Source organism: Erinaceus europaeus, chromosome 15 (genome assembly GCF_950295315.1).
Source record: "Erinaceus europaeus chromosome 15, mEriEur2.1, whole genome shotgun sequence".
In the NCBI taxonomy this organism is placed as follows: Eukaryota; Metazoa; Chordata; class Mammalia; order Eulipotyphla; family Erinaceidae; genus Erinaceus; species Erinaceus europaeus.
This window is the reverse complement of record NC_080176.1, coordinates 62,673,549-62,817,727: the sequence shown is the minus strand read 5'-3', so window position 1 is coordinate 62,817,727 and position 144,179 is coordinate 62,673,549. Positions and strand designations below refer to the sequence as shown.

The 144,179-nt window shown below is 39.8% G+C and overlaps 1 protein-coding gene across 5 annotated transcripts; it reads left to right on the top strand.

Moving 5' to 3' along the window:
• Positions 1 to 39,197: 39,197 nt before the first annotated feature.
• SMAD2 (SMAD family member 2) lies at positions 39,198 to 134,002 on the top strand. Of its 5 annotated transcripts, none has more exons than XM_060173835.1 (11): positions 39,198 to 39,335; positions 76,173 to 76,461; positions 104,550 to 104,639; positions 105,665 to 105,858; positions 106,772 to 106,906; positions 107,938 to 108,012; positions 114,615 to 114,668; positions 116,346 to 116,558; positions 119,397 to 119,534; positions 119,727 to 119,871; positions 125,242 to 134,002. In XM_060173835.1, exons 2-11 carry the CDS (start codon positions 76,226 to 76,228, stop codon positions 125,363 to 125,365), a joined length of 1,404 nt encoding a protein of 467 aa, XP_060029818.1. In that variant the 5' UTR covers positions 39,198 to 39,335; positions 76,173 to 76,225; the 3' UTR covers positions 125,366 to 134,002. The 5 variants fall into 5 exon arrangements, with proteins under 5 accessions (XP_060029818.1, XP_060029816.1, XP_060029819.1 ...); XM_060173833.1 differs by lacking the exon at positions 39,198 to 39,335 and adding an exon at positions 39,343 to 39,658; XM_060173834.1 differs by lacking the exon at positions 39,198 to 39,335 and adding an exon at positions 39,840 to 40,057.
• Positions 134,003 to 144,179: the final 10,177 nt, after the last annotated feature.

The following is a 144,179-nucleotide window of genomic DNA, read 5'->3' as shown; positions in this document are numbered from 1 at the left end:
AGTGGGGGTTGTATTGTTAAATGGGAAACTGGGGAATGTTATGAATGTACAAACTATTGTATTTATTGTTGAATGTAAAACATTAATTCCCCAATAAAGAAATAAATTAATAAAAAAAAAGCAGCAGTGATCTCCAGGGCCCAGGTGAGCATCCCCATATAGGTAGCACCATTTTATTTATTGATTGATTTGATTTGATAGGATAAGGAGAAATTTAGAGAGGGAGAAATATATATGAGAGAGAGGGCTGCTTGACCACTCACGAAGCTTCCCCTATGTAGCTGAGGACTGAGGGCTAGAACCCAGGTCCTTGCATATGGTAACATGTACAGTTAGTCAGGTGTGCTATTGCCAGGCCACTCAGAAACACTGTTTTAATGCCTTCTCTTCTGGGCCTCTGACCTTTCTCTGACTCTCTTTTCATGAAAGTCAAATGTGACCACTGAAAAGTACTTTTGAGGATCATGTTTCCTACCAAAACCTTGGCTACTGTCCCAGTCCTAAGCAACCTTGGGTGAGAACTTTTCTCTTCTTTTCTTTTAATATTTATTTATTTATTCCTTTTTGTTGCCCTTGTTTTTTTTTTAATTGTTGTAGCTATTATTGTTGTTAATAATGTCATCGTTGTTGGATCGGACAGAGAGAAATGGAGAGAGAAGGGGAAGGCAGAGAGGGGGAGAGAAAGATAGACACCTGCAGACCTGCTTCACCACTGGTGAAGCGACTTCCCTGCAGGTGGGGAGCTGGGGGCTCGAACTGGGATCCTTACTCCAGTCCTTGCGCTTTGCGCCACGTGCGCTTAACTTGCTGCACTACCGCCCGACTCCCAAGAACTTTTCCTTTTAAAGTATATGACCATGAATATTTCAGGAGTGGAACTGGACAAAACAAATGCAAACATAAGAAATCCCCAGCTATTCAAAGGTAAAAATCGATGTCCAGGTCTTCCTATTATTCTTCTGTCTCAGCCTTGTAACTGGTGAATTCCTGGCTCACTCAGTACTTTCATCACAAGGAAAAATGGACAACAGAAGATTATCCCTAGTGTGAGAATTTCACAGTGGGAGTAACACATCCATTAGAAAGACTTATATTGTCATTTTTGTAAGGAACAAAAATACTTAGAAGACATTCATGCTGAAGTGCCCACCCCCTACCCCCAAGAATGAATAAAGGCCAAGAGAAAGGAAACACTGTCAACCATGACACTGCTAGGGAATGACCACCATCCTTCACCAGAGATTCAAGAGATCCACTTGATGACTCACATTTCACCCACCCAATAAAAATTTGCAAAGGAGACCTCTGGGGTGCAAGCACTGTTCTAGATATCTGGAACCCCAGTGGCCAGATGTAAAGAAGATGGGGTCCAAAGAGAAGAGAGCTCCAGAGCTTGACACCTATCACCTATAATTCCAAGCAGGTACAGATTTAGAAATATAAACAAGAGTGTTCATAGGGCCTGTGTAGTAAGGAATTTAATCTTTCCCCAAGAGTGGTCTGGTCTTTGCCCTGGACTTTTGGGAAGTAATCTCTAAAGCCTTTGGAATGTCATGCCTGATAGGAATGTTTTTGTTTGTCAAGGGGCTGTGGGACTCTCCAGATAGTCTAACAATGTGATTTAAGGTAAAAGACTTGGGGCATAGGGTATCCACTCCTTTTCTGGATGACTCTAGAGACAGGTCAGCCATCTAGGCAGCCAGCCATGCCTATTGTCAGAGTCCCCTAAGTCCTTTTCTGGCTGTGACATCACATGTCATGACAAGGGAAATCAACATTGTTCCTCACTTCACTAGAAGAGGGCAGCTGACAGCTCTGTGTTTGTGGACACCAAATTGTGTGAATCTTTGCTTGACGGATTTTTTTTTCAAGATTTTATTTATTTATTAATGAGAATACAGAAGGAGAGAGAGAAAGAACCAGACATCACTCTGGTATATGTGCTGCTAGAGATCAAACTCAGGACCTCATGCTTGAGTCCAATGCTTTATCCATTGTACCACCTCCCAGACCACTGCTTAATGGATCTTTTTTTATTTTTTTAATTTATTTTCCCTTTTGTTGCCCTTGGTGTTTTTTGTTTTGTTTTGTTTTTTTGCAGTTGTTGTTGTTGATGTCATTGTTGTTGGATAGGACAGAGAGAAATGGAGAGAGGAGGAGAAGATGGGGGGGGGGAGAGAAAAACAGACACCTGCAAACCTGCTTCACTGCCTGTGAAACTCCCCTGCAGGTGGGGAGCCGGGGCTCAAACTGGGATCCTCACACTGGTCTTTGCACTTTGTGCCACAAGCACTTAACCTGATGTTACCACCCCGACTCCTGCTTGATGGATCTTAATCTGTGTCCTGTTGTTGTCCAAAACAGTAACTCTCTAAGTGTAACCACTCATGGTGATTTCTATGAATCCTTCTGATGAAGTTAAGGGTGATCTTGGGGATCTGTAAGTTTGTGATTGTTTTCAGGAGTGAGGGTGGCCTTGTGGACAATAGCTGGATAATGATTTATAGTCTCTTCCATGCATGTGGAATAAGGGACTATTGGCAGGCAGAAAAAAACAAGGGAGCATGCAAGATGGAGCTCATTTTCAGGACAAAGAAAAAGTAGGGTGGTGGTTTGGAGGAAGAAAGACAAAGCCCTCCATTTTCACCCAATTACCTAACTGAGAATACCTTCCAGGATGACTTGCTGGTTCCCAACTGAGAGGAGAGCTCACAGCACAGAAGCGTTCCCCTTTCATGAGATAATGAGATGAACTACATGCAAAGCAGGGAGGACAGAAACAAGGCTGGACTCCTATTTACTGATGTGCCCGCCTGCTGATGGGAATCCACTGATTCCCGTCTCCACCTCAGGCAGAGGTCACCCTCAGAGATTGCCATCAGTGGCCTGATATCCAACTTAAGACACAAAGGGAAGACAATTAAAAGTGATCCACAAACAGAAATAGAAATCTTGGGCAAATAGCAACCTGGAATAGAGTGTTCCTTCTAGAGATGAATAACAGGCCTGACCCTCCTCAAATTCCTATGTGCTAACACTACAAAGCAATAAAAAAAGGGGGTGGGGAGAAAGGGAAGGAATTTATCAAGAACAAATTAGGCAGAGGAAGATCCTAACAACTATTCAAGGAAACAGAACATATTTTTAATACTAAATTTCTCTACAATATAACATAAAAAAAAGTTTCTATAAAACATGCTTAAAAAGAGATTACACCATATGGTGCAAAGCTCAAGGGCCGGCATAAGGATCCCAGTTTGAGCCCCTGGCTCCCCACCTGCAGGAGGTCGCTTCGCAAGCAGTGAAGCAGGTTTGCAAATGTCCATCTTTCTCTCCTCCTGTCTTCCCCTCCTCTCTCCATTTCTCTAAGTCCTATCCAACAACAACAACAGCTATGACAACAATAACAACTACAACAACAAGGGCAACAAAATGGGAAAAATAGCTATAGGTTCGTAGTGCAGGCACCGACCCCCAGCAATAACCCTGGAGGAAATAAAAAGAGAGCTTACACAGGATGATAATAATAACATCTGAATCTACTGACTATGTGCTATCTTCCTGCATGCTTTTGTCATTTATAGCCCTCAACAAAATGATAATTACCCCTGACTGTGTAAAGGACACTATGTAACTGTCTTGGGTTCACTCATTTGTGACAAAACTGAGCTTCAATTCCAGATGGTTTAATCTTCTGTGAAATATTTAAAAACTCTTTTTTAATTTTTTTTTTTTTTTACCAAATAGAGCACATGAAAACCTAGACATATTTTAAGAGGAAGAAGTGGCATGGACTGTATTTATGACCACAATGAAACACTATACACAGTAGTTCTTAGAGAACATTTTTTCACTCCTCTGTCCTAATATATTAAAAAATCTGAATGAAATGGGCAGCTTTCTGAAAGAACCTTCATTATTCTAGGTGAATCATAAAAAGAAGGCAAATTCAAATTGGAAACAAAGATAAATTGAGGATGAAGGTCGTGAAAGAACCAGGCTTGAGTAGTTTTATGGGGGAAAGCATTAAGGTTGATGTAACCTAAATATTCCAGAGCACTAAAAAAAAAATAATAAAATAAATAAGGAAAATGTTCTGTTCTTTTTCCTCTCACGAGTCTCCAATTGCAGCAATGCTGAAAACTGACTAATGTGGCAGATTCATATGCTCACTTGTGAAAACACACAGCCCTCGTGTCAGATAAAGGGACCAAGTAACAGAATCATGGAGTGAAAGTGACTTAAATGCCTGGTCATGAATTATTCTACCTGACGGAAGTATGGGGTAGATATTTCCAACACTGAGTCAGACATTTAATGAGATTCTCAGAAATTACAGTCCCAAGGGACCCTAGTGACTAAGCTGGGAAGAAAGAAGGAGCAGAGTGGTAGGGGTGTGTGTCAAGGAGCCAGGTTCAAGTTCAGAAACTGACCTGTGCTGCCCGCACAACACAGCATACCAGTGCCCACCCTGTGTTGTGACCTGCTGATGCCCTGGTCCTAGTGATTAGAGAACTGTGTTCTATCTACTTTAAATATATATTCATCTGTTTTTATGAGAGACCTTTGGGGCCACAGGAATATATCTTGAATACCATCCCTAAATAAGCCAAATATATTTGAAAATTTAATAGCTCCTAAAACATAGTTCCCTGATAATGTATCGGTAAAGATGCCACATCCAAAATATGGTTTATACAGATTATCATTATTGTCAGTTGACAAGGAGAAAGTAAAACTGGCACTGTGCCTTACCTGTTTAGAGTTCATTACCACTAGACAAAGATGAAAATGTAGCACTTCTGGGGCACCAGCCATTTCTCCTGAAGTCTGGAAGGGTGTTGGTGTCAAGAACTAACTCCGATAACTTGTAGCATTTTGATGGAAGTTCTTGCTTTTTCACATTGTTGGAGCACTTCTACATCCCCAGGGGCTGCAACTTTCTATATTTGCTGAGGCTGAACCAAGAAGGAAGGTGCACACAGATTTCTGCAAAAATAATGATTGCACAAACAGTTCTGAGGAGATGAGGAAGACTGGAGCCTTTAAGAATGCAAAGAGGGGAGTCTGGCCGTAGCACAGGGGTTAAGCGCACATGGTGCAAAATGCAAGGACCCATGAAAGGATCCCAGTTAGAGCCCCCGGCTCCCCACTCGCAGGGGAGTCGCTTCATAAGCGGTGAAGCAGGTCTGCAAGTGTTTAATCCTTCTCTCCCCCTCTCTGTCTTCCCCTCCTCTCTCCATTGTTCTCTGTCCTATCCAACAATGACGACATCAATAACAACAATAATAACCACAACAATAAAACAAGGGCAACAAAAGGGAATAAATAAATAAGTATAAATTTTTTTTTAAAGAATGCAAAGAGATTCTGAAGTGTAAAGAACAGAAAAAAAAAATGCCTAAAGCCCCAGTGAGTTGAGTTTAATATATTTACATCCACTTTTCTTTCCTATTGTTATGGACAGAGATTTTTTTTTAAAACTTTGAAACCCATCTGCAATATATTTTACAGATGAGGAGCTAACTTTCCTTAGAAAGAGAGAGAGAGAGATCTTACAAATCATGGTACAATCATTACGTATACAGTATCGCTGTTAGCCAAGTAGAAATAAAATAAATATGTGATTCATTTGTTTGCACTCTGGATAGTAAATTGCTATTGTGTGGTTTAGGGCACAAGAAAATGGGCACCTTCATCTGTTTATGAACATAACTTTTAGGAGAAGAATTTGTCAAGCCTATTAAAATGTAAAGTATGGGGAGTTGGGCGGGCGGTAGTGCTGCAGGTTAAGTGCACATGGCACAAAGCACAAGAATAAGGATCCCAGTTCAAGCCCTCAGCTCCCCACTTGCAGGGGGGTCACTTCACAAGTGGTGAAGCAGGTCTGCAGGTGTCTATCTTTCTCTTTCCCTCTCTGTCTTCCCCTCCTCTCTCTATTTCTCTCTGTCCTATCCAACAATAACAACATCAGTAACAACAACAACAACAATAATAATAAAAGAACAACAAAAGGGAATAAATAAATATTTAAAAATATATTTAAAAATATATAAAGTATGGGAGGCCAGGTGGTAGAGCAATGGGTTAAACATATATGGAGCAGGGAGTCGGGATGTAGCGCAGTGGGTTAAGCGCAGGTGGCGCAAAGCACAAGGACCAGCATAAGGATCCCAGTTCGAACCCTGGCTCCCTACCTGCAGGGGAGTCGCTTCACAGGCGGTGAAGCAGGTCTGCAGGTGTCTATCTTTCTCTCCTCCTCTCTGTCTTCCCCTCCTCTCTCCATTTCTCTCTGTCCTATCCAACAACAACAACAACAATAATAACTACAACAATAAAACAACAAGGGCAACAAAAGGGAATAAATAAATAAAATTAAATTTAAAAAAACCATATATGGAGCAAAGCTCAAGGACTGGAGCAAGGATCAGGGATCCAGCCCTCAACAACCTACCTTCAGTGGGGTCAAGTCACAAGCTGTGAAGCGGGTCTTCAGGTGTTTATCCTTCTCTCCCCCTGTGTCTTCCTCTCATCTCTTGATTTCTCTCTGTCCTATCCAACAATAACAACAGCAATAACAACAATATAATGATAACAGCAACAAAATGAAAAAAAATGGCCTCCAGGAGCAGTGGATTCATAGCACAGGCACTGAGTCCCAGCTATAATCCTGGAGGCAAAAAAAAAAAAAATTAAAGTGTGGGAGTCTGGCGGTAGCACAGCGGGTTATGCGAATGTGGACCAGCTGAAGGATCCTGGTTGGAGCCCTTGACTCTGCACCTGCAGGGGAGTCGCTTCTCGAGTGGTGAAGCAGGTCTACAGGTGTCTGTCTTTTTCTCCTCTCTGTCTTCCCCTCTTCTCTCCATTTCTCTCTGTCCTATCCAACAACGATGACATCAATAACAACAACAATAATAACTAGAACAATAAAACAACAAGGACAACAAAAGGAAGTAAATAAAAAAATAAATATTTAAAAAAGTAAAGTATGTATACCTATTGGCAGAATCATTCTGGCAACATGTGTAGCTTTGCAAAACTGAACTGAACATTGAGTTGCCTCACAACTCAAACATCTGCTTACATGGGATCAATGAAACACACTAAAGTACATTTATCAAGTCAATAAAATGCCAATTGCCATCTCAGGAAGCCTGCTTTCTCATAGGAGGACATTTAGAGCACATATGTAGAAAGGGAGTTGTAAAAGATTTGTGATAAATGCTTTAAAGATAAACCTGATGACTGTCTTATGCAGGGTTGGCAAAATATGGCCCCTGAGCAAGACCTGACCTGCCACTTGTTTTGTGTGTGGACGTGTTAAGAATGATTTTTCTTTCTTTTTTTTTTTTTTTTGCCTCCAGGGTTATCTCTGAGGCTCCATGCCTGCACTATGAATCCACTGCTCCTGGAGGCTACTTTTTCCCTTTTGTTGTCCTTGTTGTTTATCATAAGAATGATTTTTTTATTTTCATTTTAAAATGGTTGGGAAAAGTAATGAAAAATGAATATTACTTCATCATGTGAAAAGTATAGGATTGCGAATTTTAGAGTCTATAAATGGCTGTTGAGACAGTTACGTACTTGTTTGTATGTTGTCCATGACTACCTTTTCAATGCAGTGACAGGGTGGAGTCACTTCCTTAGAGATTGTCCCACTGAGCTCTGGATATTTACTAACTGGCCCTTTGCTGGAGATTTTTGCTAAAATATCCTATGAATACTGAGCTCGAGAACCTTTGACATAACTATGCTATTACCCCAGCCCTACTTTTAGAACATCTTTATAAACCTCATTAGCACTTCCTATTTCCACCCAAGCTCCCCAGGCCTAAATGCCACCGATCTATTTTCTTTCATTTATTTTTTATATTTATTTATTTTCCCTTTTGTTGCCTTTGTTGTTTTTTATTGTAGCAGTTATTATTGTTGTTGTTACTGAAGTCATTGTTGTTAGATAGGACAGAGAGAAATGGAAAGAGGAGGGGAAAACAGAGAGGGGGAGAGAAAGTTAGACACCTGCAGACCTGCTTCACTGCCTGTGAAGCAACTCCCCTGCAGGTGGAAAGCTGGGGCTAGAACCGGGATCCTTTATCCAGTCCTTGCGCTATGTGAGCTTAACCTGCCGCACTATTTTCACTGATCTATTTTCTATCTCTATAGATTTGCTTCTTCTCATTTCATATAAAAGGAAACATAAGTGGACCTTCATGATTGATTTCTTTCACTGAGTCTACTACTTTAAAGGCTCATTGCTGTTGCAACATTTATTAGTACTTCATTTCCTCCTATTGCCATATTGTTCATTGCAAGGATATCGTATATTTTGTTTATACACTTACCATGTGACAGGCATCTTGTCTGTTTCTATTTTGGGGATTCTTGTAGATCATGCTACTGTGAACATGTACAATTTGTACATGATTCCATGCACATGCACAGTTTATTTGTGTGAACACAACATTTTAATTTCTCTGCAGGGGTGCTCCATTAGCTCTTTCTCTGAAAAAAAATTTTAACTTTATTTTATTTGACAGAAAAGAGATAAATTGAGAAGGAGGGAGGAAAAGAGACACCTGCAACACTGCTTCACCACTTGTGAAGCTTTTCTCCCTGCAGGTGGGGGTTGGGGGCTTGAACCTGGTTTCTTATGCATTGTAATATATGCATCTAACCTGATGCAGCACCAGGTGTACCAGCACCTGCCCCTCCCCCCCCACACACACACTGTAGCCAGAGCTAAGTTATGCTCAGTATCTATAGTATATCTGTGGATATACTAAAAGCAATTTACTTGTGTCATTCTGTGACTATAGTAAAAACCATCACTTTAGGTGGGTGGATTGTATAACATGTGGATGATATTTCAATAAGGATGTGAAAAAGAAAAACAATAGGAAATGGGTGGTGACACACTTGGTATGGTACACACATTTACCATGTGCAAAGACTCATATTAAAGCAGCCCCTGGTCCCCACCTGTAGGGGAAAGCTTCAGGAACTATGGAGCAGTGCTGTGGGAGTCTAAATAAATAAATAAACATACATATTGGGAGCTACTTTATATAGGATTCAGAAAAAAAAAAAAAACCACTGTAACAAAGTGTCACTTCAAGAAAGGAGAAGATCCTTCCATGCAGAAGAAACAGTACAAGCTGAGGTCCTGAAGCAGGAAGCAGCTTTGAGAAATCAGACCCAGGTATAGAAGAAGCATCATCTGCTAGTGGCTGAATTTGTGTTCAGAAAAGTTGGCAGGTGGCAGACCAAGTAATACTGGCTTAGCATAAAATTGGATAGTATTCAAAACACAATAGGGAAAGTCACTGGAATGTTTTAAGCAAGAAAATGACACATTCTGATCCTTCTCTTAAAAAGTTATGTTGGCGAGGGTCGGGTAGTAGTGCAGCGGGTTAAGTGTGCACGTGGCCCGAAGCGCAAGGACCAGCATAAGGATCCAGGTTAGAGCCCCCGGCTCCCTACCTGAAAGGGGTCTGCAGGTGTCTATCTTTCTCTCTCCCTCTCTGTCTTCCCCTCCTCTCTCCATTTCTCTCTGCCCTATCCAACAATGATGACATCAATAACAGCAACAACAGTAACTACAACAATAAAACAACAAGGGCAATAAAAGAGAATAAATAAATTAATTAAAATATTTTTTTTAAAAAGTTGAGTTGGCTGCTGTGTGAAGCTTGAAATCTATGGCAGCAAAAGCAGGAAGCACTCAGATGTGATGAAGACAAGGGTGGTTTACCTTATCACCCAGCCTCCTTAATGTCACATTTGTACATAACCACAGCATAAGATGAAAGCCAGAAGAATAATGCTGGTAAAATATTATTAGTTATATTATAGACTTTATTAGAATTTTACCAGTTTTTTTTAAAACAAGCTTGTTCTATTCCAAGGGAGCAAAAAACCATCCCTTCCATAAGTCTTTGGCAAAAAAGTTACTTTCATGAGAAGGGGTCTGGAGGCAAAATAGAGATTTCTTTTCAGATAAAATCTTCTCTTTGAGAAGCTCTGGTTTGTGGAAATAATTTATGTCTACATGCTTTTACTTTTACCTCCATAATCCACCTTTTTCTGGGTAACTGTTTTTCCTAGTTGACCACTCTTTTCCTTCCTGGAAAAGGTATGACTAGTATTACTTTAACAAATTCTTTTTTGAAAAGGATTATTAAAGGTTATTGTTGGGGCTCAGTGCCTGCACTACAAATCTACTGCTCCAGGAGGATTTTTCCCATTTGTGTTGCCTTTGTTGTTATTGTTATTGGATAGGGCAGACAGAGAGAAATTGAGAAAGAAGGAGAAGACAGAGAAAGGAAGAAACAGCTAGATAACTGCAGACCTGCTTCACCACTTGTGAAGCGGCCCCCTGCAGGTGGGGAGCCAGAGCCTTGAACTGAGATCCTTGAGCCAGTCCTTCACTTTGCGCCATGTGCGCTTAACCTGCTGCGCTACCACCCAGCCCCCTTACCTTGAAAAAGTCTTCATTTCTTCCTTCCAAATTCCTCTTCACTAGAAAGCAATATAAGCTGGTGCTGAGGAATTATACATACAAAACATTACTCTCTCACTAATGGGTCTCATGCTTGGGATTTGTTTGCTTGTTTTTTTTTCCTCCCTCAGCCTTGAAGAACCTTGAAGGTAGAAGTTGACTTCACACTTCCCAAGATTCCACTTTACATTTGTGACTTCTCTCTCCAATACATGATTGTCCTTCAGTATTATTATTATTATTATTATTATTATTATTATTATATTTACTCTACCAACTGAGTAGTGCCAGTTACTGTGATGGCAAAGCCTAGAATGGGATGTTGAGACTGAGGCACAGGCTTGAGAGAAACAGTAAAGGAAATCAGAAATTCTACTATGGATTGCTATGTTTTATAATTGCCATATATCTAAATAAAGGTGCTGATGAAAACAATAATATTAAAGAATATAAGTACTCCTATGTTCATTGCAGCACTACTCATGATAGACAAAATATGAAATCAACCTAGGCACACATCAACAGATGACTGGATAAAGAAGTCATGGGATATATACTCAATGGAGTATTAAGAAAGATGACATTGTGACATTTAGGACAAAATGGATGGAACTGGAGATGCCTATGTGAAAAGAAATGCAGAAAGAAATGAAAAACAACTATCAGATAGGTTTACTCACATTTGGAATATAGATTACTAAAAGAAACTTTCAGTAATATTAATGCCAACAGTAACCAAAGTGACTCCTAGACATTGTACAAACTGGTGGATATTAGAAAGATAGAGCAAAGGGAGTCAGGTGGTAGCGCAGCAGGTTAAGCAGGTAGTGCAAAGCAAAAGGACCAGCCTAAGGATCCCAATTCAAGCCCTGAGATTCCCACCTGCAGGGAAGTCACTTCACAAGCAGTGAAGCTGGTCTGCAGGTGTCTATCTTTATCTCCCCCCTCTGCCTTCCTCTCCTCTCTCCATTTCTCTCTGTCCTATCCAATAACAAAAACAATAATAACTACAACAATAAAAAAACAAAGGCAACAAAAGTAAATAAATAATTTTTTTTTATAAAAGAAAGATTGAGCGGGAGTCGGGCTGTAGCGCAGCGGGTTAAGCGCAGGTGGCGCAAAGCACAAGGACCGGCATAAGGATCCTGGTTCGAACCCCGGCTCCCCACCTGCAGGGGAGTCGCTTCACAGGCGGTGAAGCAGGTCTGCAGGTGTCTATCTTTCTCTCCTCCTCTCTGTCTTCCCCTCCTCTCTCCATTTCTCTCTGTCCTATCCAACAAAGACTACAATAAAAAAAAAAAAAAACAAGGGCAACAAAAGGGAATAAATAAATAAAATAAATATTTAAAAAAAAAAAGATTGAGCAAGGAAAGAATTATACTCTTAAAATCCTATATCATAAAAATAAACCAATTTTTGTGATCATGGTATCTCTCCTGCAAGATAAGTATATAAACCAATTTTTTTTAAATGAGCAAAAAGAAACAAAATGTCAAGTAATCACTTAAAAATCAGAAAAGGGTGGGGGAAATAGCATAATGCTTATGTAAAAGATCGTTATGTCTGAGGGTCTGAGATCCCAGGTTCAATCCTGTACAATACCATAAGCCAGAGCTGAGCAGTGCTGGGAAGAAAAAATATATATATCAGAAGAAGCCAGAAGCTCCAGAAAGACACCAGGACTGGCAATATAAATTAGAGTCATAAACATATAGAGCATATTTAAATCATTGGACTAGATTTATGGGAAACTGCTCTTTCTAAATTATCTATCTCCACATAAGCAGGTTTGACTTTTGTAAATAGAAAAACCCAGCAGGTAACTGCTAAAAATAAAATTAATTGATGGATCTGGGTCAGGCAATTCTTAACTTCCTTTAAATCAGAAGTATTTTCTTATTCTAATAACAATCAGACTTATTCTACCCATTTAAGATATTGCAATTTAGTGGTAGTACATATATTTGGGCCACACATATGTGGTCTTCATAAAGTTCCTGGTTCACAGCTTCCAAAAACCCTTGGCATTTCCTGAGTGTTGATGTGTTAAAACTGTCTATTGTTATGCTAATGAGCCGAGCAGTGCTCCAGTTAAAAAAAAGAAGAAAGAGAAAGAAAGAATCCATAAAAACATGTGAAGATTTGGAGAATGTTGCACCTGGAGAGGGCATGAAATTTTCAAGTTTTCCTCCATACACTCTGCCATCCTATCCTTTGTAATAAATTGGTGGAGTCCTGAGCAAATAGATTTCCTGAGTTCCGTGAGTTGTTCTAGCAAATGAATTAAACTGAGTGTGCCCTGGGCATCTTTGGTTTATAGATAGGTGGTCAGAAGCACAGGTATTAATCTGGGCTTTCATAGGACACTGGGACTTGGAGGAGGGAGTCTTCAGGGCCTTGACCTATATATATAGTCAGTCAGACACACTGGTGCTGCTGGGAGTTAGCAACTGGAGTCTGAAATGGAGGGTCCTGGGAGACTGCTCTCAACCTGAGGGGGTGGGTATGATGCTATCTCCAGGTGGAGAGTATCAGATTTGAGCTAAATTATAAGATACTCTTTGCCTGAGAGTTATTTGTTTGCTTGGAGAGAACTACCTGCCACAAACCTCTACTAAAATTGATCTCAGTTGATTATTATTACTTATAATTTGATTCAAGGGACTCTTCTTGTTATTAAGCTTAAGTCAAGGGGATTGTAAATCATATCTAAAATACATTTCCTGCTCTACAAAGCATGTGAATAAGAAAAGGGATGTATAAATATCCAAATAGAAGTGTACATAGTGAAAAAAAGATGAACTGGTAGTTGATAATATCAAAATATTCATAATATGTATGCCTGAGGCTTTCAATGTTGTATTTTTAAAAGTTTCTATGATGTATTTTTGTATTCTCAAATAAAAATAAATTTGAGGGGAAAAAATTGACCTCAGAATTCCACCAATACACCCATGCTTTCTGCAGCACAGACACTAGTCACTTACTCAATGTTTACTCTTCCTGATGTAGACTTCTACCCCCTACTCAGAGTCCACTCAACCTAACAAGACAAGTGTCTTGACTGGGATATATTTGCCTAATTCCCTGGTAGCTATAGATGGACATGTGATCAAGTTATCTTCAGCAAAATGCAAGTGGAGGTTTTATGTGCAATTGTCATATCATTTGCTCAAAATTAAATTGCTTGTCCTCCTCTGATTTTTTCCTCCTTTCTCCTAAAATGAAATGAGGCAGTAAAGCCTGCCTGCCTGCCTTCCTTCCTTCCTTTCTTCCTTCCTTCCTTCTTTTTTTTTTCTTTCCTTCTAATTTCAAGAGTTTATCTGAGCACAGATTGATTCTAGTTGGGCAGTACCAAACTGGAAATGGTTAGGTAGGTGTGCTCTACCTGCAAGAGCTCAACAAGAGAAGTTTTAAAGAGAAAAAGTGGAGTGTTACAGGGGAAAGAAAATGTCCCCCATGATGTCTAAGTCACCATGCTAATTCTACAAAGAATTGTAGGGCCTGTACTTTTAAATATTTTTGGCTTTTAATTAGGAAAATGAAAATGCATGTGACAAAGAAGCACGTAGGTCATTCAGACAAACAGAAAGCAGGCACACAGAGAAATACATGCTCAGAGGAGAGCTGTATGGTGATGAAGCTGAGCTCTTTTATGTACTACTTTTTATTAGTGATTTAACAGTGATTGATAAGATTGTGAGATAAGAGGGGGTACAGTTCTATACAATTCAATTCCCACCCCCAGAATTCCACATCCCCTCCACTCCACTAGAAGTTTCTATATTCTTTATCCCTCTGGGAGTATGGACCAAAGATCTTTATAGAGTGCAGAAGGTGGAAGGTTTGGCTTCTCCACTGGACATGGCCATTGACAGGTCAGGCTGGTCCGTACCCCTAGCCCTACCCCCTCCCCGTTTTTCTCCTTTTTTTTTAGTTACTGATTTAATAATGATCAGCAAGACTGTGGGATAAGAGGGGTATAATTCCCATCACCAGAGTTCCACATTCCATTCCCTCCATTAAAAGCCTCCCTATTTTTTTTTTTTTGTCTCCAGGGTTCTCTCTGGGGGTTTGTGCCTGCTGCACTACAAGTCCACTGCTCCTGGAGGCTATTTCTTCCTTTTTGTTGCCCTTGTTGTTCATCATTGTTATTGTTGTTGTCATTGCTGTCGTTATTGTTGGATAATGAAATCAAGAGAGGGGGAGAGAAAGACAGACACCTGCAGACCTGCTTCACCGCTTGTGAAGCGACCCCCTCACACACAGGTGGGAGCTGGGGGCTCGAACTGGGATCCTTGTGTCAGTCCTTGTGCTTTGCACCATCTATGCTTAAGCCGCTGCGCTACCACCCAGCCCAAAGCCTCTCTAGTCTTTATCCCTCTGGGAATATGGACCAAAGATCTTTATGGGGTGAAGAAGGAGGGAGGTCTGGCTTGTGCATTGCTTCTCCACTGGACATGGGCATTGGGAGGTCTATCCACACACCCATCCTGTTTCTGTCTTTTCCTAGTGGGGTAGGGCTCTGGGGCAGTGAGGTCGTCTGTCCCAGGAAGTAAGCTGGTATCATGGCAGCATCTGCAACTTGGTCACTGAAAAACATTAAAATAGGAGCCAGGCGGTGGCGCACGTGGTTAAGCACACACGTTACAGTGCACAAAGACCTGGGTTCAAGCCTCTGGTTCCCACCTGCAGGAGGAAATCTTCACAAGTGGTGAAGCAGGGCTGCAGGTGTCTCTCTGTCTCATTCCCTCTCTATCTTTTCCTCCCTTCTCAATTTTTCTTTGTCTCTATCCAATAATAATAAATAAATAAATATTCTAAAAACATTAAAATATAAAGCAGAACAAATTATTTAGTAATCAGGAACCTAAAGGTAAGAATATAGCAGATGAGATTCCCCCAGTCCGTTTCTAACGTTCCCTAGTGGAGTAGGGCTCTGGGGAGGTGGGGTTCCAGGACACTCTTACACACTTTTTTTCCCCCTTTTGTTGCCTACTGTTGTTTTTCATTGTTGTAGTTATTATTGTTGTTATTGTTGTTGTTGATGTCATCATTGCTAGATAGGACAGAGAGAAATGGAGAGAGGAGGGGAAGACAGAGAGGGGGAGAGAAAGATAGACACCTGCAGACCTGTTTCACCGCCTGTGAAGCGACTCCCCTGCAGGTGGGGAGCCGGGGGCTGGAACCAGGATCCTTACCCGGGTCCTTGCGCTTTGCGCCACGTGCGCTTAACCCGTTTGGTGCTACCACCCGACTCCCTCTTACATACTTCTAAGACCCCATCTTCACTTCCTTTCTAAGCCTACACCTGTTTTTTTAAGTCTGGGTGTCCTTCCTTTTCCCACTCCCCTCATAGGTAAGAAAATGGGGCCTGACTTGTCTTCTCTAAGTTCCCCCTCCGTTTCAGTGACAAGGGCAAAAACAAAGGTTCCTCATCACTGGAGTTCTGGTTCCTGGTGGAACTGGCATTCAGGGCCCTTTGGTCTTCAACTTCTCCTAACAGAAGCAGAGTTGGTAAACAATTATAGGGAGCCCGGAGGTGGCGCACCAGGTTAAGCGCACATCGTACGGAGCGCAGGGACAGAAACAAAGATCTTGATTCAAGTCTATGGCGCCCCATCTGCTGGGGGGGGGGGGGGTGGGGGTTTGGGAGAGTCGATTCACAAGCGGTGAAGCAGGCCTACAGGTGTCGGTCTTTCTCTCCCCCTCTCTATCTTCCCCTCCTCTCTTGATTTCTCTGTGTAGAGAGAAAGAAAGAAAGGAAGAAAGGAAGAAAGAAAGAAAGAAAGAAAGAAAGAAAGAAAGAAAGAAAGAAAGAAAGAAAGAAAGAGAAAGAAAGAAAAGAAGAGAAAGAAAGGGAACAATTAGAATATATATATATATTATTGAAGGGAGGTTTCTTTCTTTTTTTATTTTCTTCCTTTCTTTCTCCAAGCCAATTTTTCACTTTGTAGATAAAGACATACTCTGGAACTCATTCAATGGAAATGAGTCCTTCTAATAGTAGAAGAATCCTGAGTCCTTGAGTGATGTTGGGGCCCTGAATTACCCACCCCTCAAAAAGTGTTTTGAGATTGTTACCCAAGAGGGAAATGACTTCTTTAAGACATTCATTTACTGAGTACCAACTTGGTACTAATCACTGTTATATCCTGAGAGTAAAATATGAAAAGCAGAATAAAATGCTCAGTCTATATCTTAAAAAAAAAAACCCACCAACTTATTATCTAATAGATAATCCTTTTTTTTCTCTATCTCTTCCCTTGCCACAGTAACCATGGAGGCCTGTGGGAGTCTCCATCAGCTTGAGTCCCTTAATATCTGTGGTGTAGAACCTCACTGAGCCTGCACTAGATATAAAGTGTAAACAAAAAATGTATTTTCCTGCTTTCAAAGTCTCTAAGTATTGCAATTAATTTGTTATCATCCTAATACCTGACTTCTCCTAATATGCTTGGACTGCAAAGTATAGAATTCCCTGATTCAAATCACCTTAAACAATAAAGAAATCAAATATACTGACACCTATCTTAGGGACATGTAGAGAAATTCTTCAGTGGTAACAACAATCCTGTAAGTCAACATTTCCTCAATAAAGTGATACAGAAGTTGGAAAAAAATAATAATAAGGGAAGGGGCTAGGGAGATAGCATAATGGTTATGCAAAAGGCTTTCCTGCCTTAGGCTCTGAGTTCCTGGATTCAGTCCCTCAGCACCACCATAAGCCAGATCTGATCAGTGTTCTGCTCTATCACTGTTACTGAAAAATAAAATAAGTAAATAAAAAATAAGGGACTATACCATTTCATACTACATGTCAGAGATAAGCAGATGATGGGATTGGTTGAGACATCCAAAGGGTCAGTAATCTAAGTAAGTTCTTTCCATTTCTCCACTCTGTCATCCTTAGTATAAACTTCCATGATGTCATCCTGGCTGCAGCAAGACAGCAAAGAGCCCTTCGTGGCATCCTATCAGATGTGACATGATCCAGAGGCAGTGTGGGGAGGCCCCAGATTAGTCTGTTCCTGTATCATTGGTTAGAGCTGGGTCTATCTACCCCTAATCTCATTTCTGGAAAAGAGAATGGAATGAATTATTATGATTCACTTTGACTAAGGGTCAACAAACTTCTGTGAAGGTCAGAAAACATGTATTTTAGCTTTAGGGACCACCTACAATCACTCTGTGCTATAGTTCTCATGGCATATCCATGAAGTTTTGATTTTTACAGCTCCTTTGCCCCAGCCTGCGGGGTTATTGACGGAAACCTAGGGTAGGGGGCGAGAGAATGGAGGGGACAAGAGACACGAAGAACGAGAGCAAGACAGGAGGTCTGATCAAGCTCTGAAATGTTTATTTTGCAGCCGCCATTTATGCACAAACAAGGAGGAAGTTCTGCTAAGGTAGTGGGGGAGGGAGGTGGGTGAGCGACTTTCCAAACAGCTAGATGGTAATCTCAGTTCCAATGGTCAGAATGTCCTCTCACCAGCTATATGAGAGTCTTAGCTAAGGCCTTGGCTCCCGGCACTCTTTAAAAAAAAATGTCAAAACTACTCTTTAGTTTTCACACCATACAAAACACAGATCATAGGGCATTGTTTGCCAACTCCTGGCTTTCACTATTGAGAATGTAGCTGTCCTGGGATGTTGAATCAGTTCCCTCTGCAGAGGATAGCCAGGTGTAGGAGGAGTTGCAGTTCTATTAAGAAGGCTCTGGTATCTGCTTCAGTAATGACTATCCCCAGGTATTGAGCTCTTGCCATGTGTCAGGCCCTCTGCATCACATTACTCTTCTTATTTTTCATTTATCCTCATAGTACTTTTTAGAGTAGGCACTAATATTGTCCTCAACATAGAAGTGAGAAACCTGAGGTTTAGTGAGATTAAGTAGCAGATCTAAGAGTTGGTAGGTAAACAGGCAGAAGAGTTGAGATTTGAACCCAGGTTTATCAGAAGTCTAGACTTAATGTTCTTCCTCAGGCCATTAGAATATATGCTCTCCCTACAAGCAAGACCAGAGAGCTAAGTGAACTAAAATGGATGAAAAAAGTTAGAGAAAGTTGGATCTAAAGTAGATCCAAAAATACAGATAAAATGAGTGTATGGGGGTAATCCAGAAGAGATGAACTAATGTACATGTGAGCTAATATGTAGAGGCTGGAGAGCACGACAGATATGTAGGATACATGCAATAGACCTGTTTGCTAGCTATGAGGGCTCATGGAACAAAGTAATGGGATAAATGACTAGAAAAGTACACGGAAGCAAACTCCTGGAGGTCTTGAATGCCATGCCACATGTTTGAACTTTATATAGTAAAACCAAAGGTTATAAGCAGGGGAGTAACAGACAGGAACACGGAGGTTATAGAGACTCCTGTGATAATTTTAATATACATGGGCCCTGGGTCAGATCAATGTGATAAACAGTTCATTGTATCTACATATTCTTTTTTTATTATTATTTTATTTGGGAGTCGGGTGTAGCACAGTGGGTTAAGCGCACATGGCACCAAGTGCAAGGACCGGCATGAGGATCCTGGTTCGAGCCCCTGGCTCCCCACCTGCAGGGAAATCGCTTCACAGGCCGCAAAGCAGGTCTGCAGGTGTCTACCTTTCTCTTCCCCTCTCTGTCTTCCCCTCCTCTGTCCATTTCTCTCTGTCCTATCCAACAATGATGACATCAATAACAATAATACTACAACAATAAAACAATGGCAACAAAAAGGAAATAAATACATATTTAAATACACACACACAAAAACATTTTATTTATTTTAATGAGAGATACAGAGAAAGAGAGACCAGAGCACTACTCAACTCTGGCTTATGGGGGGACTGGAGATTGAACCTGGGACCTTGGAGCCTCAGGCATAAAAGTCTCTTTGCATAACCATTAGGCCCATCTCCCAGCCCCTCTGCATATTCCTTCATATCTTGGAGCCACTCTCTTCCCTCACCTGACTTTCAAGCCCTGTTCTCCACTCTGACACCATTCTCCCAGACAAGATTTCTAGACCACCTTCATATTAGCTATCAAACTCAAGCAAAGATTACTAAAGTCCTCGGCTCCTAGAAACATGCCTAAAACAGACACCCTAGCTTCTTTACACCCTAAGGTTCTTATTCTCATTCATTCTATTCCTACTTTTTGGTTCCTGTTTATTAAGTATTTTGTCCAATTTTGTACCTTTTTTTTTTTAATTTTCCCTTTTGTTGCCCTTGTTGTTTAACATTGTTGTGGTTATTGATGTCGTTGGTGGTGGATAGGACAGAGAGAAATGGTGAGAGGAGGGGAAGACAGAGAGGGGGACAGAAAGATAGACACCTGCAGATGTGCTTCACCACCTGTGAAGCGACTCCCCTGCAGGTGGGGAGCTGGGGGCTTGAAGGCTTGAACCAGGATCCTTACACTGGTCCTTGCACTTTGTGCCATGTGCGCTTAACCCTCTGCACCACCACCCAACTCCCCAACTTTGTATCTTGTTGCCTTTCAACCATCAAGTTCTAGATGGTACTATGATTCTGTCTTAACCTCCAAAGGTAGATGACTACCAACCAGAACTTCACCTCTCCAGAGCACTACCCACCTAGGGAAAGACAGAGACAGGAGGGGGGTATAGCTCAACTTGCCAATGTCCATGTCCAGTGGAGAAGCAATTATAGAAGCCAGAACTACATCCTTCTGTACCCCCAAAATAATTTTGCTGTACACACCCAGATGAAGTAAATGATGGAAGATGATTGCTTGAGGGCTTTGAATCCCAGTTCCACTGAATTCTGAACATTTGTGAGCAAGAATTTTTGTTTTTATATCATCACTGAGAGAGAAGAGAGTCTGGAGAACACCTGAGAAAGTCAGACACTGTTTCTCTTATCTGAGAGAGAAGAGGAAAAAGGAAGGACACCTGGAAGTTGTAACAGGTATTATAGGTGTAGCTTAGAAAGGAAGCGAAGGCAGGGCCTTAGAAGAGAATAAAAATGAGCATCAGCTTCTACATGGGGTTGGTCATCTTTGCCCAAATGGCCCACATACTTCTCTGGTATATGCCTTGCAACTGCCAGATTAAAAGTTTAAAATGCCAAGTGGTAGCACAGTGGGTTAGGCGCACATGGTGTGAAACACAAGGACCAGTATAAGGATCACAGTTTGAGCCCCTGGTTTCCCACCTGCAGGGGGTAGCTTCACAAGTGGTGAAGCAGATCTGCAGGTGTCTATCTTTCTCTCCCCCTCTGTCTTCCCCCTCCTCTCTCCATTTCTCTCTGTCTTATCCAGCAACAGCAACAGCAATAGCAATAGCAACAGCAACAATACAAATAGCAACAACAACAAGGGCAACAAAATGGGAAAAAAAATGGCCTCCAGGAGCAGTGAATTCATAGTACAGGCACTGAGCCCCAGCAATAACCCTGGAGGTTAAATAAATAAATAAATAAATAAATAAAAATTAAAAAATTAATGAATAATGAAAAAGTTTAAAATGTCAAGGGGAAAAATCCTATGAGCAATACAAAGAGTTAGAGAGAGCCTTTAACAATGGAATAAAATCATCAATTTCCCTGACCAGCTTTCTAGTTTTTTTCCAACTATGACACCATCTCCCCAGAAAATACCTTGGGTCAACCTACATGTTAACTGTCAGACTTAGGCAAAAACTAGTAAAATCATGGGTCCCTCGGAATATACCTAAAATAGACCTACTAACTTTTTCCAAAATGGAGAACGCAGATCTCATCTGCAATGCTTTTGCCTTCAGGCAACAATAATAACTACAATAAAACAACAAGGGCAACAAAAGGGGAAAAAATTTAAAAAAAAAATTTTTAAAGGGGTGTACAGTACATATGGTAAAGTATAACTCAACCAAGGAAGTCAATTTCATTATATATGTTTTTAGAGACAGAGAAGATAGAAAGGCAGAGAAAAACAGTGAAAGAAACCATAGCACTGAAGCTTCCTTCACTGTGGAGGGGACTGGAGTCAAACCTGGGTCATGCAGATGGCAAAGCAGTGCACTACCCAGGTGAGCTATTTTGTTGGCTCTGATTTGTTATGTACTTGTGATTTTGGTATGTTGATACTATTGAATATATTACAGAAATGAATAGATCAGCTTAGGTTACATACATTCTTTTTCTTCTTCCTACTTTAGTGCTTTATCTTTTCTTAAAAATATTTCAATTTATTTATTTGAATAGAATCAGAGAGAAATTGAGAGGGGAGAGGGAGAGAGGGAAAGTGATAAAGAGACACCTGCAGCACTGCTTCATCACTCATGAAGCTTTCCCCTGCAGGTGGGGACCAGGGACCTGAGCCTGGATCCTTGCATACTGTAATGTGTGTGCTTAGCCAGGTGTGCTACCGCCTAGCCCCTACAGGGGTTCCATCTTCTTCTCCCCAAGATAGGTATCAGCACCCTTCACCCCCATCCCAACCACCTTTCTATCTTGTTTAAGATCTCTTGAGGTATTTATCTCAGGGTTGGCAAAAAAGCTCATCAGGATAGTGCACTACTTAACTGTGAGTTCCTCCCTGGTTCAGCTTTGGCCCCCACTGCCTTGAAGGAAGTCTCAGTGCTGCGTGAGTTTCCTTCACGTTGTTTTCCTGCCTCTTTGTCTTTGTCTTTCTCTCTCTGAAAATGTCACCCCAAAGCAATGAAGCCCCGGTGATGACCCAAATAAATATATTTATTGTACTTGTGTTTTTTTCATCACTAGAGTTTCGCCATGCCAAGCTGACTTTTTCAGATAGAAAACAGAGACAGAGATAGAGGGAAAGACACCACAGCACCAGAACTTCCTCCAGCTGGTGGTGGTCGGACTGGAGGCTGGTTTGCGTGCGTGACAAAGCAAGCACACCATCCAAGGAAGCTGTTGTGTTGGCCCATGCACTTTTATATAAGGGAAAAAATTTAATTTTGTATTAGTGATTTAATATTAACTTGCAAAACCATAAGCTACCAGAGTATAATTCCACACAGATCCACCACCAGAATTCTGTGTCCCCACTCCCTCCAATGGAAATTGCATTAGTTTTCCCAAGATCACAGATATGTGTTGACTATTACTTCTATATGAATATATATATGGCTCATTTTTGTCCTTCCTTCTCTTACTTTCTTTTTCCTAAGTTTAATGTATTTACAAAATAAAAAAATGGAAAATATTGACAAAACCATAGGATAAGAGAGGTAAAATTTCACACAGTTCCCACCACCAGAGATCCATATCCCACCCCCTCCACTGGAAGCTTTCCTAGTCTTTCTCTCTCTCGGAGCATGGACCCAGGATCATTATGGGATGCAGAAGGTGAAAGGTCTGGCTTCTGTATTGCGTCTCCAATGAACACGGGTGTTGGCAAGTTAATCCATACTCCTAGCCTGTTTCTGTCTTTCCCTAGTGGGGCAGGGCTCTGAAAAGATGGGGTTCCAGGGTACATTGGTGAGGTCTTCTGCCCAGGGAAGTCAGGTTAGCATCATGGTAGCATCTGAAAAAGCAGTAAGAGATAAAGAAGAACAAATTGTTTAATAATCTGGAACCTAAAGGTAGATGAGATTTGGGATCTCCATTTTGGAAAAAGTTAGTAGGTCTATTTTAGGTATATTCCAAAGGTCCCATGACTTTTTGCCTGAGCCCGATAGCTAACGTGTAGGTGGACCTAAGGTATTATCTGGGGAGATGGTGTCAGAGTTAGAAATAGGACAAGAAAGCTGGATCAGGGAAGACAGTAGCTCCCAAATCTGGGGAAAGTATATAAATACCATTAATTGTAAACCCCACTGATTTGATCTGGGGCCTCTATTCAATGCAGGAGCCTGTGTAACCTCTGCATCCCTGTAGGTCTGAGCTCACATTCTGTGGTCATAGCTAGGAACGTTCTAGGCTACATTATTTGCTGGACCCATCTTCCTCGAGTGATAGAGGGTTTTGGCCCAACCTATATAAAGGAAATTTTATCTTGTCTTTTAAGATTACTTAATTTATTTTTATAAGAGATAGATAAAAACCAGAGCAACCCTAACAATGATGTATGCAGTATTAGGCATGGAACCTAAGGCCTCATGCATGTGTGCTCTCTGCTGACCACTCAGAAGGAAATTGTATTTCAAAGGCAGTGCACATGTTTCAGAGAGAAAAAAAAAAAAGAAAATACAGGAACACATTATAACAGCAAAAACAAGGATTCATGAAAGAAGTAATGTCACAGGTGCCATGTTAGCGTAACTGAAAATCACTCACATTATATTTAGCTGTGTTGTGTGTGTGTATTCATTGTGCTTCAGCTTGGGCAAGGAGGAGGCTCAGCTGGTAGAGTGCAGGACTTGAATACAGGAGTCCTGAGCACCATCCTGGCTGGGATATAAACTGGAATGGTGTTCTGCTTTGTTTCCTTTCCTTTGCCTTTCAGTCAAAACTCGGTCTGCCCCTCCTACCTTCTGTCCCCCAGCTCTCTGCTCCTCCTTCGCCCATTTCACAGGCTGTTTGTACTGAAATGAACCATTAAGCAAAAGAAAAGCAATCCATGTGGACATGCTAATAAATATTAATTCATTCCAAGTTTTTCTTGACTGATTTATTCATCAGATGAGAGACAACAGGAGCACCCTGGCAGATGGGTCTCAGGTGACCATGTCCTGTGCTCTGCCTGCTGAGCCAACTCCCTTGCTGCAGTCACACATTTTCTTCACTTTTTTTAATTAGTGATTTAACATTGATCGCAAAATTATTATAAGATTTCAGGGTACAGTTTCACGTGTGTGTGTGTGTGTGTGTGTGTGTGTACAACTCTACATAGGAACATCAAAGCAGTCACAAAATTAACTATCATCACTGGGGTTTCATTTTTCAGACTGACTTTTGCAGAGTGGGAGGAGGTCAGGGGAGGTTAGAGAGGAGGGGAGGGGAGAGGAGAAGGAAGAAGAGAGGGGAGGGGAAAGCAGAGAGGAGGGGAGGGGAGGAGAGGCATGGAGGGGAGGGGAGAGGAATGGAGGTGAGGGGAGAGGAGCAGAGGAGTCTAGATCATTAAAGTTAACTCCAATGCAAAGGAAGCCAGGTTCAAGCCTGGGTCACGCTCATGTTAAACAGGTGCAATATCCAAGTGAATTATCTTGCTGGTCCAGCCACAAACTTTTAAACTCAAGACTTTATTGTCACCTTGTAAGGGTGAACATTTTTAAACAATTACATCTCATGTTTATGTAGAGATTAAAATATGTTCTTGTCCCTTTAGAACAGTTTACTAAGTAGGAATCTTGGCCTTGTGAATGTGTAGTTTCCTATAAAACATTTCTGGTCTTTTAAAAAAAGTTATGTTAACAGATAAACCATACTTCTACTTTTTTTTTTCATGATTTTGTGCTTAGAAAATCTGTTCCAAAGTCATCTGAACTATTCACCTTTGTCTTCTTTCACATTTGTAATCACTAAAACTTTTATGATCTTATTTTAACTCTTATGTACTGGGGGTTTATTTTAGGATATAATGTAAAGTGAGAAACTTGACTACTTCTTTGGGTTCTTTCTAATTTGATAGGACAGAGAAAAGGGGGAGACAGAGAGGAGAGAAAAAGAGAGACACCACCATCACGGCTTCACCACTTTTGAAGCTCCTCTTCTGCAGATGAAGGACTTAACCAGGGACTTAAACCCAGCTCCTTGTTCATGGTAATGTGTGCACTCAAGTGCCAATGCCCAGTCCCTTAACTAGACTACTTCTAAGTTACCAACTTTTCCAGAATCATTTGGCAGATCCTGTATTCTAGAAAGACAAATATTTATACTCCTGTGTTTGATGCAAATACACCAGTGTATGCCTTTCTTTGCTCAGCTTTTTTTTGATTGACAGACACAACTTTTTGTATCCAAATGAGTGGTTTCCCTTCTGAGTAATCCTTTTAGAAAATGGCACAATTACTCTAAGGATGCTTCCACTGCTCGAAAATTCTTTGCTGATTTCATCTGGAAATTATTTTTGGAAGCAACTTTTAAGACACACAAAACCAGGCTTATAACTGAATAACACATTTTCCTTTCAGACCAAAATTGAAATCTACTCTTTGATTATCTACTATATTTACTGGACAAAGTGGTTTCAAGTGAAACATCCTATTTCCAAGGAGAAAATACCCTCTGAAGCACACTGAAGACAGAAGAAAGGGTTGGCCTCCATTCTGCTGTTTTTGCTTTAGAATTAGTCTCATGACTTTAGTTTAATTTTATTATGTGTATTTGCATACACATGAATAAGATTCAATCTTATTCAATGATAACATCAATAACAACAATAATAACTACAGCAACAATAAAAAAACAAAGGCAACTAAAGGTAAAATAAATAAATATAAAAAATTAAAAATAAAATAAAATCCTCCTGCTCTGTATATTTGGTTGTAACTGTAACTTAAAGTTCATTCTGAAAAAGAGAAGCAAGGAATCAGTAACTTTCAGAGGAAGGAGATCTGATTAAGACCAGGACCCCTCAAAAAACTCAATGATCCTCCTCTGTCTCCCTGAAGGGACTCTGGGTCTTAATTATCCTGGAACTAGGATAATAATTGATTTTTGGAACAGGATGAGCTTGGTATATTAATACCAAAGCTCATGACTCCATTTAATTTTTTGTTTCAAAGACCCTACACATTTCTAAGCACATTGACTAGAGGAAAGAAATGCCAAAAATTGATATCCTTCTAAATTTTATACATTTTCCAATTTTCTAATTGTTACAGCCACTGCCAACAAGGCACACTAAAAAGAATGCCCCATGAGGAGAGGTTTCAGAACACACCACAGGACAGGATTGCAAATTTCAGTGATTACAAACAATTAAAGCAGGCAGCCAACATGTAATTTTCTTTTTAGGCATGGACATAGAATGAGAAACTACTTACTGGGTTGGAGTAGCTAGAAACAGAACAGTTTCCTTTTGTGCAGAAATCATATTTGATCATGATGAGATTACAGCTAATATGCTCTCCCTCCATTTGCTTTTAAAATTGAGGGATGTGGAAATTAGTGAAATTAAATTCACAGCTGCATTAGTTGCAAGGAGAAAAAAAATTTTTTTAAATTTGATCTCATATAAGCACAGTGGAGGAATGTTTTGGTGTGTGGAGGGAAAAAAATTAAGAGTTGAACGTCCAAACAGTGGGAGAAGCAGAGACTCAACAAAGACCTTACAAATAGGATAACGGTCCCAAATAGGACTTGAACCACCAACTTCTCTGCTCTGCCTTATGGCCTCTTTCCACACATCGACTTCGTGCAACCTTTCCTTCCATGTGTCAGGGTGGCTGTCTGTCCCCAACTCTGAGTGTTACTATATCCTCTAATAACACTGCCCATCATCACTTTTAGTCTGAAGCTCCAAAACTCCTGCCATAAGGAGCCAGCACACAAATCTACCCACAACATCAGCAAAGTAGATTTCAACAACCCCTTTATCAATGGGCATAAAGTGCCTTGAGAAAGCACCACCTTTCCTAATTTCCACAAAGGTGCCATGTAGGCCTATAGTGTTCCTGGGTATGATTCTGAGTGGCATAGGTTGGGTCAGATGTTCACCCCTGGACCAATCAACTATGACTATAGGAATGAAATCCTCTAAGAATATGGAAACCTCTATATGGTCCTTTTTTCTTGATTTAATTTTTATTTATTTATTTATTTGCCTGCAGAGTTATCACTGGGGCTCGGTACCTGCATTACAAATCCACTGCTCCTGTAGGCCATTTTTCCCATTTTGTTGCCCTTGTTGTAATCGTTATTGTTATTATAGCTGTTGTTGTTGTTGGATAGGAGAGAGAGAAATTGAGAGAGGAGGGGAAGACAGAGAATTGTTGAGAAAGACAGACACCAGAAGACCTGCTTCACTGCTTACGAAGTGACCCCCACCCTGCAGGTGGGGAGCCGGGGCTCAAACCAGGATCCTCACTTGGGCCCTTGCGCTTTGTGCCATGTGCCTTAACCAGCAGCGCTACCACTCCAGCCCCTGTTTTTATTTATTAATTACCAGAACACTGCTCAATTCTGGCTTATGGTGGTCCTAGGGATTGAACCTGGGGCCTTTCATGCCTTAGGCATGAAAATTACTTTGCATAACCATTATGCTGTCTTCCCTTAAGAATTTATCTTTGTCAATTCTTGCTTAATTAAATTAAAAAGTTTAAGGGCCTTTTTTAGCTAGTTTTTGTCGATGGTAAACTCTTCCAGGTTATGTAAGCATGTCTATATACATATATATATATATATATATATATATATATATATATATATTTTAAACATTTATTTATCTATTCCCTTTTTTTGCCATTGTTGTTTTATTGTTGTAGTTATCATTGTTGTTGTTATTGATGTCATTGTTGTTGGATAGGACAGAGAGAAATGGAGAGAGGAAGGGAAGACAGAGAGGGGAGAGAAAGATAAACACCTGCAGACCTGCTTCACCACTTATGAAACGACTACCCTGCAGGTGGGGAGCTGGGGGCTTGAACCAGGATCCTTATGCTGGTCCTTGCACTTTGCACCACCTGCGCTTAATCTGCTGCACTACCACCCCGCATATCTATATTTTGCCAACTCTTGAATAGCAACACCTCTAGGTATAAAAGTCTAGCTTCCCGGGAATCTAGCAGCAGTGAAGTGGGTTAAGCACACGTGGTGCAAAGCACAAGGACTGGCATAAAGCCCCCAGCTCCCCACCTGCAGGGGAGTCGCTCCACAGACGGTGAAGCAGGTCTGCAGGTGTCTATCTTTCTCTTCCCCTCTCTGTCTTCCCCTTCTCTCTCCATTTCTCTCTGTCCTATCCAGCAACGACATCAATAACAACAATAATAATTAATACAACAATAAAAACAAGGGCAACAAAAGGGAAAATAAATAAATATATAAAATTTTTTTAAAAGTCTAGCTTCCCAAATATTTTTTCCACATTGTGACTTGTCTTTTTGACAAGCCTATTGTCTTTTGACTTGTATTGTTGCCAGTCAGAAATCAGATATTAGTCCAATTGTCATTTTTTCTTTTTGATAATATTTTTTTCCTTTTATAAAATTTGAATATATTAAGTAATTAATTATTCTGTCACTGGCGTTTCATGCCTGCATCATTCCAGCATTCCTAGTGGAGTCTTTTTTTCTTTCTTCTTTTTTCCAAATATAGTCAATAACAGAGAGGGAGAAAGAGACAGAGAAGGAATGATATCAGAGCACTCTAGGGGTGCGATTCTCCATCCCACATGAGGCCCTGCTCAAACAATGGCTTGCTCCCAGCTGTGTCATTTTGGCTCTAGTTTCTGGGAAGCCTCCCCTGACCACTTGCATCAGGTGAGCTCCCCAAAGCAGTTTTCTCTAATAGAACAGAAGGGCCAGCAGGATCAGTCTGTGTCCTATTTTTTCTTTCCCCAAGACTGTGCACAGTCCTTAATACACACTTGGCTCTCTAGGAATACATCTATGTCTTAATTGAATGGATAGAAAACTGACTCTTGGCATCTTTTTTTTTTTTTTTTGCCTCCAGGGTTATTGCTGGGGCTTGGTGCCTGCACTACGAATCCAAAGCTCCTAGAGGACATTTTTTCCCCATTCTGTTGTCAGGACAGAGAGAAACTGAGAGAGGAGGGAAAGCAGAGATGGGGAGAGAAAAATAGATACTTGCAGACCTGCTTCACTGTCTGTGAAGCAACCCCCCTGTAGGATATATATATCCCATCTCAAGAAAACTGCCTTAAAAAATTGTAGAGAACATGTATTGCAAAGGTATATATACCTCAGCAGTTTGACCAAAAATACCAACCTTCAAAATCATCTTTACTTTTAAGAGTTCTACTTCATGGGGGGTCGTGCGGTAGAGCAGCAGATTAAGCTCACATGGCATGCAGACCAAGGACCAACCTAAGGATCCCTGTTAGAGCCCTCCCCCCCCCGCCCCCGCTCCCCACCTGCAGGGGGGTCACTTCGCAAGCAGTGAAGCAGGCCTGCAGGTGTCTATCTTTCTCTCCTCCTCTCTGTCTTCCCCTCCTCTCTCGATTCCTCTATGTCCTATCCAACAACAACAACATCAATGGCAACAGTAACAATAATGACAACAACAAAGGCAACAAAATAGGAAAAAATGGCCTCTAGGAGTGGTGGAATCGTAGTGCAGGTACTGAGCCCCAGCAATAACCTGGAGGTAAATAAATAAATAAATAAGTTCTACTTCATGATTCTTGGTAAACAAAAACCCATACCTCAGCAATCTGGACCTTTGAGATACCATATACATAGTCTAGGAAGCCACACTGACTGCCTATGGGGGAGAAAGGCTGATTCCAAGTTGCAGAAAATGCCAGCAGGGCTGGGAAACAGCTCACATGGATAGAGCGCTGCTTTGCAGGCTTAAGCCCAGCCCCCATTGCTTTGAAGGAAGCTTCTATGTTGTGGTCTCTTTCACTCTGTCTCTGCTTCTTGATCTCTCTGTCTCTACCTTAAAAAACAAAACAAAACAAAACAGAAGGGGCCAGCAGAGGTGATGAGTGACTAAGTCCAGGGAAAGAACTGTACATGTGGTGAGTGGAAGGAACATCCATTCAAAAGACACAGACAACAAAAAGGTAATAGAGGGGGTCGGGCGGTGGCGCAGTGGGTTAAGCGCATGTGGCGGAAAGTGCAAGGACCGGCACAAGGATCCGGGTTCAAGCCCCCGGCTCCCCACCTTCAGGGGAGTCTCTTCACAGGCGGTGAAGCAGGTCTGCAGGTGTCTATCTTTCTCTCCCCCTCTCTGTCTTCCCCTCCTCTCTCCATTTCTCTCTGTCCTATCCAACAACGAATAGCATCAACAATGGCAATAATAATAACCACAACGAGGCTACAACAACAAGGGCAACAAAAGGGGGAAAAAATGGCCTCCAGGAGCGGTGGATTCATGGTGCAGGCACCAAGCCCAGCAATGACCCTGGAGGGGAAAAAAAAAAAAGGTAATAGAAAAAGTTTTACTGAGACAGTGAAACATAACATGCATAACCAGAAACTGACAGCTTCTAGAGAACAGGAAAGTTTGGATGTAGAATTCCCTCTGACTAACTGTCAGATCTGAGGAGTTCTCACTTCTGGATGCACAGTGGTTAGTGCAGTTGGAGTGTTGATCGGGGGCTTAGGAGGCCCATGTGCCTTGGTTTCCAGAAGCAATAGGACTAGTAGTGACAGGGGTGGGTAGCACAGGTGCCCAGTGCCACTGAATTGGAAGTGGAAGCTGAACTTTCCTGTCTCGAATGGTGGAAGCAGCAATGGTTACTGGAAGGACCAGAACAGATAGAGGAGGAGTTTGTGGGCATTGTCAGACCAGAAAAAGTATGCATGGGGCACAATTCCTGGCATTATGTGGCTGTAGCAATCTGGAGAAGCCTGGGACTCAATTTCTTTAGTCATGAAATAAGGGAACCATTCAAGATCCAAGATCTAGCTGATCAACAGATTTCTGAGATATGGCTTTTTGCCTATCAAGAAGGACCAAGTAGAATTCTTAAAAGTGGGGGCCAGTGGTCTGAGAGGTGGCACAGTGGATAAAGCATTGGATTCTCAAGCATGAGGTTCTGAGTTCAATCTCCAGCATGTACCAGAGTAATGCCTGGTTCTTTCTCTCTCTCCTCCTATCTTTCTCATAAATAAATAAATAAAATATATTTTTTTAAAGTGGGGGCCAGGAGGTGTCAAACCCAGCTGAGTGCACATGTTACCATGTGCAAGGACCCAGTTCAAGTCCTTGGTCACAAATGACGAAGTAGTGCTGCAGATGTCTCTCTTTCTTTCTCTCTCTCTACCTCCTTCTCCCCTCTCAATTCTCTTTTTCCTTTCAAGAATCTCACACACACACACACACACACACACACACACACACGCACACACAAACACTCTTAAAAATAAAGATTATTTAGACTATTTGTATTATTTTTGGATACCCTGCTGAGGCAAAACTAGCAACATATGTTCTCTACTATTTTGTAAAGCAATTTAATAGGACATATGAATCATATAATTCACCCATTTAAATGATACAATTCAATGATTGTCCCTATATGCACACAGCTACCTAACCATCACCACTATCTAGTTTTAAACTATTTCATCACGTCCCCAATAAACCTCATTCATTCTATTAGAATTAATTCTATTAGAATTAACCCCTATTTCGCCTTTCCTTACCCGAGCCCTAATCATCATAGACGTGCCTAATCTCTTTTTAAATTTTTAAAAAATATTTATTTTCCCTTTTGTTGCCCTTGTTTTTTATTATTGTTGTAGTTATTGCTGTTGTTGTTATTGACGTCATCATTGTTGGATAAAACAGAGAAAATGGAGAGAGGAAGGGAAGACAGAGGTGGGAGGAGAGAAAGATAGACACCTGCAGACCTGCTTCACCACTTGTGAAGTGACTTCCCTGCAGGTGGGGAGCCAGGGGCTCAAACCAGGAACCTTACACCGGTCCTTGTGCTTTGTGCCATGTGCGCTTAATCTGCTGCGCTACCACCCGACTCCTGACTTGCCCATTCTCAATGCTTCTTTCACCTGACATGTAATAGCATGTCACTGATCAGTAAGTCATTCCATTTCATATTTGCATGTGAGAGGTCTCAAATTCTATCCACTGAACCCCCAACAGTTATAGTTAAATGATCCTCTGATTAAAAACAGTATTAATAAAACTTTCATGATTGGAGTGAAGGCAAGCAAGGATGAGCCAAGTATGTGGAGACCATCATTGAAGACATCTTTAGGACCTAATAGTAATTGGTCCTTCTGCACCATGAATTACATTCTGACTACTCATCACCAATTGTCAGACTCCTTTAGCAAAATATCTTTTTCATAATTGAGGGCTGTTTACAGTAAGAACAAATCATTGGGGCTCATTAATTCAATCATTAGGGCACTGATTATGCATCTATTGTCTAGGCTAGTCAGCTATGTTAAATGAATTCTTCAGTCTTAATCAGAACAATTATGCTAATATACTTGAAATTTTCCAAGAGTATTATACCTTCATACAATTATTCTGCCTAGCATCAGCCTGACTCAGTCAATATTGTCAGGCAAAGATGATTATAGTCAAGGACTAAGGCCCTGTCATTGAGATATGACTGCAAAATTACTTCACCTCACAAAAGAACTTTCAATAATCTGTGTCCTCACTGTTCTATTAGAGTTTGGACATGAAGCCTGGCAAAATAGCTCACTTGGAGCTATTTCTCTGTTTCTTTGTCATGTACACAACCCAGGTTTGAGCCCAGCCCCCCACAGCACTGAAAGAAGCTCTCTTGCATTTTCTCTTGGTTCCCCCCTCTCTCCTCTCTTTCTTTATCTTTCTATCTCTATTTGTTTAAAAAGAGTTTGGACACCGGGTCTTTTTTTAGTTTTATTTCCCAATTACCTAGATCTCACAGAATCTTTAAATGCCTTCATTAGAGTATTATATTAGAATTGTATTGATTTTTCTAATAAAAGTTTTGAACCATTATTGGGTTCAGTATCCAATTGTCAATCCATGCAATGATCATCTGTGTCTGTTAGCAGATACCCAAAAAACAATGAAAAATGAAGCTTTTCTTTGCCAGTATTTTTTCTTTAGCCAATATTTTTCTCTTGGCTAAAACTTTTTTTTTTTTTTTGGGGGGGGTTGTCTAATCACTTTCTTTAAAATATCCGGCCTGCTTTGTTTTCATGAGTTTTTAGCCATAGAATCAGAATTTACCCTCTATAATCAGGCATTGCTTTTATGGCAGGTACATCACAAATACTTGAAAGTATTCGCTGAATTTAATTCAGCCTTTTTTCCCCTTCCATTTTATTGGATAGGATAGAGAGTAATTGAGAGGGGAGGGGGAGACAGAGAAGGAGAGAAAAGGATGGACACCTGCAGACCTGTTTTGTCACTTGTGAAGTGTCCCCCCTGCAGGTGTGGAGCTGGGTGCTTGAACCGGGACCCTTGCGTGGGTCCTCACACTTAGTACTATGTGTACTTAACAAGGTGCGCCACTGCCTAGCCACCCCAGCCTTTTATTTTTTCTTTTTTGCTCCAGTATTTCCCATCAGATATTAAATACTTTTCATTTTGGGGGGGCAGTGGGTGGTACACCCAGTTAAGTGCACACGTGCACTTGGGTTGAAGCCCCTACTTCTCACCTGCAGGTGGAATGCCTCATGAGCGGTGAAGCAGGTCTGCAGGTGTCTTTCTCTCTCCCTTTCTATCGCTTCCTCCTCTCCTAATTTATCTCTGTTCTGTCAAACAAAATATAGACACACACACACACACACACACACACACACACACACACACACACACACACACACACGAAAAATGGCTTGCTGAGAATCAGTGGATTCATAGTGCCACTACAGATTCCCACCAGTAACCTGGTGGCAATTAACAATTAAAAAAAATAAAAACTAGCGGGGCCAGGTGGTGGTGCACCTGGTTGAGCGCACATTACAATGTGCAAGGACCTGGGTTTGAACCCCCAGTCCCCACCTGCAGGAGGAAAGCTTCACAAGTGGTGAAGCTGTGCTGCAGTTGTCTGTCTCTCACCCTCTCTACCCCTCCCTTCCCTCTCGATTTCTGACTGTCTCTATCCAATCAATAAATAAAGATAAAAAAACTAGCATGCGAATAAAGGATGTGTATGAATGTAGAGGCAGATGTATGTATACATCTTCAATACAAGTTCCCCTCATTTTTTTTAATGGTAGAACAGGGCCTCACACATGATCCTAGGCTACTTTTTGACTCAGAGAAAGGAGAGAGAGAGAGAGAGAGAGGGGAGAAACAGACACCATAGCACCAGAATTTCTTTTGTACTTGTGGTACTCCCAAGTGTTGTCAGAATTTGAACCTGGGCTATGTGCACAGTAAGCACACACCGTATCCAATGGCTATCTCTGTAAGTCCAATGAAAACATGAATTTTCGGGGCTATAAGGTGACTCAGTGGTGGATTGCATTCTATGCATGAGGTCCAGGGTTCAATCCCTAGTGCCACATGGGAATACTATGGACACCACCAGGGAACAGGACTGTGGGCACCCAATGGATGGTGTATCAGTACTGTAATGTCTCTCTCTCTAAAAAATATACTATAAAAAATTGGGCCACATCAGTGTCTTAATGCTATCACCCGAGGCCCTGGGTTCACTCCCTAGCATCCCATAAAAAAATGAATTGTCATTGTATTGTGATAAAAATACAGCTGTGGTAATGTACCTCTTCATTATCATTCATGAGCAAAGTAACCACTTTTGTTCTTTACACTTTTTAGTTAGACTATTTAGTGTGACCTGAAGTTGCAAGTAACTGGATCTTTCTTTAAGATGCAGTAATGCTCTCTGTAAATTAATTCCATTGGGATAAGTAAATATGGAGATCGACTGCTTATGAAATACCCAGCAGTTATACTAAGGGCAGCTGCACACTGGAAGGGTGGGGCAAAGGCTACCGAGTGCTTGCACACTTAGGACACACAGAGTATTTCTCTTCTTTTTTTTTTCTTCCTCCAGGGTTATTGCTTGGCTTGGTGCCTGCACCATGAATCCACTGCTCCTGGAGGCCATTCCCCCCCCTTTTGTTGCCCTTGTTGTTGTAGCCTCGCTGTGGTTATTATTATTGCCGTTGTTGATGTTGTTCGTTGTTGGATAGGACAGAGAGAAATGGAGAGAGGAGGGGAAGACAGAGAGGGGAAGAGAAAGATAGACACCTGCAGACCTGCTTCACCGCCTGTGAAGAGACTCCCCTGAAGGTGGGGAGCCGGGGGCTCGAACCGGGATCCTTGTGCTGGTTCTTGCACTTTGCACCACATGCGCTTAACCCACTGCGCCACCGCCCGACCCCCTGTATTTCTCTTCTATACAGATACTGTATTTCACTTTTTTAAAGTTAGGATTTGGGATTAAAGGTATGAGAAGATAACAGAGACGAAGAAGTCATTCTTGTCCTGCATCATTTACCATTTAACTGGGAAGACAAAACATATGTATATGAGAAGTTAAAAAAACAAACAAGCAACCAAGCCAAAAAAAAAAAGTGCTCAAGACTAAGCTAACAGATCAAATCACAAATCAAAGCTAAGCTGTGGTGTGTATATCATTCCAGTCACAAGAGATAGTTTTTTTTTGGTCTGGAGTAACCAGACCAAAAAAATAACCAGGAAGGACTTCATAGATTTACCAGAAAGAAGATGGAATATAAGTTGTGTCTTTTGGAAAATCAACCATGGCTGTTTTATTATTTTTCTTTGGAAAAATTCAAACTGCTTTTAAAAAATTAATAATTAACTAAGAGAAAAATTAATGTTTTCCACTGATGACTCTCATCTTCTCTCTCCAGAAGCAACAACCATCATCATTTTTCTTACTTTTCTGGTTTATTAATAAATTTAGATTCTGAACTGATTTTTAGTATTATGAACAATAAATTTACACAGTAGGAATATACTGCTAAGTCATGAGGTACCCCAGTGGATTTCCAAGTTGATGTTGCCATGGCAATCCCTGTTCCATCTGCCTTCAGTTCCTCTCTTGATCCACTTTGGCCTAAAAGCATGTCTTGCCAAGAGGACAGTAGACATGCTCCTGCATCTGAGCCCTTTGGGGATGCACTGGTGACCAGATTGCTTCTTGCCCGCTCTCCCCCACCCCCACCCCTGGAACATTGTAGGTTTCCTGCATGGAAAAGTTAGGGACCCAAGACCTGACAATTGGAAGAGAGGTCTTAAACCTGAAGTATGTCGTCCATGGAGCTAATGTAGTCCATAAGTACTAAACTTCTTCTGAAACATAAATACAGAGTCTTCTGGAACCCCCGCCAGCCCTGCAGGACACCCAAATGCACGTCCTTATCACAAAGGAAAAATATAATTATGGGACCCAGTGGAGATTTTTAGAAGGGTTTTCATATTCAAATTTTCATATTGTTTGCAGAAAGACCAAAAACCAGTAACAGCCATCCTACTTCAAAACAGTCTTTTGCCCTGTACAATCCTCCACTTGTCGCTCTGGGAAGTAAAACAGAAGGCTTAGGAGGTGGAACAGCTCCACCAATTGGTTTCCTGGGTCTCCTTCACAAGCTGTTTTAAAAGGAGATGAGCAGAGTGAGCTGCCTCTAAAACAATGGTGTTTGTCCTGGAGGCAAAATTTAAAAGGATTTCTGCTAACCAGGTTCATGTGAGCATAAGTGAATGCGGGCACAGAGGGGAAGAAACAGGAACAATTACTGATTTCTTTTTAACTTCAAAGCCCTGTGCCATTCACTTTTATATGTACTATTTTATCTAACCCAAACACAACTATGTTTAAGTAGTTATCAATGCTGGTGAGTCCCACTTGCAGATCAAAAAGATTGGGGGGTAGAACTGCATTCAAAACTACCATTTGCCAACTGCGGGGCTCATGTTCTTCATCACCAAGTTTGGATGAGAAAAATACTTCCTTCCATGTCTGAAAAGAAAGTAGCTTTGAAAAGAAAAATTGGAAAACTTGTTAAAATTCAGAGGCAGGCAGAATGTCTGTCTTTTTTTTTTTAAGTATTTATTTATTCTCTTTTGTTGCCCTTGTTGTTTTATTGTTTAGTTATTGGTGTTATTGATGTTGGATAGGACAGAGAGAAATGGAGAGAGGAGGGGAAGACAGAGAGGGGGAGAGAAAGATAGACATCTGCAGACCTGCTTCACCGCCTGTGAAGCGACTCCCCTGCAGGTGGGGAGCCGGGGGCTTGAACCGGGATCCTTATGCTGGTCTTTGCTCTTTGTGCCACCTGCGCTTAACCCGCTGCTACCGCCCGACTCGACTCCCTCTCAGTCTTTCTGAAGGCCTACTCCTCCCCGCTTTTCCTTTCTAAAATCGCACATTTCAAGTTTTTACTCTTTGACGTACTCATTTAGTACTTCCTGTTCACCAATTTGTATTGTTGGTGGGGTTTTCCTGCTTCTTTGAGTACCCATGAAATCCATCAAATAATGAATACAGGAGTGTGAGTGCTAGACAAGGAGGCCATTCTTGCTACTTGTATGAGACTCATCTTTCTTTGAATTTTTTTCTGCTTCCAGGATTATCGCTGAGACTCAGTGCCTCCACTATGAACCCACCACTCCTGGAGGCCATATTTTTCCCCATTGTTGTTGCTGTTATAAGACAGAGAGGAATTGAGAGAGGAAGGGAAGACGGGGAGAGAAAGACACCTGCAGACCTGCTTCACCACTTGTGAAGCTTTCCCTTTACAGGTGGGCACCAGCGGCTTAAACATGTTAAGGTGTGAACTCAAACCAGGCATGCTACCACCTGGTCCCTACCTATTTATTATTATTTTAAATAAATGTTTTATTTATTTATTTACTTATTCCTGTTTGTTGCCCTTGTTGTTTTACTGTTGTAGTTACTGATGGCGTCATTGTTGGATAGGACAGAGAGAAATGGAGATAGGAGGGAAAGACAGAGAGGTGGAGAGAAAAGACAGACACCTGCAGACCTGCTTCACCGCCTGTGAAGCGACTCCCCTGCAGGTGGGGAGCCGGGGGCTCGAACCGGGATCTTTACGCCGGTTCTTGTGCTTTGCACCACCTGCGTTTAACCCACTGAGCCACCGCCCGGGTCCCTTACATTTATTATTAAAAAAAAATATTTTAATTCATTTTATTATTGGCTAGAGACAGAGATAAATTGAGAGGGGAGGGGGTGATAGAGATGGGAAGAGACAGAGAGACACCTGCAGCCCTGCTTCACCACTGTGAAGCTTCCCCCTTGCTGGTGGGGACTAGGGGCTTGAACCCAGGGCCTTGAGCACTGTAACGTGTGCGCTTAATTAACCAAGTGCGCCCCTACCTGGGCCCCCACCTATGTTTCTCTGTCAGCTTTGGCTCAATAGTGTTCCTTGCCTACTATATACTAAGTGCCCAACAAAAACACTTGCTGCAATGAGTTGCCTTTAGCAGAAGCCTGGATGGCCCTACGGTAGGCCCATCAGCGTGACACACAGACTGCAGCGACACCCTCCGCAATCTTGAGCAGCCTCGCAAGGGGTCCGGGTTCAGGTCCAGGAACACTGACCTGATGGGGGGAGAGAAACGAGAGGGAGGGAAGATAACCCAAAAATCAAGAAGCGTCGTGCCAGCTCATCTTTCAGACTTCAGAAGGACCATCGGGGACATGCATTATCAGTACTATCTTTATTTTCTACTGAAGACAGACATACGGGACAGGTTAAACAATACTTGGTGTCCTCCACCCAGTCCCTAAAAGCCCATAAAAGCCCCCACCTCGGGCTTATTTATATCTGGGCCCCGCCCACTCGCAAGTCTGGGCGTGCCCCGGCCCGCTCGGGCACCCTGGCTGCCGCAGCCCCCGTTTCTGCGCCCGCCGCCCCGCCCCTCCCCGCGGTGCCCCCCAGGCTCCCCGGGGCTGCGCGGCGTCCATTCCCAGCTCAGTTTCCAGGGTGGGCCAGGCGGCAGCCCCCAGTAGGCCCCACCCAATGGCGCCGGCGAAGGCCCGAGGCGAGAAGAGCCCAGAGGCGGCATCGGGGACCGCGCTCCTGGCGCCTCAAGTCTCCTCGGCCCAGGCTGGAGCCTCCGGGGGAAGCGTGACCCAGAGGAAGTCAGCCGAGACCAGAGGCGTCCCGCCCCGCCAAGCCCTCCGCCACCCGGCCGGCCGCGCCTCACCTCACGCTCGACGGGGGAGGCGGGACCAATCAGCGAGCGACGTCCCTCTTCCGATTGGCGGCCCCCGACGCGCGGCTCACACCCCGAGCACCCCGCGCGCTGATTGGCTGCGCGCGCCGCCGGTCGGGCCGGGAGGGCGGGACGGAGCGCGGGGAAAGAAGGTGGGGAGACCCCCGGCCCGCGGACTCTCCTCTCCCCACGCGCGCCCCGGCCTTCCCGGCCGCTCTGCCTCCTTCCTGCTCTCCTCCTCGCGCCTCGGCTTCCGTGCGCGCAGAACGCTGCGCCCGGCCGGCGTGCCTCGCGCCCTAACGGGCGGCCGGGGGCTCCAATCAGCGGGCGGCAGGGTGCCAGCCCCGGGGCTGCGCCGGCGAATCGGCGGGGCCCGCGGCCCGGGGTGGGAGGCGGGTCTACCGCGCGGCCGCGGCGGCGGCGGAGAAGCAGCTCCCAGCCAGCAGCTAGCGAGCGCCGAGCTAGCCGCCCGGAGGTGGGTGCGCCGCGCCGCTGCGGTCAGCGGCGGAGGGCTCAGGGCGGAAGTGGAGGTGGGCTGGCGGGCGCGGCGGGGGAGGGCGCGGCGGGCCCGGCGCGCGCGGAGGGAGGAGCGGCGGCGGCGGCGGGGAGCGCGTCCCCACCCCCCTCCCCGCGGGCGGCGGCCAGCGGCCGGGCCCCCTCCCCTTCCCTCCCCTCCCTTTCCGTCCCGCGCTGCCGCCGAGCCGCGGACCGGGCGCTGCCGGGGGCGGGGCGGGTGGCCGCCCGGGGTGTTTTCAGTTCCGCCTCCTCTAGGCGCCCATTCCCCTCCCAGCCCCTCAGTCCCTTCGGGAGAGGAAGGAACAAAAGGTCCGGGACCCCCGGCTCCCACGGGCTCGTACCGGCCGGCTCGCTGCAGGTAACGCGGCTCGGCCGGCCGCCTGGGACCGAGGGTTGTGTTGGTGTTGGGCGCGGGGCGCAGGGCTGCCCGCGTCACATGGCTGCGGGGGCCGGGGTGTGGCGAGGTCGGGGTGCGGCGGGCGCGGGGCCCCGCACAGGCCGGAGCGACGGGGTCGGGGCTGGGGCCGAGCTCCCCGAGGCCGCCGGACCGTCAGGGCCCGGGCCCTGCCCTCGGCCGCGAGCACGCGCCGGAGAGTTGGCTTCTGGTTTTTCGGCCGCCAGGAGGGGAACCGAGCTGTGGCTCGGGACTTGTTGTGGTGGCCGAGTTGGGAGCGTGCACGGATACTTTGCTGCCGCTTTATTGGGGGGCCCGGCGGCACGGCTCCTGTAACCTTTTGTTAGCTGGGATCGGCTCGGGTTTCGGCTCGGGCTGGCGAGTGGGCGCACACGCACCCGGCTGACCCAGCCCGCTTGGGAAAGTTCGTTCTCTCTATTTTTGTCTGTCTCTCTCTCTCTTCTCTCTTTCTCTCTCCCGCCCATTGGTTGTCACACGCCTTTGGGAATCCGCGCTGATTGATGGCAGGTATTGCAAACTTGGTTTTCTGTACTTTTGAGCTCTCTTTTTTTTGGGGGGGTGTGGACTACTCTCTCTCTTTGGTGGAGGGAGGTGGTGTACTTTCGTGTCTTCCTTCACCCTTTGGGAGCGGTGGATTCATTTTGATTCCAGACAAAAGAAAAGCAATGCCCAGGTTGCTGTTGCTCATCCTTCCTGCCTCCTAACCCGTTGAACATTGAATGCTCCTGGTTTGTGTCACTCAAACTTCTTTTTTTAAAAAGAGATCACCAGTCAAAACTCATTTGGAAATAGGAGGCGCCCCCCTTCCCCCATCAGAATCATCTCTTGTGCTATAGTTGGCAGATTTCTTAATTTTGGTGTGTTAAACTTTCAGAGCGATTCAAAACAATTACATACTCAATAATTGTTGAGGAAATGGGAAGGCTTGTTTGGATATTTCTGTCATTGTACAAAGGCTCCTTGGAATTTGAGTTAACTTCGAGCATTTTGAATGATTCCATAAGCTTGATTACTTTTCCCCAGATTTTAATGTAAATTGAATCGTGTACAACTGACTGCAAGGATGTTTTCTTTGAGTCTGATAATGTAATACATTTGTTACTGTTCTAAAAATGCACTTGCCGTTGTATTTTTAAAATTTTTTTATGATGCGGACGAGAGATTTGTTTTATTTACAAGAGATGAGATGCCCGGGTTTTAGCCCTGGGCTTCAAGCACACAAGGCATGTGCTCTGCCCACTGACCCACCACTCCCCTCTTTTGAGTTTTCTTTACATAGAAGTGTAAGTCATGGGGCCCTTCATTATACAATTTGTAATGAAGGCTGATGAGTTGCAATGTGAAGAAATGGGTGAAAACGTAAGTAAATGTAACGTGGAGTTAACAAATTTATCATGATTTTAAGACTACTTTGCATTTGCTCAACAACAAAAACAGCTTTTTTTTTTTCCTGTTTCATTAATTTTATTACGATTTTTTTTTTTGCAACATCAGAGGCATCCCATTTACAATTCCACTGCTTCCTGGTAGACTTTTTTTCCCCCATGCTTTTTACTTGAGATACAGAGAAAGAGGGAAAAGCTTCACAGCACTGCTCCATCATCTATGGAGTTTCCCCAAGTGCAATGGTATTTGCATGTGGTGCCATGGCTCAAACACAAGGCCCAAGCCAGAGGTCTTGAGCATGGTGAGGTAATCTCTCCTAGCTGAGCTATCTTGTAACCTGTTTCCCTGTTTTCTTTTCATTTTCTTTTTTTTTTTTTTAAATTTTTTTATTGGGGGATTAATGTTTTACAGTCGACAGTAAATACAATAGTTTGTACATGCATAACATTTCTCAGCAAAAACAGCTCTTAAACAATTCTACCTACAGTTCACTTAGTGAACATTTTTAAGTTCAGGAAGTAATACTGATTGCATTTTAAAAGTTAGTTTGCTGTGGTAGCGAATTGTCAATCAGCTCACTTCATACTCAACGTTAAAACTATGTTTAAAGAAGTTCTGTGGCTGTTTTATTGTTATGTGATTGGAAACATCTATTTATGGACTTTCTGTGTTTAAACAAGAAATTGCTGTTAGAGAGAGCTGAGTTTTATCCTTGGTGGTTATAGCTCCTGAAGTGATTTCACACTAGGTGTTGGGGCAGAAGTTTGTTTTGTCAAGGTTGTAGCTTACCTGCATTTAGTCATAAGTGGTCAGAGCTAACCCTCCTGTAAGGCTCATGAAATAACAGTCTTGTCAGAAGCTGTGCAGGGTAATTTCCTGTTGTTTGTGGCCTGTAGTACTTCGTATTAATTTAACTCTTACATAGAGATTTTGGGCATGATTTTGTATCTTTCAGCAGAAAGTCTCCTTAGTGGGAACAAAGGTTATTTCTGCTTCAAGATGGCAAAGGTCTCTTCATTTTTCATATTGTGAATTCTACTATTACGTAGCCATACTTGGTACATCATACTGAGGGAGAAAAGTTGAGTGAAAAGCACTCAACGTAGCTACATAACCTGATGTGAATTTTTTTGCAAAATATTTTCTTAAAGAACTTTTTCTCTTTGGGCTTTTAGATGTCCTTTTTTTCTTGTTTGATTTTGAGTCTGTAGGTTGTATATGTACTTCAGGACTCCAGAATTCTCATTTTTGTCATATATATCTATATATTGTACACACATACGCAGGTATTTTTGTAATGCATATAAAAACTGTACATAGTGCCATCTGGCAGATGGTGGTTTATTCATGTTCTTGGGACAAGAAATCATTTTTAGAGGACGGAGAGGGGTATGTCTTTTAGGTTTCCTTTAAAAAACACACTTAAGTTCTTAGTTTTTGTAAGGAATGATGTTTTCTACAAAGTATTGCCAGGGTATGTTAGACTATGTAAGGTAAAAAGATTTCAAAGCTAATTCCGGAGAGCTGATATATTTATGAGCAAATAACTTATTTTTATTTTTAAGCAGGTAACACTTTTAATTTGTTCAACAAATAGAGTTGCTGTGTGTCAGGGCCTGGACTAGGCAATAAAAGTATGTAATAGGGAACAGATATGCTCTGTGCCTTAATGAAATTAGTGGAAATTCTACCTCTTGCTCTATCCTCAAATGTCAGAAAAAGAAAAACATGTTAGTGTATAAATTGAGGGAGCTCATAACTTATTACAGATCCTGTTTCTAAAGTATGCTAAAATATTTGCTTTCTATCAAATGTGGAGGACAACACTAGCGAAGGTGTCAAGTGTTAACTCATAGTATCCCTGGGAACAGTGTACTTTGGGCAAGAACCTGTCCCATTTTTGCATGATCTTTACAAACTGAAAATATGGCCAGTCATCCGGAAGCACTTTTGCTCTCCAGTGATAAACACTTGGCCTTATGGAGGCAGGGTGGCACACCTGGTTGACTGCACATGCTACCATGTGCAAGGACCCAGGTTCAAGCCCCCAGTTCCCATCTGCAGGAAGAAAGCTTCACAAGTGGTGGAAGCATTGCTGCAGATATTTCTCCCTCTCTGTTTCCCCCTTCCTCTTGATTTCTGGCGATCTCTATCCAATAAATAAATGATAATAAGAACAAAAATAAACAAACAAAAAACACTTGGCCTTACTTTGATTATCCATTGGTTAGGGAAAGAAAACAAACTTGAAACAGTCACGTTTTGATGACTATGAGAGCTAAAGTGTAAAAAAGCACTTGGCTAAACCACAAGTAAGATTAGCTTGTGCAGTGGCATTGCTGTAAGTTTTGGCATCGGAGGCCTAAGCCTGTAGATAGATGTGTTTTTAGTTACTACCTTGAGCAAATTACATGGAGCTTTCATTTTCTGCCACCTACTCTTTAAGTCGATTACAAGGAATGAATGTTAGCAATTCAGATACCTACAACGTTTCAGACAGAAGAACCCTCTCAGATGGTCCCATTTCCACTCTCTTCTACTTCTGGTTTTCCTTTTGTTTATTTACTTCTTAAACCCAAATGGCTTACTTAAATGCTCATTTTTGATTTAGTGTAAAATACATTTGAGAACCAGACAAAGAAAATTTGGGGTAGCCAAGTTATTAAAAGCCCATGCCTTCAGTTTTAGTTACAAGGAATCAATCAGAATTTGCTAGCATTTATTTCAAATGTTTCTAACAGGCAAAGTTATCCGGTTTCAAAGACCACAGCCACATATTAGGGACCAGTAGATTGTGGTGGGAGCTAAGGAGGAGGGGAGTGTGCTGCTTGTGGAGGTAAGAGGATGGGAGAACTGGTAGCTTACTGTCTATTGTAAGAAAAAACAGAACAGCCTGGTGAGGATAATAGAGATAATCTGCAGGACACAAAAACAAATATTCAAAGCCTTAACTAGCATGCCTGGAGCCATTTAGTGCAGGACCAGACCTGAAAGTATTGTCATGAATGTTCATCAATTAACTTAAATCATGTTTGAGGAAACTTAAAGGACAGATTTTTTTCTTAATTTTTAATAAATATTTTTATTTACTAATGAGAAAAGAGAAGAAAAAGAACAAGACATCACTCCGGTATATGTGCTGCTGGGGATTGAACTCAGGACCTCATGTTTGAGAGTCTAATGCTTTATCCACTATGTCACAGAGGAAAAATCTTTTTTTTTTTTTAAAGAATTTATTTATTTGCTAATGAGAAAGATAGGAGGCGAGAGAGAACCAGACATCACTTTGGCATGTGTGCTGCCAGGGATTGAATTTGGAACCTCATGCTTGAGAGTCCAATGCTTTATCCACTGTGCCACCTCCCAGACCACAAGGGAAAAATCTTCTTAAAGAGTGGTTTAATCTACAATTTTTGGATTGTCATTTAGGGTGATTAGTGTTTTTAAAAGGTAAAACAGTGTGATCTGATTTTTTTTTCATGAAAAATTCACTGTACCTGCTATGATTATGTTTTAGCTTTATTTGCCCATCACAATATTTTTTTAATAATTTCTTTTTATTTATTTAATTTTATTTATTTTCCCTTTTGTTGCCATTGTTGTTTTTATTGTTGTCATTGTCAGATAGGACAGAGAGAAATGGAGAGAGGAGGGGAAGACAGGGGAAGACAAAGATAGACACCTGCAGACTTGCTTCACCACCTGTCAAGTGACTCCCCCTGCAGGTGGGAAGCTGGGGACTCGAACCAGGATCCTTATGCCAGTCCTTGTGCTTTGTGCCATGTGCGCTTAACCTGCTGCACTACCGCCCAACTCCCCCATCAGACCTGCTTTACCACCTGTGAAGCAACTACCCTGCAGGTGGGGAGCCAGAGGCTCAAACCGGGATCCTTATGCCTGTCCTTGCGCTTCATGCCACGTGCGCTTAACCCGCTGTGCTACCGCCCGACTCCCCATTCATGATTTTTTGATAGTGTGCTAGAGATTGCCTTGGCTACCTCTGTTCAATCCTTCATGCTTCTTAAATGTGACTTCTGTCCATTATTAGCCTAGGTATTTATTTATTTTCATTATCTTTATTTATTTGATAGAGACACCCAGAAGTCAAAAGGGAAGGGGGTGATAGAAAGGAAGAGAGACCGAGAGATACTGGCAACACTACTTCACCACTCACAAAGTCTTCCCTGCTTCAGGAGGGGACCATGGGCTCGAACCTGGTTTCACATTGTAACCTGTGCTCTCAACCAGGTGTGCCACCACCCAGCCACTAGAAAATTATTTTGAATTCTCTTCTTCATCAGATGTTATTCAGTAGCCTTGTAATATATAGTCTTGGCAATGTAAAACATATTTTTAAACCAGTAGTATAAAAGTAATCCAGTTGTTTTTCTGCTTTTTAAGTATATGTTATTTATTTGATAGGGGTAGCAAGAGATTGAGAGGAATAAGGGAAGTAAAGAGGAAGAGAGACATCTGCAGTACTGCTGTGGCACTCATGAAGCTTCCCCTATGTAGGTAGGGACGGAGGACTGAACCTGAGTCCTTGCACATTGTGACATATGCTTTGTACTGGGGCACCACTAACTACCCAGACTCCAGTGTTTTTCATCTAAAGGTGCAGAGCTAGAAGTTTATTGCCTGTCTGTCTCTGATCAGCTTTGATCAGTTCTGTATATGTGTAATTGTGGTATGCTCGGCTAGGGCCTACTTTGATGCTGATTCTGGAGACATTTCAATTTCAGTAATTTCTTAGGAAGAAAGTACATTTTTTAATTTGTGTAGATTTAGACATTGCCTCTGATTTGGCCAGGTGCCCAGAGATGGTAGGGTAATCGTGTGACTTCACGAAACACACGTTAAATTATAGAGTGTTGTGGTTGGTCTAGCTTAATACAGGTAACCCATAGGTTAGGTACTTTCCTATAGGTAACTTACCCGCACTCAGAATATCTGACGAGGTTGGATGCATTCAGGATGGTATGGTCGTATGGCTATGTGCCTGGTAAATTTGTCTTCTGGTTTGTAATTTTAAGAAAGATGAAATCCAACGGTGATTTATTTTCATTAGAATTTATTGCTAACTCTTCCAAGTAGTTCTGTATGAAAATACTTTGGCTTCAAGATGGTAGAGTAGTGGCAAGAGTATAGACCCCAGTCTTTTCTGTACACATCCCTACTTTGCATCTGAAAACCTGAATTTCCTTGAATCTAATCTACGGTGCCATACACTATCTCCGCTTCCAGTAGGAATGGCCTGGCTTTAGGTTTATTACAGTCAGTAAGGAAGAATCTGTAGGAGCCACTCAAAGTCCTATCAAGCTCATTACCTTGTGTGCTATAATTAAAGGGGGGGGGGAGTCTGAGAAAGCAGCATAGTAAACCAGTCTTGTACTTTGCTTGTGTCTAAAGTAAACTGTATTGTTATATGCTTTAGCTACCTGTCAGATTTCTACCAGGAGATAATGGGTGTAGTCTTATAAACATTAGAAAATGCTTCACCTTCACCTGTCCTTTTTACATAATGTAAGGTAGTGAATCTGATTTGCAAAATTTACAGAATAAACTCATAAATTGCTCGATGGAATGTAAGCCTTCTCTTTTGCTTTGAATGAACTATGGAAACTTTTTGTTGACTGGAGATTCTCTGTGGCAGTGAATGCAAATTTTCCATGTTTAGACCAACCTTTTACTTTATAGACTGGTGGGTAGGCAGTAGCTTCTATAAACTGGTGGGTTAACTCTTAATAGTTTAAGTATGAGGAAAGTCCTGCATTTGCCTAATGTTTGTGCGTTGGCCATTTCTACTTTAAAACGGTAATTTTTTTTTAACTGTGTGTGTGTATATACACCTATCCGTATACACACCATGTATTCACAGCTATCAGAAAACCTTAAAAAAAAAACAAACAGAAAAAACCAGAACCAAAAGGGTCAGCAAAACAGCTCACTTGCTGTTAGTGTTCAGGCTAGAACCTCACCACACTGGAGGAAGCATCAGTGATGTGGTTTCTTTCCTCTCTCTTTACCTTCTGTCTCTATCTGAAAAAGTCTGCCTGAAGCAGTAAAGCCCCTGTGAGGGTCCCTCCCCCTCATCCCAAAATGCTGTGCACGGACAGTGGATGAAGCCCTGCATACTGAGTTTTTCTCCTCTGTCTCCCACAGCCTTTGAAACTCCACTGAGTAATAGTAGATGTAGAGAAGGATCTTTGCGGCAGGTTGCACTGACCTGTATGGTAGTCATTAGCCGTGTGTGTATATTTAACACTTTAGATGTGGCTACCAGTGATGGAGGAAATAACTGTTCAGTATAATCTAATAGAAAACACTGTTCAACATTGCTCTAGACTTTGCACTTCTGCACTCGGGGTTGTACCCATTTAGTGAATCTGCGAATTGCTGCAGCAGTCAGGGCCTCTGAGATTTGAAGGGCAGTAGGAATACTAAATTTTCTCAATAATTAGAGTTAGACCTCTAACAGACAGATGGATGCTTTCTTATTATTACCCAGGAATGATATATCAGTGTGTATTTTTTTTTTTTTTGCCTCCAGGGTTATCACTGCACTATGAACCACTGCTCCTGGAGGCTATTTTTTCCCCTTTCGTTGCCCTTGTTGTTTATCTTGTTATTATTGTTATTGCTGTAATTGTTGGATAGGACAGAGAGAAATGGAGAGAGGAGGGTAAGACAGAGAGGAGGAAAGACAGACACCTGCAGACCTGCTTCACCGCCTGGAAGTGACCCCCCCCCCCCCCCCGCAGGTGGGGAGCCCAGGGCTCGAAATGGGATCTGTACACTGGTCCTTGGGCTTTGCACCACCTGCGCTTAATCCGCTGTGCTACCTGCTCTACCACCAGGCCCCACCAGTGTGTATTTTTATGTTGACAAACTTGGTGCCAAAATTAGAGTTTTAGATAAAATTAGTCCACATATTTTACTAACCATGGAACAAAGCTCAGGGAAAGAATAAGTAGTTTCTGGAGGCCATGCTCACCTGGAACAGTGCTTGAGTCATATGCACGACCCAGGTTGGAGCCCTTGGTACAACACATGGAAGTACTATAGCACTGGGGAGAGGGGGGGGGGGAGGTAGAGATGTGTGTGTGTGTATGTGTGTCAGTCATTCAGGGCACTTCTCAGTGGTAGCATAACTGCTGTATTATCTTCCTGCCCCTTTCTCTCATTCAGTCTAAAAAAGTCAGCCCGACTTCAGCAGTGAAGTAACTGTAAAGGACCCACCCCAAATGAAAAGCCAAAACTTTGAATTTCCAGTCCTTCCTTCTTCTTCCCTTTCTTCCTCCTCTTCCTTCCCTCCCTCCCTCCCCCTCTCTTCCTTTTCATTTTTTAAAAATATTTATGTATTCCCTTTTGTTGCCCTTGTTGTTTTATTGTTGTAGTTATTGTTGATGTTGGATATTCTCCATCGGGACAACTTAAGTTTCTGATTGGCAATGTTTTTCCTTAGTAGCTTTCAACTTTGGAAAAATCAGTTACAGTGAGAATTGAGAAATCTTGAGTTTTTTTTTTTTAATATTTATTTCCTTTTTGTTGTCCTTATTGTCTTTATTGTTGTGGTTATTATTGCTGTTGATGTTGTCCGTTGTTGGATAGGACAGAGAGAAATGGAGAGAGGAGGGGAAGATAGGGGGAGAGAAAGACAGACACCTACAGACCTGCTTCACTGCCTGTGAAGCTACTCCCCTGCAGGTGGGGAGCCAGGGGCTCAAACTGGGATCCTTACACTACCGGTCCTTGCGCTTTGCGCCACATGCACTTAACCCCCTATGCTACCACCCAACTCCCAAGTTTTGTTTTGTTTTTTAATGTTTTTGGTGTATGTTTTCAAATGCTTTCTTTTGTCCTGATCTCTCTAATTAAACCAGTTGCAGCAGCCCATGTTTATCTGCTTTTTTCCCTGTATATGTTTGATCATAGATTACTAAGAATCTGATATTGGTTTAATATCACTACCGAAGAACCATAGGTGTTCTGTGTGAAGCAGCACCATCACATTTCAAATACTTTTTGGTATCTGACTTTACTTTTAAAAATAAACCTAATTATTTATTAGATAGAGATTGAGAAAGAAACTGAGAAGGAAGGGGTAGATAGAAAGGGAGCTTGAACCCCAGGCCCTTGTGCACTGAAATGTATGTGTTTAGCCAGGAACACCACCACCTGGCCCCTCTTAACTTGATTTTTTTGAAGTAAAAATTTATGGAATATTTTTGCAAGTTTTTACAACTTGAAGATTCTTGAAATCTTTCTGCCTGCCTGCCTGCCTTCCTGTCCGCCCCTCCCTCCCTCCCTCCCTCCCTTCCTTCCTTCCTTCCTTCCTTCCTTCCTTCCTTCCTTCCTTCCTTCCTTTCTGCCAGAGTACTGCTTACCTCTGGCTTATGGTGGTGTGGGGGATTGAACCTGGTACTATGGAGCCTCAGGTATGAGCCTGTTACCTACCCCTGTCCCGCTGTTTTTTATACTCAATCACTTCCTTGTTCTCGACTTGAACTTTGTGTTTTTTGCAATGTTTTCACATTCCCCTCCCCGCTGCTCCTTCAGAAATCATCCGTAAATTGAACCTCCAAATGTAAGGGTCATTTCTCAATTTCTTTACTTACTACTTTTCTTTGGTATCGCATTATTAATTTTACTCTATCTAGGATTTTTAAAGCCACCCAGGCATTCTAGAACCATGTAGATGGTCCATTTCTCTTGCTGTGATGTACTTGATGAAGGTAAGATTGCCACCTTTCATGTATAGAGTTGCTCTGATAGGCAGGGAGAGAAGTCCTCCTGGTAACAAAAATTAGCAGCATTTAAAGCTAATCTTGGGAAATTCACTAGACAAAGACTTTAGTCTTGGGGAATGGGTTGTAATCCCTTTCAGAAAAGGAGAATAACCATGGGAGGTGTATACTGGGAGGAAAGAAAAGAATACACACACACATGCTCGAGCCTTTCGTATCAGCTTCAAATGGCGAAAATAAAAGCAGACCCACAGCTAGATGTAAAATGGTGATTTTCTTCAACACTTAGTTAAGGCTGGCAGAATGCTTTGCCACGTGTGTGCCCCAGGTTAGACCTGGCCCCCACTGCATTGGAGGCTGGCTACCTTACTATAGTTCAAGATTCCAAAGGTATGACAGGTTATGTGGTGAAAAGTCTTTTAAGAGACCTGTCTCATTCCACCTAGTTTCCTTTCCAGCTGCAAGTAGCATTACCAGATTTTGGAGTTTAGTTACAGATTTTTTTTATTTATTGGATAGAAACGGCCAGAAATTGAGATGGAAGGGGAACATATAGACAGGGAGAGATACAGAAAGATGCCTGCAGACCTGCTTCACCATTCACAAAGCTTTCCCCCTGCAGGTGGGGGGTCCAAACAGGGCTTGAACCTGGGTCCTTCCACAGTGTAATGTGCACTTAACCAAGTGAGCCACTGCCTGGCCCCCTAGTTACAGAGATTCTATGCAGGTATGAGCAGCCTCATGCACTTACTACCTTTTAATATAGATAGTTAAATATTTACTTAGCAATGCAGCTTGCACATCCCATGTCACTACCTAATTAAGTGCACCTTTTATTTTTCTTTTTGATTATATATTCTTCTGGATGATGCCTATAATTCATTAATTAATAATTATTAATTCACAAATCTATAATTATTAATTCAAAATTAATAATTATAAATAATTCACAAATTAACAATTCATTAATCCTCTCTTAGACACTTAGATTATTTCCAGTTGTATGGTTTTAAAAACTATAGCAAATTTTTCTGTAAGAAAGTTTTGTTTAGTTATCATATATGAGAGATTTCTAGAGGTGGATCGGAGGACATCTACAATTTTAGGGAATGCACTTCATTCATTTTTGTACATGGTACAAAATTCAAAAAGGACAAAATGGTAAGAAAAATCTCCCACATTCTGATGCTCAGTTCCACTCTCTATGTAACCACTCTTTCTAGCTTTTTAACTTTTTTAAAATTATCTTTACTTATACATAATTATTTATAATTATATTTATTTATTGTATAGAGACAGCTAGAACTTGAGAGGGAGAGAGACACCTGTAGCCTTGCTTCACCGCTGACAAAGCTTTCCCACTGCAGATGGGACCGGGGGCTTGAACCCAGGTTCTTGAGCATTGTAACTTGTGCACTCAGCCAGCTGTACCACCACCTGGCCCCTCTTTCTAGCTTTTTTGGTGTAAGCTGCTTGTACTGTTCTGTCTACCAACTTTGACTAGTGAATACTTCACTGTAGCTAGAATTACCTGAGAGGAGCTGTGAGTGTAAAGTCCACACTAGATGTACGATACTGAGAACAAAAATAGTGGAAATGTCTGTTTAAGAATACTGACAATTCATTGAAATGACAATGCTTTCTGTATGTTGGGGGTAAATTAATATAATCATTGTGATGATTGATTTCACTATTCACTGGCTAATCTGGATAATACATTTAGTTTATATTGGGGTGTTGGAAAAGTCATGACGAATTTTTGCATAGAAAAATTTCATGTCTTTCTGAAGAAATGAGAATTTTCTTGTCAGTATTTGATTTTGTTTTTTGAATTGTAATCTGAGATCAGAACTCTCTTACAAAGCTGTTGGTGAAGAGAAACACCAGCCTGTTCTTTTTATTGTCTCATTTACTCTCCACCATTTACCAGGATGAAGTGGGTCTCATCAGTGAAGGTCATGCTTCCATTGATTTTTACGATGTTTGTTCACTTTGAAGAGAAGCCTGACATTGTTCTTAGTTACAGGTTTTATTTGTGCTAGTTGCTTCTGCACCTAATAGCAGCAGTCAGCTTCCTTTCTGCTTTACATGCCGTTCTTGTTTTGACTCTTCTCTTTTTGATGAAGGAACATAACCTTTCAGGACTTTGCTTGGGAGAGATTGTGTAATGGGTAAATCTTTGGCAGTGTTAGATGTCTGAAAACGCTTTTATGCTACCTTGACTTATACTAGAATTTTAGTATGGAAGGTTTTGATTTTTTCCAGAATTATGAAGATATTGCTCTATTGACTTCATTTTTTATATTGTATTACTATTGTCTTTACTGAAGCCATTCTGTTGCACTTTCTTTTCTTTTTTCCCTTCTTTTCTCTTTTCTTTTCCTTTTTTCTTTCTCCTTCTAAACTTTTCTTTGCACCCCACCCAGCATTCTGAACTTTCAAAGCCACTGGCTTTGAGGTGGGCATGTCTTCATCTATTGTCTTGGTTCTTGGGAGGGTCTTGTCTGGGAACTTGCCTTTTTCTCTAATTGACACCTACCCAGCCCCACCCTTCATTATCTCTTTCTGGAACTCCTGTTGAACTTTGAACCTCTTCTGTGAACATTGGACATTTTGAACTGGTCCTCCAGATTTTTTTTTTTCATCTTTCTCTGTTATATTCCATCTTACCTTTTGTTCTCCTTTGTAAGAGATTCTCACCACTTCTTCATTTCTGCTATCTTGAGCTAAGAAGAACTCTTGTAGTCTTTGAATATATATTGAAAATAGGCTGTTCAGTCTTACTATATCTTCTATTTCTCTGGCTTTACCAGTTTTTTTTTTTTTTAGTGTTTCCTTTTATTGTTTAGTCTCATTTCTTGACAATGTGTTTTTCTCTTTTTGTTCATTTTCCTTCAAACTAATTGTGATTAAGAAGGTGTAGGGGGTCTGAAAGTTGTTTGGAGAGTAAATATGTAGGTGAATGTGTCTCCTTTCAGTTTCACTGTAGTGTCTGGGTGGGCTGTTTATTGGTAAACTCTCAATATTAGTAGCTGCTGTCTTTCTGACTTGTTTGATTGGGTACTCCAGACAGGAGTCTTGATCTGACTGATGACTCTTAGTATTTAGGGAGCTAGAACCAGTGGAAGAAAGTTTGGGAATCTCAGTGTGCTTACACTCATTTATTCCTCTCTTCTTCCAGGATGTCCCTAGTCTAAGGAAACTGTATTTTTCTTCTGTGGACCTTCAGGACCACTTCTTACTTCACAGACAGTTAGTTGTCTTTTTGCTGTAGCCTTACTTGGTGAAAGGCTGCAGGGGATTCCCAGGGGTCTTTCATGAGCACCAGTACCCTTTTTAAGCCCTAAGCACTTCCCTGTGGCACTACCTCTGGCAATTAGAGGTTGATGTGAAGTTGGAGCAATTACTAGGCTAACTTAACAAAGCTGTAATTGTAGTAGGTTAAGCCATAATAATCTAAGAAAGATAAAAAAGGAAGATAAAGATGAAAAGTTCTAGACCTCAAAGCAAGTGTTGACTAATTCCTTTATACATCCTCGGGTCTTAGTACAATTAAATTAGAAACTTAGTATAGCAGGATAGCAACTACTCTCTGAAATCTCTAATTCTAAAATTGAGAGAACTAAAATTAGAATGTAGAAATTAGAAAATGTTTGAAATTGAAAATAGTAACCAAAACTTTGTTATGACAGAAGTCTACTTGTCTATCTGGAGACTTAGAATCGTAAACTTATTAGTGAAGAACTGAAATGCAATATGCTAACTGTATAGTGTCATAGGATGGGGGGAAAGTGTGATGAGTTAGGAGGAGGAAGGAAACATTAATGAAGAAAAAAAACAATTGGACCAGCTAAACTGAAGGTTCTAAGTTGAAGACTGTTGACCAATATTGATAGAGAAGAGTAAGAAGATAGACATTTGAAATGAAAAATGGATCTATCTACAGAGATTTTTAAGCTGTGAGAACACTGCTTTCTACCTTTAAACTTGAAAACAAAATAGTTTCTACTAAATGAAATTATCAAAATTGATTTCAGAATATGTTGGAGTAGGTTACAGCTTAAACATTTAAATTTACAGCTAGAAATTTATATACACCCAAATAAAACTTAGTAAAAATTTGAAGTAAAAAAACTAAACCCCAGCTTACCTAGACAGTTAAGTTCTACAAATGTCTGCAGCATCAATAACTCCAATCTTTGATAAAGTATTACAGAAAAGTACAGAGAAAATCATTTTGCAGGCCTGTTATAAGTTTTCCTATTTTAAAAATTATTTGTGATTAATAATGGATTACATGATTGTAAGATTACAGGATAGTTCATACCATACCCACCACCAATGTTCTGTGTCTCCATACTTCCACTTCCCAAAGATAACCACCATAGTTCTCAAAAAGTCTTAGAGACAGTTTGCTTATGTGGTTTTTTTTTTTTTTAAGTTTATGTCGATCAGTCTTTTAGGTTCCACACATGAGTAAGTCTTTCATCTCTTTACTTTTCATCTCTTTATTTTGCTAAGCATAATTACTTCTAGTTCCATTTGCATCTATTTGCCCTCCAAAGATACTATATTGTCTTTTTTGATTGCGGAGTGGTAAGTCTTCCATGGAGTATATACCCCATAACTTTGTTAGCCAGGCACTACTATAAGTTTGATAGATCCAATGAAGCATGTAGAGTATGGAAAAGAAATTGTATAGTCCATGGGTCACTAATGAACATTGAAATATATGTTTTTTTAATATGAAATGTTAGTATTTGTTCAAAGCAAACAAACAAAAAATAATTAGTTGGAATCTCAGGATCGCTAAGATGACTAAACATTAGAAAACCCATAAATGAAATCTATCACATCAATTCAGCAAGGAGAAAAATCATAATTTTGGCAGATGAAAGAAGATGGCATATGATAAAATTAAAATACTTAAGTTTTGACAGATATTTGTAGAAAAGTAAGCATATAAAAGGACTTGATTTATTTGTGTAAGGGGTGTTGATTTAAAAATTACACAGATGAGTACATGCAAAAATTGTTATTACATTGATTTCCAAACATAAAGTTTCTATGTTAGCAGATCAGTAGTTTCCCTGGGGGAGGGGATAGAGTGACTAACAAGGGACACATAGAAACCTCTGATGGAAATTTTCTGTATTTTGATAGGTATGATGGTTATATGATTATACACATACACGTTAGAACTCATTAGAATGCATGATTAACACCTGCATTTTCTTATTAAAGTTGATTTTTTAAAATGAGGATATAGGGAGTCGGGCTGTAGTGCAACGGGTTAAGCGCAGGTGGCGCAAAGCACAAGGACCGGGCATAAGGATCCCGGTTCGAACCCCGGCTCCCCACCTGCAGGGGAGTCACTTCACAGGCGGTGAAGCAGGTCTGCAGGTGTCTATCTTTCTCTCCTCCTCTCTGTCTTCCCCTCCTCTCTCCATTTCTCTCTGTCCTATCCAACAACAACAACAACAATAAAACAAAGGCAACAAAAGGGAATAAATAAAATAAAATTTTTTTTAAAAATGTAAAAAAAAAAAAGAAAAGAAAAATGAGGATATAAAATCAAATGCATTTCTGTACATCTGCACCAAACAAAAACGAAAACTTAAAAAGCTGCTATTCTAATTGGTAACTTAACCTATAGAATATCTTTGTAAAAGGTGAAAATTAAAGGTGTGTGGAATCTTAAATAAGATAGTTATAAGGCCCATATTATTCACATTATAAGGAGGTAAGCTTGTGTTTATGAATGGAAGGCTATCACAAATATATCACTTTTCATCACCTTATTTATAAATTGAGTGTCAGTCCAGTTAAAATGTCAGTAGGTGGGGAGTCTGGCAGTAGCGCAGCATGTCAGCACACGTGGCGCAAAACGCGAGGACCAGCTTAAGGATCCCGTTTCGAACCCCGGCTCCCCACCTGCAGGGAAGTCGCTTCACTGGCGGTGAAGCAGGTCTGCAAGTGTCTGTCTTTCTCTCCCCCTCTCTGTCTTCCCCTCCTCTCTCCATTTCTCTCTGTCCTATCCAACAACTACGACAACAATAATAACAACAATAATAACTACAACAATTAAAGCAACAAGGCAACAAAAGGGAACAAATTAATAAATAAATATTTTAAAAAAATCTCAGGTGGAAGAGAACTCAATTTTCAGATAATAAAACATGTTATTTGTCTTAGCTACAGACTAATGGAAGGATGTTGGGCCTCGGGTGGTGGTGGTGGGTGGTGGTGGTGGTGGAGGAAGGGGTTGAGGGAGGGTGTCCCAGAAACACAAAGTAGCATTGTAACTAGGGAAAAGATGTAATATTTTGGTGTACTTGGTTGTCTTTGTTGGCTAGGGAGGGATACCTGCTTCACACTGTACAAAAAAATAAATCACATGTATGAAAAGCAGAACTTTAGATTTTAATGACAAAGATACTGGATTAATGGAAGAGCTTTAAAGAAAATGTAAACTAAAGATTTGAAAACCGATGAATTCAAGCACACTGAAGTAAGTATAAAAAAGATTGTCAAGATTGAAAATAGACTTTCATTTTCTGGGTGAAAATATGTGGAATGTGTAATTAACAAGATATTATTCAGTATAAATCCTTTGAGTTTAGAAAAAAAGATGGCAAATGCAGACAGACTGTAAAATCAGTAAACCTGAAAGCATTCTCAAATGCGTCTCAGTTGTTAGGGAAATGGAAACATTCAGTAGTTCTAGACTGGCCCCAAACTTTCAGTGAAAGTTGGGAGAACTCAATTGTGTCAGGTGTTGGTAAATTTGGGAAGAGGAATTCATAGTTCCTTGGCAGAAATGTCAGTTGGTGTAGCCGCCATACTAGTCGTATCTGGTAAAATTATGTATATATATTTCCTTGTATGCAGCATCTTTGCTCCTTGGTTTGTGTTCCAGCACAGTGGCTTCCTTAACTTTTTGACTGATACACAATAGGAAATGCATTTTACATGTTACTAAAATAGAATCCTCAATCTTGAAATAATTAACTCACTTTTGTTGCTTTATCTTAATCTTATCTTATTTGATATTTTCCCTTTTTTTAAGTAGTTCCCAGAATCAGATTGATGGTATGTTCAGTAGTGGTTCAGGACTCTTCATCTGGAGAAATAGAGTGTTGTAGTGTCTTAATTTAAAAGCATTGAGTGTGTTTTCAGGTTTCAAGTATGATGTGTATTATCCACTGTGGGCAGGGCTTTTTTTTTTTTTTTTAATCAAGCTTCAAAGGTTCTGCTCATATTTCTCATTGAAGATATACTGCAGATTATACATGTCAACTTAAAAAAATTTAAAATATATTTATTTATTTGTTTTCCCTTTTGTTGCCCTTGTTTTTTATTGTTGTTATTGATGTCATCGTTGTTGGATAGGACAGAGAGAAATGAATGGAGAGAGGAGGGAAAGGTGAGGAGAGAAAGATAAGACACCTGCAGATCTGCTGAATTCACCACTTGTGTAGCGACTCCCCTGCAGGTGGGAAGCCGGGGGCTCGAACCGGGATCCTTATGCCAGTCCTTGTGCTTTGCGCCACGTGTGCTTAACCCGCTGTGCTACCGCTGGACCCCCACATGTCAACTTTTAAGAGTGGAAAGCTGCAAACAGCATTGATAATCATCTCAAGGAGAATGAACAATTAACTGTGATAGGCATGTGATAGAATGCAATATGACAGCTTAGATAAGTGAATTAGAATTCAGAACTATGTATGTGTCAGCATAGATAGGTAAGGTACTGAGTGAACTGAGTGAAGAAAGTTTCATGTAGGGTGGGGCTAGATAGCATAATGGTAATGCAAAGAGACTCTCATGCTCAAGGCTCCACAAAGTCCCGGTTCAAGCCCCTGGCTCCCCACCTGCAGGGGAGTCACTTCACAGGCGGTGAAGCAGGTCTGCAGGTGTCTTTCTCTCCCCCTATCTTCCCCCCCCTTCATTTCTCTCTGTCCTAACAACAATGACATCAATAATAATAATAATAACTACAACAACAATGAAAAACAACAAGGGCTACAAAAGGGAAAACAAATACAAGAAAAAAGTTACTTTGGGAGTCGGGTGGTATCGCATCGGGTTAAGTTCACATAGCGCAAAGCACAAGGATGGTGTAAGGATCCCAGTTGAAGCACCCTGACTCCCCACCTGCAGGGGGGGTTGATTCACAAGCAGTGATGCAGGTCTGCAGGTGTCTTTCTCTCCCCCTCTCTGTCTTCCCCTCTTCTCTCCATTTCTCTCTGTCCTATCCAACGATAATGACATCAATAACAACAACTACGGCAATAAAAAAACCAAGGACAACAAAAGGGAATAAATAAATATTTTTAAAAAACAATTATTTTATTTAAAATAAAAAAATTACAGTTCAGACCTCCTGCCACTGGAATTTGAGGGGTAGGGAGATAGAGACCTGCAGACCTGCTTCATTGCTCATGAGGTGTACCTCCTGCAGGTGGGGACTTGAACCTGGGTTCTTTTTTTTTATTTTTTATTTATAAAAGAAAACATTGACAAAACCATAGGGTAAGAGGGATACAACTCCACACAGTTCCCACCACCAGAACTCCATATCCCATCCCCTCCCCTGATAGCTTTCCTGTTCTTTATCCCTCTGGGAGCATGGACCCAGGGTCATTGTGGGATGCAGAAGGTGGAAGGTCTGGCTTCTGTAATTGCTTCTCCACTGAGCATGGGTATTGACAGGTTGATCCATACTCCCAGCCTGTGTCTCAAAGAGATAGCTTTTAAAAGAAGCAAAATTGTGTCAAGATATTTTAGATTAAAATAATAATAGTTTGAAATGTTAATACAATTGTAGTTTAAAAGGTAACTTACAATGAAAAAATACTTCTGAGAACATTTCTGTAATATAGATGCCAATGATAAGAGTTTATCTCAATAAAGGCAATAAGCAAACAGCACAATTGAAGATTACAGAGAATATGAACTGTAGATTGATAAGACATGTAGAGAATGCTAATTATAAAACTGTGTTATGCAGTTAATAAATTGAAGCCTTTGTTAGTTCAGGATAATTAGACTTTTTACTTAACTGAAACTTTCCAGTGAGTAATCCTTGAATCCCAAGTACCGCTTGATATGCCCCCTCTCCCCAAGTTATTTCTGCCTGCACTACAAATCTTCCACTCCTGGTCCCTCCCTCCTTGCCTCCTTTCTTTCTCTCTTCCCCTTTCTTTCTCTTCTCCTTTTCTCTTCCCTGGACCCTCCCTCCCCCTCCCTCTTCCTCTCCTCTGCCCCATTTCCCCTCCCCCACCCCTCTTTCCCCTCCCCCTTCCCCTTCCTCTTCTTCTTTTCCTTAGCTTTCAGAGGGGAGGGAGAAAGAAGAGACACCTACAGACCTGCTTCACTACTAGTGAAGCTTCTCCTTGCAGCTGGGGAGCAGGAAATCAAACCTGGGTCCTTGGCGCAGGTCTTTGCACTTGGCACTGTGTGTGCTCAACCCGCTGCACTACCATCTGGCCCCCTTGATTTGCTTTTTCCATAGTTTATATGTAAGTTTATATGGTCTTCCATTTCTTTTCTTTTTTTTTTAAAATATTTATTCCCTTTTGTTGCCCTTGTTTTATTGTTGTAGTTATTATTGATGTCATCGTTGTTGGTTAGGACAGAGAGAAATGGAGAAAGGAGGGGAATACGGGGGGGGGGGGGGGCGCGAGGGGGATGGGACAGACACCTGCAGACCTGCTTCACCGCTTGTAAAGCGACTCCCCTATAGGTGAGGAGCCGGGGACTCGAACCGGGATCTTTATGCTGCTCTTGCACTTTGCGCCATGTGCGCTTAACCCACTGCACTACCACCGGACTCCCTTGGTCTTCCATTTTTATTGAAACGTGTTATATATAAGTAACACTTGTTGCTGGAGTTAGGGGGCAGAATTTGTGTATGAATTTGTCACTCAATTCTTACAGATGTTAAAAAGAAATTCTAATTTGCAGATCTTGCTGCCACATCATTGAAGGAAATTAATATTGTGTAAATGACCAATTCACCTTTTGATAATAACTATCCTTTCTAGTTTTCTTACTCTAGTTTGTCTTAAGCTTGAAACAGTTCATTTACACTTCAAAATTATTGGGTACATATGATCCTACAGCTATTTGAATAAAATTGCCCTGTTGGCTGAAAACATATTATTGCATAATGAACATTTTCTGGAGATAATTAGCCAGCCATGATTGCTAATACATGACAAGTTAAGGCCAGTCACTTTAAGTGATCACTTAGTTCCACAGTGCAGGTATATTAACGACATGACTGTGCCAGGTCACTTAGTCATTTAGGTAATTTAAAACGGTCTTTAAGCCTCTCATGTTTTCATTTCCATAAAGAAAAATCACTTAAAAGCTTTTATAGGAAACTCTTAGCTCACCAAGAATGTATCTCGACTCATAAGAAATCCTTTGAACAAAAGTGTAACAGAGAACTTAACACTCAGTTTCTTCCTAACGTTGAGGATCTCTTTGAGTTTTACTGATTATACAAAAGTTAAATTTTTATTCACTTTTGCAAAACTCCACTCTTTAATGGATTTATTGATCTAAATGTATAATTTAAAATAGCTTCTTGCTATATTTTGCTTTTCCTGCCAATTTCTCATAAGGAACAATACTCAGAATTTTGTGCTCAAGTTGAAATTGGTGTGGCTTTGAAATAAAACTGGCAGGGGACTGCATAGTGGTACACCTGGTTGAGTGCACATGTTTACAATGTGCAAGGACCCCTGGTCCCCACAGGGGGAAAGCTTTGCAAGTGGTGAAGCAGTGCAGCAGGTGTCTCTCTTTCTCCCTCTCTACCTCCCTCTACCCTCTCAATTTGTGGCTGTCTCTACCCAATAAATAAAGATAATTAAAAAAAAAATGGCAGTCTTTCCAAATCAAGTTTGGAGACTCCCTGCTCTGCTTCTGCAGAACCAGTCATCTCTGCCTTGCTGCCACATCTCATACTGGGCACTTTCCTCTCTTTTGAGCTATCTCTTCCTGCCCCTCTCTCTTTCTCTCTCTCTCTCTCTCTCTCTCTCTCTCTCTCTCTCTCTCCCTCCCTCCCTCCCTCCCTCCTTCCCTCACACACAGGAGCACAGCATAAAGCTCTGGCTTATGGTGGTTCAGGGTATTGAACCTGGGACTCTGGAGCCTCAGGTTTAACAGTCTCTTTGCACATAACCATTATGTTATCTTCCCAGGCACCACCACTTCTGTATTTTCTATTGCCTTCTGGTCATGGGGTCAACATGGCTACTTAAACACTTGCATGTGTGATTCTTAACTCTAACTATAGTCTTCAGCTTTGCTTCCCTTACAGTTACTGTGTAATATCACATGCTGTTCAGTCACAGTGATTGTTAGCAGTTATCTCTGAATCCTTCTTTTCCCTTCAGTGTCCTTGTTCAACTGGTCAATAATATATATATGAATTACACCTGTAATTAATTATATTCCTATTTCAGCACTAACATACTAGCTTCTATCTTTAGCTCTTCTGTTTGAGCTGCCTTACTACTCCTATCTCCTACCACATTGTTTCCTGTGCTTCATAGTCTTGCAGAACCTACATTTTTGGGTAACTTAAAACATTTCCTATCTGTAGAAAACATGCTGAACATCCTGCTTGATATATTCAGTTTTTGATGCTCTTGTGATACTTCTGTCTTATAAAGGTTGAATTAATAAGCATGTTCTCTATGTTATATGACATTGAGGTTTATGTATCTGGCTCCCTTACAGCTTGCTCTGTGGTACAGAGAATTCAGCAGAGGCCAGCTGTGGTTGGGTGTACCTTTTGCCTCTGAATGTTTACTTTGTTGGGCTATTATTATATGTGTTTCATGGAGTTGTATGTGTTTATTTTGTGAAGTTGTAATTTTATGTACTACACTTAACTTACAGGCGTTACGTTGTCTGCCACTGTAAACAAATTAGCTTTGCTATTGTCAAGTTTTGGTTGGTCTTTGCCTTATACCTTAACAGTTCTCACTTTCCTATCACGTGTGCTGTATGCTAAAATAAGTGGCGTAATCCTGCGTATTGGTTTCTATTAAGTTAATAGTGTTTGAATTATAGCAAGAGCAGCATTATGATGTGGAATTTTCTGGGATGTCCCTAAAAAAGGGTTTACATAACCAAGTAAGTTCCCTCCCTCCCTCCCTCCCTCCCTCCCTCCCTCCATCTTCCTTCCTTCCTTCCTTCCTTCCTTCCTTCCTTCCTTCCTTCCTCCCTTCCTCCTCTCTCCTCTTCCTCCTCCTCCTTCTGTAGTTGGATATTTTTACTAGAGTGCCGCTCTGGATTATGGTAGTGCTGGGACCTTGATGACTCAAGCATGAAAGTCTTTCCATGGCCATTATGCTTCCTTCCCAGCCTAAATTTATAAGAAATCACACCAAGGTGGAGTGGAATGTTGCAGGACCAGGAGCTGACTGAGGATGGGTCTCACTGTAGGGCTAGTATGGGGCTACCTTTCTGAGCAAAATAAAAAGCTCTGTGATCTTGAGAAAGAGCCATATACCCAGATATATTTTATGACATTCAAGTCTTTTCAAAAAAGTTACATATAGAAGATTTATTTGCCATAGTGCTTTGGGAAGATGCAGAAGCCATTGAAACATGGATAACTCTAGAATGTAAAGGGAAGGAGAAAATTACTATGAAGATACCCAACCTAGGTTAACTGCCTATAATAAGGATCTCACTACAAAAAGAGATCAAGGATATAAATCTTGGGAAAGTTGCCATTTCTGTTATTTTTCCAGAGAACCATTACAAGTGTGTGAAATAACACCAGTGGGCATCTAATCATCAACAAAAGTGCCCAGACTATTAAATAGGAAAAGGAGAGTCTCTTTAACAAATGGTGGTGAAAAAATTGGGCTGAAACATACAAAAGAATGAAGCTGAACCACTACATCTCACCAGACACAAAAGTAAATTCCAGATGGATCAATGACTTGGATGTTAGACCAGAAACTAGCAAATACTTAGAGGACAATATTGGCAGAACTCTTTTCCATCTAAATTTTATAGGCATCTTTAATGATATGGATCCAGTTGCAAGGAAGACAAAAGCAAAAATAAACCAGTGGACTACATCAAATTAATAAGCTTCTGTACAGCAAAAGAAATCACCACCCAAACAGACCTTTTACAGACTGAGAGGAGCTCTTTACATGGCATACATCAGACAAGAGGCTGATAACCAAAATATATAAAGAGCTCTCCAAACTCTGCAACAAAAGTAACAAGAGACCCCATCCCAAAATGGGAAGAGGACGTGAACAGAATGCACCAAAGAAGAGATCCAAAAGCCAACAAACATGTAAAAAATGCTCCAAGTTACTGATTTTTCAGGGAAATGTAAATAAAGATGAGATACTACTTCACTTCTATCAGAAAAGGTACCAACAAGTGCTGGTTGTGAGGACAAAGGAACCCTCCTGCACTGCTTGGTGGGAATGTCAATTGGTCCGACCCCTGTGGAGAGCAGTCTGGTAATCTTTCAGAATGCTAGAAGAGGACCTACCCTATGATCCTGCAATTCCTTTACTGGGGATATATCCTAAGATCATCCAAAAAAGTCTCTGTATACCTATGTTCATAGCAGCACAATTTGAGATAGCTAAAACCTGAAAGCAACTCAGGTGTCCAACAACAGATGAGTAGCTGAGAAAGTTGTATATATACACAATTGAATACTACTCAGCTATTAAAAATGGTGAATTTACCTTTTCACCTCATCTTGGATGGAGCTATAAGGAATCATGTTAAGTAAGATAAACCAGAAAGAGAAGGATGAATATGGGGTGATCCCACTCATAGACAGAAGTTGAAAAATAACAGAAGGGAAAATACAAAGCAGAACTTAGACTGGAGTTGATGTATTCCGCCAAAGTAAAAGACTCTGGAGTTGGGGGGAGTATTCAGGTCCTGGAACGTGATGGCGGAGGAGGACCTACGTAGGGGGTTAGATTGTTATGTGCAAAACTGAGAAATGTTACACATGTACCAACTAATGTATTTTACTGTCAATTGTAAGCCATTAATTCCCCCAATAAAGAAAAGATTAATGTGTGAAATAGTCATAAGAGAATTTATGAGAAATTTGATATACTCTATTGCTTCTTTGGAAGATCCTCCATAGACAAGACAGTCTACTGAATTGGGATTTTTCTCTTTTGAGGGAGTATAAATATGATACTATCTAGGTTGTTGTTACCTTCTCAAAAGCACAATGAAGTCCTAGGCATCTAGACCATTTTTGAGAATAGCCTTCAGAATTGAGTCCTTTCTCTGTGGATTGTATTTCTTTTCTTAGTGAATATATAGCTGTATCAGAGCAATGCTGCTATTGATGTCCCTAAATTAATTTGTAATTAGTTGCCATTTGAGTCCTCAATTTTTCTTGAAACAAAAATATTTTATAGCTCTCTGACCTTATTTTCCAACATTTGCTTAGATAAATCTGGACACCTGAACTTAATATTTTAGTCAATTGCAAATTTCTTCTTTATGAAATTTATGGTTTACAGTGATGTACTAAATAACAAATCCACTGAATTTTGTTTATCAATGAAGTTCTTTTGTCCAAATAGCCCTTACTTTTTTTTTCTAATTGTAATACTTGATAAAATGTTTAAACCAAAAATTTTCAATTCTGTTTGTTTTGATATTTGCTTATAGTAACTATTCAGAATAAGACAGAGAGCAATTTTTCACCCCCCAGAGATGCTTTTGTATTTTGATTATACATTGGGAAGTCAAAAGGTATCGGTATGTATTTTTGCTGTATCTTTTGATGTTTTTAAGATTCATCCATGATTTGAAAAGTTCAAAAAGCTCGCTGATTCTGTTCTTGAGCAGTCTCTTTGTATACATTTGCTGTGTTTTGCTTTGTTTTCTTGTTAGTTGAATGTTTTCAGTGTACAGGTCTGGCTGTGTATAAGTCTGTATATTTGTGAGTGAGTGAGTGAGTGAGTGGAGGAGAGAGAGACTGTGTGTGTGTGTGTGTGTGTGTGTGTGTGTGTGTGTGTGTGTGTATTTTCCAGAACACTGCCCAGCTCTGCTTTATGGGGATAGAACCTTGGACTTCTGGATTCTCAGGCATGAAAATTTTTTTTGCATAACCATTATGCTATTATCCCAGACTTCATTTTTCTTGAATTTTCTTTGGGTTGTGATAGGTGTATGGAACTTGCTAATTTTGCAAAGGCACTATACCATTTAAAACCCCCTATCAACAACATAGAAGTGTTTTAATTACTACATTTAACCAAGGCCAGATCCTTAGAACCAGGGAACATTATTTTGCATGGCAGAAGGAACTTGTGAAAGTGATTGAGTTATTTGAAATGGGGAGATTCTTGTGTGTTTTCTGGGTGGGTCCTAACTAATCACAGGTACCCAGGTAAAGAGGAAGGTAGAGGGTTGACTACAAATGATGGCCATGTGACCTTGGAAACAGAGATTGCAATGTTGTCCTTTGAAGATGGAGGAAACATAGGGGCAAATACAGGAAGCCACTAGAAGCTGTTAAAAGATAATGGAAAGGAATTCTCCCCTCATCCTGCCCAGAAAGAACTGGTCCTGTAGGTACTTTGAGTTTAATCCATTGAAATTCATTTTGTTGAATCAGTCTATCTAATAAAAAGCGACAATAGAAAGCTAATATACTTTACATCCTCACTACCACTTTGGTGGTATCATGTTTAGTTCTTCTACATGGCGTGAAATTATAATTATTGTAATTTTAATTTGCATTTCCTGGTGATCTTTGTTAATAACACCTGTTAATGTACTTACTGACCATTCCTGTATCCTATTCCATTAAATATATATGGTGTGTCTTTTGTGTATTAAAAGGGAAAGCTGAGCTTATTTTTGATTTACAGTTTTTCAGTTGTCATTTGAGATATGTACAGTGAATTTTTTTTTCTTCAGACTGAGGTGGTTGTTCATTTTAATGGTATTAATTGATAAGCAAGGCTTTCTACAGTTTTGCAGTACTAAGGAATACACCCAGGCTCTCACATGGTTAGTATGGTGCCATTTTAAACGTTGTTTTTTTTTTAAGAAAAAAAACTATTTTTTTTAGAGCAAAGCAAAGGATAGGATGGGTAGGGGGGAGGGGAGAGAGAATACACCCCCCACTTCTCACACTGCCTGTCTGTGATGTTACCTGATGTTGGGACTTGTCGACAGGGCCTCCTGACTAAGGCATACACATTCTTTTTTTTCTTTTTTTTTAATATATTTCATTTTTTAAATTTATTCCCTTTTGTTGCCCTTGTTGATTTTTATTTTTGTAGTTATTATTTTCGTCGTCATTGTTGGATAGGACAGAGAGAAATGGAGAGAGGAGGAGAAGATAGAGAGGGGAAGAGAAAGATAAGACACCTGCAGACTTGCTTCACCTCTTGTGAATTGACTCCCCTGCAGGTGGGAAGCCAGTGGCTCGAACCGGGATCCTTATGCCGGTCCTTGTGCTTTGTGGCACCTATGTTTAACCAGGCATACACATTCTATAGAGTGAGCTGTTTCCCACCCCCAAACACATTTTACATGTTCATGGTGTTTGCTCTATTTATATATATTTAAATTTAACTCTATTTGTATTTTTATAGTTTGAACTTTTTTGTTTTAAAATCGTAAAGATAATTCTGCATTTTCCTCTAAGAGGTTATGGATGTGACTCTGCTTTCCCTCATATGATGGATGGTTTGAGATACAGCTTGAGGCCTTTCATTTTCCAAATAGTTTAAAAGCAGATTAGCTTGGTGTTTTGGTGGAAAAAGAGTTGACTCTATATGTGTGTTTCTGGGTACTCTTTCTGTTTCACTGATGTTTTATTGATTTTGTTGCTATAGTAAAATGAATTGATTTCTGGATTTCCTCTTCTTCTAAGTTAGTGTTTGCATAGAGGAATGCCACTGACTTTTGAATGTTAATTTTGTAGCCTGACACCTTACTGTATTGCCTGATGATTTCCTGTTGTTTTCGCCGGGCTGGCTTCACGGGCAGGTAACAGACAACCAGGGACTCACGGCTGGGTTGTATGCAGTATCTCTTTATTCATGCAGGACGCAGCACAATCTATACCAAGCTAAACTAAACTAACTACTACAAACAATCTTGTCCTTATAAATATACTAGCCCAGTAAGGTGGGAACAGGATGCGACGCAGAGAGGGTGGAGAGAAAAGTGACTGGTGAAAATCAGGGTATGACAAGGAGAGAGGGCGGAGCAGGCAAGAATTCTACCACTGAACCACCAATGCCCTGGAGGGAGGGTGGTGCTTGTTAATAGTGGTTATGTAAATAGAATAGTGTTAAGCAGGGGGGGATTAAACTAATGAAACAGAAGGGGTTTTTAGAAGTAGAATTAGAAACATACCAACAATTTCCAAAAGCTTGCTGCATTCTTTAGGTTTTTCTATGTATACTATTATGTCATCTGCAAACGGAGAGTTTGACCTCTTCAAATCTGTATCCCTTAATTCCTTGCTGATATGCTATTGCATGAACTTCCAATATTACGTTGAATGGTAATGGCGATAGTGGGCAGCCCTGTCTAGTACCTGATCTGAGGGGAAATGCTTCCAGGTTTTTATTATTGAGTATGATGTTGGCTGTAGGTTTGCTATATATAGACTCCACTATCTTCAGGAATCTTCCATCTATTCCCATTTTTTGTAGCGTTTTGATCATAAAGGGATGTTGTATTTTGTCAAAGGCTTTCTCTCCATCTGTTGATATGACCATGTGGTTTTTGGTCTTGTTTTTGTTGATGTGGTGGATCATGTTGATTGATTTACATATATTAAACCAACCTTGCATGTCTGGGATAAACTCCACTTGGTCATGATGAACAATCTTTCTAATAGACTGCTATATCCAGTTGGCTAGAATTTTGTTCAATATTTTCGCATCTATGTTCATCAGAGATACTGGTCTGTAGTTTTCTTTTTTGGTTGTGTCCCTGTTTGCCTTTGGTATCAGAGTGATGTTGGCTTCATAGAAGCTGGAAGGGAGTATTCCAGTGTCTTCAGTCTTCTGGAAGACTTTTAAAAGTAGAGGTATTAATTCTTCTTTGAAGGCTTTGTAGAAATCATTTGTAAAACCATCTGGGTCAGGACTTATTTTTGGGAAGATTTTTTGATAACTTTCAATTTCATTAGCTGTGATAAGCCTGCTCATATTATCTAGTTCCTCTTTATTTAGTTTTGGGAGTTTGTAGGTATCTAGGAAATCGTCCATTTCTTCCAGGTTCTCTAGCTTGGTGGAATATAGTTGTTCATAGAAGCTTTGCATGATATGTTGAATTTCTGTGGTGTCTTTTGTGATATTTCCTCCTTCCTTTACAATATGATTTATTTGTATCTTCTCCCTTTTATTTCTTTTCTAAGTCTGGCTAAAAGTTTGTCGGTTTTGTTCACTCTTTCGAAGAACCAACATTTAATTTGTTGATCTTTTGTATGGTTTTTTTTATTTTCAGTGTTATTTATTTTTGCCTTAACTTTGGTGATTTCTATCCTTCTGTTTGCCTTAGGGTTCCTTTGTTCTTCTTCTAGGTCTTTAAGGTGTGCAAACAGGTTGTTTATTTGTGCTTTTTCTTGTTTCCTAATGTGTGCTTTTATGGCTATGAACTTCCCTCTCAGTACTGCCTTAGCTGTGTCCCAAATATTTTGATAGCTTGTGTCTTCATTTTCATTGAACACTTGAAACATTTTGATTTTTTCTTCCTTTATTTCTTCTTTGATCAAATAGTTGTTAAGTAGTGTACTGTTGAGCTTTCACATTTTGGGACTCTTACTAACCTTTTGTTGAATGTTAAGTGTTAGTTTAATTCCACTGTGGTCTGAGAAGATGCTTGGGATGATTTCAATGCTCTTGAATTTGTTGCTGCTGTCTTTGTGGCGTAACATATGGTTTATCCTTGAGAATGACGCATGTGGATTTGAGTAAAATGTGTATTCCAGTTTCTTGGGATAAATGACTCTGAAAATGTCCAATAGTTCTAGTTTATCTATCTCCTCATTTAGCTCCCTTGTTTCTTTATTGATTTTCTGCCTGGATGATCTGTCAAGTTGAGAGAGTGGGGTGTTGAAGTCCCCCACTATGACTGTGTTGCTGTTAAATATTACTGTAGCTCTTTCAGTAGACATTTGATGTATTTAGATGGCTTCTCATTGGTTGCATAGATGTTAATAATTGTTAAGTCCTCTTGCTTGACTGATCCTCTGAGTATTAAGTAATGTCCATCCCTATCTTTTTAAATTTTATTTATTTTAAAGTCTTATCATTTCAGATATGAGAATAGCTGTTCTTGCCCTTTTTTGTGGGCCATTGGCTTGTATGATTGTTTTCCATCCTTTCACTGTGTTTGTCTTGTTGAGTTAGGTGGGTTTCCTGTAGAGGGCATATTGTTGGGTTGTGTTTTCTGATCCATCTTCCTACTCTGTGTCGTTTAATAGGTGAATTCAGGCCATTGACATTTATTGATATCATAGGTTGAAGATATTTTAACACTATTCTTGTAGATTTTTCAGAGTGTTCTGATATATGGCATATTTATGGTGATCTGACTGTTTATAGGAGACCTTTCAGAACTTCTTTCAGGGTAGGCTTGGTGATAGTTTAATCTTTCACTGTTGCTTGTCTGAGAAGATTTTTATGTCTCCATCTAGTCTGAATGACAGTCTAGCAGGAAACATTCTTGGTTGATAGCCTTTCTCATTGAGCACTTGATAGATATCTTGCCATTCTCTTCTGACCTGTATTGTTTGTGTAGAGAAGTCTGCTGCCAATCTTACGGGTTTTCCTCTGACTCTTTGTTTTTCTCTTGCAGCTCGGGATCATTTCTTTATCCTTACTCCTTTTTTAAATGTTCTCTTTTTCCTCATATTTTTTAAATATTTATTCCTTTTGTTCCCCTTCTTGTTTTATTGTTGTAGTTATTATTGATGTCATCGTTGTTGGATAGGACAGAGAGAAATGGAGAGAGGAGGGGAAGACAGAGGTGGAGAGAAAGATAGACACCTGCAGACCTGCTTCACTGCTTGTGAAGCGACTTCCCTGCAGGTGAGCAGCCAGGGGCTTGAATAGGGATCCTTCCGCCAGTCCTTGCTACCGCCTGACTCCCTCTTTATCCTTACTCTTTTCCATTCTAAATATGATGTGTCTTGGTGTCTTTAAATCTGGGTTAATTCTATTTGGGACCCTCTGGGCTTCTTGAGCCTTTATGTCTTTTATGTTGTCTAGACTAGAGAAGTTCTCTGCTTCCTGAAGAATGCTTTCTTCCCCTCCCTCTCTATCTTCCTCTGGTCAGCCAATAATGTGTATATTATTTCTTTTGAGGTCATCCCATATGTGTCTATTGTTGTTTTCAGTATCTCGTAATCTCTTTTTGATATCTCTTACTTCTTTCTTGGTTATCTCTAATTTGTCTTTGAACTTGCTAATTTTGTCTTCATACTCATTGATTCTATTCTCTCTCCCCTCTACTGTTTTCTGGAGTTCATCTATTTGTTACTCTGTTCTGATACTGTTTTAGCTTGTTCAGCTAGTTGTGTTCTTAGCTCAGCTATTTCAGCTTTCAGCTGTCTAATAACCTTGAGATAATTAGTGTCTTCTTCCGGAGTCTCATTTGTTGTTTCTGCATTTATGATGACAATTCTTTCAAACTCTTTCTTCATTCCTTAACTATTTACTTAATAAGTGTTTGGATGTTGACCTCACTATTTTGTGATTCAACCTTTGAGGGGCTTTTAGCTGGACTCTTGTCCTGGTTCATTTCTCCAATATTTCTTCTTGTTGGTTTAACCATTCTATATAGTATGTTATGAGAGGTTCCTCTTTCAGTACTTTTCAAATTACTGATCACTATTGCCTGGAAGAATTGTGTCTAAGTAATGTACTTAAAGAGTTCACAGTTGTTTCAATATTATTTCAATCCATGAGTTGGAGCTCAGAGGCTGTTAAAAGCATCTTTTGCTCTTATTCTTCCATGTAGGGGATGGGAGCCTGAGGGCTTTTAAACTGTAAGTAGGCTCCTTAGCTTAATTACTCACTGCTGACCAAGACATAAAACATGGTGGGGGAGAGATAGTACAGTGGTTATGCAAAGAGACTCTCACACCCCCAAGGATCCAAAGCTCCAGACTCAATTCTCTGCCAAGCTGGGCTCTGTGAGTTTCTAAACAAGTCCCATTTATAGTCTGTAGATTCTGAGGCAATTCACCATGTTCTCTTCAGGAGAACAATGTGGAAAGGCTTCCACTATACAGCCCCACTGCTAGGCCACCGAGGTGTAGCTCTTCTCCTGAGTTTCTTCGTCAGTTCTTGTCCACAGATGTCAGCACAGGTTTTCTCCCTACTGCTCCAGCCTCTGAGGACAGTAGCAATGGAGACTCACAGTTAAGTTTGGTGAGTCTTAGGGGAGTCATCTCCTCCCTTCAGCAGTCTTTTTGTTGGTAAAGCAGACTGGAGGTGCCGCCTCAACTGGTAAACTGCCAGAACAAACCACCAGAGAGTGCAAATGTGTGGCTCGTGGACAGGGAGGAACCTAAGGAGAGATTGTCTTATTCCCAATCTTAAGAGAAAGGAATTTAATGTTTTGACAAGCTATAGAATTTTTTTTAAAGTTACATTAGAAGACTTCCTCTTTTGTATTTCTGGTTTGCTGAGAGCTCTTAAGCATGATAGAAGAGTATCAAATTAACATTGTCATGCTTTGTTTTTTCCTGTATTATTTGACAGTATCAATAGGATTTCCTCTTATATTGTAATGCACTTGAGCTTTGACTGTTGAACCTGTTTTGTGCCCTAGATGAATCTCTTGGTGATATGTTACCCTTTCTATATATGTTACTGGATATAATTTGCTTATAATTGTTAAGAGTTTTGGCATGTAATAGCACATTTTAGCTTTGTATTGGAGCGGGATCTTGGACTCTAGCCAGGCTTTTTTTTCTTTTTCTTTTTTGCATTCCTTAACATCACATGTACCTTTGTCTGGGGTTGGTGCTGACAAATATTTCCCACTTTACTCCTGCAGTAGAGTATGGTTATTGTTACATGGTGAAAGGCCTGTTTGTGTGTGGGAGGTTGGAAGAGATTTTTGCTTCACACTCCCCCATGACCCCTCAATCATAACTTGCTTCACTCCTCCCTTAGGCAAATCTTTGCTCTGGCTTTGGGTTTGGAAGGCTTTCCTGCACCTTCCTTCTTGTGAAACAGCTTGTGAACAAGTACAGATACCACTTCTGTCTCAGAGATTCTTAACTGACATGCTCCTCATCACTGAACCATTTTCTTTAATTTCATCTTTCTTATTAAACAGGGTGACTGTTTCCTTTGTATATCTAGGTTGATAACTGTCATCACTTTTGAAAACTTCTTAACCATTGTCTCTTTGTACATATATACATTTTCTGTGTGTACGCGTGGGCACGCCTCATTCTCTCTGAAGGACTGCAATTAAGCCAAATTGACATTTGGTCTTGGATGTTCTGGATTAGTGTGTGTGTTTAGTTTCCCACACTCAGCACTACGTTGTGAGTACTTTAATTAGGCTTGTCACCAAGTATATCATTCATTTTTGTCTGGTATTAAGGCCATCTAAAAAATCCTTAATTTATGGTACTTTTTCATTTAGAGCATTTCTCTGTGATCCTCCACTGTAGCTTTCAGTGTCTGATGAAATTCTCCTTTTCATTATGCATGCTATCTCTTGCATCAGATCCTTTAGAGTTTTTATCCTAGTTATTTTAAAGTCTGTGTCTGATAATGGGCTTTCTCTGATCTGATTATATTAATTTATCATTTGACGATTTTACTGTTCCATACATCTCATGGTAATTTTTATTTATTTCATTTATATTAAATGCTGGACAGACATTTGTACAGAAGATTCGAGTAAGTTTTATTCACCTCCAGAAAGTGGTTTTTGTGTTAGTCTGACAGTGGGGCTGTCTGTGAGGTGTGTAGTTGAGCTGCTCTGGGCTTGGAGGTTTTTTATTTAGTTCTGGCCAAACACTTTAGGTGTTTTTGAGAGCAGAATTAAGACTTTACTTTCTGAAAGATTGTTGTCTGAGTAACTTTAGTAATCTCTTTATCTCAGCCACCAGGCTTTCATGGACATGATTTTAACCAGCTGTCAGTGCTTTGGTCATTCTAGATTTTTTTTTTTTTTCCTCTCCAGTTCTGCTCCAGGGGCTGTTGGGGCCTGATGAAATAATCTCTTGTTAGTAAAACCTTCTAGGGGGTTCCTCTAGGCAATCCTTCCTTAATTAAGTTTGGTAGTTAAATGCCCAGAGTATCTGGGTGAACATTTTTCTTTCAGCTTTTCCTGTGCCCCCTCAGACCTTGGCAGCTGAATGTCTGGAAATTCATTAAGTGGTTACTTTCACTTGTGCTCCATGCTGCCCCCCCCCCCCCCCACACACACACACACACACACTTCAGAGGGCAGATACCCTTGCATTCATTGAAGGGAGACCATAGCTTGCTTGCTTTCTTAAGGCACTTTTCTTAGCTTTTCAACGAGCCCTCTCTAGCTTTGGCATAGTTGGGCAAACAGAGCTTGTTTCTCTTTTAAAAATTTTTAAATTATATTTAGTTATTTATTTATTGGATAAAGACAGCCAGAAATTGAGAGGAGGAGAGAAGCTAGAGAGGGAAAGAGACAGAAAGACACTTACAGACCTGCTCCAAAGCTTTCTCCCTGCAGGTGGGGACTGGGGGCTCGAACCCGGGTCCTTGTGCACTGCAGCATGTGCGCTCAATCTGGTGCAATTTTTCCTTCAGAGCCACTCCATCAGAAAAGATATTGTCCATAGGCTTCTCTATAAAGACCTAATACTTTCTGGAATTGCATTCCATTTATTTTACTTTATATCTTTAGTTATCTCTGACGGGTTCATAAAAATTATGATTTTGTATCTTACCTGTTTTTGATTTGACTAGTGGAGGTGATAGTCTGTTGTGATTCTTTATATCCTTAGTATTACTCATGAAATAATTTCTAAAATACAAACTGACAAATACCTGACCAAACTTAAGTCATTTCATTCTAGCTGGTGGCCCATATTATTTTTCAGAGCTAGGTTTCTAAATCTTTTCTGTTCTCAGAATTTAACTGTTTGAGTTCTGTTATCAAGTAGTAAATTATTTCGCCTCCTATTTTGAAATTAAAGTCATAGACATTAAAATTTAATCAAGGTGCTGGTCTGGAGTGTGGGAAGAATTTGTAGTAGGTACTTAGGACACTAAGCAAATGAAAAACCAAGATAATTAACTCTGAATGAAAGAAACATGATTAGTAGCTCACTCCTAATCAAGTAACAATGTTATAAACATTATTTAACTCCAGTTTGGAGTTAATTTTAAGGTTTAAGGGAAAAAAGCTGTTGGTGGTATAAACCCTTATTTTTCATAGGAAAGTCAGTAGATAATACTTGATATTGCAAGAGATACATCATAAACTTATTACTGAGATATACAAGGATAAAGTAAAAACTTGCTCACTACACGCATACCACTGGGGCTACACGAGGGGCCAGGCAGTGGTGCACCTGGTTAAACACACACCTTACAGTGCTCTAGGACCCATGTTCAAGAAGCCCCTGGGTCCCCACTTGCAGGGGGAGAGCTTCACAAGTGGTGAAGCAAGACTGAAGGTTGTCTCTCTTTCCCTCTTTATCCACCCCTGCTCTCTCAATTTCTGTCTCAATCCAATAATAAATAATAAGAGCTATGGTCTGTGCATCAAAAAGTTTGGGATATTTGATCCATTTTCCCCCTCATATCGATTAAATAATAACTTATGGGACTAAGTTAATAGGAGTGTATATTAACACCATTCCTACCACCAAAGGTCTGTGTGTCTCCCTTCCTCCCCAGTGAAGCTGAACATCTACTCTCACCCTCCACCCTGAGATTTTTACATTGGTGCCCTACTCCAATCTCAGTCAGATTCTGCTTTGTTTCCCATTCTGGTCTTCTTTCTCAACTTCTGTTTATGAGTGGGACTGGTTTTTCTCTTTCTGACTTATCTCACTTAACATAGTTCCTTCTAGATCCATCCAAGATGGGTCAGAGAAAGTGGGTTCGTTGTTCTTAATACCTGCATGGTGCTCTCTTCTCTCTCTCCTCCTCTCCTCTTCACTCCCCTTCCCTCCCCTCTCCCTTCCCTCCCCCCTCCCTCCCCCCTCCCTACCCTCCCCCTCCCTCTCCCCTCCCCTCTCACCGCCCGGCCTCCGGGGTTATCACTGGAGCTCGGTGCCAGCACTACAAATCCACTGCTCCTGGTGGCCATGGTTTTTCCATTTTATTGGATAGGACAGAGAGAAATTGGAGAGTTGGGGAGATAGAGAGGGAGACCTGCTTCACTACTTGTGAAGTGACCTCCCTGCAGGTAGGGGGAGCTGGGGGCTTGAAGTGAGATCCTTGCGAAATCTTTGTGCTTCATGTATATACAATGGAATTATATTCAGCTGTTAAAAGTGATGAAGCGATCTCCCTTTGCCTCATCTTGGAACTTGAAGGAATTACTTTGAGTGAAGGACAAACACCAGATGATCTCACTTAATGGGTGGAACTTAAGAAACAAGGGTAGAAAGGGAAAACACAAAGTGAAACTTTGATTGCCTATATTGTACCAAACAAAGGGCCCTGGGGAGAAGGAAATGGAGGGAGTGGACCTAAGTTGGAGGTGACAGTGTTTTGTAAACCTCTCTTATGGAGAGATGAGAAATTGTCAACAACTGTACTGTAAACCATTAACCTCTCCCCCAAGAAAATGATATTTGCTCACAAATACGTCCTTAATACTGCCTTGTTTTCAGAAGGGTTTATTTCCATCGTTCATTTGAACTTAGTCTCAAATTATCCTTTCTCTAACTTTTCTAGGTCAGATAAAGGAGGACATTTTCTCAGTGTGGATTGCCATCTTTGATAAGAACATGTCATCCATCTTGCCATTCACTCCCCCGGTTGTGAAGAGACTCCTGGGATGGAAAAAATCAGCTAGTGGATCTGGAGGAGCCGGTGGAGGAGAGCAGAATGGACAGGAAGAAAAGTGGTGTGAAAAAGCAGTGAAAAGTCTGGTGAAGAAGCTAAAGAAAACAGGACGATTAGATGAGCTTGAGAAAGCCATCACCACTCAGAACTGTAATACTAAATGTGTTACTATACCAAGGTAAGTGTTGTTAGATCAGCAATTTAATGACCGTGCTGTGAAATTGCTTAAAACAATCTGAAAGTTGTTGGAATTTTGTGACTTTAAAGTCAGTGATAGTGATTCAGTGATAACTATTTTTAGTCTGTTGTATTAATTTTGTTTTACTGGTTAAGACTAGAGCATGCATTTCTTGAATATTGGGGTTTATTAAGCAAAATAAAATATTTAGATTTTATTGCTTTGTCTTTATTTACCTTCATTGCCTAGATGCTTCATCATAGGGTATACTATTTCTTGTGACTGAATGCATTTCAATAGGATGCAAAAGTTTCTCTGTCCTTGGTGTAGTAGTAGTGACTGACAATTTGGTCAGAAGTTCACTTAGTAAGGGGTTTATGGGTAAGTTGCACTTATAAAAAAGAACAGTATAGTATGGGAGACAGCTGTCCTGACACCTAGGAAGTTGAAGCTTTATTAGTATAAGTTTAAAGCTTTTGCTATTTTTTTTTAATAATGTAGCAAGTATTTTGTGTGTCTTACTACATTTTTATGTGCATTACAGGATTTGTTGGGCTATGTCAGCATTCAGTGCTTGCTAACATGATTGCTTAAGGTGCCATATACATGGGCTAGTATAGTTAACCCATGAAACCATTCTACTGGACATGTTTCCAATGAAAGTTGAGAACTAAACTCTGGGAGTTGCTGATGACAAATAGACCCAGTAACACAGCCTCTCTCCATGCAAGTACTGGTAGTAGAATGTTTCCTGATTTGTTTGCTAGATTATCTGCTCCTTTTACCTTGTTTTGTGTATATCTTAAATAAGAATCACCTCTTTGGTTTATTCTTCTGATTTACATATGTTTATGTACTTAATGACTGCTGTGTACAAGGCCCAATTGTCAGAAATGATAAATGGGATACAATGAAGAAGAAAACATCAAGTTCTTGCTCTGCTGCAGAATAGATGTGCACCGTAAACAAGTGACAAGTTAACAAAATTTGAGGTGGCATTGACTATAAAATAGAATACAATAGCTGAGGAATAAAAGAACTGTTTTGGGTTGGATTGTGATACTTTCAGTTGAACTTGAGAAGGGAAGCACTTTCTGAGCAGTGCAAGGAATCAGTGTAAAGACATGGAGGTAGCAAGTAACTGTAGTGGAGTATTTGACAAGAGTCCAGTCGATAGGGAAAAGTAAAATGTGAGTGTAAAGCTTGAAAGGCGTCAGGTTCTATATGCAAGGTAGGGCACTTTAGGAATTTGAACCAAGTTTAAATTTAATGACAGATCAGAATTTAAAAAATGAAAAACCATTTTTAAAGGATTGTTGACATTTTATAAAGGTTATCCTGACTGCTGGAGACTAGTAGGGAATCTAGCTGTGGGGAAATAGCTGTGCCTGTGTTGTCATGAATGATGAGTCTGGAGACAGAGAAATCGGGAGACTTTGAAAGGAGGGCCTAAATGACAGATTCTGGAAGCTGGATTGTCGTGGTTACTGGGTTAACATGTAAAGTAGATGGATTTGCCATACATTTTGAAAGCAAAACTGATAAGAGTTTGCTTATGAGTTGGCAAAGAATAAACGAAGCTAAGTTATTTGTTGCAGTGTATAAGTGTTGTTTTCGCCAGGCTGGCTTCACAGGCGGGTAACAGACAACCAGGGACTCATGCCTGGGTTGTACGCAGTATCTCTTTATTTATGCAGGACGCAGCGCAATCTATACCAAGCTAAGCTAAACTAACTACTACAAACAATCTTCTCCTTATAAATATACTAGCCCAGTAGGGTGGGAACAGGATGCGACGCAGAGAGGGTGGAGAGAAAAGTGACTGGTGAAAATCAGGGTATGACAAGGAGAGAGGGCGGAGCAGGCAAGAATTCTACCACTGAACCACCAATGCCCTGGAGGGAGGGTGGTGCTTGTTAACAGAGGTTATGTAAATAGAATAGTGTTATGTAAATAGAATGCAGGGGGGATTAAACCAAATGAAACAGAAGGGGTTTTTAAAAGCAGAATTAGAAACATACCAACAATTCCCCCTTTCTTTTTAACTAATGGCCATAGTATCAGGATTGTGGGGTGAACAGAAACCTATATCATACAGGCGTTTTCAAAAGAACTGGCATAAGACATGGAAAACAAAATAGGCGAGCAGCAATAACCAGTGTGATGCCAAGGGGAAGGTTTCTTGCCTCAAAGGGCAAGGCCTAGCAGGCGAAAGGGCATTTCTTGCCTCTGGGAGCGCTTCATGCCTCTGGGGGCATCTCTTGCCTCAAAGGGCATTTCCTGCCTCTGTGGGCATAACCTAATAAGGAGAGAGAGATTTCTGCCTCTGTGAACAGAGCCTGCAGGCGAGGGGACATGGTCTATAAAGTCCCAAAGCAACTGGCTGAAGTTAGTATTTGAGAAACACAGCAGCGTGTACCAGTATGTCCGATGGAAGTGTCAATCCAAAGTAGATGACCACAGAAGAAAATGCCAAGGGATGAAACGCTGCATGTCTGTCTCGATGGGGAATGTCGGCCACCAGAATTCTGCTTTTCTGTAGAGAGTGAGCTTTGGAGTCTGTGAATCTGTTTCTTCAGGTCGTGCCAGGTTACATCATTGGTTTCCGGGGGTGTGTTGTAGTCATCTTGTGGGCAATGTCAGAGAACAGGGGTCCAAATGGATTTCCGGGAATTCCATTTGAGTAGATGCTTTTTCATGTGAAGACTTGACAGCTGAAATTCACTTACTTGTCAAACAAAACTTGTAGCAGAATAGAAGTTTTCTATAATTGATAACTCCATTATAATTGGAAGTCCTTTCTAGTATGATTTTAAGGTTTGTTTAAACAGCTTAATCTCAATAAAATGTGGAAAGGTAAACAGAAGAATCATGGTTAAAAGCCTCAGCCATGAGAATAATTAACATAATCATTCCACTATCTGCCCCACCCATAACTCATACCATTTCAGGATTAAACGTTTCAGATTTATGCCAAGACGTAAAAAAGAAATCAAAGGAGGGAAAAAACAATTTTTTGGATTGTTTCTGGATGTCTCTAGAAATCATGGCTGCGTCCAGCATTTTTTTTTTTTTTGTCAATGTCAAACAAAAATTCAGTCATTCAAATCACTCTCTTACGAAACAGATCTCACCATGTAGCATCAAGAGTCCCCAGAGGGCGTCCTAGTCCAAAAAGCTCCTCAAAATTCCATTTAGGGTGCTTATGACTGTTCCTGCTGGATTGCTTCAGGCACCCATTTTTAAAAGCGTCTTCCCATCGAAGAAAGAATCCAATCAGGAGAGTAGAACTAACCATGTGTATCTATTCTTGGGGATTGCCAGGGTACTCGAGAATGCTCCTCAAATTAAAGTAGTCCTTCTCCATGGGAAACATGTGAGAAGTCCAGAAAGTCCCAGTGGAAATCCCCATGCATATCCCAAGGTCTACGATCACGGTCATAAAGAACCAAATTGTGGCCTGGAGCAAAATGTAGTCCTTTTCCTCAGGAAACATGGGAGAGGGAATCCAGAAAGTCCAAGGAGAAATCTCAGTGCATCTCCCAAGCTCTATGATTAGGGTCACAAGAAACCAAAGTTCCCGGTTAGGGAAACAAAGTGCGCCCCAGAGCAAAATGTTCCAGAGACAGAGTAACTGTCTCATGATGAAACAGTAGAGGCTTTGGCAAACCTCTTCATAAGTAGAAGAGAAGACCATAGTGCATAGGTAGGCAAAGTCTTCACTTATCTGGGAGTTGCGCAGGTCCGGCCCTACGCTGGGCGCCATATGTTGTTTTCGCCTGGCAGGCTTCACGGGTGGGTAACAGACGACCAGGGACTCATGGTTGAGCTATACTCAGTATCTCTTTATTCATGCAAGATGCAGCGCAATCTATTCCAAGCTAGACTAAACTAAAAACTACAATCTTGTCCTTATAAATATATTAGCCCAGTAGGGTGGGAACAGGATGCGACGCAGAGAGGGTGGAGAGAAAAGTGACTGGTGAAAATCAGGGTATGACAAGGAGAGGGGGCGGAGCAGGCGAGAATTCTACCACTGAACCACCAATGCCCTGGAGGGAGGGTGGTGCTTGTTAACAGAGGTTATGTAAATAGAATACCGTGTTATGTAAATAGAATGTAGGGGGGATTAAACCAAATGAAACAGAAGGGGTTTTTAAAAGCAGAATTAGAAGCATACCAACATATAAGTAGTATCCAGCATTTTATTTGAGTCTGTTTATTTGTTAAATACTCATCAAATGTATGGTATGCTCTTACTTACTGTTGGATTGCGTCACGGGGGAGAGAGAAGAGACCAGGAACTTGTGGTGGAGCGGGAACACAAATCTTTATTCATGCAGGAGTCCCAGAAGTGGGTGTGAGCACAGTGGTTCAGGCCACATGAAGCTAGCAAAATGGCTGCCTCCCACTATGCCCACCAGCCCTTCTCTGGGTGGGGTCGAGGAAGAGAAAAGAGCAAAAAGCAAAAGCAAGAACAGGAGAGGCTTTTATGGGAGAATTCCCAAAGTGGCAAGTCAGGATGGGTTTGGCTAGGAAAGGGGGTGGAGAGAGGCAAAAGGCATGTTGGGAAGGTGGAAGCCTACTTAGCAACTGTTGCAATGGTTTTAACTGAATTAGCAATACCCTGAGGGGATAACGTGGTGGTGGGGATCTTTCAGGCAAAACAATGATTATGTAAGCAGAGCAGGGGGGCTGGCTTTAAGGCCCAACACCTTACTGGAGTTGAAAGTCTTGGTTCTCCAGTTGCATATTTTCTAGTAAGGTAGAGGAGAAACTAAAACATATGATTACTTAATAAAGTATGATGGGTATGCTTGGTGAACTATGTCCAAAGGAAAGAAGCTGGTTTTGTAAATTTGGGGAAGTTTCCCTTCTGGAAAAAGTTCTATGTGAGGAGTTGAGTCAGGAAAAAGAATGAAGTTGCTCTTCATGGCACGGTGGTGTTCAGTGTGGTAATGGAGAGAACTGTCAGGTGGGAGGCGTGACCCTGCTGTGCTAGGGAGCCGAAACTGAAACTGAGCCTGAGTCTTTGAAGGAAAAGAAGACTCTTCTGGAGTCATATTAATATTCTAAGCACAGCATCTGGCTGCAGTGAGGAGAGTGATGGTGAGACTCATGAAAAGGGGCAGTGATCGATCAGTGAATGTGTTCTCTCCTTCATCAAAGGAACTGTGTGGTCCTGGAAGCCATAGGGCCATGCCTGTGTTTCCCCAGCTTCACTAAGGCTCCAGTTGCCTTTGCAGTGAGGTTGCTGACTGAGCAGACAGAGCCTGTGAGTGGTAGAGTTCTGTGATCCTGTTGTCCTTAGGAGGCACTATAAGTGGCTTCCTGCTGATTCAAATGTACAGATGTGGATATTTAAACTATGCAGTCCACTTTAGTCAGCATTCTCTTTTCCTCTTCCTTTACAGCTTCATTTGTTGATTTTTTTTTCTCATAGGGGTTTTTCGTCATTTTTTTTTCTCCTGCCCCTTTACATAATGAAAGTGAAATGGTAGTTGTTCATCACCTCGTTTTTCTAAGTTAGAAATGTGCTTGTCTTTTTTTTTTTTGAAAGAAATGTAGATTTGTTAGTATTGGTTGATGTCAATAAAAATAGTCTATCAAAAAATTTAAACTTCTATTATAGTTTGGTGCCATCTTTTTAGAAGTGGGCAGTATTATTGTGTTAGATTAGTTATTTTTTAATGAACTTTTCTTAAACATTCAGCTAGTTCCTAATTATGTAATTTTAATTATATTAACATAAAATTATGTATTTATCTGCACAAATTTATTACTAGAGTATAATTATAGTTTTTATTACTGTAGACCTGGGTGTTAGGGATTATGGTGGGAAAGATAGACCTTTGATTAGTCTAAATCATAGTTAAAACAATGTATGATAGAAAAGTCTCTTTACTTAAAATTGTAAACAATTTGTTAACAAAATACCTTAAAATTTTACAAATCTAGAAATAACAATAAATTTGGTTGATGGGAGAACATGGAACATAAATTCCTTAATTTTAAAACATGTTGAATGATTTGTGAATGAGTTGTTTCACTAACTTTAACATTTCTGATACTGGGGATGTACTTTGTCACTCCATCTCAGAACGGTTTTAAGACTAAGGAAAGACAACCCAGTCATAAAATCAGAATGTTAGTTGAGATTTAGATAAAGACAAGACAAGCAATAGCTTTCAGGTATCTATTATGAAACAAAATGAAAATTTCACTAGGGATGAAGACTGTAAAATTAAAGCAGGGGTCTAAAATGACAATTTTATAATATCCACTCTACACTTAGGAAATGCGGTATTTGTTGGTTTTCCAAATATATATTATAAGGACTCTAAAGTAGCATTTAGATGATGTAATCATAGTTTCTCTTCTTTAGTCCTAAGGAAACAGGAGTATGGTCAAAACTTGTTTTTATTTCTTTTGTTGTTGTAGCTGGGGCTTCATTGCTCTGGGGAAACTTTTCCCTTGGAGGGAGGAAGGAAGGGAGATAGGGACCACAGCACCATTTCTATTAAAAACATGTAAAAAAATTGTAAGTGAAGTATTAGAAGCTAGAATTACTAAATCAGAACCACAAAGTCATGTTCAGGTAAGGTTTATTATAGATGTCCAAGTCTAATTTAATTATAAGAAATCTATTAATAAGAGTAATTTTTTACTAATATTTAAGAAGAGCTTTATCTTGATGGATCCAGAAAGAGCTTTCAATGAAATTTGCTGTTGATCCATGTTCACATATAGGAAGTAGGGGAGAAATAAAAGAAAATTTCTATCTTTTTAAATTAGTGACTTACAAAATAACAGGCACAATTCCACACCATTCCCACCACCAGAGCACTGTGTCCTTATCCCCTCCATTGGAAACTGCCATGGTTCTTCCAAGGTCACAGATACGGGTTGACTATTAATTCTATAATTACCTACCTGCCTTTATTTGTGCATATTAGGAATTTTCTTGACAGAAATATGTTTCTAAACATGTTACACTTCATCATGACCCTTTAGAAATACACCAGATTGTTAGTGATTATTTGTGAATGACATGAAAATATTTATCCTATATTTTTTTATTAATATTTACATGTAAAATCCTGTTTTACTTCCATAGTAAATAGAATGAAGTGTATATATTGGACTCTGGGAAAATTCTTAGGCTAATTTTTATCTTTGTTTATTTAAAAACCCTTTAGTGATACCAGTGTCTTATGAATCTTCCCAGAATAATGACCTTTTTAAAATCCTGTCACTGTCATAATTTGTTTGTCATCATTTAATTTTTAAATAACAGAATATTTAAATTGTATGTAAATTGTCAAGTTTTATTTCTAGTTTCATGTCCCAACTCTTTAATTTTAGTGGGTAATTCAGGGTTTAAGAGAAGCCTAAAGATTATTTATTCATTATGGGAAGAAAATGGGGAGGGAGAGGTGAAGAGGGCCAGGGGCCACTGCTTAGCTTTAGCATAAGGTGGTAACAGGGATTGAATAATTCTCATCATTCCTGCATAGAGATAAATAATGCTTCTGTCTGTCTTTGTATATGAGGGTGAGAGACAATCTGTATTGAGTACTATGATAAAGAAAATTTTTATATTTATTTATTCCCCTTTATTGCCTTTGTTGTTTTTTATTGTAGTTATTATTATTGCTATTGATGTCATCATTGTTAGATAGGACAGAGAGAGGAGGGGAAGACAGAGAGGGGGAGAGAAAGATACACACCTGCAGACCTGCTTCATCACCTATAAAGTGACTTCCCTGCAGGTGGGGAGCTGGGGATTCGAACTGGGATCTGTACACCGATCCTTGCGCTTCGTGACCTTACCTTGCTGCGCTACCAGCTGACTTCCCACTTTATCCTTTTTAAGATGTTATACATATAATATTTTAGATGGAGACTGGCAGAGAGAGGGTTATAGAGATCACACCACTTAAAGCTTTTTCAGTGCCGTGGGGGCCTGGCTCGAACCTGGGTTGTGTACGGTGCAGCATGGTATCCAGGTGAGCTGTTTGCCCAGCCCTATTCTACTAGATCTTTTTTTAAATCTTTAAAAATTTTTTCTTTATTTATTAAAGACAGCCAGTAATTGAAAGGAAGAGGGAGACAGAGAGGGAGAGAGAGAGACAGAGAGAGACAGAGAAACACCTAAAGCACTGCTTTCCCACTTGTGAAGCTATCCCTCTACAGGTGGGGACTGGGGGCTCGAACCCAGGTCCTTACACATTGTACCAGGTGCGCCACAACTTGGCCCCTCTACTAAATCTTTTAACCATTATCTGGTGTTTAAGGGTAGATTTATTGAGAGCTCTTGATCCAGGAATGTGGTATTGAAAGCCTTTCTATTCTTTTTTATAATTTTGATATCCTTTTATTGGGTTAATGGTTTTCAGTACAGTTGTTGAAACATGGGTATAATTTCTCATGTCCCCATAAGAGATGGCTGTAAAACACTCTTAATCCAACTTTTTTTTCTTAATTTTTATTTATAAGATGGAAATATTGACATGACCATAAGATAAGAGGGGTATAATTCCCACCAACAGAACTCTGCATCCAATCCCCTCCTTTAATAGCTTCCCTATTTTTTATCCCTCTGGGGGTATGGACCCAGGATCATTATAGGGTGCAGAAAGTGGAAGATGTGGCTACTATAATTGCTTTCCCACTGAACATGGTCATTGGCAGGTGAATCCATACTCCCAGCCTGTCTCTCTCTCTTTCCCTAGGGGCAGGGCTTTTAGGGAGGTGGGGCTCCAGGACACATTGGTGGGGTCGTCTGCCCAGGGGAGTCAAGTTGGCATCTGGAACCTGGTGGCTGAAAAAGAGTTAAGATATAATGCAGAACAAATTGTTGACTTATCATGAACCTAAAGGCAAGAATACTGCAGATGTGAATTTGAGGTCTCTGTTTTGGAAAAAGCTAGTAGGTCTATTTTAGGTATATTCCAAGGGGCCTATGACTTTACCAGTTTTGCCTGAATCTGACATCTGATATGCAGGTGAACTCAAGTTGTTTGCTGGGGAGATTGTGTCATAGTTGGAAAAAGGACTAGAAAGCTAGATCAGGGAAGAGTGTAGGTCCCAAATTATTAACTATAAACCCCATCGATTTGATCCGGGGCCCATATTCACCACAGGAGCCTATGTAACCTCTGCATCCCTGTGGGTCTGAGCTCACAGTCTGTGGTGATAGAACTGAGAACAGTCGTGAAGCATTATGTTAGGGTATTCTGAAGCCTTTTAAAAATACTATCTTAAGGGAGTCAGGCAGTAGCGCAGCGGGTTAAGTGCACATTGTGCAAAACGCAAGGACTGGTCTAAGGATCCTGGTTCGAGCCCCCGGCTCCGCACCTGTAAGGGAGTCGCTTCACAGGAGGTGAAGCAGGTCTACAGGTGTCTTTCTTTCTCTCCGCCTCTCTGTCTTCCCCTCCTCTCCATTTTTCTCTGTCCTAACCAACAACGACATCAATAACAACAACAATAATAACTACAACAAAGAAAAAAACAATAAGGGCAACAAAAGGGAATAAATAAGTAAAACATTTTTAAAGATACTATCTTAAATTTAGACGGAAATGACTGGGTGACAGACACCTGTCTCTTATGCTCCGTTCTCCTCCACCGTAACCGCCACCCCTATCTCCTCTTTCAGTTTGGATACTTCTACTAATCTAACTTTGAGTTTACTGATACTACTTTGTACCATGTTCAGCTTCTTAATTTTAAATGGTGATTTCTCAAAGTTGTATGTTCTGTCCCTCCCTGCCTGCCAGTTCTAATATCTGGGTGTCTGTGGGTCTGCCTCCATTAATGTTTGCTTATACTTTGGAGTTTCACTTACATTTTTGTGCCTCTTCACCTATGGTATATTTTTTATTAATGTATGCCACAACATTGCATATAATAAAAGTATATATGCTGCAAATGATGTCTCCCCAGAAATTATTTGATCTTTCCTATGTCAAATAGATTACTATAGATGATTGGATGGTGGTGGGGCTGGTCACCTTATTTAGATCAAAGAATGAACTAAGTTGGTGCTTGGTTGTCATGTTAATAAGAATAAGACCTGTTTTGAAATATTGGTTGAAAACCTGTCAGGCCCCTACCACCTGCTCTCTCAAACACTGAAACTAGGAAAGTCATGTCTGCTTTTCCCGTAATTTGAGCTTGGAATCAGAATTCCTATTGCTTGCAGCTTTAATATTGGGCAGATGTCTTGAGGGGAGACTGTTACTGTCAAGAGTTCTGCTATATCCTCTCTCTCCCTCTCTCTCTCTCTCTCTCTCTCTCTCTCTCTCTCTCAGCAGCTTTTTCTCCTAGAAGGAGCTTGATCCTCACCTAGAATTTGCATGTGACCTCAGGGAAAGAAGTGGCCAGTATTCGTTTACCTAGGATGTTTTTTTTTTCCTCAGCAATCTTAGTTCATTTGACTCTCCTTACTTTAATAATTCTCAACTATCTTTGAACAAGTTTTTGACATTTATTTTCTCATAGTTGCTGCAACAGGAACTGCTTATATCTTACCTAGAAGTAGAGCTCCACCAAAACATTAAAACAGGAAACTTTGTCATTAATTTCTAGATGTGCTAAGTCTAATAGTAGATGTAAAGTAATTGCCACTGAAAACTTAGGTGATACAATTCATGTAGGATGTTTTGAGACTAGTTTTGCTACAGTTGTACTACAATCTCCAGTCCATGTGAATACAATAGTTCAGAAGTAGGATCCTACATTTTTTTTTCCCCAGGGTTATCGCTGGAGCCCAGTGCCTGCATTGGATAAGACAGAGGGAAGGGGGAAGGACAGAAGGGGTGAGAGAGTCCTGCAGACCTGCTTCACCACTTGTGAAATGACTCCCCCTGCACGTGGGGAAGCCAGGGGTTTGAACTGGGATCCTTGGGCAGGTACTTGAGCTTCGTACTATGTGCGCTTAACCAGGCGTGCCACCCCCCACAAGAGATCTTTGAAGAGAAACAATATACAGTGACATTGCCTGTTCAAATATAGGGATGTTGGGAGAACCTCAGTTTGGGGAGGTGAATAGACTGGACTTCCATCAGAAAAAAACACGAAAAGTAAGAGGCTGCAGATGCCACTGCTTCTCTCTGTACGATAAAGAAAGCATGGTGGAAACAGCCTTGTGATCTTTTTTCACAAGGGTTAGTCCTGGGGCTCAGTGCCTACACAGCTCCACTGTTCTTGCCGGCTGTTGATAGGTTTCCCTTCCTCCCCCCACCTCTTTTTTTTTTTTCTTAGAAGATGAGAGACATAACCTGCAACACTTGTAAAACTCCCACCCTGCAGGTGAGGACTAGGAACTTGAACCCAAGTCCTTAATAGTGTGTGTGTGTGTGTGTGTGTGTGTTTGCACTACCACGTGAGCTACCATCCATCCTTTATGAATTTGATGGTAAAAGATGCAGATCTTCCCCACGGTCCACGTTTTGTCTTGAAAAGATCAAGAGATCCAACTGTGAGTATTTAAATTACCAAAGCAAACCAGATGAAGAAATGGCTGAATGGTGTGTAACTTGAGGTAAGAGAGGTAGTACTTGGATTTCTGACCCTCAAAGGACCTCATCGCCATATTACTTTCAGCCAAGTCACTCTTAGCAGGCTCTTTCTTTTTCCTCTAAACCCTTTATCTGTGTGCTGTTCCAAAACTCAGAATTCCTTAAAAATAACTAGAGGAGCCAAGAGGTTATTATGGGCAGGGTATGTACCATACCATGCTTGTGGCCCAGACTTCAGCCCTGGCATCATGTGGGAGCGCCATGGCATTGGGGAAACTCTGACACTGTGATATCTCTCCCATTCTTCCAGTCTCTTTCTGTCCTGGAGTGGTGAAATTGCACATACAAAAAACTTCAGTTCCACAGAATAAAAAGACTGGGAGAGGTGGTCCAGGTCAGGCATGAGGTCCTGAGTTCAATCCCCAGCAGCACACATACCAGAGGATGATCTTGTTCTTTCTCTGTCCCCTATCTTTCTCATTAATAAATAAATAAAATTTAAAAAAAAAAGAGCTGGAGAGTGCTAGAAATAGTCAGCAAAATTGAAGCAGGTAATAAGGTTTTGACTAAGATCAAGCATTTTTTTTTTAATTATGAAGAGATTTATTATTAATGTGTGTATCTGGGTATGACTTAAAAAGCCATGTGATCTGTTTTGGAAATTTGTGCATACAGGCAGAAGGCAGTTTGACAAGTGCTTGTTTGAGAGCAGTGACAGATGAGACAAGTTCTGCTTATTGAATAAACCGTCTGTATTCTCCTTTTAAAAAAAGCAGTAATCCATATTTAGTGGTTTGAGAATTTCCCTAAATCCATATTTAGGGAAACTTGAGAGATACACACATAAAATACATAAAATTTGAACAAAGGATCTTCTTTCAAAATATAAAATACCGAACCATAATGTCTGTTAAATTACCTAATGATACTTCAGATTGTAATGTAGGTAGAGGTTTCTTGAGACTTCCATTAAACTGAGTTTAAGTTATGCTTAAATTAGAACTGAAATATACATTTTGATTACCTCCTTCATCCTAGGCTTTTCTATTTTATGAACTTTGCTTGTTATTTCAGTCTTTCTGTAAACTTACACAAGTGATGTAATATCTTCAAAGACTAAAGGAGAGAGTGGCTGAGGTACACATACACACACACACACACACACACACACACACACACACGCGCGCGCGCTACTTAGCTTTGGCATTTAATGGTGCTAGCATTTAACAAGGGGCTTCTGGGATCTCAGGCATGCCCTAACATTAATTTTACTTGTATGTATGTAAGAGAATATAATTTCATCCTAGTTTGTCTTACTCTTTAAACTTGCCAGCGGGATAAAAAGGGCAAGCAAAATTGGTATTAGGAATATTATAAAAATCAAATGTTACATATCAAAAATTTTTTTTCAACGGTTAGTTTACAATTTATTTATTTATTTATTAGATGAGAACAAAGAGAAATTGAGAGGGTAGGGGAGATAGAGAGGAAAAGAAAGAACAGTGGCACTGCTTCACCACTTGTGAAGATTCCCCCTGCAGGTGGGACTGGGTCCTGGTGCCTGGTAACACGTGCACAGCCCCCACATAACAGTTTTATAATGAAAGAGAATTTAAGTAGTTTAAAGTAATTTCCTGTATATTTTTAGTAACATAATTTTCATTTACAGGTATGTTAGTATTTATGTACATTATCTAAACATTTTAACCTGAACATGTGAAAATCTATTGTCAGCTTTAATGAGTGGATTCTTATTTGTGCCGTGATTTTTTAAAATTGTCAAAAGAAAAAAAAACTTTGGGGGCTAGGTGGTGGTGCACCTGGTTGAGTGCACCTCACAATGCTCAAGGAGTCAGGTTCAAGACCCTGGCCCCCACCTACAGGGGGAAAGCTTTGTGATTGGTAAAGCAGTGTTGCAGGTTTTTCTGTCTCTCTCCCTTCTCTGTCTACCATTCCTTTCCCTCTTGATTTCTGGCTGTCTCTCTCCAATAAACAAATAAAGATAATTTAAAAAACTTTAAAACCAAGTGCAGGCATTCAAAAAGGGTATATAAATCTGAAGGTTTTCAAAAAATTATTCATATTTGCCTTTGAGTTAAACTTGGTTTATAAGACTATAAATGTTTTATTTTTTTTAATATTTATTTTCCTTTTTGTTGCCCTTGCTGTTTTTATTGTTGTTGTAGTTATTGTTGTTGATGTCGCCGTTGTTGGATAGGACAGAAAGAAATGGAGAAGGGAGTGGAAGACAGGAGAAAAAGATAGACACCTGCAGACCTGCTTCACCTCTTGTGAAGGGACTCCCCTGCAGGTGGGGAGCCAGGGGTTCGAACCAGGATCCTCACGCAGGTCCTTGCGCTTTGTGCCACATGTGCTTAACCCGCTGTGCTACCACTCAACTCCCGAGACTATGAATGTTTTAGAATTAGTTTCATGCATGTTTAAATATGTTACTCACAACTTAATATCCATCATCAAAGTGCCAGTAACCCTCCATCAAAGTGCATTGGATGCCTTCATTCTTCCAATCGAACCCCCCCCCCCCAGTTTTGTAGCACTAAGCCCAAAGGTTTTTCATTTGACTTTGCATATTTGTTTCCTTCTTACCTGTATAAGTGTGATCATTCAGTTTTCCCCTTTTTTGTATGCTCCTTTAGTATTTCTTGTGGGTTTGGTGGTAATACATACCTTTAACTTTTGTCTGAAATACTCTCCACCACTACGACAAACCTGAGTGATAACTTAGCTGACAAGAATATTCTTAGACGAATGTCTTCTCCATTCACAACTTTGAATATATCTTTCTGGTCTTTAGAGTCTTTGTTGATGAATTGTCTATGAGTTATTTTATGTGATTCTCCTTTTTTCTTGTTGCTTACTTTTCTATTATTCTATTACTCCCCTCACAACCCCCACCCCCTGGGAGGAGATCAGTGCCTGATCACTCCCAGTGGCCATTTTTGTCCCTTTGATAGAGGGTGAGAGACAGAGGAGGGGAGACACTTGTAGCACTGCCACCCCCCTTTTGAAGTTTGCCCCTCCCAGACTATAGACTTTAACCCAGGTCTTCTTTGTGCATGGTAATTTGTGCTCTGTTGGGAGCACCACCACCTGGCCTCTTGATCTTTGTTCATTTTAATTATAATATGCTTTGGTGAACTCAGAGCTTCCTTGTTCTGAGGGTCTGTCTCCTTTAGTTGGGGGAAATCTTTGATTAACACTTCTTCAAATAACTTTATCTTCCCTTTCCCTCTTGGTTTCTGTTTTTTTTTCTTTCAGATTTGTTTCTATTCAATAATAAATAAATAAATGGCTGAGTGATGGTGCAGTCAGTTGAGTGCACATGTTATAATGCCTAGGGACTTTGGTTCAAGTCCCCAGTACCACCTGTAGGGGGAAAGCTTGATGAGTGGTGAAGCAGTGCTACAGGTATCTCTTTCTCCTCTATCTCCCCTTCTCATTTATCTGTCTCTTTAATAAATAATAAATTAATAAAGAATTCTGTTTTCTTTCTCGCATTCCTATGATGGTATTGTTGTTCTTTTTGATGGTATACCATAACTCTTTTACCTTATTTGATTTTGACATTTATTTATTTATTTATTTATTTATTTGCCTCCAGGGTTATTGCTGGGGCTCGGTGCCTGCACTACAAACCCACTGCTTCTGGAGGCCATTTTCCCCATTTTGTTGCCCTTGTTGTAGTTGTTACTGTTATTGTTGTCATAGCTGCCATTGTTGTTGGATAGGACAGAGAGAAATCGAGAGAGGAAGGGAAGACAGAGTGGGGGAGAGAAAGACAGACACCTGCAGACCTGCTTCATCACTTGTGAAGCGATCCCCCTACAGGTGGGGAACTGGGGTATCAAACTGGGATCCTTACGCTGGCCCTTGTGCTTTGCGCCATGTGCAGTTAACTAGCTGTGCTACCGCCCAACCTCCTTGACCTTTATTATTTTTTTTTAATATTTTTGTTAGCACCAAAGTTTGCTTCAGTGCAGTGGGTACAGGCTTAAAGCTGGGTCGTGTGCATGGCAAAGCAGCATACCATCCACTCCATTTCTGCTGGGTTTTCTTGATCATTTTCTCTACTGTGTCCTCCCATTTCACCACTTTGATGAGATGTAACTTCTGTCTTTCTTCTGTTCAACCCCCTGCTGTAATTTTCAGCTCACCTACTATGTTCTTCATCTCTTTGATTTCATATGTTGTTTGACTTTGTTGAAGTTTTCTTCCATTGAACTGATTTTGGTGAACATTCTTAGGGCCATAGTTTTAATGTCCTCTTTGAGAGATTTATGTCACTGTAGAATTTGGGATCTTCTCTAGTTGCTGCCTTGGCCCAACGGTGTGGGTAATTTTCTCTGTTCTTACTATGTTTGATGTGTGTTTGAACTTGGATAGTGACCAGAAACCTGGGGCTACAAGTGCAAAATGTTTTCTTGTTGCTGTGGGTGGTGGTTTAGGTCTACTATGCAACTGGGACCTCACCCTGTAGGTTGAGGTAGTGTTGCACAACTCTGGGCCCAGCAAGGCACAGATTCTGGCAGGTTGTCAGCTAGGAGCTCTATTACTATGGAAACTGAATTCCGGTATAGCATCATGTATTCTGGAGGACTATAGCCTTGATCTCCTCCTCTTACTCTTTCAGAGTTTTAAAATTTTCCATTTCACATTATTGTAGAGTTGTAAGAATTGGGTTGGGTTACTGGAATTTAGGTATAACCTACATTCTGCTAGATTTGAATTACCCTATTTTATGGATCACTTCCATTTTACTGTTGTTTGGAGGGATTTTTTATCTTTTTTGAAGAAAACATCTTTCTCTGTCCTGCTGCCTCTATGTTGACCTTTTATCTCTTGCTGTAGAAAGTTTTTTCATGTGCTGTGGTTTGCTGTTGCCAGGAGGAGAAGGATACATAGGCCCTTTCTCTCCAGTCATCTCTGTCAAAAAGTTGAGTGTCTACTGAACTCATTTAAGTACTTATAAACCCATTTTAATGTTAGCTTGTTTTATTTTTGTAAAATTCTGGTTTTGGAAAGACTTGAAAATACTTGAAATAGCTATTTTTAGGAATGATATTTAAGTGTTTTCAATGGTAGGCACTATTTTGTTTTCATGGAAAATTTCCTATATTTCAGATATACTAGGAAACATCAAAACCTCAAAGTAAAATTTTCAACATAATATTTAGAGATAAAAGTGAAAACCTTTTTAAATTACCAGGCACAACTTTTGCTTCTAGGAAGAGTTATACTGAACCAAAGAAGAATAAGAGTGCCAATTTTATTCTTACAGTATTCTGATTATGGAAATTCTATTGTCTTTCCATTTTAATTTGAGAGTGGCTATACCAATTTTCAGTCTGGAGAAATTTCTTTATTCCCCCTGCAAAAATAGCTTTCATAATGAACTCTTCAGTTTTTACTGTTGAGCACATTCTATAAATGTTCTGCTTAATGGATAATACCCCAAAGTGACTATTATAAATTTACTTGGTGTGTTTTGTTGTTTCTTTTTGGTATCTACGAGGTAGAATACTGTTGATATTTAATAATGCTGCCAAGACCTTTGACTTGAAACTTCCTTTACTTCATTTGTCAAGTGGAAAACAATGGGAAGCAATGGGTTGCTGTCATATTACATCCAGTGATAGGATTTAATGCCAGCATTCTGAGTCCAAAAGCCAGACCCCCAAACTTAAATATGGTATGATTACAATTAAATGAGTGATTACTCTTGGGGACTGAGAGGATGGCAGGGACTGATGGGGAAAGGGTGTCAAGGACTTTCTAGATGTTATTATTTGACTGGGTTGAGAGTTACAAATACATTAGCATTTGACAAAAATCACAGAATGGCACCAGTAATGCCTGTTTCACACTATGTAAATTTTATCTCCAACTAGTGGACAGTTAACTATAATTATCTAAACATCCACTTAAGTGTCTAGATTTGAGTATGTGTAACTTAATTTTTAATGTATAAAAAAATAAGATGGGTCTTGGAATGTAGCTTACTTGTTGGTAAGGTACATGCTTTGACTTGTTCATGGCACAGTTTGATTCTTAACACCAAGGGGGAGCATTGTATGTAGCCTGGAAAAACCCATGTGTTTGGAATATCTTGTCTGAAATAAAAAGGAGCTGTGGAATCATGTGTGTGAGAGACCTTAGGAAAACACACAGACACACCAAAGGTATAAGGACTGCTTTTATTAGACTATTCTGGGAAGAGGCTAAGCTAACAATGTCATGTAGATATATTGACTAAGATTTTGAATTGATGATAATTTAGGCAAGTACTAAGGTTTGGATTGGATAATGAATGATTTAGGGGAGGTTCCTAGTTGTCTAGGCCTAGAGTTGGGATTACTTGCTAGTATGTGAAAATTTGTTCCAGAGAATATGACTCTCCTTTAGTTAAAAAGATACCCTCAAGGGAGTCTTTGCTGTCTGGAAACTAGCTAGCCCTGAGAGGAACAATTAGAAGATTACAGCCCTAAAGGCCATAGCATACAATCAGTATATGCTATATAGAAATTTGGAACCATTGATTTAAACCATTATTCTGCAAAGAAGACCCTGAAAAATTTAACTTCTGGTGAAAAACACCATGGCATTGAAGTTTCCTTCAATGTGGTGAGGGTAGGACTTGAACCTGGGTCATGCACATGGCAAGGCAGCACACTAAGTAACCAAGTGAGATACTTTGTCAGCCCTGGACTTATACCTTAATTCTTATCTCAATAGCTCTGATCTTTTGAGCTGTTTTAACAGCCTACATTTATTTCTTTATTTGAAAGTCATGGTAGTTTTAATTCACTTTTTATGGTTGGTGTGAGTATAAATCATTTAACAATGTGTAAGGCATTATGAATAGTGTCAAATACTTAAAATAACTACTGATAGCATGGGGTAAGCTTTTCTGTAGCCAGTGAGTATGTCTTAATTGTTCACTTCCATTTTTTGCAAATCTGTAAAGGACAAGATTTTTCCTAATATTCTTTCATGGTGATGGATGGAATATAAAAAAATCTGCCTTGAGGTAGCATTTCCTTGTTTTCCATTTCCAGTCTCTCAGACATCTAGTGGTGATGAACTACACAGACAAATGGAGTATAAGTTATTATGGATATGTTCTTTTTAAAAATTAAGACAACTCTCCCTGAGCTATTTAAAGTAGAAATTTTCAGTTTGGGTGGTCACATATAAAATGAAAGTCCTAAGTAGAAGTGATTATGGCTATGGTAGTTAGAAATCATTCCATGTCAGTCATCTTTCATCAGTACATCGGTTATCCAGATCTGGAGCCTCAAATGAATGTTTGATTTGTTGAATGTTTTATTTGATATCATTCTGCTAATTTGTGTGTTTAATTTTAACATGTGTTTAGCATACTTCGCAATCTTTTCACAGCAAACCTATTCTTAGTCCTTTTGACTTTAGAAGAAATATTTTTTGAAACAAGGTCATGAAGAATAATTAGTAAAATATAGTGATGCTTATTACTTTTGATTGGTGGTGTCTTTTATAAATCATGCAGATACAGAAGGAACAGTAAAATGGTTTTGCAGTTTGTATGATTTTTTGAAAATGAACCTTCAAAGTCAGTGTTAGTTTCTTAAACTTAGTTCTTACTGTATTCTTTTTAATCTGACAAATATGTGAATAAATATATATATTATTAATACAAAAAGTGTCATAACAAATATAGTTTGAATCAAAGTGCAAAAGATTAATGTAATTTTCTGAAAGTGATTACTAGGAAAATTTGATAAGGATTTCTGTGAAGCTTACTGTCAAGTAATTTGGTTGATCCAGTGATCAACTCATATCATATGTCACATGTACTTTCTTAGGGCATTTATGTCTGCTTTTAGACAATACTTTGATATAGCTCATGAAACTTCCCCTCTACAGGTGAGGACCAGGGGCTTGAACTTGAGACCTCATACATGGTACCTTGTGTACTGTTAGACAATAGTTTGCCTATAAGAAATGGTGAGGGGAGTTGGGCCATAGCACAGTGGGTTAAGCACAGGTAATGCAAAGTGCAAGGACCCACCTAAGGATCCTGGTTCGAGCCTCTTGCTCCCCACCTGCAGGGGGAGGGGTCACTTCACAGGTGGTGAAGCAGGTCTGCAGGTGTCTATCTTTCTCTCCCCCTCTGTTTTCCCCTCCTCTCTCCATTTCTCTCTGTCCTATCCAACAATGACAACAATAAAACAAGGGCAACAAAAGGGGAATAAATAAATATTTAAAAAAATTTTTAAATACAGAAAAAAAGAAATGGTGAGAACTGGGGGCTAGTTGGTAGTTAACCCAGTATAGTGTGTACACACACACACAAAATGCTGGTTAAAAAAACAATTGCTGCCTGATAGTTGGTGATTGTGTATGTGAGAACGAACAGGAGGGGAGGTAGAGAAAGACTCAAACATTGCCAATGGAAACTATATCTGCAATTGCTTCAGATCCACACTCTGAATTTAAAGTGCCCACACAGAGCCATGTGGCTTTAAGAAAATGAGATCTGAACTGCTGTCAGAGCTGTAGAGACCACAGCTCTTGAGTGAACCCCTTGGGTGCGTGCATCTGAGTGGAGGACCAGGAAACAGAACATTTTACCCTGTGGCAGCAAGGAAACCTACCAAACTAAAGCATCCCAGCTGCCGTAGAGACCCTCGTGAGCTGGGTCAGACTGACTGCCTTGTAAGGGGTAATAGGGAATTTGAAAGTTCACAGTTCAAGAAACAGTCTGGGAAGAGCAGAAGTAGGTCTTGGGTCCACCCTTATCCCACCCTTTCTTCCCCAGCCAAGGCTTTGGTTAAAGAAACACCAGGTGTCAAAATACATCTTTCTGCAACTCAGGTACAGAGCAGAAGCTGGTGCCACCTGCTGACCAGCAGCAGAAACCAAAAGATACATGCTGGTTATGTTAAACACAGCCCAGACACTTAGTGATACAGATTCAGAGGAGCTATCAGTGAAAGAATTTAGGAAACACATTGTCAGGAAACTGTAGAAATACAAACCTCTCAATATAAAATGAAAAAATAGATTAAGAAAGAAATCCATGATTTCAAAGATTCACTAGGTTAGGAGGAACATGAAAATGGAATTCCAAGGTATGAAAGATACTTTAAATGACTTAAACTTTCAAATAGCAAGTCAAGGATATAGACCTGCCCATGTAGAAAAGACAACATTAAGAATAATTCATTTCTCAGGTTCTTTTGTTTCCATGCTTATCTTAACATATTTATGTTTTTATATTTAAAGTATGTATACACACACATTAGACATATTGTGTTCATTCGAACAAGTTTCTCTGTTCTATGGACTGTGTGGTTTTAGTTCAGAGGGTTCTCTTTTGTTTTTAGTAGTTTGGCAGTGATATGCCTAAGGATGATTTTCTTTGTATTGCTTGATGTTCACTGAGTTTCTTAAATATGTGAGTTTATTTTCCACTAAAGTTTGAAACATTTCCAGCTGTTATGATTTTAATATTTTTATTTCTGGTCTGTTTTTATTTCTCTTCTTTCTGGGACACCACATGTTACTAACACATCACTTGGTTAATGCCTTCTTCACTTCAGTTTTATTTATTTATTTATTTTTATTTTTTAAATTTATTTCTTTATTGGGGAATTAATGTTTTACATTCAACAGTAAATATAATAGTTTGTACATGCATAACATTCCCCAGTTTCCCATTTAACAATACAACCCCCACTATGTCATTTATCATCCTTCATGGATCTGTATTCTCCCCACCCACCCACCCACCCACCCCAGAGTCTTTTACTTTGGTGCAATATGCCGATTCCATTTCAGGTTCTACTTGTGTTTTCTTTTCTGATCTTGTTTTTCAACTTCTGCCTGAGAGTGAGATCATCCCATATTCACTTCAGTTTTTATTAGATAATTTCTATTCCTCCATTAGGTTTCTTTTTTCTTTTTATTTATTTACTTATAAAATAAAAAATATTGACAAAACCATAGAGTAGGAAGGGTAAAATTCCACACATTTCCCACCACCAGAGTTCCTTATCTCTCCCCTCCATTGGAAGCTTCCCTATTCTTTATCCCTCTGGGAGCATGGACCCTGGGTCATTCTGGGGTGCAGAGGGTGGGAGGTCTGACTTCTGTAATTGATTCTTCACTGAACTTGGGCATTGGAGAGGTGGGGTTCCAGGGTATGTTGGTGAGATCATCTGTCTGGGAGAATCAGGTTGGCATCATGATAGCATCAGCGTCTGCAACTTGGTGTTTGGAACATGTATTCCTTGGCTTCCTTCTTTCTTGTGGGACTTGGTTCAGTAGTTCTTGTAAGGTGGGGTTGATTTTGGCAAATTCTTTAGTTCTTGAGTATTTAAGAAAACCTTTATTTCTCCCTCACATTTGAAGGATAATTTTGCAGGATACAATATTTGTGGTTGGAATTCTCTCTCCTTTAGAACTTTGAATATGTCATTCCACTTTCTCCTTGCCTCTAGAGTTTGTGAAGAGAAATCTGATCAAAGTCTTATAGCTCTTCCTTTGTATGTAACTTCTTTCCTTTCCCTAGCAGCCAGCAAGTTTTTTTCCCTGTAGTTGACTTTTGATAGTTTTACAATAATGTGCCTTGGCATTGGTCTTTTTGTATTTATAAATCTGGGTGATCATTCTGCCTCTTGAATGAGAATGTCCTGAGGGTTTTCCTAAGTGAGGGAAGTTCTCAGCTAAAATTGCTCTGAAAATGGATTCTGGGCCTTTGGCATCGTCCTCCTCCTCAGACATAGTTGTCACTCTTAATATTCCATCTTTTGATGGCATCTTCAGTTTCACAGAGAGTTGCTTCAGTTTTTCTGAACCATTCCTCTCCCTCAACTTTGAATTGAAGGAATGGGCTGGCCGTATCTTCTAGATTGGAGATTATTTCTTCTGAATGTATGAGCCTACTTCCTAAGGCTTCTACCTGGGCATGGATTGCAGTTATATCGTCTTTTACTCCTTGGAGTTCTGTTTGAAATTTTTCTTTCATGCTTCCTAGCTGCTTAGTGAGTTCTGACTGAAGTTCTTCTTTCAAGATTTGAAGATTCTTAGTGAACTCTGTTGTAAGTTCCTCTCTTGTGTGTTTTAATTCCATAGTAAAATATTATTTTAATTCTTGCTTAAATTTTTGTAGAGTCCTCATAATGAGATTTCTGTAGTATGTCTGAGAGTCTCTCTAAATCTGTAAGTCCTTGGATTTCCTCTGTTTCATTTCTGTCTGGCTGTTCTGTTTCTCTGCTTGCACATTTTTTTTGTGCTGGTTATTGATGGCCAGCAGGTGGTGCTATTGTGATCTCTAGGTTTCTATTATTTGTATGATTGGGAGGGGGGTAGTGGTTGCTTTGGGCTGTCTTGTGATCACATATGACCTGTTTGTGTTGTGTCCTTGCCTTAAATTCAGAAAGCTAAACCCCCCCTGAGACAAAGATTGAGCCCCTTTCTCTTTTTTAAGGCACTGGGGACAATGTTACTTGCTTGCTGGACTTAAAGTGAAATCACCAAAATGGCACAGCTCAGCACCTGTGCCATCAGGAGCTCTGATTTGACTTTGTTGTTCTTCAACCCTTATGCCCCAACCGTACTCGAGCACCCACTTGAGGCTGCAGAACTTTCAGCTATAGATTTCAGTTAGGTCTCTCCTCTTATTTGTTGTTTTGGGAGGAGAGTTATTCCAGTTATTCCATGGCCATGCCTCCCGGAAGTCCCTCCATCAGATTAAAAACTTCAGTTTTAAACAATTGTGTTGACTTTCCACTTTATATTTTAAAATTTTCAGCTCTAGAAATTTTTGTTTGCTTTATTTTGATGTGATGCCAGGGAATGAATCCTATGCTTTGAACATGAGATACCTTGGAATGGTCTTTCAGACACAATTTTTATATTTTTTTCAAAGGGGGTGAGAACAGAGGTAGAGGCACTAAAGCACTACTCTTTTATCCATGGAGTTCCACTCACTTTTACTCTTAGTACTGTCTATCCATGACCCTACCTTGTGGTGTTGGAGATTAAACTTGGAGCCTTATTCATAACATGGCATGAATAAGCTTTACCTACTGAGCTATCTCTGGGCTACCCTACCTCCCCATTTGATTCATTTTTATAGTCTCTTTTATCAGCTAAGATTCCCATCTGTGTGAAGTCCACAAATACTTTAAAATTCTTGTTTGTTTCTGCTGGGCATTTCTTCTTATTTTTTTTTTGATAGAGAGAAATTGAGAGGGGGAGGGGAGACTTAAGAGGATACTTAGTCTCCCTCAGAGAGACACTTGCAGTACTGTTTGACCCCTTGTTTAGCTTCTCCCCTGAGGGTAGGGGTAGGGGGCTTGCTCCTGAGTCCTTGTGCATTATAATGTGTGTGCTCAACCAGGTGCAGCACCACCCAGCCCCCTGGGTATTTTAACTAGGAACTAACACTTTCCTATTCACATGTTTGTAATAGTGATTTTCATACTGATTGTCTGGGACAAAGCCTTGTAGAGAATCTGAACTCTGCCTCCTTCCTCTGAACAGTACTGACTTTACTCCAGCGTATAGTTTTAGGTAGCCTCCATGTCTAAATTGTTAACTCTGATGTCAGTAGCAGCTGAAATAGGTGCTTGATTCTCTTGAGAATTGGTTTTCAGCATGTAATTTCTATAGTCTCTCACATATGTAGTCTAGGAAATCAAGGATTTGGGCGGAGTTTACATTTAGATCTTATATGTATTTGCCCCTGGGGCAGGGGGTGGGGTGGGGACTCTTGGCACTTACAAGATTTGTTCCTTTTTCTAGCCTCTTTGACTATTCCAAATTCCATTCTTTGATTCTGGAAGTCCATAATACTAGTTTCCTTCCTAAGGTTCAGGTTGGCCTAGCTTAGACTAAAGTGGTGGTTTTGGGAACTAAGCCATACAAAGGCAGCTTTCATCCAAGGCAAATCTCTTTTTCTAATCAAGGTTGACCTTTCTTTAGTATTTATTTATTTAATTGCCACCAGGTCTGTTGCTGGGGCTCAGTGCCCACACTATAAATTAATAATTCACCATTTCTGGTGGACACATTTTCAAACTTCCTTTTTTTTTTTTTTCTCTTTTCTTTTCTTATTTCTCTTCTCCTTTCTGTTGTATTGGATAGGATAAAGTTCATGAAGCATCCCCCCTTACCCCCACAGGTGAGGAGTAGGGGCTCAAACCTATTACTTGCACATTTGGTAATAGGTGCACCTAGCCCCCCTTTTATGTTTTTGACCTCTACCATTTTCAGATTGTTGACTTTATTATATATGTATATATTTTTAAATGTTTATTCCCTTTTGTTGCCCTTGTTGTTTTATTGTTGTAGTTATTGTTGTTATTGATGTCGTTGTTGGATAGGACAGAGAGAAATGGAGAGAGGAGAGGAAGACAGACAGAGGGGGAGAGGAAGACACCTGCAGACCTGCTTCCACTTGTGAAGTGACTCCCCTGCAGATGGGTAGCCGGGGCTTGAACCAGGATCCTTATGCTGGCCCTTGCGCTTTGCGCCACCTGTGCTTAACCCACTTTGCTACCACCCTACTCCCTGACTTTATTATTTTGTTCAGAGGCTATTATTTTAGCAAAGAAAGGTTAGCTTATGACTACTCTATAGAAAAAAAAAACACCTTTTTTTTTTTTTGCTTTTTTGGGGGGAAGGGTAGGAGGGGAGTAATGTTAGTTTACTTAACTGCATGCTGTTCCATTGTTAATTTTTTTAGATTTTTTTCTTAGTGTTTTAATAATGACTTAAAATTATTATGAACTAACGGCTATATTTCCACACTGTTCGTACCACCAGAGTTCTGTGTCTCTGTTCCCACCACTGAAAACTGCATTAGTCTTTTCAAGGTCACAGATAAGGTTGACTATTTCTTTTTTTTCTCCTTCTTCTCCTTCTTCTCCTCCTTCTCCTTCTCCTCCTCCTCCTCCTCCTTCCTCTTCCTCCTCTTCACAGATATGGGGTTGACTATTTCTTCTTCTTCTTCCTTTCTTCTCCTCCTCTTCCTCCTCCTCCTTCTTCTCTATTTCTTTTTCTTGTTGTTGACTATTTCTTCTCCTCCTCCATCATCATCTTCTTCATCCTCTTCTTCTTCTCCTTCTCCTTTTTCCTCATCTTCTTCCTCTTCTTCTTTTTTTTTTTTTTTTTTTTTGCATCCAAGATGGTCACCGGGCCTTGGTGCCTGCACTATGAATCCACTGCTCCTGGAGGCCATTTCCCCCATTTTGTTGCCCTTGTTTATTGTTGTCATTCCTGCTGCTGCTACTGTTGGATAGGACAGAGAGAAATTGAGAGAGGAGTGGAAGACAGAAAGGGAGAAGGATAGACACCTGCAGACCTGCTTCACCTCCTGTGAAGCGGCCCCCCAGCCCCCTGCAGACAGGGAGCCCAGGGCTCGAACCAAGATCCTTACTCCAGTCTTTTGCGCCATGTGCACTTAACCTGCTACGCTACTTCCTAGCCCCAGGCTATTATTTCTATAATTATCTGTGTTTATATATATTTGCCCTTTTTTTTCTTCTTTTTCTCCTGTTTTCTTTTATTGCTGGGGCTCCGCACCTACACTGTGAACCCATTGCTCCTGGAGGCTATTTTTTCCCTTTTGTTGCCCTTGTTTATCGTTGTTATTGTTGTTGTCATTGCTGTCATTGTTTTTGGATAGGACAGAGAAATTGGGAGAGGAGGAGAGAAAGATAGACACCTGCAGATTTGCTTCACTGCTCCTGAGGCATCCCCCTGGAGGTGGGGATTAGGGGCTTGAACCTGGGTCCTTGTACATGGTAATGTGTCCACCCAACTGGATGTGCCAATGCCTGCCTTTGTAAATCTGATTTTGTTAAAGAGATAAATAGTAGAATTGGGCTTTATACTATAGTAGGGTATACCTACTATAGTAATTGGGAAGTAGCAGAGCTGGGATTGGGATGTTTCTATCTTGAATAAAGGATAGCTTAATCTCTTCATACTCTCTTTTTAGACTTTGGTTCTTGTCAATTCCTGAGTTACTTGAGTGAAATGTTTGTATTAGGCTTTGACTACTCTTTTGCTAATCATTTTCTTCAAGTAATTTTCAAATAAAGAAAAATTGTATCTGATTCTTTTATGTGGTTCTTTGTTTCCTGTAGATAATTATAAATGTCTTAAGTAAAAGAACTTCCCCCTACTCCCAACATCGTTGGAGTTGAGGAAATCTATATTATTCTTCCCTTTATTGGTTTTGTTCTGTCTGAAAAATGAAAGATAACTTTCTGTAGCCTGAAAGAGCAAGAGATTCTTTAAAAAATATCCTCAAATGGTATTGGAAAATACCTGAAAAAAAAATGGGGGTTGTCCATTGTTTAGGGTTCATCTAGCCTCCAAAGGGGCAACAGACATGTTCCTGTAGTCCAAGACTTGTGCAAGAGAGGTTGTAGCACTGACACCCAGCAGCCCATGCTGTAGTTGTTGCCCAGGCATAGAAAGACTTAGCTAGTTGTTCAGTACTTTTTGAAGTGTTGATTTCTGAAGTGTTGATTTCCTTACCTCTCTGACAACTTGTACATCTGGGATTTAGCCTGTTGTTTGATTATATTTTTATAAATTGTTTTGAAATGTTCCTTTTTGAAATTTTGAAGACTTTGTAATAAGTGAGAAATAGAATTAAGCTTCAAGAATTAGCATTGATTCTCATTTTGAAAGTTCAGCTTGTAGCTCTAAGAGATGTCATCAGTGAACAGTTCCTTTCTAGACTGCCTTGTAAACTTGCTTCTTGTACAGAGGAGAGTTACTATAAAGTAAAATAGTAGAAGGGAAAATAGTGAGAATTATCTTGGGACTGCCCATGTTCTCCAAAGAAATATGGAAGGAAACTCTTGTAGCTTCTCTGTTTTGTGTCTGTCAAGTGTGTTGAATTTTGTAACAGTACATGTAGCTGGTTTTTCACACCTTGTTTAAAGAATATGGTACTTCCAGATGTCTTAAGTTTGCACAAAAATCTTGATAACCTTTTAAGGTGGTGCATCATGTTCAAATGACTTCAAAATTCACTTCCTTTTACTTTGTAGTGATAGTTTTTAATATGACTGGATATTTAAAATCTCAGGCAAATAACCTGAAAATCTTAACTGTGGGCATGTGTCTAAGTTAATTAGAATTCTTTGTATATTAAAAACAATAATTGCCAACCATTTTTAGATTAAAAGAAACCTAATAAAACTCTTGGGCTAATGGCATGAGTATTAGATATTATGTGTGAGAAAAGTAAATTGGGTAAGGGCATTATAGGTATGGTTTCATTAAGTTAGAGAACATTGATGTTCACATTTTAAATACATAATCATAACTTATCTGGAGTCACATGTTCCATTTTATTGGCTTCCTTCATATAGAAAATATAGAAATCAGCAGTAAATACCTGTGAGAAAAGTGAAAAATGTATATTTTCTGGGTGAAGGAAGTATTCTGTACATTTTCCATGTTTTACATCATGGTATTTTGAATAACCATGCTTCCATGTTCACATCAATTTTTTGTTTTTCAATTTATGCACAGCACTTGCTCTGAGATTTGGGGACTGAGTACACCAAATACGATAGATCAGTGGGATACAACAGGCCTTTACAACTTCTCTGAACAAACCAGGTGAATATTCTGCCCTCTGTCAAATCCTAGAGATGTTGTGGGAGGGGGGTGTGTTTTGGAAGACCTCTAGCGGGTTGCATAGTATAATTTTGCCTAGGATGTTTCCTTAATATAAGACAAGGCATGGTATTAAAATACCTGCTTACCAGTATTAAAATATATTACATGTTTCAAGTAATGTTTTGACCAGTGAAATTCTGATTTTGAACTCTCTTTAAATTATTGCATCCCCTCAAGAAAGAGAATTTTAACAATTTAATCTCATTTTTAGTTTGAGATTAGTTTATAGTCCATTGTTGGCCTAATTTCTAAGTAACTATATGGCCAGTTTTTGCCAGATTTCTTGCTATCATCTTTATACTAATAAATACCTAGTTATTTATTGAATCCCTTATTATAATTAATGGTAGGTGGGCTCGTCTTATGTTATCTTTTGTTTTTAACCATCATACTCTCTTTGAGCATATTGGTATTTGTTCATTTCATCTCATCATTATTCATCGCCATCTGCATTTATATGTGAGTTGTAGAAATATACCTAGGTACTCAAAACAGTCACAACTGGGTAATTAATAAGTCACAGTAGTTTGAGTAAGTTACTTTCACACCATTTTTGATACTTACCATTTTTCATGCTAGTCCTTTTTTCGGTTTTTGTTTTTTTGATAGTTCAATCAACTACAGAATTAATGCCCTTAACAGCACACTCTAAAAAAGTTTGCTAAAGATAGACATTGTTAAAATGTTTTCAAGTATAAATCTGATAATCTAATTAAAAGCCAAAGATTTCCCAATCGTTAGCCATTCATTGACATTTGAGTCATGTATGTAGCATATTTGTAAGTAATTCTGCTAGTGCTGCTGCTTTTATACCGCACCCACTAGATAGGACATTCTTCCCCCTGTACTCACTAAAACTAATAAATGTCCTTCATTCCTTCCTTTATTCTCTTACTGTACTAATTTTCACCCAACTCATGCCACCTGGTTTTTACCACCTTTCTCTCCCTCTTGCTTCCCAACAGGTCTCTTGATGGTCGTCTTCAGGTATCTCACAGGAAAGGACTGCCTCATGTTATATATTGCCGGCTGTGGCGCTGGCCTGATCTTCACAGTCATCATGAGCTCAAAGCGATTGAAAATTGCGAATATGCTTTTAATCTTAAAAAGGATGAAGTATGTGTAAACCCTTACCACTACCAGAGAGTTGAGACACCAGGTAGGACAGTTAGATTTCCACCCCTTGTTTTTAAATGTTTGAACTTCATTATATTAAGTAGTCTTATACTTTAATTCACCCACAGAGATTTTTGGTGTAAGACTCAAGTAAATTACCTTAAACTCAGTGTATTATTTGTTAGCCATTAAAAATTCTTGGAAAGTTTAAAAAATAGTTTGTGGAAAATTTTATATCTTAAAGGGACAGCATACTATTTGATATTAGAGTACATAGACAGGAAAATTCAGTGCTCCAGATTTATCGTCTGCTTAGAACTAAACTGCAGTACCACTTTACCTATCTGCTGCATTAACTGCTTTCAGTCATTTTGATATTTGAATTTATTTGTTTATTTACTTATTTTCACCAGTGCACTGTGCTCAGCTCTGGCTGAGGGGGTGAGGGAGATTGAACCTGGGGGCATTAGAGCCTCAGGCATTGGAGAATCTGTTTGCATAAGTATTGTGTTGTCTCCCAGCCTGCTAGTTGAATGTTTTTGATGTGCTTCAGTAGCCTGGTTTGTAGCTAAGAGGTTTAGTAAGACTCATAGTATGAGATTTAGTAGGTTACATACTTGAAATTTTAATACATAGCAATATTTTTTTAATTTTCCAAAATTTCTGTAATTTTTTCCAATGGGAACTTTTGATCTTTCAAAGTTATTTAATATAAATAGGATCACCTTATTCTCAAGAGTATAGTATAGATTAGAACTTAGAAACTTAGACTGTGGACTACATAATATTTTAAATTCAGAGTAACAGTTTTTCAGTAACTAGATTTCTACCAAAAAGATGAACTCTAAAATTTAAAGTTAGGCAGACCATTTATCCCTTTAATAGTGAAAACTTTTAATAAAGACCTACCACTCTTACTTTTCCCATTAACATGGATTTCTTTTACTCTCTCATAGTTTTGCCTCCGGTATTAGTACCTCGACACACTGAGATCCTAACAGAACTACCACCTCTGGATGACTACACCCACTCCATTCCAGAAAACACTAATTTCCCAGCAGGAATAGAGCCACAGAGTAATTACATCCCAGGTATTTTTGCCTTCTGAACTTTTTAACAGTTGGGATAAATACAAATTGGGTTCATAAGCATCCACACGTTATTAAATATTAGTTTGACTAAACTCCACCAATATAAATGTTAAATTCTAAGAATTATTTAAAATCAATTTTTGCTTCCTCGATACTATAATTGTGTAAATGTTTTTATTTTATATGAAGCTTTTCTGACTGTGAACATTTTATTAACAGCATAAGCTGAAGAGAACACATTAACTTATTTTCAGTATTTACCTCACTTTCCAGAGTAGTATATCTACTCTGAAATATATCTAACTTTCGGCTTCAAATATATGCCAAGTTAGAAATTCTTGGGGAGAATACATTTATTTATTTATTTTGGGGTAGAGACAGAAATTCATAGAGAGAGGATGAGAGAGGGCAAGAAACTGTACTGCAGCTGGTGCTCCTGGATCCTTATACACTGTAATGGGTATAAGGCAACACCCCCTGAATAGAAAGAGATCCTTTATGTAAAATTCAGGCTAAATCCTATAAACATCATTTCCAGTACTATATTGCCATATTCCACCCTATGTGCTCAACTATGAGATGAAAATCTGTATTAGTTATAATGCAATTCAAATGTACACATTTTATATGCTCTTTAGTCATTTCCTAGCTACCCATCCACAGTGGTCACTAGTTTAAAAATAGTTGATAGTAATGTCTTTGAACACACTGATTCAGAACTGAGACATCTTTGAAGTTATATTTTTGGCTCTTGCCCCAGAAAAAGCATATGAGAATGAGCCAGATGTGTAAATAATAGCTAGGGACATATATTAAGAACATTTGACTTATTACAAGTACGCCATAAGAATTCAACTATAAGATAGGGACCAGAACTGAATTATAAGACCTGAATATCCAGTGAAGCTTTTTATAATTATGTATAATATTATTTATTGTTTGGAGTGATTTGTTGGTTATCTTTTGTAGCTAGGAAAAAAGATGTGAGATTAAATTGCAACTATAACTTGGTTTGCTCTAAACTTCTGTAGAAACACCACCTCCTGGATATATCAGTGAAGATGGAGAAACAAGTGATCAACAGCTAAACCAAAGTATGGATACAGGTAAATAAATAAGTAAATAAATAAATAAACTTTCAAAATTCCTCAGTTATAAAATACACATTTTTTGTGTGTGTTACTTGAAACTTGTAAGAGTTTCAATTTAAATTTAGAGAAATTGGAACACAAACCCCCGAAATAATCATTTGTCTTGACTTAATTTTGTTTGTAATATCAAAAGGGAGCCCCTGTTGTTAATTAAAAAAATTAACATGTGCTGCTCTGCAGGATAATTGTTTGAATATTTACTTGTTAGAGTAAATGAAATTTTGAGAACACTTGAAAACCTTTCAAGTATTCTGTACTTTTTAAAGTTTTAGTTATGCTATCAATAAAATGTCTTTATAATAAAAGGCCATAACTAATAATAGACTTGCAAAAGAATTTGAAGGTGAGAGAATGAATTCAGCTTTTTGTACACCTTTAACTTAATGAGTTCTGAATTACAGACTTATTGCACAAAATACTTTGTCTTGATCTATTTCAGCAAATTTATAGTATTTGGTTAGCAACTCCAAACACAGTCAAGAAAATGTTCTAACACATACAAAATATTATGCACATTAAACTTCTGAAGTTGTTAGGTAATACGATATATAACCTACCAGAACTAATGGTTGTCAGGGAAAATAGCTGCTGACATTGTAATAGCCCATCAATCTATTCCACCCTACCTATAGCTTAAAGACTAAATACCTTACTTAACATTATAACCTAATAATACCTTGAGTCTTTCTACACAGTTTATACTAAATCATTATGTAATTAAGATAATCTGTTTTTATTTATTGTTGCCAGGGTTATTGCTGGGCTAGGTGCCAGCACTACAAGTCCACTGCTCCTGGTGGACATTTTTTCCTTCTCCTCTTCACCCCCCCATTTTATTCAGTAGGACAGAAAGAAATTGAGAGGGGAGAGGGAATGTCTAGCATTGCTCCACCACTTGTAAAGCTGCTGGTGGGGAATGGGGCTTGAACCTGAGTCCTTGTGCCTTGTAACATGTGCACTCAACCAGGTGTGCCACCACCTAGCACCAGTACTCAATTTTTTTATCTGTCATTTTTTTCTTTTCAGTTTTTATGCTTTTTTTTCTTTCTTGTTTCTGTCCTAATTAATACTGTTAACAAAATGTTGAGTAAAACTAAATAAGGGTTATTTTTTGCATTCTTACTGGTTGTAGAAGGAACACATTCACTAATTCTCCTAATAAGTAGGATATTAGTTGTGTATTTTAATCTAAAATTTTTAAAGATTTTTTTTTTTGTTCTGATTGATGATATCCCTTTCTGTTTCTAGTGTTTTTAATGGCTTTAAAATGTTTGGAATTTCATTCTTTTTTTTCTTTCTGCATCATTTTAGAGGACTTGTAGTTTTATTCTTTCATGGAGTAAAAATGCTACTAAGTGACTTTTTGCTAATTTCAAACCTTCTATGGCCTTATATCATTATAATAAATTAACCCTTTTTTTGCCTCCAGGATTATTGCTGGGGCTCAGTGCCTGCACCAGGCATCCATTGCTCCTGGAGGCTATTTTTTCCCATTTTGTTACCCTGATTTTTTTTTTAAATCGTTGTGGCTATTGTTGTTATTGATGTCGTTATTGGATAGGACAGAGAGAAATTGAGAGGGGGGAAACAGATGGGGAGAGAAAGACCCCTGCAGACTTGCTTCACCGAAGGCGGGGAGGGGGAGGACTCAAACCTGGATCCTTACACTGGTCCTTGAGCTTTGTGCCATGTGCTTTTAATCTGCTGCACTACCGTCCAACCCCCTTATTTGCTCATTTTTAATGGATTTTTCTACATCTTTGTTTATGATGGGTGCTTTTATTTTCTTTACCCAATAAAATCAGAGTGATTGATCCTGGACTCAGTATAATCAGTATATTTTCTGCTGACTCACAGATGGTTTTTCCATAAGATTGGTATTTAATTCTTTAATAGATATTTGGTAGAACCTTCTAATATTTGGTTCAGATGAGTCTCAGAAAAATTGAATTTAGGGTATTATGTGTAAAAGTAGAGAAAATTACAGATAATATTTTTCCTTGTCAAGAGAAACTTTTTATTTCTAAGTTAAGAAACTGATCTCTTCCATATAGTCAGGTGGGCTGGGTGGGTTACGATTTGTTAATATTAACTCTGGTCAGACACAAGGTGAGGGGGTGCCCCCATCTTAGCAAGTATAATGAAACTGCAGTATCTCTTACAGTCTACTCTTTCCTCACTTTTGTGCTACTGTCTACTCATCTAAACATGAAGATAAGAAGTAGCTAACAAAGAGGACCCACATCTATGATTGGGCTTCTCAGATACCAGTAAACCACTGTGTGTTGATTAAAATTTAAGTTGATTTCTTGGTAAGGCCAATCTACAAGCATAGGTATAGTTATATTCAAAGATACCTTCAAACATTTCTCTTAAGTGTTTTTTTTTTTTTTTAAATCCTGTGAGTAACAGATTATGCTGATTCAAGTAATAAATAATGAGAATATCTATTACTTCTCATGATTAAAAGTTCTAGACTCTAGTAGCACAACATGTAATTAATTATTCCATTTCAGAAAAATATTTCTAAGACTTTATTGCATAATTATTAACTCAGTTTTATACAATTTTATATGACTACAGGAATGTTTTTGAAATTTCTAATTTTTATCACAGTAACTGAACTCTTATTAGTCTAATGAGCTGTGATTATTTGGGTCACTCCTGACAAATAATTAATAGAGTTGGTAGTGAAAAGATAACAAAAATTAGGCAGTTTCCTCCCTTTCTGGTAGTGGTTTTGTTTACTTTCAGCTTCAGGAAGTAGCAGGGAGTTTTAGTTCATTGTTGTAAATATATTTTGGCCTTTTTTTTCAGGTTTACCTGGCTTGCCAATAAATTTTTCAAACTGGGGAGCAAAAAATGAGTATAATAATTGTGTAATCAAAGACTTTTTCTGTCTTCTTAGAAAGAAAGAAAAGTAAAAAGAATTATCACCTGTGCTATTTGTCTAAATTTTATCCATTTATCTGGTGTTGTCATTTCATCTTGTGTCTGGTGCTTTATGTCATGGTTGTAATGGTGTCAATAAGTGAGAAGTCTTGGGAGTCGGGCTGTAGCGCAGGTTAAGCACATGTGGCGCAAAACACAAGGACCAGCATAAGGATCCCGGTTCGAACCCCGGCTCCCCACCTGCAGGGGAGTCGCTTCACAGGCGGTGAAGCAAGTCTGCAGGTGTCTATCTTTTCTCTCCTCCTCTCTGTCTTCCCCTCCTCTCTCCATTTCTCTCTGTCCTATCCAACAACGACAACAACAATAATAACTACAACAATAAAACAACAAGGGCAACAAAAGGGAATAAATAAATAAAAATAAATATTTTTTAAAAAAGTGAGAAGTCTTGCCTCTGGATCCTTACGCATGCCCTTGCACTTTGCTCCATGTGCGCTTAACCTGCTGCGCTACCACTTGACTCCCTGTCAATACTTGTTATCAAAGTGTAGCAGGCACCCCACATGATGATTACAAATCACAGTAGTTTTAGTTTTTTTTTTAATACTGCATGATCAAAATTAAGATTGAGTCATAAGACAAATGACCAGATATTTGAAGCTTTAAAAGAAAAAAAGAGGGGGTCGGATGGTAGCACAGTGGATTAAGCACATGTGGCGCAAAGCGCAAGGACCAGTATAAGGATCTGGTTTGAGGCCCCGGCTCCCCACCTGCAGGGGAGTCACTTCACAGGCGGTGAAGCAGGTCTGCAGGTGTCTTTCCTCCTCTCTCCATTTCTCTCTGTCGTATCCAACAACGATAAGGTTAATAACAACAATAATGACTACAACATTTAAAAAAAAGGGCTAACAAAAAAAAGGGGAATAAATAAATATTTTTTAAAAAAAAGAGAGACCTGAAGCCGTCGGACATAGGTGATGTTCAATGCTATCAGTACTGGAGAAATCTTTAGGGCCTGGCTCCAATATCATCGAAAACAAAAACAAGCAATTATGGCTATCATCTAAACCTTATACACAGCAAAAGAAGGTATGTATATTATAAAAGATAGTATGCCAAATGGGAGAAAATATTTGCACTTAAGATAATCAATGAAGTGTTAAAATCCAGGATATATAAAGAACTCATTCAGCTCAGGATAGTAGTAGCCCAGTTAAGAAGTGGGCAGAAGATCAAATGAACTCTTTTCTGTCAAGAGGCACATGAGAAAAATGTTCATCATGACTGACTGATAAGGAAATGTCAGAACCACATCAGTGAAAATTGCTTTCAAGGAAACTAGTAACAGGTGTTGGCAGGAGTGTGGCGAAACAGGAACTCTCACACTTTTAATAGAAATGTAAAACGATACCACTCTTAGGAAAACCTCAAAAAGAAAAGAATAATAAATAAAACTGAAATGACACAGCAGTCTTTCTTTTGTGTTTCTAACAGAACAATATAAAATTGCTAACTTGAATTATGTACACGACAGCATTTACAGTGCCTAAAATAAAATGGAAACAGTATCCATTGATAATGATTGGATAAAGAAGATATATCTCTGTGTATGTACACATATAGGTGTATTTATACACAGTGAATTTTTTCTTACTAAATTTTTTTCTTCCTTTTGATATGACGGAGAGAAGTCAAGAGAGAAGGACTTAATAGGGGAAGAAGAGGGAGGGGAAGGAGAGATTTACAACACTTGTTTCACCCATAACAATCCTCCTCCCCTTGCCAAGAAGGGGGCAGAGTCTTCGAACCTGTCACCTTGTGCACAGTAACATGTGTTCAGTTGCGTGTACCACCACCTAACCCCCAGTGGAATTGCTTTCAGTTGTAATAAATAAAATTTAGCCATTTGCAGCAAAATGGAAGAAACTTGGGGATCATGTGAAAGAAAATAAGTCAGGAGAAAGACATATGGGATGACTTACCTGTATGTCAACATAAGGAAACAAAGCAGAACAGAGACAAAAACAATACAAATAAACCAGTGGACACTGACAACAGAAACAAATTTTCCAGAGAAGTGGGTAGGTAGGGTGACAACAAGTATGGGGACAGGGGTCTTAATGGATAATACTTTTACACAGAATAACTTCATTTTATACAACTGGTGGCCAAATGTTTATCAAAACATCAAGCAATTCTGTAGATAACCAGCTGGGTTTTCTACAATTTAGTTTAATTCTAACAGTAACTACCTGGAGCTAGGATCAGATCTCACAGCTAAGTGTTCAGATAGACAGATGAGCAGGCCCTGGTATGTGTAAAGGATTATGGAGTTGTCATACCCTGCCTAGGCATGTCACTCAGCTAGCATCTCCATGTGTTCACTTAAGCCTGAAGCTCTCTGAACTCCATATGGGTGGGGCGTATTACGGCAACTTCATCATGGAGGCATAATAACTATTCTGTTTCTTGTTCTCCCATCTGAAGAATAAGATATTGGAACTGAAAAACAAGCTTCTAATCATGACTTGATCTTTCCAGTGGCCAGCCTGTATGCAGGAACCAAGGACAGATATGTTTAATACAGAAAGTACCATCTAGTAGATTAGTTTTTTAAAAGTGGTCAACATGATAATAAGAAAATGAGCAAAAGAACAGGCTATTCCCAGATAGGAATTACAACATAAATATATGAAGTTACTCAGTGTCATTTATAGAGATATAATTTAAAACTGCCCTTTGAGACTGTTCTTTCCTGTTATTGTTAAAACACCATGTACATCCCCTTATCATTTATAATATCATTGGCAGGGGTTCCAACTGCTCTACATGACAGATTTGAAAAAATTAAAAATTACACATGCATAACTCACTGTCTGACAGTTTCCCTTTTAATAGTCAGTGTAAGTTTGTTTCTCAAAGATTGAAAGTAACCTCAATATCTTTCAATATTAGATCATAATAAACCATAATGTAATGTTACCAAGGCAGGTACATTCCTACAGAGTAGAGAACATCAACAGCTATTATAGAATAAATAATATAAAAGCAAAGTTCAGGACTGTGTTACCATTTGTATATGAAAAGAAGCACAGGAGAAAATGCATTTGCTGGTGCATGGCTTGTGGTATATTTCTGGAAAGGTAGAGTACTGGGAACACTGGATGCCTTTGGGATGTGGAACCAACTGACTAGAAGCCAGAACTATATATACGCTTTATTTTTTTTAAACTTTATTTTCCTTTTTGTTGCCCTTGTTTTTTATTGTTGTAGTTATTGTTGTTATTGATGTCATCGTTGTTGGATCGGACAGAGAGAAATGAGAGAGGAGGGGAAGAGAAAGACACCTGCAGACCTGCTTCACTGCCTGTGAAGCAACTCCCCTGAAGGTGGGGAGCCAGGGGCTCGAACTGGGATCCTTATGCCGGTCCTTGTGCTTTGCGCCATGTGTGCTTAACCCACTGCGCTACCGCCCGACTTCCTATATATACTCTTACACCTGTTTTATATTAAAACCGTCAAACTTGAGGTGGTATGGTAGTATGCATTTTAATTCTTAGTATTTGTGATGGTTAATTTCAAGCAGATATAATTAATTTGTTGTTGGCTTTAGTTAGAAGTTCTAGAAAAGCTTCAACATCTATTTGTAAATTCTTTTGTTTCAGGCTCTCCCGCAGAACTGTCTCCTACTACTCTTTCTCCTGTTAATCATAGCTTGGGTAAGTTGCAAATATTTTCCCCTACTGTTTCTACACTTTGATCATTTACCTAATAAGATGTGCTGTCCAGGCACTTTATGTGCATGTGAGTATGGGATCCCAATGAATAATCAAATTATTGTTCCAGTTAACACTTTTTTTTTTTGAAAGTTTTTATGATAGAGACAGAAATCAAAAGGGAAGTGTGAAGGGTAGTGAGAGACAAACCTTCAGCAGTGCTTCCTTAACTGCCCATGAAGCTTTCTCCCTGCAATGGAGACCAGGGGCTTGAACCTGGGTCCTTGTGCAGTGTAACATGTCGCTCAATAGATGTGCCACTGCCCAACCCCCAAGTTAACACTTTTTAAAAATATTAATAATGTACCTCAATACTAACTCTTTTCAACTTGTACTTATGAGTATAAAGAACTAGTAATTTTTTAATGTATAAGAACCACATCTTAGTGGGTATATTTCTTACATATTATTAATATGCATTATAAATATGCATATTTGTATATATCACATGTATTTATATGAGGATAAATACACAAATGAGAGTTTGCATGTATATGTGTGTACAATACTTTTTAATTAATAACAGGCTAAATACATGTGATCCTAGTTGTTCTATATGTTTATTAATTTTTATTCCACGCTGTTTCCACTTCTATGTGTTCATACTTTATTGCTTTCTGCTTCTTGTGTATGCATGAGTTTCCTCTTTTTGGATAACTTTTCAAGAACTTCAGATTGAATTAGAAAAATTCCAATAAGATTTTATATTTTGTGTCCTATTATTATGACAGAAATTTTGTGTTTTATTTTTACTGCCAAGGCTTTTGCTGGGGCTTCATGCCTACACAACTTTACTCCCTCCTGACAGACTCTCTTTTCCACATATGAAAGTCTTGAGAAGGAGAGACACCATAGCTCTGCTCTACCATTCTTGAAACTTCACTTTTGCATCCATGTGGTGGTCAGGAGCTCAAATCCAGGTGGCATGTGGCCACCTCCTAACTCCAGACAAAATTTTTCTTCTCAGGACTCTCACTAATTAATCCTTGCTCTAGCTTTATTCCATTTTATTATACCAAAAATTAGCTTTGTTATGTAAGTTAATTGACTTTACCTATGACTATTTCATATTTGAGCAGGAAGTAAGGTACAACCCTACTGGAACAAATGGCTCACCAGACAAAGTCTTTAAAAAGGTCACTTTAGGGGGCTGGGGGTAGTGCAGCGGGTTAAGCGCACATGGTGCAAAGTGCAAGGATCCCGGTTCCCCACCTGCAGGGGGGGTCGCCTCACAAGCGGTTGAAGCAGGTCTGCAGGTGTCTATCTTTCTCTCCCCCTCTGTTTTCCCTTCCTCTCTCGATTTCTCTCTGTCCTATCCAACAACAATAATAACAACAACGATAAACAACAATTGCAGCAAAAGGGAAAAAATAGCCTTCAGGAGCAGTGGATTCATAGTGCAGGCACCGAGCCCCAGTGATAACCCTGGAAGCAAAAAAAAAAAAAAAAAAAGTCACTGTAAGGAAAATTGAAATTTTTAGTCTGTTTTATGGAAAGTGGAGCCTGTGAATATGCTTGCTGAACTGTGTAGGCTGGGGGAGACAGAGCATGTCCAGATGATAGTCCGTCCATTCTTGTCTTCAGTTGTTCACACATTTCTTGATTTTTTTTTTTTCTCAGATCTGCAGCCGGTTACTTACTCAGAACCTGCATTTTGGTGTTCAATAGCCTATTATGAATTAAACCAGAGGGTTGGAGAGACCTTCCATGCATCACAGCCCTCACTCACGGTAGACGGTTTCACAGATCCATCAAATTCAGAGAGGTTCTGTTTAGGTTTACTGTCCAACGTCAACCGAAATGCTACAGTAGAAATGACCAGAAGACATATAGGTATGGTGTTTCTTTCCCCATGTGTGCTAAGTCAGTGTCACATACTCAAGATGTGAGTATTATGTGGTTTCACTACATCAAGATGTTGTGTGCATACATGTCTTCTCTCAGTTTGAGTGCAGTCAGATTTAACTGTACAGTCTCACTGCTTTTAATAGATCCTGGTATTCTTCCCATCTGCAAACTCTTATTTTCTACTTCTTTATTTGGCACCCTTGATACTGGGAAATTCTTCAATAACTATGTTTTCAAATGACTTTGCTTAGTCTCTACAGTTATAAGATTGTCATTTTCAGCTCTTACGGTTTTTTTTTTAAGTTTTTTTTTATTCCCTTTTGTTGCCCTAGTTGTTTTATTGTTGTAGTTATTGTTGTTGTCATTGTTGGATAGGCCAGAGAGAAATGGAGAGGGGGGAGAGAGAAAGATAGATACCTGCAGACCTGCTTCACTACTTGTGAAGCGACTCCCCTGTAGGTGGGGAGCCAGGGGCTCGAACCGGGATCCTTATGCCGGTCCTTGTGCTTGGCGCTGTGTGCGCTTAACCCGCTGTGCTACTGCCCGACTCCCAGCTCTTAGGGTTTTAAGGTTTTTTTTTTTTTTTTCTTTTCACTTTGTTTGCCTCTCCTAATCCCACCCCCCTTTGGTGAGTTCATAAATTGTAACTGCTCTTAATTTGCTGCTCAATATATAAAGCAAGAACTTGCATTTAATACAGTTAAAGACAGTTCGGTGGTAGTTCCAGAACTCTTTCAACAAGTTTGTGAGGTCAACGCTATTTTCAGAATAGTACTAAGATGTTCTCTTCCTTTTTCACTCTTAATGCTTTCATGATTATACAGTGAAGCATTTCAGAGACTACCTGATGATATAATTTTTCAAGAGATTAAACATCCAGCTGTTTTTCTAAGCCATACATAGATATTTTCAAAATGTATAATATTGCTATAATTTTTTCTTACTTTGGAAAATATATTGTTGAATTGAAATTTTTATTTTATTTTATTTTACTTTTCTTATTTGTTTATTATTGCCATTGGGTTTATTGCTGAGACTTGGTGCCCACACTACAGATCCACTATTCCTGGTGGCCATTTTTTAAAAATATTTTATTTTATTTATATATTTTATAAGACAGAGAGAGGGAAGGGTAGGATAGAGAAAAAAGAGAGCCACACTTGCTGCACTGGGGGCTTGAACCTGGGTCCCTTTTGCATGGTAATAATGTATGTGCTCAACTGGGTGCACCACCACCCAGCCCCTAAAGTTATTTTAATAAACATGTTATTTATGTTAGCATAACATGTAACGGGTTTCTTTTGATTTTTTTAATGAATATTTTTAATCTCAGTTTTAATATCTATTATGGTAAGTTTGCATTAACATGCACATAAACAAAACTCTGGCATCTGCATTCTGCATTGTTTCTGGCATTTGGGTAAATGTTTTTTAGTGCCACTTGTATAGTTCAACATAGTCCTCATTATTGTAGAGTAACTTAATATTGTTTAATTATCTATCATGTCTTATGAAAAATAATGCTGTTCACTAAGCAGTGAATGTACTATTTACTGCAAGGTACTAGTGAATTGAGACATGGTACTAGTTAATTGAGACATGGTCCCATGCTATCTGGGATTTCTCAACTCTTGCTTGATGTATAGTTTTTTAAAAATATTTTATTTATTTATTCATGAGAAAGATAGGAGGAGAGAGAAAGAACCAGATATTACTCTGGTACATGTGCTGCCAGGGATTGAACTCAGGACCTCATGCTTGAGAGTCCAGTGCTTTATCCACTGCGCCACCTCCCAGACCATGATGCATAATTTTTGTATACTCTCATTAAGGGTGGCTTGTTGTTGAGGAAAATATTAAAGTGCCCATCTTACTTAAATTCTGGGGTGTGTTTGTTATAATTGGGCTTCTGCATAAAAATTAGATAGATTTCCTCCTCCACCCCATTATCTTGTCTCTAAAATTATAGATTGCTGGAATTATTTGATCATCTTTTTACTTTTGCTATAGATCAAAATATTGCCAGCTATTGGACCATTAAATGTTTAATCAAAATTTCACCTAAAACTAGTGTTTGTACTTGACATTTTCCCCATAATTGGTGACTATAAGGGAGGAAAATTTCAAGTTCTGTATTTATGTCTTAAATCTGGATTGATGGTTCTTTTGTCGGTTTTCTATTACTGCCTAACATTTTACCATACAGGTAGCGACCTAAACCCAAACAAATTTATTGCCTCATCGTTTCTGTCATGTAGGAGTCCAGGCATGGGTTAGGAGTCTTCTCAAGGCCTCTCAAAGGTCTCATCCCAGTATTGGCCAGCATGCTTTCTCATCTAGAACATGAGGCTGCTCCTTCAATACTTGAGGCTCTCTTCCAAACTCACCATGATTACTGAAGCATCAAGTCCTTGTTTCTGGCAACACTTACTTTCTCTTGTTTTATTGATAACATTTTATTACCTTCTTTTTGGCCTCAGTGGGATCTTTAAGGAAACACTTTATGAAAATGAAGGCATATTTATCCAAACTTGAGTTTCTTCTTTCAAAATTACCCAGTTTCTTGTGCTTATTTTAATATAGTTTGCATAAAGTTCCTTATTTACTCTCAGTATATTTTCTGCATTGTTTACCTTTGATAATGCATGACTTTTATATATTAGTACAATTATTGTTAAGAATACTGTATGCTTCGAAGTCAGACTTCAGAACAACGGAGCTGTGAAAAAAAATCTTCACATTTCCTTGTCATTTATTATTCCTCCAAAGTCATGTTAAAATAGTAAGTGTTAAAAAACTAATCCCATATGTATTTTGTTTTAGGAAGAGGCGTGCGCTTATATTACATAGGTGGGGAAGTTTTTGCTGAGTGCCTCAGTGATAGTGCAATCTTTGTCCAGAGCCCTAACTGTAATCAGAGATACGGCTGGCACCCTGCAACAGTGTGTAAAATTCCACCAGGTATGGCTGAAATGTAAATAAACCTCTCACTTCAACTTGCTGTGTTTTTCTAGCTGCTATTAATTTTAGGAATCGGGAAATGATTTGCATGCTTGTATTCCAATATCTTACTGCTCTTTTCAAAAATAGCTTTTTTTTACAGTGATAGTCCCTTTCCATAATTTTCTGACTTTTTGTTTTTCCCAATCGTAGGTTGTAATTTGAAAATCTTCAACAACCAGGAATTTGCTGCTCTTCTGGCTCAGTCTGTTAACCAGGGTTTTGAAGCTGTGTATCAGTTAACTAGAATGTGCACCATAAGAATGAGTTTTGTGAAAGGATGGGGAGCAGAATACCGGTATGAAATGCATATTCAGCTTGCAAATTTTAACATTATTATTATTTCTCCCTGTCTTTGTAACTTTTGTAGTTCATGTGTATCTACATTTATTCATTGATATTTTGGAAACAACAGAATTTGTGTAAAACGACCAAAATTTGAGCCCTCTGTGCTGTGAATTCCTGTGCTGGTATAAAAGAATTAAACTTGTACAGACTTGCCTATAACATAGTGCAGTGATAAATACCATAAAAGGGTTATTTTTAAAGGGTTGTGTTAGTTCATGGAAGGAGAGATATTTTTATTAGAGCACGAGGAAGACTTCTGGGAAAGACTGCATATGATTTAAGTTCAAAAAAATGCATAGGAATGAGAAGGTTGAAAATGACAATAGAATTGCAGTTCAGTTTGACGGGTATAGAAAGTAAAGGAGGGAGTTGGGTGGTAGCGCAGCAGGTTAAGCGCAGGTGGCACAAAGCGCAAGGACCAGCATAAGGATCCTGGTTTGAGCCCGGCTCCCACTTCACAAGCAGTGAAGCAGGTCTACAGGTGTTTATCTTTCTCTCACCCTCTCTCTCTTCCCCTCCTCTCCCCATTTCTCTCTGTCCTATCCAACAATGATGACATCAGTAACAACAACAGTAATAACTACAATAGTAATAATAAAAAAACAAGGTCAACAAAAGGAAACAAATAAAATAGTAATAATAAATAAACAAGGTCAACAAAAGGAAACAAATAAATACTAAAAAAAAAAAAAAAAAAAGAGGGAGTCAGGCAGTAGCGCAGAGGGTTAAGCACAGGTGGCACAAAGTACAAGGACCGGCATAAGGATCCCGGATCAAGCCCCCAGCTCCCCACCTGCAGGCGGTGAAGCAGGTCTGCAGGTGTCTATATTTCTCTCCCATCTCTGTCTTCCCTCCTCTCTCTATTTCTCTCGGTCCTATCCAACAACAATGACAACAATAACTACAACAATAAAACAACAAGGGCAACAAAAGGGAATAAATAAATACTTTTAAATTTTTTTTTAAAAAGTAAGTAAAGAAGAATAAGCTCAGGGGGAGATAGTAAGAGGGAGATGTTTATTTAGTAACAGAAAGGAGTTCTTGTTTGGTGCCTTACATTGTATTTCACACTTTCCAAAATTACCAGTAATCATCCATTTGTTTCTATGCCAGTAAGCTTTGCAGGAGAAAAATGGTTTAAACTAACATGAGTGTGGGCTCAGAAAAGACTTGCTAATTTGCCCAAGGACACATTTTAAATGTTGGAGACAGGACTTGGGGAAAACTTTCCTTGGCTCTTAAGCTCTTTCTTAAGGACAGTAGTAGTAATTACATAATTGAGTTTTACAAAACTAATTTGTCATCAGTGTGTAAGATAGATTAGGGTACTGCTACATTAAACAATAGATTGGATTTCATATCACATAAAGTGAAGACTTTTTCAGTGTGTTGAAGGATAAAACGGAGTACAACCTTAGCCTTTCTCCAACTCAAACTGCTTACTCTTTACCTGCTTAAGGAGATATTTGTGTAATATATTGATGGTATTCCTGTTTATATAGCAAATTAAGTCCTTCTTCAAAATTTATTTCTATTTGAACCTGGCTTTGAGATTGTGAAATTTGAAGTCTGGTGGTTGACTATTTTATAAAAATATACACTGTCTGTATATGTCTGCATGAAATTTTGACCATTTTCTTCAAATTATGTTAGTATAATTTACTAACTTATTTTGTGACTTTGCTTTAGTGGTTTTTTTTTTTTTAATCCTTTTTATTAGATAGGACTCAGAGGAATTGAGAAGAAAGGAGGCTGGAGAGAGAAACCTTTCACAACTCATGAAGCTTCCTCCCTGCAGGTGTGGGATAGGCTGCAAATCCAGGTGTTTGCACATGATAATGTGTGCATTCAGCTGATTTTGCAGACACCCAGCCTGATCTTTTGTTTTAATCATTTTCTGTTTTAATATCTTTAAAAATGCTAAGTTTCTCCCCTCCCCTTTTGTACTTGGACTCATCCAAATAGATTACGACAGTTAGGTTCAGATAGTGCTGACAGTAGATTTTTAGGTCAAACTTTATTATTGTTGTTTAAAATTAGAGTGATGCCGAACATGGTGAAAATTCAATGAAATAGAATAGCAACTGCATAGGACAGGGAGTATCTGTGTATCTGTAATTCTGACAACAGTTTTAGTTCGTGGATCAAGATAGTGCCCTTGATTCACTTTGAGATCTAACTTTCACTTAGGAAAATTAAGATTTATAATTATGAGAAGTAACAATGTTTTTATGAGTGTTTGAGATCAAGTACAATCTGACTTTGAGTAGCAATGTTGTTTCCTTTAATTGAGAAATATTCTTGAGTCGAGTGAATTAGTACTAAAGTGAGGTAGCAGGTAGGGGGACAGGTATAATATATATAGTGACAGGCTTCTTAAATCACTTCTTTCTTGGTGACCTGGATAAAGAGTTATTCCTAAAAGGTAAACTAATCTAGTAGTAAATGATAACTGAGAAGGATCCAGAATTCAGGAACTGGAAAAATTGAAATTAAAGGAGAACTTGTAAAATTGCTGCAGAGGGCTTGATATCTTGGGTAGTGACAGAAAAGTACAAACCAGCAAAAGGAACTGAGGGGAAAATGAGAAAGAGGCACTCCTACTCCTGCCTGTACCTCCAGGACAGTAGGAGTTAGTTGTGAAGCATGTGAACAAACAGTCTATACCAATTGGATTTGGTACTGTTGTGTATCATGCTTTAAGAATATTATCACAAACCTTCAGGCAGGGATTCAGATCCCAGGAGTTTATGCAGGAACTGGAGAAAAAACTGGGAAGGGAGGAATAAATGTGGTGGTGGTGGGGGGGGAAGCAGTACCATTACTAAGCCACTTATTATATTGGGTGGATCACTCAAACTTACTCCCTAAGGAAAACATGGGGGAAATGTTAAAGAATATCCAGAATTATCTCACCCAGAGGGAAAGGAAACAGCATTTAAATGCCAGTTTCTGTGTCACTGGCTAAGGACTGCTTCCTGAAATTTCCTGACTCTTCTAACCAGCTATATGTAGACAAACAGAGAAGTTCTTGGACACAGAGATTCAGATATGTTCAACTGAAAATTGACATTTTTTAATGCTCTCTAGCACTAAAAAAAAAAATCTAAAGGGTGTAAGTGGAGCACTAACTCCATCTGCTACAATAAACCACATCCATTGAAGTGATGTTCTACATTGTATTGAGTCACTTGGAAGTAAAGACTTGGTGATGGCTTTTCTCATGGTTGAAGAGCTGTCACATTGAAGGTGCAAGCATGGTGACTTAGTGTATTTAGTAAATAAGACAGAACTAAAAGCAGTACAAATAGGATTTCAAATGGTTTATGAATCAAGGAGAGTGAATTTTATTGAAGTATGAAAGATGCTTCTTATTAAAAGCCCACATGATGTTACTGGAAGGGATATTGTTTATAGGCGTTTCTGGAATTGAACTTTTTTTTTTTTTTAACATTTTTAATAGTAAGCTTGACTGAAGTTTTGTCCTCTTTTGATTTTGTTTTGTTTACCAAAGCACTGCTCAGCTCTGGCTTATGGTAGTTTCTTTCTTCTCAGATAAGAGAAACAGTACCTGACTTCCACTGGTGTTTCTCTGATTCTCTTCCCTTTCATTGATAGTACAAAACAAAGATTCCTGGTCACACACATTCCAGGAGGTTCTGATAGAATTGGGGTTCAAAGCCCTCTTTATGATCATCTTCATGGACCAAAATTCTTTTTGGGGTGCAGAAAGAGGGAGTTCTGGCTTCTGGAATTGTTTCTCCATTGGGCATGGACATTGACTGGTCAATCAATACCCCTAGCTTGTCTCTATCTTTCCTAGTAGAGTAGGACTCTGGAGAGGTGAAATTCTGGGTTGTCTTGTCTAGGGAGGTCAGGATGGGATCATAATAGCGGCTGGAATTTGGTGGCTATAAGGCAGTAAGATATAAAGCAGGACACAATGGCTAATAAACAGGAACTAAAGTAGTAGTAATACAGTGTATACAGGGGCATTAGAGTGGAAAGAAGCTAGGATGTCTACTTTGGGTATGTTCCTAAGAGCCCAGAACTTTAGTAATCTTTGCTTGAGCTAATATGGAGGTGGGGTAGAAATAGTGTCTGAGGGGCTGGGTGGTGGTGCACCTGGTTGAGTGCACATGTTAAAATGCACAAGGACCCAGGCTCAAGCCCCCGGTCCTCACCTGCAGGGAGAAAGCTTTGCGAGTGGTGAAGCAGGGCTGCAGGAGTTTCTCTGTCTCTCTCCCTATCTCCCTCTATATTCAACTTCCTCTTGATTTCTGGCTGGCTCTATCCAAAAAATAAAAGATAATAATAATAATTTTAAAAAAGAAGTCCGTCTGGGAGGATGGTGTCAGAGACTATAAAACTTGAAAGCTGGGTTAGGGTAGAGAGTGGCTCCCAGACTTGAAAGATCCATAAATACAATTAACTGCTTATACCCTGGGCCCCATGCATGTTCATATTTAGTACAGGAACCTATATGACCTACAGTGCCCTGTCAGTGTGAGCTCACAATCCATGGTCACAGCTGGGAACAGTCTAGACTGCACTCATTTCAGGACCAGTCTTCGAGTGGCAGAGTAGGGTGATCCAGCCTCCCTTCAGAGAGTGGGACAGTTTACTTTGCTACTTTGTAGTGAGGGTAAGGTTGTAGGCTCACAAAAGTGCTAATAATGACATTTCCCATGGAAGTGACTAGTGATGGTAGAGAAAGGCATTCCCTATGGGAATCCAAGGGTCCCCACACTAGGACCCCAGGTGAAGAGTTAAGTAGTCCATTTTTCAATGACAAGACGGTAGTCATACTACTAGCTTTTATTTGAAGAAGAGCCAGAATATAGCTTACTCATTTTGGACATGTATCCTCCATGTGTGTGGTCTAGCTTTAAACCCTGACACAACGTGGGATTAGCACTGGACCAGCAGAAGCATCATTGCTATGGGGTCTGTCTGTCTGCCACACAGAATGAATGGAAAAGTTGGGTTCTGGAGTGGTAAAATCATGAATGTACAACAACCCACTGCCATAATCAATTAGTAAATAAAATGTAATGAATAATATATAAAAATACTTCTGGGGAAAAGATTTTTATAAATCTCTTTTAAAGAAAATGAAAGTCATTGGAAGAATTTTTCATACTTTAGGGATTAGTATTTTCAGAATAATAGGTATCCAAACAATGCTTGCTCAAGAGAAGTTAGGTGTTAGTGCATGCAACCTTTCAGTTTATCCAAATTTTTAATATATTTGTAAATATATTAAGTAAAGGTCATATTCTTAGATTTATTTATTTATTTATTGTATTCTTTTAAACAGAAGGCAGACAGTAACAAGCACTCCTTGCTGGATTGAACTTCATCTGAATGGACCTCTCCAATGGTTGGACAAAGTATTAACTCAGATGGGATCCCCTTCAGTACGTTGCTCAAGCATGTCATAAAGCTTCGTCACCAAGCAAGTCCCATCAAAAGACTCAATAGAACAACTCTCCTCTCATAGTATTTGTGTGTGGTTCCCATGGACTGTTTCCTATCCAAAAATGCAAGAGAGAAAACAGCACTTGAGGTCTCATCAACTAAAGCACCTTGTGGAATCAGTTTCCTGTATCCAAATATTAGATGGGAAAATTAGTGTCTAGAAATACTCTCTCATAAAGGAGGATGAGAAGATTTTAAAGACTTTCTGATATCTTCTTGGGCATAAAACTCAGTGTCCCCAAAGTTTCTTAATAACAGTAGTAGTAACGTGTACAGGTAATGTATCAAGATCCAGTATCACAGTGTTGTGCTGTCTATATACATTTTTAGTTTGCATAAAATAGGTGTGTGTGTATGTGTGTGTGTGCGGCTTCTTGATTTAGGCAAGCCTTTATAAAGTTACAGTACCTAATCTGTTATCCCCATTTCTCCGTTATTCTTGTGTGTCTTTTTTAATATATAATATATATCAAAAATTTTCAAATTACCAATTAGAAGCAGATTTCCCTTGTAGAAAAACTAATTTTTCTGCCTTTTACCAAAAATAAACTCTTGGGGGAAGAGAAGTGGATTAAGTTTTGATATCCTTGACCTTAATGTTAATATGTTTAGTGAATCTTAAACATTCATTGTGTGTTTACGTACTGCTAAATCTTCTCAAAAAACTCTTGCTGAGAATCTTTCCAGATCTGTTCTCCATCCCATTTGTCCTCATATCCAAACAGCATTGCATGAGACCCATAACATTAATGGTGACTTTGAGCACCAGTTAATTCTGAGGGCACACAGTAAAAATCCATATGCAGTAGGTCCATGTATCTTACACCAAATTCAGACTGAGAAAAATTGACTTGTGTAAACTAGTAGTCTATTGGCTTGTCTTCACACCTCATTAAAAAAAAAAAATGCAAAGGCAACAATTCTAAAACAAAATCTCTAGATCTGAACGCTGTATTTTAAATGCTTTAATAGTGGATCTTAATGTTCTTTGGTGTGAGTGATTTCATTAGTTGCCAGATTGTATTATGAAATGGACTCTTCGTAAATGTAATTGCTTCAGCAAAATACCTAGAAAAGTGATACTGAGGTAAGGTCAGCAGATAAGGGCCATCTGTTCTAAAACTATGTTGTATTCAATTTGTGAAAATTGTTTTGCATAACTGAATTCAGAATTTTAAAAATTGGGAGGAGCAGTTTAGCAAGTTTTTAAAATTATAGTGTGAGCAGTTCTTAACTAATCTTGATATATGGTTGACTATTTTATGCTCAATAGTGAAAAAACACTTCAGAATCTCTTCTGGTAGTCCTGTCTACCAGCAAATAATCCTGTCTAATGTTAACTCATTGCAATTTAAACATTTCTTGTTTGCATCTCAATAGAAATGGAGAATAGCCACTTTTGATCCCCTGTTAGTAAATGTTCATATTTTGGAAGATATATTTGGTACTTGTTCTTTGAAATCATATTTACGTGTCTCTGCAGGTAACATTTTCAGTACTTTCAATATTTGATTGTTTTCTATTAGATATTGCCCCCATTTTCCTATATTTGTGTATATGTGTTTGTGTAAACTTGATATAGTAATTTTTTACTCATTCAACAAATATTTATTGTTCACCAGTCATGTGAACAGAAGTGCCAGGAACTTTCTTACTAGCCTTTGGGTAATGGTGAACAAGATATGGGCCCTGCCTTTGCTGAGATAACAGTTAAAATAATTTTTAACCAGCTTATTTGCCACTGAAAGAGATAAACAGGGTACTGTTGTAGAGCATAACAGAGGGTAAAGGTCTTTAAGGAAGAGATGCTTGAGCTAACACTTGAGTGAGAAGCAAATCATGTCCAGAATCAGGAGACAGGCATTCCTGACAAGAAGGTGCAGCAAAGTCAAAGGCTATTTTAAAGTAAACTCACTCTTATGTATTGATGCTTTATAATAAAACCTCTGCATTGATCCACATTTGAGGATCAGAGTGGTTCTACCATTATAATAGTTGAAGGTGGCCTTATTTTGTGATAGACTGCTTCATATTTTATTCCCACTTTTCTTCCTCAAGTCTTTGCTGTAAAGTTGTTTGTCATTACCCAGGTCACTACCACTTAATTTAGCAACCCTCTCTCTAATTATTTTCCTTTGGCAAATTTTGACCATTCTAGTGACTAGCTGTTACCCGTAACTGTTGCTGATTTTATATCCCATCTTGTGATTAAAATTAATTTCCCAAGTATTACCACCGTCAGACCTGCTGGATAGACCAGTGGAACCTCTGCCCTTTGGAAGTATTTACTTACTTGAAAACTTACAGTGATGTTTAGAGAACACAACTCTGAAAGTGGTGGAATGTCCTGGCATTTTACTCTTGCTGATATAATGATTAAGCAACACAGTGCCAGCTATAGCATTTTAGTAGTGGATCACATCTCTGCAACTATGGTAGGATGCTTCTGTACAATATGATAACACCTGTTGTATTGGACAGTTATACCTGTTAAGCCATTGATTTCATAGTGGTGATTATATTTGTGTGAATACATGTAATGATCATATTTGCTTTTTAATGAGAAACTTTTTTATTCTATTTTGTCTATCCATGGTCTCATTTTTATTCTTTTGTTAATCTTTCCTTGTAGAGGTTGTTTTCATTCTTTAAGTGATAAGGTCTTCTTTCTGTTGAGATTTTATCTCTATTTAAATTAGCAATGTAATTTAGAATTTCTTCTCCACAGTGGTGATAATTTTCTAGTTTTAACAACATGAGAACTGAGCAGACATGTTTTTTTCCTTATTTCCAACATGATTGGTGGTTTTCATAGTAAGTTCCATAGAGGCACTTGGGGCTTCCTAGGGGGATGGGGCTCGGTGAATATTCCAGTGAATGTCAAACCAATGACAACTTCATTTTTATTCTGTATTGGAGTTACATCGATACCTGTTTAAAAAAGAGTTTGAAAAGACTTTATAAGCACTAATTAAGAATAGAAAATGCAACTGGGTCTACCCCCCTTTCAGAGTAACTCTGCCTTTGCTTTTTTTAATTCTACATTAGGAAACTTTCCTGATTAGGTTTGAACTATACCAGTTATACTAACTATACACTATGATATACAATCATCCAATAAACATTTACTGATGCCTATTTTTTACCACTGTGATAGCTGTTGAATGATAAAACAATGACTAGAATTTGGTCCTGGCCTTTAAGCTCTGCTCACCGTTCTGGGGCTTACCTTCTTGCTCATTACCTGTCGCTGTATTACCTAAGAAAATTTGCCTGACTTTTCTTGAAAGCTATATTTTCTCATTCTATACCCTTACTCATCAGTATTCCAAGTATTTGCAATTTGTTTAACATCTAGATTTTTTTCTCTCTTTATATCGCATCAGATTTTGCTTGATTCATCTGTCTTAAACACTGTCAGGTTTTCTCGTTTGTTAAAATTGTTTTAATTTAATTTTATTTGTGCCTTTATTGATAGTGTCATCAAGACTAAAACTTTGAAGGTGAAAAGCAATCATTCTAGTCTCTTGCTAGTTGAAATAAAAGTGTATGTATACGCATTGGTTTCTCTACCTCTTTTACAAGTTATCTAAGTAATACCTTTAAGATCTTTCTTTTTAAAATAGCTGCTTACTCAGTAATAGCCTCTTGGTCTGGTTGTTGGTGGGATATAAAGCAAAACAAGACAGTCTTCACTGTACTTTGAAAGTGTCTTTAAGTACAGTCTGCTTTCATAGCAGGACATTCCATTTTCATAGTTTTGCCCCCAGCCCCCAGTATCTCTTTAGATAACAGGAATCTGTGAATATAAAAAAGGCATGATCATCTCTTACACTGATCTAACACATGGATGTTTATAGATAATTGTTATCCATTTCTTCCATGTGTTTTCTTTTGCTAAACCCTTTATTTTCATCAACTCAATTTTAGTCCTCACCTTCTGACTTTATTAGTGGTATTGGTGGTGGTTTTCTTCTTTGCCAACCATGCTTGATCTACATAACTCAGAAAATCATTCTTTTCTGAACTTTAATAAATGCCAGAAAGGATGGTACTGTTCATACCCAGGGTCCTAATTTCTTCATCAGTAAAGCTGATGTTATCAAACTGATCAACTACTAAAATCTTTGACATCCAGACTCAGAGAGTCGCTTAAGATAAGTGTCTTTGTGCCAGGCTATAGGTAGCATAAATCATCAGATTCTGTCTGTCTAGTCTCTGCGTCCAGTGGGGTAGGGAGGACCGTGCCAAAGACATGGTAACTTTATTTCTGAGCCTCTAAAATTTATACAGAATGCCAGCAGTTCTACATACAATACAAGATTACACAAGGTCTCATGATTTACTGGCAGTTAGTTAAAGATCAATCGGTTACTAGCATTTGCTTACTTCTACACATTATTCTATGATTATTCAGCAGCTGACTGTTGTTCCCTAAGATTAATTTGTCCTGCCAAGATCAGCAGAGCACAAATGGGAGAAGCAGGGGTCCACTCAGAGGCCATGGTGTTCTTTTTCCATGTTTTCCTCTCGGCAGCCTCATTTACAGAGGGCCTGGTAGAGGCTCGCCTTCTGGTGGTCCCCTACATATCTGAAATTTTATTTAATTAATAACTTAGCTGGCAGTTAGTTCCAGCCAGTGGTTTTCCTGTAATACTAGCCCTGTTTCCACCTTAGAGCATAGAGATTTAGCATTGTTGAGTACAGTGAGAAATGATGACAAGGTAGTGAGAACCCTATTGAGTTCCTTTTAGACTTCACATTTCAAATTTTCATGGACTGTTTCGCTACCTTTGTGTATTGGTGTTGGGAGTCTTCTCCCAGTGGTCTTTTCTGTGTCGAGAGTCTCAAAGCCAGAAAATATGAGTAATGCTAGATAAAGATAACCTCATGATAACCTTTATGATGAACTGTTGTCTGTGCGTTCACATGACTGAAGTGGGAATTGTTTCTTTTTGAATATTATAGCTAACTTTATATATAGCATTAACTGCCTTAAATTGCTGTAGTAGAAAATTGATTATGCTGTGTGTATGAATTTATATACATATACGATTAGAAAAGCCTCAACAGTAAGGGTTGTTTATCCATATTCATTATAACAATGATGAATAATTCTGTAGTTTAAATTTCAGCTCTCAGTAAAAAGTCTTTTTTTTCCCCCCAGACATTTTCCTTTCATGGGCAGGCCATCAGTAGTTTTTATTCTGCTTGAGTTCTAATTAAGTGACTCAGTTAACCTAATAGGCCATTTTCAGGCATCTTGATGAGAATCATAACTGGGATTCCTTAACATCAAATATAGCTCTGCCCCATCCATACCTCTTTGTTACACTCTGAAAGGTACCAGTTTCAGGTTAACTTTTTAGTATGTTTGATTGTGCCCCTCCCCACTTTGGGTCTTCTGCCCTGTTACAAGATTGCTGCTTAAGATAACCCCGGGAAGTACCACTACCCCACTACCAAGTCAGCTCCTATATTATTTTTAAGGATTGCCTAAAGGTGATTCAGTCCTGGCTGGAGCTATACTTACCACTATTGCCTAAGATGTAAGAACTCTTTACAAGAATAGTAAAGCCACTGATGATGGAAGAGAAGGATTCATTTGCTCCATAGAGAAAACTTGATTTTTCTCTAGAATTTCTCCAAATTATAAGTTTGCTCTTTGAGGGGGAAGATTAGAGATTTCCTTCCTGTTCCTAACACAGTGTACTAAACCATGAAACCCATAATGTATTGACTTACAAAGTGTTAGAATTATAAAAATACTTAGCAATGCATTTTCCGATTCAGATTCTACTGTTCTTCGGCTTTAAAGCATTTGGCTATTTTATAGTGTTAGTCTGTAGGTAACTTGCCATATTTCTGGTTCTATATTAAGTTCTAGCCTTTACAATATTGTAACATAAAGTTGGTTGTCAGCATTTGTCTGTAGGAATAAAAGTCTTCTTAAGTCCCTTTCTCCCAAAGAGATTTTTCTTTGCTAAGTAAATCCCTAAGAAATATCTACCACTTTCTTTAAGCACATTCTTGGCTTGTTCAAACAGTGCCGGAAAAGGAGTTTAGGGAGAACTAGACCCTTTTCTGGTGAATATGCCTTTGTGCTTAAAATATCTTTTGACAATTTATGCAACTAATATTATCTACATATTGGGAGAAATAATCACAAGGGGTAAGCAGGTAGAATGAATACATTAGAGGATTTTATTTTAAGCCTCATTTCTAGAAAAATGCAGACCCAAACTTGTTGTTTAGTAGACCAGCTTTACCTCAGGCTTCATTTTTGCCCTTTGACCCTGACTTTTTTAAGGCATAAATACTTGTATCCTTTTATTAATGATAGTGAAACTGTGACACTAACCATTTTCATACAAGAGGGCAAAATAAGAAAAGCTGTAGAGATAAAGATGAAAGCAGTTCTGCAAGTTGCTGAGCTAGATCACAGCAGTGTAGGCAAAATAAAAATACTTGAATCTGAAAATTCTCTTTTTGCCATCTTTTCCCAAGGCCAGACCTTCTGGACTTTTGCAGTCTGAGAGGAGTATCTGAGGTTGGTTGGCAATCTTCAATGTACGAAATAAGAATGTGGGAAATAGTTGGCGCAGAGTGTTTTCATTTAAAGACAATATGAAAAGATGGACAGAGCTGAATTCTGCAGCTTAGAAATTTCTTATAAAATGTCTAAGTGACACAGAAAAATACTATGTAGCAGGAGGGGAAAAAAAGCACAGAACCCTTAGAAGATTTAAAAACAGATTTCGAGCATAGACTTGACACTACCTACTAATTTAAATACTACTAACTATTCTTAACATTGACAGAGCTATAGTTTTTAGGCTTTGAGGAGCTGACCATTAGCAAAAATCCTAAAAAATGTGTGTGCTGATGCCTTCACAATTAACTAATTGTTCTTAAATTATTTTTTTAGCAGTAAGGTGTGAATGTGCTTTAGGGTGACTGCCTTGGTATGTCTGGGATTGGGGAGTTCTGGATGCAGAACTTTCAGTGTTAAACCTAGGAAATATCCATCACAAGAGTTGGTTAGCCTAGATGTTGTGATTTGACTTCCCTCCCTCAAGGTTGTGATGGCTGTGGTTAAATTCAACTCTGCCATGTGACTGTCGACATGTCTCATACTTGGATATGTGTTCTCTGCTCACTTATTACTGTGGATAGAATTGATGACAGATAATACCTACTGGCAGCAACATGAATATTTAGTGACCTGGGAATATAACTGGTGGCTTAAAGAAAAAAAAAAAAGAAAGAGAACTGCATACCTTGGCTCTATAGAGCCTGCATGTACATGTAAGTGGAAGTAATGTCTTCATTTGCTTACTTTTTAATGTATTTTTATTAGTGATTTAATATTGATTTACAGGATTGTAAGATAATAAGGGTATAGTTCCATACGGTTCCCACCAGTATTTCTGTGTTCCCCGTTCCCTTCATTGAAAACTGTAGTACTCTCAGGTACATGGACTGATTCTATACTTACTTATAGAAGTAAGTATGTGTATTTTTTCCAAAATGTGTTATTATTTAATATCTGTTTACAAAATTACAGATAATGGGAACGATTTCACACTGCTGTTTCCAATGCAAGGTCACAGATACGGGTTGAGTATGTCTAGTTTGTTTTGATGAGTGAGAGAGACACAGCGAAAGACAGACCAAAAAGGGCACTTCTCAGCTCTGGCTTTGGTCACAAGGATTGAACCTAGAACCTCGGTGCTTTCAGGCATGCAAGTAGTATTCTGCAGCTGTCTTCCTTCCCTGAAATCATGTCTTTGTAGGGTTCCATTTAATCTGAACTTTAAGTTCTTCATAGTAAAAGAAAATAAGAGTTGTAAAGGATTTATTTTTTCTTGAGGGAAAATATGGCCTTTGATGCTGTAGCCTCTGCTACATGCCCCAGATTATCCTGGCCAAGAAGCCAGAGGTGGTATTATGTTTATTCTCATTGGGCATTGTATTGAGATTACTAGATGCCTCAGCCAGTGGCAGTGAAACAACTGGGTGTTCTGACAGGGTGAGCTGTGTTCTCAGTTCTGACAACCTTCTACCCTTCAGGTGCTTAGCAGCTGGAAGGCCATAGGAAGTGAGATTCTCCTAATAGGGCATTAATTTTATAATGCAACATAATGGATGCAGAGTCTGTTGTTTTCCTTTGGTAGTCTCCAGAGACTGCGTCCTGCACTGTGATGTAGATGTAGGTAGCTGTGTTCTTTGTAAGCTTTAATCCTACAGTTGTTGAAAGTATGATGTGGTTCTTTTTTTTCTTTTTTTTTAATTAAACAATGAGCTGAGTGCTGATTACAGCTTGTTTCTAAGTTGAAATTGTGAAATACTGATAACCCCCACCCACACCAAATATTTTAATCTATTTAAAATACAAGGAAAAAAAAAACTAGTTCTACTTAAGATAACATTGCTTAAGTGTCCTGTGATTTCTGGTCCAGTTTTCTATATATTTGTGTGTGTCTGTATGTGCTTTCACTTTTGACCTTGTTTGCTCTTTACCTGTGTTAACAGTACTTTGGACATTGAAAGGTGAACATTTTTCCTAGCATTAAAAAGACACTGAGTTGTTTACTATGTTTTATGGAACTTGTTTCTTTTATTGTTTTCATTGTTCTTGTTAAGCAGGTTTTTAAGAGATTACATTTTGCTGTCCACACTCTAAATTATATAGAAACAAAGAATGTGTGTATATCACATAATGGAATTATGATCTTAAAAGCACACTTTTTGTTTTTTTCAAAGTTGTTACATACTGTCTGCCCCACTCCCCTGGCAGACATATCTGCTGCTTAACACACCCCACACAGACAGTATACATCCTACGGTGCTAGCAAGTTATGCATCCTTTATTTCAGAGCTTGCTTGTGCCATATTAGTGGCGTGAAATACGTTATCTATGCTGTAAGGAAAGCAATCTAGCAGGCCACTTTCGAACAGTGGCACAGGGAGAGGAAGAACAAAACACAGTAAGCACAACATTCAAAGCTTTTGACTCCATTCAAAATGGTTTCATGGGACAGAGCTCTTGTTATGGGTCTGAATGTATATGAAAATTGTACAGTATTACTGGCCTATATCAATATCAATATGGTGAGCAGAAACTGACCGCTGTAAACAAGAGATATGCTGTGTACGCTAAAGCCCAGATCTAAGAAAAGGCTAAGTAGCTAGGTGTTAGTAGCTGTGCACCTTGAGTTTCATAAGCTACAGTAAAATTGTGATAACAGCTGACGGTCTGAGGCAAAAGATGTGGAAATGCCAATCACAACTAAGGATGGGCTACTGGCTTGGGGAGTGGGGCTACTGGCATACATGAGGTACTAAAACTTTTTGCTCACCAGAACTGAGGAGTGCTAATCCAGCAAGCCCTCTGACATGTAGATTTGTGGCTATGCAGTTGTTTTGTTTTTTTCCTGATGAGAAGTAACATTCATCAAGCCTTAGCCCCTACCACACAAAGCTTCTCCACTGAGACCACCACGTATCATGAATTTGCGTTAATTTTAAATCTAAAGGGTTTCTTTCATAGAAATCTTATATCTAGGCTCTATTGACTTAGCAGCATTTGACCACTTTAAAATGTGAGAACTATGTCAACAAGATATTCTGGGAGACAAACCACTTTTTAATGGTTTTGTAGATGTAAAGCACTTGGGACTAACTACAGTGCGGGACTGGGGTGGGGTGGGGGAGGGTGAAGTCTTACTTTACATCTGAAAAGAGGATTGTAGTTGCCTTTTCCTATTGAAAGTATTTTTACATTGAAGATAAGTGTTTTTGTCTTACCCAAGAACCACAGATTACTTTTCCAATTTTTAAATCAAGATCTTGAATGTGGTGTCACCACATTTTAAAAATGTACTTAAGTCACAAACACATTTTCTAAGGAAATGGATTTTATAGAGATAATTGAATGCTTTCATCTGTAACAGAATTAGTGGCCCGCAAACCACTGGTTTCTTGCTATGCTCTAGAGTTAAAAGGGAGGGGAATTTCCTGCTGTGTGTTAGATGCATGAAGTATGAGGCAAAGCAAAGTTGTATTATTCTAAAATGACGGTCACTGACAAAATGTTAGGCCAAGAGTTTAACTCACTTTTTAAATTAAAGCATTATATTCCTGTCATTGTCACTGTATCCAGGTACTTAAATTTAACATGAATATAAAATCAATTATATGCTAGCAAAACCAAGTCTAATTTGATAAACTTGGAGTTCAAAGTTTCTGGCAGTTTTCTGTATGACATCTCATATGGTGCTGTTTTTGTCAACATGTCTTTTTCCCTTCAATATTCTGCTTTTTATACTCTATCCCTATAACCAGAAATTAAAGCCTTAGAAAAGTCATCTTATCTTAGAGAAATTAATTCATTTCCGTTTTTTTTTTTAATTTTAAATCTTTATTTAAAAGGGAAGGGGTGAGGTGATAGGGAGAGAGACAGACACCTGCAGCCCTGCTTCACCACTCACAAAGCTTTCCCTCTGCAGGTGGGGACCGGGGCCTCGAACCTGGGTCCTTACGCATTGTAATACATGCAGTCAACCCACCCAGCCCCTTTATTTCCATTTTTTAAAAGCTTCCAGCTGGACTTTTTTTTTTTTTTTTTTGGGTATCTGCTTAGTTTTATTTCCAACTTTAATGCTAGCAGAGGAATCCAAAACAGACTTAGACAGGTGGAGTTTAATGAGAGAGCTCGCATCACTTGGCATATGTGATGGCAGGATTCAATTTTAGGACTTCATGATTTAAGTTTAAACTTCTAGCTACTGCACCACCTCCTGGCTCCCATTTTTAAAAATTTAAAAACCAAGCACACAAATAGGTAAGAGGACTAAGAATCTGGTTTGCTACTGCATTCTTCAGAAGAGCACCTTTAAAAATGGGTGTGGCCACTATTTCCTAGTTTATGTCTGCCCATTATGCGTGTACTTCAAGTCTACATTAGTGTGACTAGTTACTGATCAAAACGGTATGCTAGACATAAAATCTCTTTAAGATAGAACTAGAAAATGTGGGAGTCGGGCTGTAGCACAGCGGGTTAAGCGCAGGTGGCGCAAAGCACAGGGACCGGCATAAGGATCCCGGTTCAAACCCCGGCTCCCCACCTGCAGGGGAGTCCCTTCATAGGCGGTGAAGCAGGTCTGCAGGTGTCTGTCTTTCTCTCCTCCTCTCTGTCTTCCCCTCCTCTCTCCATTTCTCTCTGTCCTATCCAACAACGACAACAACAATAATAACTACAACAATAAAAAAACATCAAGGGCAACAAAAGGGAATAAATAAAATAAATAAAATGTAAAAAAAAAAAAACTAGAAAATGCGGGGAGACCTCTATGACTTAGTCTCTGTGCCTGGGTGTTTCTCAGCTGGGAATAGCAGTAATCTTTTTTTTTTTTTTCCTCCAGGGTTATTGCTGGGCTCAGTGCCTGCACCATGAATCCACCACTCCTGGAGGCCATTTTTTCCCCCCTTTTTGATGCCCTTGTTGTTGTAGCCTCGTTGTGGTTATTATTATTGCCATTGTTGATGTTGTTCATTGTTGGATAGGGCAGAGAGAAATGGAGAAAGGGGGAGAGAAAGACATCTGCATACCTGCTTCACCACCTGTGAAGCGACTCCCCTGCAGGTGGGGAACTGGGGGTTCAAACCGGGATCCTTACTCCAGTCCCTGCACTCTGCGCCACATGCACTTAACCCACTGTGCCACTGCCCGACCCCCAGCAGTAATCTTAAAGACCATTTGAACAACAGGAATGCTAAGGATGGAGTGCTTGAAGAAAATAGCTCTGTAGTGGTCAAATACCTCAGCTATCTGGAGTGATGGAATAAAAACTCAGTGGCCTTGGCTTAACATACTTTTTAAAAAAAATTTCTTATTTATAAATAGGAAACATTGACTAAACCATTAGATAAGAGGGGTGCAACTTCACACATTTCTCATAACCAGAACTCTGTATTCCCTCCCCTCCCCTGATAGCTTTCCTGTTCTTTAACCCTCTGGGAGTATGGACCCAAGGTGATGCAGAAGGTGTAAGGTCTGGCTTCTGTAATTGCTTCTCCACTGAACATGGGCATTGACAGGTCAGTCCATACTCCCAGCCTGTCTTTCTCTTTCCCTAGTGGGGAAGGGCTCTGGGGAAGCAGAGCTCCAGGACACATTGGTGGGGATGTCTGTCCAGGGAAGTCTGGTTGGCATCATGCTAGCATCTGGAACCTGGTTTTTGAAAAGAGAGTTAACATACAAAGCCAAACGAATTGTTGACCAATCATGGACCTAAAGGCTGGAATAGTGCAGATGAAGAATTGGGGGGCCCTCCATTTTGTAGCTAGCTAGTAGGCATATTTTAGTTATATTCCAAAGGGCTTGTGGCTATACTAGTGTTTTTGTTTGTTTGCCTGAGCCTGAAATCTGATATGCAGGTGGATGTTAATTATTGTCTGAGGAGGTGATGTCATGGATGGCAGAAGGACCAGAAGACTGGATCAGGGAAGAGAGTAGCTCCCAAATAGGAAAGGTGTATAAATATTGTTGACTGTAAACCCCATCAATTTGATGTTATCTGGGGCCCATATTCAGCTTAGGAGCCTATGTGACCTCTGCATCCCTCTAGATCTGAGCTCACATTCTGTGGTCATACGTTGGAACATACTTTTTCTATCTTTCATGACTTTAGACAGAATAACCTTTTGCTGGGTTTCAGCTCTGGTTATCACGTCTGATGTAGTGGAAAATGCAACGGGACTTAGAAGTCTTGGGTTTGGGCTCCCATTCTGCCAATTTAATCAACTTTAGATAAATAATTTTATCAGTCTGCCTCAAGTTCCTCATTTCCTCAAATTCCCCCAGAATGAGGAAGCTGCTTCTCAGGGTAGTTATGAGGATTGAATGAGAGTCTTAGCACAAGAGGTTGCTGTGTACTGGACAGTTGAATCTGCGCAATCTAAAGATGATCAAGAGATGCTAACAGTGACACTTTGTTAGACCTCCCAAGAAAGTTGCAAGATGTCACATAAATGAAAGTCATTGTGATTATTTATTGCCACAAAAGTAATGCAAGGCAACTACAAAAACACATTGGCAAGGGGCCCAGGTGGTAGCTCAGCAGGTTAACAGCGCACATGGTGCAAAGCGCAAAAACCGGCTAAAGGATCCTGGTTCAAGCCCCTGGCTCCCCACCTGCAGGGGCGTCACTTCATAGGTGGTGAAGCAGGTCTGCAGGTGTCTGTCTTTTCCTTATTCTGTCTTCCTGCCCTCTCAATTTCTGTATGTCCTATCCAACAATGACGACAGCAATGACAATAATAATAACAGCAACAATAAACAAGGGCAACGAAAATGGCCTCCAGGAGCAGTGGATTCATAGTGCGGGCACTGAGCCTCAGCAATAACCTGGAGGCAAAAAAAAAAAAAAGATTGGTGTGCAACTGTAAACATGCATTTCATTTGTAATTTAGATCAGTGATTTAGCCTGGCATCTCTGGGCAATTCTAGGCTTGTCTGGCTTACAAGGCAGTTGTCCTGACTGGAGCAACTCAACCCTTATTCCACAAGTGCTTCATCCTCCACTAGCTAACACAGGCATGTTTTCAGGAAGCAGGAGGCAGAGCCAACAGCAACTGGAGCCTGGTCCTACAAGGCTATTTTATGTCTTCCCAACCAGAAGCAAGCCATAGGGCTGACTGTGCGCAGAGTGGGAAGGCACTAGAGTTAAGTAGGGAATGGAGAATGTCACAAAGAGGGTAAAGACTGGAACCCCAAGGGCAGTCAGCCTCCCACTACCTGTTTTGTGTTTGTTTTGAAAGAGCGCTTCTGATCCAGACTCACACAAACTGACACATTTCCCTGAGAATAATTTGAAGAATAAGAGTTTATTGAAAAGTAAAGGATTGAGGCCAGTCATTAGACACAGCTGAGAAGGCCCCAAGCCGGAGAAGCAATATGGACCTGGGCCCAAGACCCAGAAGTCTGAAACTCATCTCCTTTTAAAGGAAACTGGGGTGGGGGGGTCTCAAGGGGGTCACATGGGTACATTCCTAAAATAAACATTCCGAAACTACCATGCGGTGCCGGTAAGCAAGTGAGATTACAGAAGCAGAATGTGCAGGGTTAGTGATCTAGTTTACCAGAAACTGCTGTCATTGGACAGGATGAGGAGGAAATTCCTGTACTATCTAGTCTTCTAAAGGTTTGCTTTTAACCACTTAGCTTGCTATCTATTATCTAGCCCTCATACAGGTTTGCTATATGGGGGGGGGGGGGGAGTTCTAAATGAATCTACTCAGGGAATTTACTCCACAGTTTGACAGTTGTTCTTGTTTGCTAATGAAGAATGGAAAATGTGGAGAGACTGAAGAGGTCCCAAGCTGGGGTCTACTTGATTCAAGGTGATTTGAATTCCTGGCACATGAAGTTGATTCTAACATACACCGTGAAGATGAGTTAAACTCAGAGATACGTGTTTTTCTGCCTATTCTGGACATTCACCACTGAAGTTGGCTACTGGCCATTCTCACATGACCTGAATTAACTAATGTCCTCTCAACTCTAAAGTGGGCTTGTACAGAACTAGAAGAATTCATATAAAGTATATAGGTACATTTAATTCAAAGAAACTTTAATGGCAAAGAGTGGCATTCACTAATATCTCTCCCCAAATCTTTCTGGCATTTAAGTGCAGAGCTACTGTACAGATCTGCTATATACCATGGTGGCCATTTTCATAAGCTGGAAGTGCTTTGGGGAAACGGCTAAGAATGCTTTAGCAATGATCTGGTTGACTGATCATGGTGAGATGTGACAGGCACATGAAAAGGAAACACTGCAGTTAACTGTGCCTGTTTACAAATTTCAATGTCCGAAGTCTGCTTTTGAGGAAGTTAGAAAGTAAAAGCTTCTCTTTGATGATTCAGCCGAGTTTAGTAATCCTAGAAAGCAGACTGACATCAGTCTTCAACTTTCTTAACATGCTTTTGGGAACAAAACATATTTCCCCTGAACATATGTTTAAATGATTCCCTTTGCCTCACACCCATCTTTCATCCCCCCTGCCAAGATTTGTTTACTTTTGTTGAGGCAGATCAGAGCACCTCTTAAGCATATGCAGGGCCAGGGATCTTAACCACTGGGTCACCTCTCCAGTTGCTCACTCACTCATCTTTAATGCTATGTGCTTGTTGTTAGGTTTTGTTTGTTTGTTTAATACAGAAGCATTAACCACACTGGAGGCTGCACTTACCTTTTCCTTCATACTTGGATACAGAGCAAGTGAGTCTTCTGTCTGAAGCTGACTCTTAACACCACTCCTTAACTAAGTGGCTTCCAACTTCGAGTCACAGGGCAGGTGATAAGCATGCAGCTAGCGCGCGCCCCTCCCCACAAGGATTCTGATTGAGCCCCTCTGACACTGGAGCACCAAGTGACTTTCTTGCTTGTCATCTGGCACACCACCGCCTTCATGCCACACTTCCTGTGGGTTGCAAGACTTTGCCCCATCCGTACTCTTGCCCATTCACACCGCCTACACACAAATCTCAGCTGTGTGCAAAGGAGAAGTGTAGTTTCTTCATTGCCTATCATTAATTTAAGATCCCTCATGAGCCCCATCTGGCTTTGGGAGGGTGTGGGAAGGGGTGGAAGGCCTTAACTTGTCAATCAAAAGAAAACCGTTCTCTTATTTCAAATCTGTCTTGAGGTGCAGACTGTCCCTTTGGAATAAATCTGAAACTTTTCACAGCTTTTTGTTTCCCTCCTCAAGATGGCTTCTAGCAGAGGAGTAGAGAAATAATCTGTAGGTGATGAGCGGAGCGGGTCCTGCATGGCATGTGCTCAGGTCCTTTCTTGGGAGCCCACTACTGGTGTTGGCACCCTGCTGTCTGTTAGTTGGATCTGCCGGTTGCTGTAAGTGGCTACTTGGCTTTTGTCCACATGTTGACCTGTCCTGCTTGCCCACGGTGCCGTCACTGTCTTTCGTCTCAAGGTCTCCACTTTCAGCAACTTCCATTTTCAACAGGCTGCTCATCTGCTTGGTTTGAGGAGAGAGGAGGCTGGAACTTCGTGTTGTCCTGTGCATCTTGCTCAAGCTTTGGGAAACCACCCGTGTCTTCTCAGGCTTATCAGACAGCTCCTTCTACCTGGACTGAGCTAGTGCCTCATACTCAGGCGTGTTTCTGAGTCTCAGGATTTGCCTGCATCGCTTGTAGTCTTCCCTCACGTGTGCCTTATAGAGGAGCACACTGACCTAGAATGCTATTTGTCTCACAGTGCTCACTGCTGCCCCCAGGCACACAAGAACTTTTATGCAGTTTTTTTGCTTTTTGGATTACATTATAGTTGGTGACATATGGGTACAATATCCCCTCTTCCTGTATTAGGTGTTTGCAAAAACACTCTCAGCCCCAGCTTTCCCTCATCTTGGATGGAGCTTAAAAAGTATGTTAAGTGAGCTAAGCCCAAATGAGAAGATTGAATACCATATGATCTCGCTAATAGGTAGACTGTAAGAAACAAGGACAAAGAGGGAAGACACTTGAGCTTTTGACCTTGAAGGGAAGGAAGGTGGAGTCTTGCTTCTGGATCTTTCTTTCTCATTCTTTCTACCCTGGTGGAAGATCTCTACTTCCTTCACAGCCCAAGCTCCCTCTATGGTTTAGAAAATAACACCATGTTCAGTTATCCAAGTTTCGCTCTTGGTATGTGAACAGCTTATAAAATTTAGAACACCCTTTTTATTCTCAATAAAAGTGGACTTTCAAGACTCCTTGTAGTTTTACTAGAAATGACAAACAATGGGAGTTGAGCGGTGGCACAGTGGGTTAAGTAGACATGGTGCGCAGTGCAAGGACCGGCGTAAACATCCCCGTTCGAGCCCCCGGCTCCCCACCTGCCAGGGGAGTCACTTCACAAGCGGTGAAGCAAGTTTGCAGGTGTCTATCTTTCTCTCCCCTTCTGTCTTCCCCTCCTCTCTCCATTTCTCTCTGTCCTATCCAACAATGACAATATCAATAACAACAATAATAACTACAATAACAATAAAAAACAAGGGCAAGAAAAGGGAAAATAAATATTAAAATTTTAAAAAATGGGGAGTCGAGCTGTAGCGCAGCGGGTTAAACGCAGGTGGCGCAAAGCACTAGGGCCGGCATAAGGATCCCGGTTCGAACCCCAGCTCCCCACCTGCAGGGGAGTCGCTTCACAGGCGGTGAAGCAGGTCTGCAGGTGTTTATCTTTCTCTCCCCCTCTCTGTCTTCCCCTCCTCTCTCCATTTCTCTCTGTCCTATCCAACAACGACAATAACAATAATAACTACAACAATAAAACAACAAGGGCAACAAAAGGGAATAAATAAATAAAATATTTTTTAAAAAATTTTTTAATGACAATAAAACAAATGGGCTGGGTGGTGGTTCACCTGGTTGAGGACACATGTTAAAATGCAAAAGGTCCCAGGTTCGACCCCTTGGCCCCTACCTGCAGGGGAAAAGCTTTGCAAGTGGTGAAGCAGGGCTGCAGGTGTCTCTCTGTCTCCCTTTCTATCTACCCCTTTCTCTCAACTTCTGGCTGTTTCTATCCAGTAAGTAAATAAAGATAATTAAAAAATTTTTTAATTGTTAAAAAAAAACGAAAACAAAAACCAACAACAACAGGGCTGGGGAGACAGCATAATGATTATGCAAAACCCTTTCATGCCTGAGGCTCCCAAGGTCAATCCCAGCACCAACACAAGCCAGAGCTGAACAGTGCACTGGTTTTCTGTATCTTTCTCTCTGTGTATCTCTGTCATTGACATAAATAAAATATTTAAAAAGTAGATAAAAAGAAAAGAACACAGTACTCTGAATGTCACAGCTAGGTAGTAACTGTTATTACCCAAGTACACACCCTTTCCTGCCACTAGGAAGCTCCTTGGCCTTTACTGAGAAGGCTGTGAGGGAGGAGGCACTCAAGGAAAATAGAATCTTCAATGTTATCAAAGGACTGGCCCGCCATAGACATTCCTGCCCCAGACTTGCTCTTTCTGTTCTGGTCCTAGCACAGTGTTCTTCCCTAGACAGCCTGAAATAACACTAGACATCACTCCACAGATTGAATGTCACCTCCATCAAACTAAGCTCTCCTCTCGCTATCCACTTAGGCTGGTGAGAGAACACTCATCTTACTAAAAATTGGCTTCTGTCACTCTAATTTCTGCTAGGTCATGGGCTCTTTCCTGTCTTGGAAAACTCCACCCTTTGCTCTGCACTTCCAAATAGATCGATTCCTCAAGGCCCAGTTTAAATATGATGTCTGGGAAGTCTCCCTTAACCACTACAGTTGAACCCCATCTAGCAGACAGTGAGCGGGGAACTCAGGGAAGAACCCTTGAAGGTGAGTTTTTAAGTATTGGGGAGGGGGGGGCTCCAGGAAGACTTTAGATTTGATTAGTACCATCTAGGTTGTAAATGCCTTGTGTCAGAAGCTAAAATCAGCCATCCCAGACATTCTTTCCTCATAGTGTACATCTGCATGTCCATTTCATTTCTTCCTCTTTGCTAGGCTGACAGAAAGAAAAAAAAGTCTCAGTCCACTGACAGACACTCAGAAAGTCTAGTCTGAGTGATACTCCTGTGAATGCCTTTGTTTTCTGAGAGCTCATGAATTTTTAACTTCTTTTCCTTGAAATGTTTGGTATGCTTCTTCCCTACCCTACTCCTCACCCCCCACCTTTTTTTTTGCTGTTGTTACCTAGGTCTCCATCTTAATCAGCTGCTGGTCATGTC

Bases quoted from the DNA above. Each gene is read 5' to 3' on its own strand.
- SMAD2 (XM_060173835.1), top strand. From the start codon at position 76,226: ATGTCATCCATCTTGCCATTCACTCCCCCGGTTGTGAAGAGACTCCTG. The intron at 105,859-106,771 runs GTAGGACAGTTA...ACTCTCTCATAG, and splicing joins CCAGAGAGTTGAGACACCAG to TTTTGCCTCCGGTATTAGTA. The intron at 119,872-125,241 runs GTATGAAATGCA...TCTTTTAAACAG, and splicing joins GGATGGGGAGCAGAATACCG to AAGGCAGACAGTAACAAGCA.